The 144179-nt window shown below is 42.0% G+C and overlaps 3 protein-coding genes across 4 annotated transcripts in view; 1 reads left to right on the top strand and 2 right to left on the bottom strand.

Annotated features, from left to right (window-relative positions):
• The window catches only part of fbxw8 (F-box and WD repeat domain containing 8), a 157310-nt gene extending 129641 nt beyond the window's left edge, over nt 1-27669 (bottom strand). Inside the window, exons 1-3 of the mRNA XM_080208411.1 lie at nt 26583-27669; nt 21481-21585; nt 14890-15054 (exon numbers count right to left, since the gene is read on the bottom strand). Of these exons, the coding sequence (XP_080064537.1) occupies nt 14890-15054; nt 21481-21585; nt 26583-26966 (654 nt within the window). The 5' untranslated portion in view covers nt 26967-27669. The remainder of the gene's footprint in view (nt 1-14889; nt 15055-21480; nt 21586-26582) is intronic.
• A 20185-nt stretch (nt 27670-47854) lies between these two features.
• Nucleotides 47855-98417, bottom strand: rnft2 (ring finger protein, transmembrane 2). Of its 2 annotated transcripts, XM_080208408.1 has the most exons (10): nt 98345-98417; nt 97924-98005; nt 95499-95977; nt 89483-89559; nt 85985-86085; nt 77378-77531; nt 57089-57238; nt 55306-55371; nt 51414-51515; nt 47855-48695 (listed from the first exon to the last, which is right to left on the bottom strand). In XM_080208408.1, the coding sequence occupies exons 1-10, from the start codon at nt 98367-98369 to the stop codon at nt 48561-48563; spliced, it is 1371 nt and encodes a 456-aa protein (XP_080064534.1). In that variant the 5' UTR covers nt 98370-98417; the 3' UTR covers nt 47855-48560. The 2 variants fall into 2 exon arrangements, with proteins under 2 accessions (XP_080064534.1, XP_080064535.1); XM_080208409.1 differs by lacking the exon at nt 51414-51515.
• A 492-nt stretch (nt 98418-98909) lies between these two features.
• Nucleotides 98910-122153, top strand: spring1 (SREBF pathway regulator in golgi 1). The gene is made up of 5 exons (XM_080208410.1): nt 98910-99119; nt 117828-117984; nt 118518-118669; nt 119921-120034; nt 121041-122153. Exons 1-5 carry the CDS (start codon nt 99009-99011, stop codon nt 121122-121124), a joined length of 618 nt encoding a protein of 205 aa, XP_080064536.1. The 5' UTR covers nt 98910-99008; the 3' UTR covers nt 121125-122153.
• The last annotated feature ends 22026 nt before the right edge of the window (nt 122154-144179 follow it).

Genomic DNA, 144179 nt, shown 5'->3' with positions numbered 1-144179 from the left:
ACCATACCCTTGGTTCCTTCAACCAAGTCATTTACATAAATTGTAAAAAGTTGAAGTCCCAGCACTGATCCCTGTGGTTCACCACTTGTTATTTCTTAGCAACATGGGAATTATCCTTTTATGCCAACTCTATTTCCTCTTATCTAGCCAATCTTCTATCCATGCCATTATATTACTCATTACATCACAAACTTTTATTTTCCAGAATAGCCTGCCTTCTGGAAAACTAAATGCAGTATTTCTACTGTTTTCCCTTTATCCACAGCACATGTTGTAGCCTCAAACAACTCAATAACTTGGTAAAACATGATTTCCTTCTCACAAACCACGTACATTCTGCCTGATCCCCTTTAATTTTTCTAAGTGCTCTTCTATAATGTTTTGAATAATAGCTAATACTTTCCCCAATCAGATATTAAGCTATCTCGCAAGTATTTCCTGCTTTCTGTCTCCTTCCCATTTTGAATAAAAGAGTTACATTCACTATTTTATACTTCATAAATTTACACATGGACAAAGTTTGTAGCTAAGCTTCTGGAATTGTTCTTTTATCGGTCAACTATTAAGGTGCCTGCTAAGGGTTCTGATGACCTTTGCTTACAAAAACAGTCAGCATAAAGGCTCTTGGCAGGTACCTGAATAGCTGATCTTGATTCACAGTGACTGGACATGGGACAAACTCTCAGTGTACAGCAACAATCTTACAGTGGCAGATTTGAAGAGCTGGGCACCATCAACATATATGTAGGTACTGAACTGAACTTGCAGATGACATTTCTGAAGAGACAGCAGATAGATGATGAACAACATTGTGTTCCAGTACAGAAACGTGGAATAATCATTGTCAGCATAAGAACAGAAACTATTTCAGAAAATGGAATAGGTGGGAGTTGGAGTGAAATCATGAGAGATCAGTGCTGCTGAGGTAGACAATGGAAGAGAGACAATGGTAAAGAATGGAGTGGTCAACTGTGCTAAAGCAATAAAAATCAAAGAAAATGAGATCAGTCATTTGCTAAGCATGCAGTTGAATACGGTGGTACAGTCAAAAAACAGACTCCTTAGGTTGCATTTAGAGGAAAGAAAGGTGATGGGTAAGCTTTTTAAGAAAGTCAGGAGTTGATGATAGTTCTGAAAAGGCTGGGAACAATAACTGAGGATAAAAGTTAAGAATATTATTGAACACGAGAATAGGAGGTGAAGCAGTTGAGACAGCTTGCAGCCTCCTTAGCATTTCAAATATTTAACTTGCAAGTTTCTGATGCCAGGTTATATCATCAGGGCAAAAGGTCAATCACAAAGGAGGAATTCCCTGCAGTTAGTAGAAGCCTGGCGAAAACACCTGCATACAAATAAGGGCATGTCATTCAGGCCACTTTGAGACACCAAAACGCTGGCTGAAGAACGGGGTTGGCTAAGGACTGGGAGCAGATTGCTCGTCTTTCTGCTGCGCCAGGAGTTGTTATGTGATTGAATTGGAAAATATGGGACCGAGGGGTGAAAATAAATGTTAAAAATAAAAGTAGAATCTTTAACAGTTTTATTGATTCAAATTTCCCAGTCTGCTCCTTCTGATAAAGAAATTCAGAAGCTAATGTTGAAAAAAAATCAATTTGGTTTCAAGAAGCTCCAATCACATTTTTCCAACTGCAGTAACAACTATACACCTCAATATACACAACTATGGAACAATGGGTTAATCACATTGTTTTATGCAAAGATATCATCGTGGTTTTATCCACTACCACTGAGACTCACAGCTATGAGAAATACAAAAGGGATATCGCACACACACAAAACCAAACCACTCACCAATCATAGCGTAGATTACACACTAATTGAAACAAATGACACACACAAATGTTCCTACAACATATGTAAAGTTTTTCTCACACAAACAAAATTTTTTGACACTGCAGTGACTTTCAAAGAAACAAAGAATAGCCTTTCCCTATAATTTTACTTGTCCACTTCATTTTGCCTCAACAGAAGAGTTTCCATTCAAAACCTTTCTGGAGTTTTGAGTGTCACAACTTATGTATGTTGATAGCAGAAGGAAAAAATGAAAACTAGCTTTAGGATAGATCCTGAAGTGTAGTTAGCATGCGGTGGTCCACTTTGGTAGGAAGAATGGTAGGAAGGACTATTACTTACGGGGCGAAAAACTGCAGCAGGCGACGGTGCAGAGGGACCTCGGGGTCCTTGTGCATGAGTCGCAAAAACCCAGCTTGCAGGTGCAGCAGGTGGTCAGGAAGGCGAATGGGATGCTGGCCTTCATAGCGAAGGGGATTGAATATAAAAGTAGGGAGGTCTTGCTGCAGCTGTATAGGGCATTGGTGAGGCCGCAGCTGGAGTACTGTGTGCAGTTTTGGGCGCCGCACCTGCACAAAGATATTTTGGCCTTGGAGGGAGTGCAGAGGAGGTTTACTAGGCTGATACCGGAGTTGAGGGGGTTGAGCTATGAGGAGAGGCTGAATAAACTAGGCTTGTACTCGTTAGAGTTTAGAAGAATGAGGGGAGATCTCATTGAGACGTATAAGATGATGAATGGGATGGATAGGATAGAGGTGGAGAGACTCTTCCCGCTCAAAAAAGACAGTAGGACTAGGGGGCACAGCCTCAAGATAAAAGGGGGGCGGTTTAGAACGGAGTTGAGGAGGAACTTCTTCACTCAAAGGGTGGTGAATCTCTGGAATTCTCTGCCCGTTGAAGTGGTGGAGGCTGCCTTGCTAAATATTTTTAAGACGCGGGTTGATGGGTTTTTGATAAGAGAGGGGATTAAGGGTTATGGGGAGAGGGCGGGAAAGTGGAACTGAGCAGCGACAGATCAGCCATGATCTTATTGAATGGCGGGGCAGGCTCGAAGAGCTAGATGGCCTACTCCTGCTCCTATTTCTTATGTTCTTATGAACCATCACCATTTTTGTTATCCTGATATGTATATATTGGTAGAAGTGTTCCACTGCCTTCCACTAACATGACTTCTCTCAAATAGTCTAAGTTTGCAACAAATGAAGTGAAATTAATGAGTCCAAGAAACATGAACTGATTTGAAGGAGTTACTGCACCCACTCATACAAAAAGCTGAATTAACTTCACTAAATCCAATCACAAATCCAAGATGTTCCAGGAATTGGAACATTTCAAATGTAAACACTTATTCAGCTCCCTTCCATTATCATTATTAGTGAGTATTCCAGGGCAGGCTAAAACAGGCAATCAGCACATTCTAAGCAAAAGTACATAACAAGAAAAAAATAAACAGAAACAGGAAAGAAAATACTTAAATTAATTATAATGGCACAAACCACAAAAACCACTTTTCAGTGATTTTAGTTTTAGAAGACAGAGAGGTATAAAGGAGTGATACATGAAAAATTAAACCACTGGATTGTTTTCTCAGGCCACCATTACAAAAATGGTGGAAGCACGTGCATAAAAGTACAAATTTACAATCTTATTTCAAAAAAGAATTATGCTATAAACTTAACTTGGCTGACAACCATCATGCCAAAGATAACATTAATGCAAAGTTATCAATAGGAGCAATGTGACTGATAACTTGCACATTAACCATTTTAAAGGAATCAATCTGCCTTCAAGGATTAATTATCCAAAAGTCAACAATCAACAATCTATTTTGCTTTTTTGTGCGACCATTATTTAATCTATATTATATAAAAACCTTGACACAAGGAGACTGCATTTGGAGTAGTGTGTGCTGTTTTGGTCCATGCATTTAACAAATATTATAGATGTGCTGGAGGTGGAAGACCGAATGGCCCTAAAATGAGGGAGTTCATTATGACGACAGATTAAATAAATTGGGCTTATATTCGCTGGGGTTTAAAAGAATGACAGACGATCTCAGCGAAACCTACAAAATTCTGAAGAGGCTTGATGCTAAGAAATTGTTTCATTTGGTTGGATAATTTAAAACTTGGGAGCAGAATCTCAGGGTAAGGGCCGACTTGAGGAAAAATTACTTCACTCAAAGGGTTGTATATCTCGAGAATTGTCCAACCCAGAGAATTGTAGATGTTCCAATGGGGCATCAAGGCTGGAATAGTCAGATTTTTGATCACAGAGAATTAAGCAACATGGCAGCAGATGGGAAAATGGAATAGACTCGATGAACCATCTATCTCTTGTGTTCTTATATTACTTAAGCATACAAAGCAAAATGTAAATTGGGAACACTCCAATAATACATTATTTTGGTTGAGAAATCCAAAGTGAAAAAAGTGCAAAATACCAGTAAGGCCAAAAAGAAAAGATAAGTGGAATTAAAAATATATGTTATGATGCAGTTCCATTTGCCTTAATGTGTGGTTTATTATTTGCCATTTAAATTTGTAATTTTTAGTTTGATGTTTAGTTATTGGTATCACAAGTAGGCTTACATTAACACCGCAATGAAAAGCTCTCATTAGAGTACGTTACGAGATATTATTTAACTATGCAAGCCAAATTTTCATACAAGGGTGGTAAATTGTTTAAAAACAATTGAGATCATTCTTCAAGGAATACTTAAAAGATGTGTTGAAGGAATTAAACAAACCTAATAAACTGATTGTGATAATCTATTAATTGTCCCAAATTAGCGCTTATAAACAAAACCTATAACTTTTGATCATGTTTCAGAGTAATATTTATGCCACAAAAGTATGGGGCAATAACCATCCCCAACTAGGGAGATATTGAATGTCACTACCATTACTGAACCCAACACTATCCAACATCCTGGAGTTTATCACTGACCAGAAACTGAACTGGACCAGCCATGTAAATACCGTGGCTATAATAACAAGTCAGAAACTGAAAATTCTGAGGTGAGTAACTCATCTCCTAACTCTCCAAGGCCTGTTCACCATCTACGTGGCACAAATCAGGAGTGATTGGATGAGTGCAGTTCCAACAACACTCAAGATGCTTGCCACTATGCAGGACAAAGCACAGTTTCCTTTATCAGTGCCCAATGCACTACCTTAAACATTCCCATCACCAGAGACACATAGTGGCAGGAGTGCATACTAGCATTGCAGCAACTTACCAAGGTTCCTTCAACAGCACCTTCCAAAGCCATGACCTCTACCACCAAGGGTAAGATGCATGCGAATGCCACCACTTGCAATTTCCTCTCCCAAGCACACAACATCCTGACTTGAAACTATATCACTGTTCCATCACTGTCATTGCATCAAAATCCTGGAACTCCCTTCCTAAGTGGGACTACCCATACCAGATGGATTGCAGTGGCTCAAGAGGGCAGCTCACTATCACCTTTCAGGGTAATTAGGGATGGTCAACAAATGCTGACCTTGCCAATGACACTCACATCCCATTGAAAGAAAGAAGAAAATGTCCTGCATTAGGGTGTAACATGCAGTGAATCAGCTATTTTACTGGTTTTTGATTCTTTCAACACTGGCAATGTATCTCATTTATTGCCTAAATAGTGTAGCATGTCTAGAGATACTGGGACCAGTAATTTACTAATTGCTTAGGTCTGCAACAGTGACAGCTCTGGTGTAGGGAGGAGACAGGTAAGGAACAGCGCTCCAAAAGCTAGTGGCTTTTGCTACCAAATAAACATGTTGGACTTTAATCTGGTGTTGTGAGACTTCTTTCTTACTGTGTTTACCCCAGTCCAACACCAGCATCTCCACATAGGAGAAAATAGGAATGTGGGACGAGATGATGGAACAATCTTGGAAGGTTCGTTCAGAGCTTGATTCACCTGACGAAGGGGCAAACCCCGAAAGCCTGCGAGTTTACTATCAAATAAATCGATTGGACTTAAACCTGGTGTTGTCAGGCTTCTTACTGTGTTTACCCCAGTCCAATGCCGGCATCTCCATATCATGACATTTCTCTGATGCCAGGATATGATGTGTGAGCTTGTTTCAATGCTTAGCAATCAAAAATATAAGGTTTCACTCAGGGTCCAAACAAGATTCACAAGGATCTGAATGATGGACTTCCACAAGGCTCTGTTTTTACTCTAAACTTCTTCAATGTCTATGCGAATGACCTGCCTCCTGCTACCTCAAGAAAGTTTATCTAAGCAGATGATCTTACCTTTTCTATCAACTGTACTTCGTCCCTGGACTTAGAAGCATTATTTCTACTCCACCCAAACCCAACAAAGACCACAATCACTGTTTTTCACCTCAGCAACTAACTGGCTCACAGCAAACCTCAGGTCACCTCAATACATCAGTCCAGATAATAAGTCATACACTGAAATCAACACCTGTACAGTGGCTCCCAGTCTTGTCTAATATCCCACAAATATTTGACTTGATTTATTATCACATATATTAGTACACACTGAAAAGTATTGTTACTTGCATGCTACACAGACAAAGCATACCATTCATAGAGAAGGAAACAAGAGAGTGCAGAATGTAGCGTTACAGTCATAGCAAGGGTGTAGAGAAACATCAACTTAATGCAAGGTAGGTCCATTCATAAGTCTGATGGCAACAGGGAAGAGTCAGTTGGTACGTGGCCTCAGCCTTAAGTATCTTTTTCCCAACAGAAGAATGTGGAAGAGAGAATGTCCTGGGTGTGCAGGGTCTTTAATTATGCTGGCTGCTTTGAAAAATATGCAACAGAAGGCAAAAATGTTGAAAGAATTCGATCACACTGGAGTCAACCCAGAGCTGCCAATCCACAAAGACACTCAGAATCTAAAAAATATGCCTCAAATCATGTGAACCCTCCTGGAGATCAGCAAATGATTTGTGAGATCCAGGTTTTGTCAAAAAAGACAAATAGCTCAATCTCTAGGCTGACATCAATGCTGTCGAAGATCTGGTGAGTAATCCAACAGTTAAGCACCCAAGGTTTGGACTCTTTTGAAAACAGTGGTCCACACTCAACAAGATCTTCACTTCATACCTGTCCCACAAATGGAATTTCAAGGACAACCCACCATGCAAATATGGTCCTACAGATCAGGCTGCTCACCTTATTGTGAATCAATATGGCCAACAAATATTTGACACAAAGTTCAAAGCAATCCACCAAACACAGTGCTGTAGCTTGATTGTCCAATTAAGACTAAGACCTTTGAAACTGCAAGATGCCATTGCCAAGAGAATCATCATTTGGCTACTTTATTAAAAAAAACTGTTATGAATCACAAAAAAAAGGCTGAACTTGAGAGATTGTGTACAGAGGCACAACTTTTAAAGTTGTGTTATAGTCACTATGGTTGGGAGACTGGTTAGCAGCTAGAATGCTAACAAAAGCTGAAGACAGCAAAAGTATTCAGTAATGTGAACATCACATTCTGTGGAAATTCGCTAATGTAAAGAATTTATCATCAGTGAAATGCTCTTTTCAAAACATAAAAGGCTACATTTAGTATTCTTAATGGAACCTTAGTAGTTAGGAAACTTTGTGACTATTTTGATTTGTTACCACAAGGTGGTAGCTTGCATGCTTAAATCATAAAAAACATACGCCTAATTTATGATTAAATGCTATTTCAAAGGCAGACAGTTCACCTCTAAGTAGATAGATGACCTAACTAATAGCAGATGCAAAGTTCACCCAGGTGCTGGAAATAATTAGTATTTGTCCCGAGGGTGTTAATTGATTATGTCCACCTACGGCCTTTGCAATCAATCCGCCAAGAGAGAGGTCATCGCTTTCTGTATGAGTTGCTTTGTTACACAGATGTAAAATGAGCAAAATGTGGCGGGGAGTTTTTAAATTTGCTTTGGAAAGATAATCTATTGACTCTTTTACTTAATTGTTCAAGATATAATGGATGTTCAATATCAAAGTTTCTTCAGTTATTCTTTCCCTTGCCAGACAATTAAGTGAAGACTGGTGAAGATCTTTGTGAATGTATGAGTATACACTGTATCATGGACATCAGCCCAAGGTAAAAACAATCCTGCAGAAAAATGACCAGCATGGAAACATTTTATGATTTTCAAAGGCTGCTAGCTAAATAAAATTCCATGATCTAGCAAAATCTGGGTTTGCTCTTACTTTTGTTTCCTAGTACACCTACTGTGTAGTTTTTTTTGCTCCAGATTTATGATCTGCCAGAGTATTACTTGTGCATTAATTGGAAAATAAAGAGCTTAGAGTAGTATTTCAATATGTACTTCAGGGCAATGGGATTTGTTAATATGGTCATTGTTCAATTCATAGGGAGGGTGCACAGGTTTACCTGTGCAAATACCATTAGACCCAAGAGAGGAAATGTGGGTACAGACCAAAGACTAACAGCACTGTCTTAACTGAAGTGGTGGGATGCTGTGACATGTATTCTAAAATGCTATACCATAGAAGTTTAACATTCAGAATTGATTGATACTCACAAGACAATACTTAGAAAACAGTGTGCAAGATAAATAGCTTGTCAGAAAATAGCCGATGATTTGACTTAGAGAGAAAAAGTTGAATTTATACAGTGCTTGGTGGCCAATGATTATAGTAAATTATAGCAACTTTTGTTACCTATGCATAGAAAAACAAAAAGTGACAGCGAATTCGCACACACTAATGTCCTGCAAAATAAAATGTGTTAATGAGAGCACAGACCAGAATATAATAAAAGCCTAACAGACAAATTTCTGCATTTTAAAAATACCTTTGAAAACTGCCCTGTCTAGTGACAGTTACAATGAAGATTCAATTGATTCCCTTCTAGCATCTTTTATCCCAAATTAGAAATGCTATTGATTATATTTACAGTTGCTGTGCCAACAAAAGGAGGAGTCAAGTGGCTTAGATTTCTCTCCATCCCTCCACTCACCCATTCAAAAAAAATTCAAGTTTTCATAGCAGGAAGTTGATTTAAGACTACACAGTTGGTATGCTCAAGGAGCTGATCTTTAGGGGCTTTTGACAACCAAAGCTTTATGTTGGGACAAAGGGCAAACAGATTCCTGGAACTGGAGATTATTATCAATAACCTCTGAAAAAGCTGAATTATGAATGGGATGACAGATTTGATATTAAAAATAAAATGAAGCCGAATCCTCTTGCTCACTTCAACTGTGCAAAAGGAGTTTTGTTTTGAGCGTACAAAGAATATTACTTTTCTGACTTCTTCCAAAAGTACACTAATCATGGCTTACAAATAAGTATTTTGGAATAAGTTTTAATCAGATATTCCTTTTGTAATTTAACATTTAAGAGAGATTTATATGTACAAGATGGAAATTGACAATTTTGTATGTATTTTCAAGAGTGCATATGGGAATTAATTGCCCTTGGTTAAATTTCTGGTCAATTGGAGTAATCCTAAAATTAATAATTAAGTAATTCAAACCAATGAGATAAAACTGCACCTGAAAAGCTTCATTCAGCAGCCAGTGTTATTTATTATGACTTTTTCTAACTTGCATTATAACTACCACTGTATGCAAATATGCACAGTATTGAAACTGCCTAGGAGGGAGCCATTCTCCATAAATATGATGTATGTGTTATTTTGTGCAGGAGTTAATTCACTCAGTGTTAAAAGCTGTTTTTGTTTTGTTGCATGAATGAACAGCCATTATGAAACCTCCTCACATGTATTGGTGTCAGTGAGGTCATCCTTCAAACATTATTTCCAATTGGCTGGGCAAATCATTAATTTATAGGACCAAAGAGAGTGTAGGGGGCTCAAAGAAAAACCCACAAGTGGTACAGATTGCTTAGACAGGCAAATTGTCAATTATTTCAAGTATTGCAAAATTCCTAATACAAGTCTATCACCATGCAGAAATGTCAAACAGATGCAGGATATTTCACCTGGCAACAGGTGTATTATCCTGTAGTCCAGAAGCCAGTGTTGAGGGTAGTGAGGTACTGAGGAAGGTATCAAGGTCACAGGAGTGTACAGGCAGACAGGATGGTGGGATGAAGTGTATCTACTTCAATACAAGGAACATCGGGAATAAGGTAGGTGAACTTGGAGCGTGGATTGGTACTTGGGACTACAATGTTGTGGCCATTATGGAGACATGGTTAGAACTGGGATTGGAAGGATTGTTCGCAGTTCCGGGATACAGGTGTTACAGTAAGAGTGGGGAAGGTTGTAAAAGAGGTGGAGGAGTAGCATTGTTAATCAAGGATACGTTAACGGCTGCTGAAAGGCATTTTGAGGGGGATCTGCCTACTGAGGTAATATGGGCTGAAGTTAGAAATAGGAAAGGAGCGGTCACGTTGTTAGGAGTTTTCTATAGGCTCCCAAATAGTAATAGAGATGTGGAGGAGGAAATGGCAAAGCAGATTATGGATAGGTGTGGAGGCACAGAGTAGTTATCATGGACGACTTTAACTTTCCAAACATTGATTGGAACCTTTATAGGTCGAATAATTCGGATGGGGTACTTTTTGTACAGCGTGTGCAGGAGTGTTTCCTAACACAATATGTGGATAAGCTGACAAGAGGTGGGGCCACATTGAACTTAGTACTGGATAATGTACCGGGCCAAGTGTTAGATTTGTTTGTGGGAGACCACTTTGGAGATAGTGACCACAATTCGGTGTCTTTCATTATTGCAATGGAGAGGGATAAGGTCACATGGCAGGGCAAGGTTTATAATTGGAGCAGGGGTAATTATGATGCGATTAGGCAAGAATTAGAGAGCATAAGATGGGAACAGAAACTGTCAGGTAAAGCCACAAGCGAAAAGTGGAGCTTATTCAAGGAATTAATACTGCTGCCCTTGATACATATGTCCCTGACAGGCAGGGAGGAATTGGCTGAGTGAGGGAACCATGGTTCACAAAGGAGGTTGAGTGTCTTGTCAAGAGAAAAAAGGAAGCATATGTAAGGATGAGAAAACAAGGTTCAGTTGGGTCACTTGAGGGTTACAAGGTAGCAAGAAATGAGTTAAATAAAAGGGCTTAGGAGAGCTAGGAGGGGGCATGAGAAGTACTTAGTGGGTCGGATCAAAGAAAATCCCAAGGCTTTTTACTCTTATGTGAGAAATAAAAGAATGACCAGGGTGAGGTTCGGGCCGGACAAGGATATTAGTGGGAACATTTGCATGGAGTCAGAAGAGATAGGTGAGGTGTTGAATGAATACTTTTCTTCAGTGTTCACTAAGGAGAGGGGCTATGTTTTTGCGGATCGGAGTGTGATACAGGCTGATAGGATGGAGGAGGTAGATGTTCTGAGGGAAGATGTATTAGCAATTTTGAAAAACCAGAGGGTCAATAAATCCCCTGGGCCAGATGGGATACATTCTAGGATACTTTGGGAGGTAAGGGACGAGATTGCAGAGCCTTTAGCTTTGATCTTTGGGTCCTCACTATCTGCGGGGATTGTGCCAGAAGACTGGAGAGTGGCAAATGTTGTTTCTCTCTTCAAGAAAGGAAATAGGAGTGACCCTGGCAATTATAGGCCAGTTAGTCTTCATTCGGTGGTTGGTAAGTTAATGGAAAAGGTCCTGAGGGATAGGATTTATGACTATTTGGAAAGATGCAGTTTAATCCGGGATAGTCAGCATGGATTTGTGAGAGGTAAGACTTGCCTCACAAATTTGATTGAATTCTTTGAGGAGGTAACTAAGTCTGTAGATGAAGTTAGAGCAGTTGATGTCGTATGCATGCATTTTAGTAAGGCGTTTGATAAGGTTCCCCATGGTAGGCTCATGAAGAAAGTAAGGAAGTGTGGGATAGAAGAAAGTTTGGCCGATTGGATAAATAACTGGCTATCTCATAGAAGATAGAAGGTGGTGGTGGAGGGAAAATTTTCAGACTGGAGGCCAGTTACCAGTGGTGTACACAGGGATCAGTGCTGGGTCCTCTGCTATTTGTGATTTTTATCAATGACTTGGAAGAGGGGGCTGAAGGGTGGGTTAGTAAATTTGCTGATGACAGCAAGATTGGTGGAGTAGTGGATGAGGTGGCGGGCTCTTGTAAGCTGCAACAAAACATTGATAGGGTGCAGAGCTGGGCCAAAAAGTGGGAGATGGAGTTTAACCCTCATTTTGGTAGGACAAACTTGAATGCAGATTAGAGGGTCAACGACAGGATTCTGAGTAATGTGGAGGAACAGAAAGATCTTGGGGTTCATATCCACAGATCTCTGAAGGTTGCCACTCAAGTGGATAGAGCTGTGAAGAAGGCTTATAGTGTGTTAGCGTTTATTAACAGGGGGTTTGAGTTTAAGGGCTGTGGGATTATGCTGCAACTGTACAGGACCTTGACGAGACCACATTTGGAATACTGTGTGCAGTTCTGGTCACCTCACTGTAAGAAAAATGTGGAAGCATTGGAGCGAGTGCAGAGTAGATTTACCTGGTTTGGAGGCTAGGACTTATGAGGAAAGGTTGAGGGAGCTGGGACTTTTCTCTTTAGAGCAGAGGAGGATGAGAGGTGACTTAATAGAAGTTTATAAGGTGATGAAGGGGATAGATAGAGTGGACGTTCAGGACTATTTCCTCGGGTGGATGTAGCTGCTACTAGGGGGCATAACTGTAAGATTCATGGTGAGAGATGAAGGAGGGATGTCCAAAGTAGGTTCTTTACCCAGAGAGTGGGTGGGGTGTGGAACGCACTGCCTGCTGTGATAGTGGAGGCGGACACTTTAGGAACTTTCAAGTGGTTACTGGATAGGACATGGAGCACACCAGAATGATAGGGAGTGGGATAGCTTGATCTTGGGTTGGGACATAGCTCAGCACAACAGCAAGGGCCAAAGGGTCTGTACTGTTCTATGTTCTATGTAACAGTGAGGGGTGGGGTGCAAAGGAAGGAAAATTTGAGGAACAGTGACATGACAAGTGACAAGTTGCATGATAAATATTTTGGCCATCCCAAAGAAGTGACATTCAAAGGTATGTATAAGCAACTTATTATGTAAAGTTGCAAAACAAACAAAATTTGCTCTCACAATTTACATTCAATTGTATATATACACATCAAAAAATCTACATGAATGGGAGTTGACAAGTCAGCTTTATCATCATTAACCAACAAAACATGTTGTGTACAAAGTTCAAAAAGGAGAAACTATTCATCTCTTAATGACTCACCAACAGACAAATGCACTGTCTGGTTTTGAATCAAGCCCCGGAGACCTGGCACTGCCAGGTTCATTTGTGAGTATGCGCCAAGTTCATTTATATTGGATTGGACGCTACAAATGTCAGGAGCTAAGATGAGGAAAATTCAGGTAGAATTTCAATTATTGATAGCTGGAAAACCAACTGTATGAACCAGAGGTGAAATGACCATTTGGGCAAAGTGCTGAAGGAACCTTGTCACTCAAGGAATTCTATCCTAGTAAGAGTTAGTACCTTCCAAAAAGGAAGGAAAAATAATTTTAAAAAGAAAGATGTATCATCCTTTCAAAAACTTATTTTGATGTTGCTAATAGCAGACTTTTTCAACACTTTACTTTTAACATTGCTAATGACATCTGAGTAAAATAGCTGTGGAAGGCAGTTATGAATCCAGTAGTCTAAGGGAGATAAATGATTGTACACAGTAGAAGATACAAGATTGCTAAAATACTCTGATGAATTACCTACTTAATCTAATTTGACTCCCCCATACTGAGACACAAAACTTCTCCAAGGGAGACCTAGATGATGTCATCAATGTTTAATATTAGGACAATGCAAATCTCCATTAAACAAAAACAGAAACAAGACTTATAATACCCAGAAAACAGTGTATCCAACATTTTTAAATCTCCCCTGTTTTTAAAAAGAGAGGGACTGAAGAGTAACAGAAGATTTCAGTACAATGTCCTGAAAAATTGCGTGTAAAAAAAAGAGTAATGTGCACTTCACTAGTAATTAAAACAGATCTTGTGATGGTTTAGCGCACTCACTAGTGTGTGGATGAGACATACAGACTACAAAAATTCCAAGTTTAATTCCCGGTGTCAGCTGACTTAGCTGATCTCAGTAAAAGCTTCAGAGAAGACACTACACTCAGTACCAGCACAGCTTATTAGGGATCAGGGACTTTAACAGGGCTCATATTCTTTTACAATGCAGTAACAATTGCTGAAAGCTCATCCCTAAACAACCCAGGCGGGCAGAAAATAGCTGAGCTGTGATGGTTCTGCGACTGTGAAGCTTTTCAAGTCACCATCAAGACTACTCATGCACGAATAAAGGTCATTTGAACCAGAATAGCTGAGAATTTGGTTCTGTGGAATCACAACCAAGCTCAATGTCAACACTCGGGGAGGAGAGTGGGAAAACTAGTACGAGAAGAAATGTGGAACAAATTAAATAATTGTGATTTGAGTCCAGTTTTTAAACAGATACACAAAATAAATATTGGGAAAATTAATATTATACTCAAAATGGTGTGTCTTCCATCCTTTGCACATCAATCTCCCTTGCACAGCAGTGCCATTAGATTGCTGGATACTTCATCCATGTAGTAAATATGTGTATGAGCAATGAATGTCAGGAGGCTACAATACCCATTATTTACACAAATGCATTTTCACTATAGGTGCCCAGATAATAATCGAGAATCAGAACCCTGGCAAATCTATCACCTCTGCTATAATTTGCTAATGCAGCGCAGGCCAAGGATTTCTAGTTTTACTTAAAGATGGATGGTGCTGCTCACAGGAAGATGTGCTGTTTTTGAAGTACATTATACACACAATGCATTATTCTGTACCAAAAATGCAGAGCTGTAAAATCTGATGCATTCTATTAGGGTCACGTAATCAAATGGCTCTTTTTAAATTAGAAGTTTATTTCTAGAAACTTCCTCAAATGCTGCAAATGATAGGGCTCCTTTTTTTTAATTATATAAAAAATAATCCAAAAATGTGAATGTGTACCATCTGAGGCATGATAGGCATGTTTCAATACCGTTTCATAGACAGATAAATTTAGCTTTTAGTATGAAATAATTAATAGTGCTCTAAGCAATTACCAAATTTACCTTCCAGTTGGCTTGCAATGTTTGTTCCTTCTTCATGGAATCTCGCAAAACAGCCTTCCAGCATGTGAAGTCACCAATGTCTGCCTTAACATGATAGCCTGCCTTCAAACAGTGCTTGTACCAAAGCACCTCATCCTCTGCAATAACCTTCCAGGCTTTACTCACCTGAGAAACAAAAGGATCTTCTATCATTAATGAAATCAAATATTCCCTGTGCAACAAATGTCATAGAGGATGTGTCTATAAATTGCAGCTTATCGTAACAGTACATTTATCAACCAAATGTGCAAGGACACAGACTTTTATTACTTTCCATATCAGGGAATACAAACAAAACCAAAAGGTCAAGCTTCTGTGAAATTAAGTAATATGTATTTTGTGGGGGGAATGGTAATTGAGAAGAAAGTTGTGTTATTTTAAGAAAAGATGGGCCCCAAAACCCCATAAAGTCTTTGCTTTGTCTATTTCTTTATTTAAAGAACAGCACAACATATTTGAGCTTTATGTTAGCCTTCAACTTGTTGGCATACTTTTTTTTAAAACTAATGAAGCTTAAGTTATCAAGGTGTACTGTATATAAGTTTACAGATGAAAATAGTACTAATTTGTATCAATTATTGGAATGTTGCTAACAAAATCTTAAGTTGGCATCTCCTTAAGTGTCAAAAAACAGTGATTCAGCTTTTAAAAAGAAACACGTGAAGTTATATTGAGGATACCTTTTGCACAGTTGGGCTTCAGTGAGTTGAGCATTATCAGTAAACAGAAACCAGGTGGGGCCTGGATGGGATTGTTATTCGTCCAGGCTCTGATTTGGCTTAGTTTAGTATTGTCACAGGTATTAATATACAGTGAAAAGTATTGTTTCTTGCACGCTAAACAGACAAAGCACAACATGAAAAAGAATATGCGGAATGCAGTGTTACAGTCATAACTAAGGTGTAGAGAAAGATCAACTTAGAGCATGGTTAGACAGTTTATAAGAGTTAAGAGTTTTAGAAACATAGAATGAGAGTAAAATATAGACCTAGAGGGTATGCTGGGCTCAGCTTGCAAGAAGTCGCCATGCTCTGGCACCATCTTGAATCAAATGGCCGAATGGCTTCCATCTGCATGTAGGGATTCTATGATGATTCTAATGGTGACACGGATACATATAGATGGGCTGAATGCTGCAATGACTGTCTGCAAAAACTGTAATTACACGTTAGGACAAAGTATGAAAGAAGAGTTAATTGAAGCTTGTCATCAAGGTACGGTGATAATCAGGGGGGTTTTAGTCTACATATAGATTGGAAAAATCAGATGGGCAAAGACAGCATAGATGAGTTCACAGAAAGCTTTCTGGAGAGCTTCATAGAACAGCACGTTCTGGAGCCAACCAGAAGGCAAACTATACTAAACCTAGTACTGTGCAAAAAGATAGGATTAATTAATAGCCTCATAGTGAAGGCATCCCAAGGCATTATAATATGACTGAATTTTATATTCAGTTTGAGGGAGAGAATAGTACGTCCAGGACTAATATGTTAAATTTAAACAACGGTAATTAGGAGGGCATGAAAGCAGAGCTGGCTAAAGTGAACTGGCCAATGTACTTAAGGGATGGATCAACAGTTGTTCAGTGGCAAACATTTAAAGAGATATTTGAGAAAGCACAGAATAAATATGTTCCAACGAGAAAGAAAATTTCCAATTGGGGGTGGGGGGAGGGGGCTGTCATCCATGGTTAACTAAAAAAAGTTAATCGTAGTATAAAACTTAAAGACTTAAAGAAAAATCATACATTTGTGCAAAGGTGAGTGGCAAGATAGAAAAGCATATAAAGAACACCAAACAAAAAGGACAAAAGGTTTGATGAGGGCAGGAAAAAACTGGAGTACGAGAAGAAGACAGCCAATAATAAAGTGAGAAAAAAAATTTTTAAAAAATGAACACATATAGAAAGTGAGTCTGGGAAATTGATAATGGAAAGCAGGGCTATGGCAGATGAATTAAACAGGTATTTCGCACTGATTTTCACTACAGAGGACTCAAGTAACATCCCAGAAATAGATGCAAATCAGGAAATGAAAAAGGGGGAGGAACTCAGGAAAATTACAATTGCCAGGGAAATGGTTTAAGCAAATTGCTGTGTCTGCTGGTTGACAAATCCCCAGGTCCGGATGAAGTTCATCCTAAGGTCTTGAAGAAATAGCTGATGAGATAGTTGATGCATTAGTTTTAATTTTCCAAAATTCCCAAGATTTGGGGAAGGTTCCATGAGATTGTATAGCAAATATAACTGCTTTATTCAAAAAGGGAGACAGAAAGCAGAAACTACAGGCCAATTGGCCTAACATCTATCATGGGAAAAAAGTTAGAAGACATTATTAAAAGTTGTTATTGCAGGACACTTGGAAAAATTCAAGGCAATCAAGCAGAGCGAACATGTGAAAAGGAAGTCATGTTTAACCAATTTATTTGAGTCATTTGAAGGGGGTCACATGTGCTATGGATAAAATCAACTGGTGGATGTACTGTACTTAGGTTTGCAGAAGGTGTTTGATATAGTGCCAATAATCAAAGATTATTGTGGAAAATAAATGCTCATGGTGCCGGGGGAACACTTTGGCATGTATTGAAGATTGGCTAGCTACCAGTGGTTAGCACCGTTGCCTCATAGCACCAGGGACCCGAGTTCAATTCTAGCCTTGGGTGTCTGTATGAAGTTTGCATGCTCTCCCTATGTCTATATGGGTTTCCTCCAGGTGTTCTAGTTTCCTCTCAGAGTCCAAAGATGTGTAGGTTCGGTGAATTAGCCATGGTAAATGCACAGGGTTGTGGGTATGGGGTGGAGGGTAGGGCCTGGGTGGGATACTCTTTCAGAAGGTTGGTGCAGACCTGATGGGTCAGGTGGCCTTTCTCTGCATTGTAGGGGTTCTATGGTTCAACAGGAAACAGACAGTTGGCATAAATTGGTCTTATTCTGGTTGGCAAGGTGTGATGAGTGGTGTGCCACAAGGATCAGGTTGAGGCCTCAACTTTTTACAATTTATATAAATGACTTAAATGAAGGGACTGGAGGTAAGCAGGTTAAGGTGGGTAGAAAAGTAAATGGTGAAGAGGGTGTAAAGAGGTTACAAAGAGACATAGATTGGGCAAAAATCTGGCAAATGGAGTGTAATGTGAACAAATGTGAAATTGGTCCAACGGCAGGAAGAATGAAAAGAAAGCTCATTATCTAAATGGTAAGAGATTGTGGAGCTCTAAGGTGCGGAGGGATCCAAAATTTCATGTTAAGTTCAAATTAAATGGAACCGGACAAGTATAGATGTTTTTGCTGATCTCAGTTCTCAAATCATTTCAGCATTAACTGCTCGCAAGCTTTCTTCTGATCCTCTAATATTCAAATTCAAGCTACTTAACAAGAAACTCAACCCACTCAAACATCTTAGAACATAGAACATAAAACACTACAGCACAAACAGGCCCTTCGGCCCACAAGTTACGCCGATCACATCAACACCTACCAATCCATAGACCTATCTATAACTCCCAATCCCATTAAATCCCATATACTCATCCAGAAGTCTTTTAAAAGACCCCAGCGAGTTCGCCTCCACCACCACTGACGGCAGCCGATTCCATTCACTCACCACCCTCTGAGTGAAAAACTTACCCCTAACATCACTTCTGTACTTGCCTCCCCGCACCTTAAATCTGTGTCCTCTCGTAGCGACCATTTCAACCTGGGGAAATAGCCTCTGAGAATCCACCCTATCTATTCCTCTCAACATTTTATAAACTTCTATCAGGTCGCCTCTCAACCTTCGTCTCTCCAGGGAAAAGAGTCCCAGCTCACTCAACCTAACTTCATAAGGCATGCCTCCCAGTCCAGGCAACATCCTTGTAAATCTACTCTGTACCCTTTCAATAGCTTCTACGTCCTTCCTATAGTGAGGCGACCAGAACTGCGCACAGTACTCCAAGTGAGGCCTGACAAGGGTCTTATAAAGTTGCAGCATTACCTCCCGATTCCTAAACTCAATCCCTCGATTAATGAAGGCCAGTACACCATACGCCTTCTTGACCACATCCTCCACCTGCGAGGCCGATTTAAGAGTCCTGTGGACCCGGACCCCAAGATCCTTCTGCTCTTCAACACTACTAAGACTCCTGCCCTTGATAGTGTACTCGTTCATCCCATTGGTTCTGCCAAAATGGACGACTACACATTTATCTGCGTTGAAGTCCATCTGCCACTTCTCCGCCCAGTCCTGCATCCTATTTATGTCCTGCTGCAACTTCTGACATCCTTCCAGACCATCCACAACACCACCGACCTTCGTGTCATCAGTGAACTTACTAACCCATCCCTCCACTTCCTCATCTAGGTCATTTATGAAAATGACAAACAGCAAGGGTCCTAGAACAGATCCCTGGGGCACTCCACTGGTGACTGACCTCCATGCAGAAAAAGACCCATCCACAACCACTCTCTGCCTTCTGCAGGCAAGCCAGTTCTGGATCCACAAGGCCAAAGCCCCTTGGATCCCATGCCCTCTCACCTTCTCAAGAAGTCTTGCATGGGGGACCTTATCAAATGCCTTGCTGAAGTCCATGTACACCACATCCACTGCACTTCCTTCGTCAATGTGTTCAATCACATTTTCAAAGAACTCAACTAGGCTCGTAAGGCACGACCTGCCCTTGACAAAACCATGCTGACTATTTCTGATCATGTCAAACCTCTCCAAATGCTCGTAAATCTTGTCCCTCAGAAGCTTCTCCATCAGCTTACCAACCACTGAGGTCAGACTCACCGGTCGGTAATTTCCCGGGCTATCTCTGTTCCCTTTCTTGAAAATAGGAACCATATCCGCAATCCTCCAATCTTCCGGAACCTCTCCCGTCTCCGTTGACGACGCAAAGATCATCGCCAGGGGCTCTGCAATCACTTCCCTCACCTCCACAGTATCCTGGGGTACATCCCATCTGGTCCCGGCGACTTATCTATCTTGATAGCATTCAAAAGTTCTAACACATCCTCCTCCTTAATATCCACATACTCAATCTTTTCCATCTGCTGCAACTCCGTAGCAAAATCTCCCAGATCAGTTTCCACTGTGAATACTGAGGCAAAGTACTGATTAAGCACCTCTGCCATTTCTTCTGGTTCCACACAGACCTTTCCCCCTTCACCTTTTATAGGTCCTATCCCTTCTCTTCTCATCCTTTTACTTTTCACATATTTATAGAAGGCCTTGGGATTCTCCTTAATCTTACCCGCCAAGGTCTTCTCATGACCCCTTCTGGCTGTCCTAATTTCCCTTTTAAGCTCCTTTCTACAATCCTTATACTCCTCAAGATCCTTAACAACTCCTAACTCCCTGAACCTTTTGTACACCTTCCTTTTCCTCCTGAGTAGGTTCACCACAGCCTTCGTGCACCATGGTTTCCGCGACCTACCAAAACCCCCTTGTCTCATCGGAACGTTGTCATGCAAAGCTCCAGACAAACATTCCTTGAATATCCGCCACCTTCCTTCGGTACTTTTCCCTAAGAATGCCTCCTTCCAGTTTATTTGTCCAAGTAACTTCCTGACTTCTTCGTATTTCCCCTTACTCCAGAGAAACACCTTCCTAGCCTGCCTGATCCTATCTCGTTCCAATGCAATTGTGAAGGAGATAGAATTATGATCACCATTCCCAAGATGCTCTCCTACCGAGAGATCCATCACCTGTCCTGGTTTGTTCGCCAGTACCAGGTCAAGTACAGCCTCTCCTCTCGTAGGCTTATCCACGTACTGTGTCAGGAAACCTTCCTGAACACACCTAACAAACTCCTCCCCATCCAAACCCCTTACCCTTGGGATATTCCAATCGATGTTTGGGAAATTGAAGTCTCCCATCACGACAACTCTGTTATTACTACATCTCTCTAGAATCTGTTTCCCTATCTGCACCTCAACTTCCCTGTCACTATTGGGTGGCCTATAGAATACACCCAGCAAAGTTTTCGACCCTTTGCTGTTCCTAACTTCCACCCACAGAGACTCTGTAGATAGTCCCTCCACGGCATCCTCCTTCTCTGTAGCCATGACACTGTCCCTGATCAACAGTGCCACTCCACCACCTCTTTTGCCTCCCTCCCTGTCCTTCCTGAAGCATCTGAATCCTGGCACCTGAAGTACCTAGTCCTGTCCCTGAGACATCCAAGTCTCCATAATGGCCACCACATCACATTCCCAAGCAGCAATCCACGCCCTAAGCTCATCTACCTTATTCACTACACTCCTGGCGTTAAAATAGATACACTTCAGCCCCTCAGTCTGGGCATTTCCCTTCTCCACCCCCTGTCTAACCTCCCTTTCATACTGCCTGCAGTCCTTCCCTACCTGGGAGCTAACCTCCTCCGTCCCAGTCTCCCCATCACAATTCCCTCCCCCCATCCTTTCTAGTTTAAAGTCCCCCCAGTAATCTTCTGTAATTTTTAAATTAAATTTAAATTAAAAGTTGAAGAACACAGAAGAGCGTACATTGGCAAATTAAGTCTGCCTGAAAAACTTGCTTATTGTATTTATAGATTTGATTAAACTGTTATATTTACCTGAGCACACCTTCCAAGTTCAGTTTTGCCAAGATATGCAAATATTTTCAGTGCAAGCTCATATGGCAGGTCAATATCAAAAAATGGGATTTCATTTATTTCATTCTGCAACAGACAGCAAGTGCAAATGTTATTATACACTTCAAAGCAACAGCTTACAATAGATATTTAAAATAAACACAATTACCTGCCTGTGTCTCAACAAATTATGTTAGAAATAATCGGAATACTTTTCTATGTTTCTCTTTGTACCTAAAATGTGCAAATCTATTCTATTGAATGCATGATTGAAATCCTAATGTTGGACCTTGTTACTGTGATCCTGTTCACAAATGAATCATGCCAAAAGGCCCACAGAACTGATCATTCAAGATGTAAAACACTTACATCCATAGCAGATAGTTTCTGCCTATCTTTTGACCAACACCTTTATCAACAGAATCAATTTTCTAAATTATAAAATTGTAAGTGCTGCAGAAACCCTGTGTCTGTGTGGGTTTCTCCTGGGTGTTCTGGTTTCCTCCCAGAGTCCAAAAGACGTGCTGGTTGGGGGGGTTGGCCATGCTAAATTCTCCCTCAGTGTACCCAAACAGAAGTGGAGCGACTAGGGGATTTTCACAGTAACTTCACTGCAGTGTCAACGTAAGCCTACTTACATGAAAAAATAAACTTAAAAACAAAGACTCGGGGATTTACTTACACAAATATTGGAAGATACGGAATACATCAATAAAGCTGTTATAAAAGCAAGCAAGCATGCATGCACGCACGCACGGACACACTTCTTTACAGAACGACACAACATTCCCCAAAAATATTTTTTAAAATAACATCCATCTTCATAGGGGAAAGTTCAGGGAAGTAGAACAACCTGGATAGCTCTTTCAAAGCAGAATGGGCCAAAGGGACTCCTTCCGTGGTGCAAGCTTATCTGATTTTATTGAGTTTCCTTTTTGCACTCTAGTGTTAAATATGCAATAAAAAATATTCATTCAAATAGCTTCTTCATAATGTATAAATCAACTACTTTAAGTAATTTGTTTTACGCTACAATTTGCTGCAGTTCATCATTTTGTCTGGATATTGGATACTACATTATTCATTGGACTGGAGGTGGAAAATAGCCTAAGGCCCAAAGAGAGTGCTTCAGATCTTTGGCAGTGAAAGCAATTCTTGTTTTGTACATGATTGCTGACCTCAATATTTAATTTCCCTATGTGATAATTTTGGACATGACTCCATTCAGCATAGCTTGGGAAAACAATATTCCTTAAATTAATAGAGATTGATTATGGTTTTTAAGCAATATTTCATTGCTTCTGTCTGATTCAATGAAATAAGCCCAAGACACCAGAACTCGTAAGCAAAGGAACTGGGTGTTTTACTTATCATAGGTGAAATCTGTTGCAAGAGGCTATAGCTGAGAAACCAATACAGCTGATGCATTTTTCCAAGGTGTCCCAAACCATCCAATAATTTCCCTTTGACTCTTTGAAACGCAATCACTACTGTGCATAGAGCAAAATCCAACAAACAACTAATGCGATGAATGACATGTTGATCTCTTTCAGTGCTATCAGATGAAGGAGGAATAAGCATGCTTGAGTTGAAGATAAGATGCAACAAATCAAAAGCCTGGATGGAAAGAACTGTCGCCACCATATCGGTTTGAGCTATAAATGTTTTCATTGGAATTACCAGATGAAACAAAGACCACGTTCTATCTACTTCATTATATACCATCCAGGTAGTTGCATGGTACACCAATAATGGAGTTGTTGACTAATCATAGCAAGCAACTTTTACCAATTAGTCTACAATAAATCCAGATTTAAAGCAAAGTCAACAGCAGTAGTGGAAAACTCTGCAAACCATGATCCAAAGAGACCTGCTTCCCAGAAGAATGCTACACTTACCACATCATGTCTAAAATTGTTCATACTGTATACCAAAATGATATTTTCTGAAATAATTCTAATCTGAATTTGAATGAATTAATACTAACTGCTTCTGCTGTCTACCATTATAGATTATACCATAAAAAATAGCAATTTTTTGCCAGTACTTTTGAGGGAGAAAGTCAATCCCACAGATCTTAGGACATAACAGGGCGTAAGAATAAATTGGGAGCGATTTTGATAGAGAGAATGCTAAAGATTGAATTACTACTCTGCCAACCAGCCATCCATTATGCTGGAATTGCACATTGAACGTTACTGGGTGAACCTAGTTGTTTCAAATACACGGGATTAAAAATTCACTTCACGTGTCGATAATTTCAAGACTGAAACCACTTCAGCACAAGACACTAACCGTTTAAAAATACTTTGAACCAACTGCATACTCAGTCTACACAAACATTACCACAAGTAAAGCAGATGTATACTCCAATATATTTTTTGGGTTGAAAAATAGAATATTTCCTTCCTTTTTCTTCTAATTTCCTCACTTCATTACCTGAAGGTATTAATTATCTGCTAGGTTCCAGTTCCAGCGGTGTCAGATTTGCTATTACATATTTCAGTGCGAGCAGAGAACCTAGCAAGGAACATCCCAGACAAGCCCAATCCTGTCCTCACCCATCATCCATATACATCCTCTGCTGGATAGCAGCAGAAGTGGAAATACTGATGGGTTTCATCTCCTGAGACCAGGGTGGAATACAACTGTGGTACCTTACTGTCTACCAACTCAACATAGATGAGTTATCTGATCCAAAACCTTTCAAGTTTATACAACTCAGTTTCTTGCTGCCTGATCCAGCTAAGCTACTGGGGAAAGCAAATTACTGAATGACCTTTAGCAGTCTGTAACAGAATCGTCTTTATTTTGATTTCATAGAACAGTACAGCATAGGAATAGGACCTTTGGCCCACGATGTTGTGCCAAACATGATGCTAAATTAAACTGATCCCTTCTGTCTGCCCTTGTTCCATATCCCTCTATTCCTTGCACATTTGTCTGCTTATCTAAACATCCCTATCATATCTGCCTCAACCATCACCCTGAGCAGCACCTTCCAGACACCTACCACTCTGCAAAAAGCTTAGCCATAAGTACCTGCCCCCTAGTATTAGACATTTCAACTCTGGGAAGAAGATTTTGACTGTCAACCTATCTACGCTTCTAATAATTTTATAGATTTCTATCAGATCTCCCCTCAGCTTCCACTGCTCCACAGAAAACAACTTGTTTGTCCAGCCTCTCTTTATAGCTCATACCGTCTAATCCAGACAGTATCCTAGTAAAGCTCTTCTGCACCCTCTCCAAAGCCTCCACATCCTTACTATAATGTGGTGACTAGAATTGAACGCAATACTCTAAATGAAGCCTAACCAAAGTTTTAGAAAGTTGCAACATGACATTCTGACTTTTGTACTCAATGCCCTGACCAATAAAGGCAAGCACGTAATGCAACTTTTTTACCACACTATCTACTTGTGTGGTCACTTTCAAAGAGCTATGGACTTGAACCTCAAGATCCCGCTGTATATTAATGCTATTCAGGGTCCTACCATTAACATTTGAGCTCCCAAAGTGCAGCACTTCATACTTGCCCGGATTAAACTCCATCTGCTACTTCCCCGCCTACATCTGCAACTGATCTGTATCCTGCTGTATTCTTTCACAACCTTCTACACTATCCACAACTCCACCTATCTTTGTGTCATTTACAAACTTACTAATTCACCCATTTTGTAATTTTTACCATTCCTAACTCCTGCCTTACAGGGGCACACATAAAGGCATGACTATATGTATAAAAATCCTATATCCAAAATCAAATCATGCAACTATGTTACTGACATCTTAGTAGAAGTCAATGGTGCTACTAAGGTTACATCAGGAAACTATCCCAAAGCTGGGTACATCTTCTAATTTGACCTTTTATTCTTGTTCTATGTTTCTAAAACTTCATTCTAACTCTGTTAAGCTCTCTAAAATGCTTTAATACAATCTCTTATAGATTTGGTGCATTAAATTGATCTTTCTCTAGCTCTGACTGTAACACTACATTCTGCATTCTCCTTTCCTTCTCTATGTACAACATGCTTTTTTTTGTTTAGCATGCAAGAAACAGTATTTTTCACTGTACACTAATACATATGACAATAATAAATCAATTCAAAGTAAACGAGACGGGATGAAGGGAGATAAAGTAAATTGAGAATGGAAGATAGTTACAGGAATAAAAGCTTAATTTGTATATTATTTTTGTGTTAGCAACATCCTGAGAAACGAACATCATCAAAATCCTTCTACCTAATGAACACTAATGTGACTTTCTTTTTAGATAGACAATGAATTTTGTGTTTTTGATACTAAAGATATTAGGGGAAGCTACTATTAGCACGAATAAAGTTTAATTCTCCTAAACGCTATCCTAAATACTAAATGTTATCTTCATATGCCAAAACAAACGAACACAATTCTGAAACAGCTTAAACCGAGTGCCCGCTTTCAACTCCAATACCTTGGGTGATCTCACAAATAACAATCTTCAATTAGCTTTATGGCTTGCCAGTGCCACAGAGCTTTCGCGCATGTAATGAAGAGGCAGTAATTGTGCCCTTGGGATCTCTTGGTGGTTTAATACCTAATGCCTTGCACTCCCACACACAGCTCAGTTTCTAAACAAAGTTAATTTTCCACTAGTAAATAACATTGATAGGGGACAAAAACAAATTCCACTAATTCGAAAATTGCAGCGTCTGCAAATCGTCGGTTTTCGACTGTCAGCTGCGGCCGTGACCTTGAACTAAACGGGTGATCAAACAGTTTGACTTGTGGCAAATAACCAGACTGCAGAGTGATCAACCTTTGCCAGCCTCCCCAGGGAATTCCTCGTCTTCAAGTTTTACTGCCTTCTTCGCCAGTGGCATGCAGCACACGCATAATATTGTGCGCGTTAATAAACTAAAGCCTAACAAAACGTTAAGAGGCCATTAACGGCAGGCACAAAGCACGGACAAACTCTGGTCTGAAAAGATCGCTCGGAGGTCGCGGTGGCTGGGGTTAATTTTTATTTCATCGCCCGGGAACTCTCTGGGTGGAAGCCTGGCTGCAGAAGTGGTGAGAGGTTTAAAAGGTGCACCGGTTACCAGGTCGTGGATGAGCTGATCGAGCAGGTTCTCTCCCGTGTTGCCGAGGGTCTGGCCGGCTGTGTCCCCGGTCTTGTCCGCCGCCCCCGGCCCTGTCCTCCTCAGCCCGCCGCCCAGGTGCTCCCTCAGCGGGCTGCTCCGGCCCTCCAGCAGACTCTCGGCCAGGTAGAAATAATCCGCCTCCGCCGGAGCCTCCGGCGGCCGGCCGCTCGGCCCCTCCACCCTGGGCTTGTCCTCGCGCGGGTCCCCGTCCCCATGGCAACCGGGCCCAGGCCTCCGCTTGCAACGCCTCTTGCTGCTCTCTTCGCCGCAGGACGCGCGGTTGCGCTTCGCAATCTCGTCCTTCCAGTGCTGTCGGAATTTCTCCAGATCCTTATCGCCCATAATCCATAACCGTAATCTTTATCCGAATGAACAGCGGCAAAAAATATGCATAATCCCCGGTTAAAGAGTGCCCGCTGTCCGGAGTCGTTTTCTGGTTGCACCGTTTCCTCTGTTCAAATCGCTCCGTGTGGAAATGTCTGTTCTCAGCATTTAGTTCCGCGCTACAAACGTTCCCCTCAGATACAATTTGCAGATTACAGATGCAGGCAGACTTGCATTTTCTCTTTTGGTTCAGAATCTAGCATCCGCAGTAATTTTCTTTTATCCATTGATTTGATTTATTATTGTCACATGTATTAGTGTGCAATGAAAAGTATTGTTTCTTGCGTGCTGTACAGACAAAGCATACCGTACATAGAGAAGGAAAGGAGTGCAGAAAGTAGTGCTACAGTCTAGCTATGGTGTAGGGAAAAATCATCTTAATATGAGGTAGGTCCATTCAAGTCTGATGGCAGCAGGGAAAAGCTGTTGTTGAGTTGTTTGGTGTGTGACCTCAGACTTTTGTATCCTTTTCCCAATGTAAGAAGGAGGAAGATAGTATGTCTAGGATGCATGGGGTCCTTGATTACGCTGGCTGCTTTTCCAATGCAGTGGGAAGTGTAGACAGTCAATGGATGACTCAGACTCAAACTCAAACAATGGATTACTTTGAACTCCACTTTACCAACACAGACTGAAGGTATTCGTGAAGGTTTGCTCACCTAACGCTGTCGTTGTAATTTTGAAATGTCATTGTATACATTTTATAAATCACTCTTCAGTGCTTTCTTCTCAAACCTGTACTTGAATTGACTATTTGCTTTTTTAGCAACTATTGTGAAAGTTCAATTACATTTATAACTGCTTCACAAGACTTTCTTTTACTGATTTCTTTTCTTGCTCCAAAGTTGAGTCATTAAGCTTTTTTGCCGTTTGCATTTAAGACTGGGATTAAAAGTGTGAAGTGCCAACTTTTTTAACATCTGCTTGTCATGTTGGATATTTAATTGTCCAGTGAGAGGATTAAGTCATTTGTTTGAAAACAAGAGGGCTTGGAGTCATATGATTTGTTAGGGAAATGGATTTTGACAACTCTTACAATCACAGAATCATATGGTGCAGAAGAGACTCATTAAAGGCTAATTTAAAAGTGCCCATTAAACTTTATTTGTAATTATACTATGAGGTTATGTTGGAAGCAAATGTAACTTTGATTTGTACGAAGAAGAGGTTCATGATCATGCTCATTAAAAGTTTTCGAACAATTCTTCTCTCTCTTCCCACCCCCTCCCCCCAAAAAATGTCTCTAATGCAGGCCAGCATTTCAGGACTTGCTACACTACAAGTTGGCACATGATGCAGAAGTTCTTTGCAGTCAGTTAATGAATTGAGAGACTTTATTGGTCAAAGATAACTTAATACATGTTTCACAATAAAGCTCCCTACATCAAAAACAGTTATGAACTAAGTGGCAGTTGTACTGACCATAAAAATGTCTCGAGGTATGTGAAGGGAAAAAGATTAGTGGAGATAAATGTAGGGACCTTACAGTCAAACAGGGGGAATTTATAATGGGGAACAAATGGCTGACCAACTAAATAAATACTTTGGTTCAGTCCTCAAAAGGAGGACACAAATAATGTACCAGAAATGTGGAGGAACACAAGGTTCAGTGAGAGGTTGGAACTGAAAGAGACCAGCATTAGTAGGGAAATGGTATTGGGGAAATTGATGTGATTGAGGGCTGATAAATCCCCAGGGTCTGAATCTACATCCCAGAGTATTTATGGAAGTGACTCTAGGAATAGTGGATGCATTCATGGCCCTCTTCCAAGACACTGTAGGCAGTGGAACAGTTCCTACAGATTGGAGGGTAGCTAATGTAACCCCACTAAAGGGAGATAGAGAAAAAACAGGGAATTATAGACCAGTAAGCCTGATGTTGGTTGTGAGGAAAATTCTAGGGTGCATTATAAAAAAAATTGAATAGCAGAGCACTTGGAAAACAGTGGCAGGATCGGACAAAATCAGCACAGATTTATGAAAAGGAAATCATGCTTAACACATTTATTGGAATTCTTTGAGGATGTAACTAATAGAGTTGATAAGGGGATGCGAGTAGTTTATTTGGATTTTCAGAAGGTTCCATCTGAGAGATAAGCATGTAAAATTAAAGTGCATGGGATTGTGGGTAATGCATTGAGATGGTTAAAGTAGTTGGCAGACAGAAAACAGAGGAATAAATGGATCTTTTCCAAATGGCAGGCAGTGACTAGTGGAGTACTGTAGCAATCATTGCTAGGATTCCACCTATTCACTGTGTATATTAATGATTTAATGGGAACTAAATGTAATATCTCCAAATTTGCAGATGACTCAAAGCTGGGTAGGATGGTGAGCTGTGAGGAGGATGCAGAGATGCTTCAGTGTGATTTGGACAAGTTAAATGAGTGAGCAAAAACATTGCAGATGCCATATAATGTGGATGTGAGGTTATCCACTTTGGTAGCAAAAACAAGAAAACAGACTATTATCTGAATGGCTATAAAATAAGAGAGGGGAATAAGCAAAGAAGGCTGGGTGTCCTTGTATGCCACTTGCTGCAGGAAAGCATGCAGGGGCAAAAAGTGGTAAGGAAGGCAAATGGTATGTTGGCCTTCATAGCGAGAGGATTTGAGTACAGGAGCAAGGATGTCTTGCTGCAGTCATATATTGATGAGATGACACCTAGAATATTGTGTGCAATTTTGATCTCCTTATCTGAGGAAGGATGTCCTTACTATGAAAGGAGTGCGGTGAATGTTAACCAGACTGATTCCTGAGGTGGCAGAATTGGTGTATGAGGAGAGAGTGAGTTGGTTCGGATTATATTTGCTTGAGTTCAGAAGAATGAAGGGGGAATCTCATAGAAACTTATAAAATTCTAACAGCATTAGACAGAGTAGATGCAGAATGGATTTCCCAATGACGGGGTGTCCCAGAACCAGAAGTCACAGCCTGAGGATACGGGGTAGATTATTTACGAAGGAGATGATGAGAAATTTCTTCACCCAGAGAGTGGCGAGCCTGTGGAATTCACTATCACAGAAAGCAATTGAGGCCAAAATATTGTATGTTTTCAAGTAGGAGTTAGATATAGCTCCTGGGGCTAAAGGGATCAAAGAAAATGGGGCGATTACAAGAACAGGATGTTGAATTTGATGATCAGCCATGATCATAATGAATGGTGGTTCAGGCTCAAAGGGCTGAATGACCCACTCCTGCTCCTATTTTCTATGTTTCAATATCCAACGTGGATCATTTTGTCATTTGGACGTTTCAGTTTCTGATAAACTGGCATATATTTCCCAAAAATGACAGTTAATTATTAGCATCATGGAATGAAACACAATTTATTAACTCAAAGCATTGATTTTATTTTCTCACCACAGATGCTGTAAGACTTGCTGAGTTTTGCAGCATTTTCTGGTTTTGTTTCAGATTCCAGCATCGTAGTAATTTCCTTTTATTTTGTTACACAAAGGCCAGTCTTTCCAGAAATATTTGAAAGAAGTGCAGCAATGGCATCACTTGTCTCATCATTATCATATTAAAAATCAAGTAAACAATACTCCTCCCATACTTAAAATGTGCCATGCAACAGCAGGGAAACCTCTGCCATTCCTTATTTCCTGTTTCTGCTCCAATTGAGAGAGATACCTTTGATTGAAGATCAATAGTTAAAACTTTCTCCAACTTTGGAGCTAACACATTCTCAATGATACGACTTTCTTTTATGTATTCACAAGACTTTCTTCTTTCAAATTGCCGTCTTGAATAGAAATTTTGGAAGGCATTTCTCCTCAATCTTAAATAATAAATCACACCATGGAAAACATCTATTTCTGCTGCAGTCACAAGATTTTCCTTCGTTGCAAAAGTAATGTTATGAGGTGTTTGTTTTTGATTTTTCACCACATCTTTTACATATGTTCTGTACACACGACAATGGAACATCTCCTTTCATATTTAATACAAAATTGTTGGTGACATAAGATACATCCAGCCATTAATCCATTGATTTTTGAGAAGCCAATTGTTATACTCTGGATTATCCTTACTGCAGTTATTGTAAGCACATTAGTATTTCCCTTAACAGAAACTTCAAAGGTACTAAATTGTGGATGGTCTCTGCCAAAATTCTCCATTGCCATCTAGATTAGTGCAGAAAGCTGCTATTGTTACAAACCAGAGTTGTACTTGGTTTCCATGATAAAGTGAAATATTACAGACTCTATGATAGTGTCATCATTAGCTATATTAGCAATAGCACACTAAGTAGTATCGTAGAGACCATTAACAGACTTTTCTCTCGGTTTCCTAAACTTGTACACAATTGCTGCAGTGCCCAGGTGGTCAATCTTAAGTTTTCCCATTGTCAACACAAAAAATAGTGCAACCAGATAAAACCAGCCTAATTGCTCTGTATTGCCACTTCAGGGAGATACTTATCTCAATTTACCTTCAAGTAATTGCTGACACTGGGTCAGGTCCTTACAAAGAACTTTTCTCAAAGTGGAATCTTCTGTCTCCGCAACCATCCTGACTCTGTCTCTATCTTCCCACATGCTGGAACTGCTCCATGCACTCACACTGAGTACACTCCAGTACATCCACTAGGCACATCCAGGTACAAGCACCTAGTGCATGTCTTTGGCATACCCCAGCATACATACCTGGCACACTGTGGCACATGGGTTTGTCACAACCCAATATATGTACGGGGCACATCAATTCAACTCAAAATATATGCTTCAGGAATTGCAGAGATGTGACAGGCAAACACGTATGCCAGAGGAAATCCAACACTCTCTCCATGGGAGTCTTCCTCTGTTTGTTTAAGTTTATTTATTAGTCACAAGTAGGCTTACATTAACACTGCAATGAAATTACTGTGAAAATTCCCCAGTTGCCACACTCCAGCTCCTGTTTGGGTACACTGAGGGAGAATTTAGCATGGCCTATGGACCTAACTGGTACATCGTTCAGACTGTGGGAGGAAACCAGAGGATCTGGAGGAAACCCACACAGACACAGGGAGAATGTGTAAATTCCACACAGACAGTGACCCAATGCAGAAATCAAATCTGGGTCTCTGGCACTGTGAGGCAGCAGTGTTGCCCATTGTTCTGCCATTTGGAGAGTATTAAACAGACCAGCACCATCAAATAGATTTTTAACTCACTTCACAGACTCCCAGGCTGCCTGAAACTTTTGTATCCTGATTGGTTTGTTAAGAGGGCAAGGGAACCATGTTTAGTATATCTTGGGAGTCTCCAAACAAACTTTTTATACATAATGATGCATGCATTCACCAGCTTGCTACATTATTAAGCTCCTCTTCTATGTAGTTTTGGCTGTAGGTCTGTTGGTGGTGTACTTGCCTTTGAACCAGAAGTTATGGGTTCAAGTCTCTCTAGACGTATTTGAGCATAGAATCCAGAATGTTATTCCTAGTGTAGTAGTCAAAAATTGCTGAACTGTTAGAGGTGCCAGATGTAAAATCAAAGTCTTCTCATCCACAATCCTGTCCTCTCAGCAGGACATAAAACATCTCATGGTGCTTTTTTGAGTATGTATGTGGTACCAGTTGGTTTCTGACTTATATTTATTCTCAGCACCATAACAAGTTATCTGGTGATTATTTCATTACTGTTTATATGATCTTGTGTGTAAATTGGCTGCTGCGTTCCATACATTACAACACTGACTACACTTCAGAACTATTGAATTGGCTGTAAAGTGCTTTGGAACATCATGGGCAGGATTTTATGGCGTTGCTCCAGCAAGACCGAATATTCCCCTCCGAGGTCAATGTACATTTCCGTTGTCCGCCTGTCGCTCGCTCCGATTCTTTGATAGGCGAGGCGGTAGAATTCCAGCACATAAATTGCCCCAAAGCTTCTATCTTTTTTCTAGAGTTATCATGTCCTGAGGGACATGCCTCCAGTGAAAAAGATTAAAGGTATTTTAAACATGATAGTGTATAATACTTGTAAAAAAAATCAGTTTGCAGAGGTTCTTTGTCTTCTATGCTAATCACATTAGTTATTGTACCTCACCTTAATGGAAAAATCAAAGTAGCAGTTTTGGAGCAATTATGATTTATCTTGATTCTCCTTTTATTGGCAAATTATGATTAGTTTTTTCATAAGTACCTAGTAGTTTCTCTCATGAAGGATCATCCTGACTCAAAACATTGGTTCTTTTCTCTTTCCACAGATGCTGTCAGACCTGCTGAGATTTTCCAGCATTTTCTGTTTTAGTTCCTCTCACTTATTTTCTTTTAAACATCTTCCATTCTGTCGGATTTGTATGTTTCTTGCTGCTGCTAGCATGATTGTTGCTCTTTTAGAAGTAATTAGTTTACACCAATTAGGTGCATACATACAAACCTGATTCCCATATTGTGATAGAGCAAATGTGCACTGGGCATAAGAGTATAGCAGATCTCTTGTGACAATTGTTTGTGTAAAGCAGATGATACACTTCTTTATAATGACCAGATTGTTCTATCAAATAATACAAACCATTTTATTCTGCTGCTAAGGTCAATAAGACTTTAGTGTGGGAGTGATAGAAGGTAAAGTCAATCAGGATTTAATTGTGCTTCTAAATGTAAATTGGAATTCAGGATGAAGTAAGAATAGAACCTGCTGGAAATACTCACCGATCAAGCATCAGTGGAGAGTGGAAAAACAGAATTAACATTTCAGGTTATCAGAAGTTCATCAACCTGAGACCATTTCTAGTTTTATGCTGGTTTTACTTCAGATTTTCAGCATTCATGGTATTTTTAATTTTTGACCCCAGATGTGTAAGATTTTGATAATTCTAGAACTATTATAATTTTAGAATTTGTAATATCTATGGATTTTATTCTGTAACCACAGTTTAAAATTATGTGGTTCAGTTTAACTTGTTGTTGAGCAATTAAAAGTCAAGGTAATTGGGGGAACAGGAAAAACAGATGTTTGCGGAGAAACAAACTTGTTTTGTTGTTTTATAATGGTGCTTGTTTGACTTGAGCTGAAGCTATCTTAATGATCAAAATATGATTAGGTGTTTGTTTCTATGTCACTTTGAAGGAATAGCTAAAGCAGCCTGACTTGAGATGACACCACTTAAACAAATGATGCATGTACCAGAGAGGAAACCTTTATTCTCTGATACTATGATAAGAAGTGGTATTAATTGTTGATTTTTTAATAGCTTTAGTGTGGGGCTTGGGTTAAGAAATGTTGACAAAAGGATGTGACACATAGTCACATCTATTTATGGCTTCTCTGGAAGGAAATGTGCATTTCTTTGCAATGAAATGTAAATAATGACCTGTAAGGCAGGAGTCGTTGCAACGGTGAAGTGGCATGAGATGATTTGCATTCTATAACCAATAGGAGGAGTGAATTTGGACCATCTCCAGGAAAGGAAGGAGGAATAGGAGACTGGGGGATATAAGTTGAGAAATTATAATTATCCTTCGCACAGTGATATCATGACTTCTGGGATATGACTCTTCTGGACACAGTTCAACATCACTTCAAAGACAGAGACAAAGAAGAGAGACATTGCCGTGCTGACAACACCAAGTCCCTGGGGTCTAGAGAGCTGAAATACTTATGTTGTCTTCACTGCTTCTTGTTAACTATAAGTGAAGTCTTACCTAATAAATTCTTGATTCACAAGTACTAGTTAGTTGTAGGTCAGGCACAGTTGAGGACCCTAGTATTAAAAATTAAATATTCAGATCGTTTCAAATTTTTTTAAATTAGCCAGATTTTATACTTTGAAACTCTAAAGCCCACGGACTAGATGAGCAGATTTCTCTGGCTGCGCTCGCTCCTAGTTTGGAAAATTTTATCCAAGGTCAACGGACCTTGCATGGTCTGTGTTCTATCTGCTACAATTCCTGTGATGGGTGGGACAGGAAAATTTCACCCAATGTCTCAATTTCTCTTTTCCATGTGATTATCCAGCCTATGTCATGTGAATAATTCTGATTCTCGCATTGATGTAATCTAAATCATTTGCTTTCTATTTCTTGTTGATAAATCAGTAAGTAGTCTCTCAGCACCAGGTTAAAGTCCAACAGGTTTATTTGATAACATGAGCTTTCGGAGTACTGCTCCTTCACTCTGAAAGCTCGTGCTACCAAATAAACCTGTAGGACTTTAACCTAATGTTGTGAAACTACTTACTGTGCCTACCCAGTCCAATGCCATCAACTCCACATCATTTTTGATAAGTATTCTGGAAGAGGTCCTGCACAATTAATTTAAGAGATTCAGGAACATGTTCAGAAGGAAGATTTCTTGGGAGTAATTTCAGGATTATTTCTCTGATCATGTACTTGAATGGGGAGAACAAGGAAATTAGGGAAATAAATACATCACTAAATGTGTTGTGCTAGGAAGAGAGATTCCACTTTGTCTGGGCATTGGTCATATGAAAAGGAAGATTGTTAATGTACTGCTAAAATGATTAAATATGTCAAATATGAAATAATAGTGAAACTAAAGTAGAACGCAGAAATGTGGATACAGAGACATGATATGAGGAATTAATGCTACTTTACTGTTTTTAAATATAACATAAACATGAGCACTGTTGACACTTACATTAAAATGACAGAGAGATCCTGTAGCCAGAGTTTATTAGTATAAAAGCATGCACCCCATGGCTTAATTTCAGGGCTCTAATTTTATATTGTTATAACATAATCTTTTAGTCTATATTTTCTTTGCATTTACTTATAAACCATCAGGCAAACAAGCAAAAGTAATTTTATGAATATATAATGTCATACATTTTAGAAATATAACTTTTATTTTGGAGATTGAAATTTGTGCATGTAGGATAAATCGAGACTCATGTTTTGAGAAAGTGGTGAGCAAACCTGACGTGATTACAATTCAAAAAACGGTTATGTTTATTTAATAAGGTCAGATTTGGAAGTGGGAAAATACTAAACAATGGGTAACCCCCCCTCCCATCTCCCCACCCCCAGCTTTACTGAGTTCCTTGGTGGAGACAGAATGTCTACAGTTGTCTCCATGAGACATTTAGCGGTTTCCCAGAATATAGGGAAGATTTGAGAATTGGAGATGAACAGTTTAAAAGTCACGGTGGCACAGTAGTTAGTACTGCTGCCTCACAGCACTAGGGACCTGGGTTCAATTCTGGCCTCCGGTGACTCTGGAGTTTGCATGTTCTCTCCATGTCAGCTTGGTTCCTTCTATGTTCTCTGGTTTCCTCCCATAGACCAGTCCAATGTGCAAAGTGAGTGGATTGGCTATGCTAAATTGCGTCTTAATGTCAGAAGGATTAGCAGGCTAAATATGGGGGTTATGGGGATAGTGCCTGAGTGGGACTGTTATCAGTGTAGACTTCATGGGCTGAATGGTCTTCATCTGCATTGTAGGGATTCTACCTGGGACATCCCAGGATGCCACATTGTCAGGGAAATAGATTGAAGGAAGTTTTTTTTGTTTTGTGTTTTTGTTACGTGGTTTCTCAATGGCAGACAATTGAAGCCTTGGACTGGCTTTGAGATAAGTGGAGAGAGAATCTGCCAGGTGTTGTAGATCAGTAGCAGTAGGCTGTCAGAAACCAAGGGTGTTTTCTGATTTAGGCAGTAAGCAACAAAACAGTAAAGCCCATGATTGAACTGGAGTATCAACAATTGTGAGCTGTTGAAAGAGATTTGAAGGGTTGCCTAGCTGGATACTAGTGGAGGATTACAAGTAAACCCATATTTTGGAGAGTAACAGGAACACTCTGGAGAATCAAAGTGTATCCCCGAGAGCTGTCTCACCTTGGTTTGGTCGAGGAAAAATGAAGGAGCTCTTAAGATCCTATGTAGGGGAACTCTTGGGAGAAAACAAGTGTAGAATGGGGAATGTGCTGTTGAGATCTTTTGGGCCTACCGTGTAAAATGTTTATGAAATACAATATTAACTTAGTAGTCGTTGCTTTGTCTAACTCTTGTTCAATAAAAAAAGTTTAAAGCATGAAATCTTGTGGCATAATTTTTTTAGCTAATAGCTGAAAATTTACATTTTTTAAAAAAGTTACTGGTCACTACCAAGACCATATTATTTGATAAAATGTATGGCTGATCATAACAAATATTTTGTTTTCTTTTCCACCCTTTTTGTCTGCTGGAGTACAGTGGGTTGCATCCGAGTTAGCACCTTCCACAGTGGATATTCAGCACATATGAACTTGGATGGTCAGTTTCTAAAGACTAATCTGGTCACATAACTTATCAAAGTTCATTTCCACCTTATCCTTCCTCAACCTTCATTCATAAGCACTCTGCCAAGTATCATTGGATAGCAATCAGGAGTGAGCTGCCTGTCCTATTTGTTGTGCCATCCTGGACCCAGCTGTCTCCAGCTGATGGTAGCTGCCCCACCAGCATTCTTGTTGAGATCAATTCTGGAAGTAGTTAGAGAAGCTTAAAACACCTGCCATCAATTCTGCTGTAGGAGAATCTTTTTTGCATTTCGTTTGGAAGCTTGAGTTTGGGATGTTGATTGCAAGCTCTTTCCAAATGTAGGAAGAGAGATTTTGCAGAAGCACATTATCCAACAAGTATTGTGACACATGTCATTCACTCACTCGTTTTGAATGACTGCCAGATTCGATTTTATTAAAATAAACCCATTGTATCTATCCCCGTAACCCCACGTATTTACATTAGCTGGTTCCCCCATGGCCAATCCATCTAATATGCACATCTTTGGACTGTGGGAGGAAACCGGAGCAGCCGGAGGAAACCCACACAGACATGGGGAGAATGTGCAAACTCCACACTGACAGCCATGCGAGGCTTCAAAGTATTCCAGAATATATTTCAGAATGGTACCGTTCCAAGTGAGACTGTTTAGATTGGCGAGGCACAGAAAGGAAATTCCGCTTTGGACATCCAAAAATTATATACTCACATAATCACAGTGTGTAAATGAACCTCTATTATTGCCCAGTGTTAAACCCTGTCCTTAATCATTAATAGTTGTTGCGTACGGATATCTTATAAAGAGCTTTTCTATCTCTCCAGCATCCTGCCTATACTACAACCAAATTCCACTTCACATTTTCGGCCCCATTTGTAATAACGAAATCCACCCACTATATTCCTGGCGCGAAGCTCCACCTACAACTTTAACTCTCCGATCTCTCACATATTTGCGCAGATATATCTAATTCACGATGGAAGTCGTGAAGGTGAAATCATGAGGATGACGTTAATAACATTTATTTCCGAGTCGGCTACTTGTCAGTGATAACATGTATGCAATGTCCTTCACTTAAGGTCTGATGTTCATTCTATAAAAGCTCTTGCGAAATTCCACTAACACAACCATTTAGAAGACGATACTGGTGTTTATCGGAGTAAGGACTGTCGAGTGTTTAATGACAGCAATCCCGAACCCATGGAAAATTAGTAAAACTTTGCTTTCGATTGCAAATTGTAAGGGCAGATTAATTGCTAGGTAGGAGATGATCTTCTGAACATAAGAACATAAGAACATAAGAAATAGGAGCAGGAGTAGGTCATCTAGCCCTTCGAGCCTGCCCCGCCATTCAATAAGATCAAATGTAGCTGGTAGAGAGACCACCTGCATTGTCTTCGTTCATTGCCACTTTGCCTGAAGACCATTCAATCCCTAATGATTCAGATTAGTTTGCGGATTTAGAAAGGTCATTTTAACTGGAGGAATAACATTTGATTCGACTTAATTCCATATTCTTGTCCACGTGTGCGTATAATCCAACACAGGTCCTTGGTCTCGTTTCATTGTCTACAACCTAAGTGTATTTGCTTTTACTCCTACACAGATTTTAAGTGGTACCCTATCCGTCTAGCGTTCTAGGACTCGAGTATGAAATCTATCTCCGCTAGCACCAGAAGAAGTCCCACAGGAAAGTACCTGCTCTATCCCACTTGCAGGAACGCCATCATTCCTGAACACACCCCTTGTGTTTTAAACCAAAAGAGAAAATGCTGGAAAATCTCAGCAGGTCTGGTAGTATCTGTGAGGAGAGAAAAGAGCTGACGTTGAGTCTACGTGACCCTTTGTCAAAGCTGCTGAAAATTTTCCAGCATTTTCTCTTTTGGTTTTAGATTCCAGCATTCGCAGTAATTTACTTTCACCCACGTGTTTTAGCTGCACATACATCTATATGTCACAGCTTTTGACACCGTTATTATCTGTCTAACTCTCTGCTCTTAAGTGCAGCTGTCAAAAGCTGCACAATCATATAATCGCTACAGTACAGAAGGAGGCCATTCGGCCCATAGACTTTACCGACCACAATCCCACCAAGGCCCTTTTCCCATAACCCCACATATTTACGCTGCTAATCCCCCTGACATTAGGGTCAATCTAGTATAGCCAATCTACCTACCTGCATCTTTAGACTGTGGGAGAAAACCAAAACACTCGGGGGAAACCCACACAGACACGGGGAGAACATGCAAACTCCACACAGACAATGACGGAGGCTGGAAATGAACCTGGGGTTCCCTGGCGCTGTGAGGCATTAGGGTTCGCCTCTGTGCCACCGTGCCTCGATTTTAAAAACCACACATTCAAACTTCAGGTAAAACTGAAACGTTATTTTAAAGATACATTTGCTAATAATGGCACCATTTTCACACATTCTCATTGGCAATAACAAAACAGATTTTTGGGATAAATATGGACCATTGTTAATCTAATCCACACAGGAGGACTGGCTTGTTGGTGAATTATAACAGGTTCATTCTTTTAAAGAACAAAAGTTCCACCTACACGTAACTAATGAATTAATGTGACACTCTCTCACATTCTGATGGAATTCTCATACAGCAAAACTCACTTGGATTTGTATCAACTCTTGCCATTGTTGCAAGTTGGCTGCAAGGTGCTGAGGGCACCAAATCTGTGACACTGTATCACAAAATAGAGTTATAGAGTCTTACAGGCAGATAAAGGTCCTTCGGCCCATCAAGCAGCTATCTATTCTAATCCCAATTCCCAATATGGTATGGTGGCACAGTGGTTAGCACTGCTGCCTCACAGCTCCAGGGACCAACGTTTCATTCCTTGTTTGGGCCACTGTCTGTGTGACGTTTACATTTCTCCCCGTGTCTGCATAGGTTTTCTCTAGGTCTTCTGGTTTCCTGCCGCAGTCCAAAGATGTGTGAGTTAGGTGGATTTGCCATGCTAAATTGCCTCTTATTGTCCTAGGATGCGAAAGTTAGAGGGATTAATTGCGGTAAATATGTGGGTTATGTGAATAGGGCCTGAGTGGGTGTTATTGGTGCAGACTCAATGGGACGAATGGCCTCCTTCAGCACTATAGGGATTCTATGATTCTTCTATGATTCTACTTGGTCCATAGCCTTGAATTCTATGACAAGTTTCAGTCAACCATATACTCCATTTGCCTTCAGCACTTAATATTTAACAACAGATTAGTGATGTTCCACCTTAGGAAATGAGATGAGTCATTTTACTTTTCATTTCCACTATTTCCATTTAAGGGATTTTAAACTTTCTTTTCTGTTAATGCCAATACTGTCAGTTGGGGGAGGTGATGGCCTATGCAATTATCGCCAGATCATTAATCCAGAAACTCAGCTAATGTTCTGAGGACTTGGATTCAAATTCCACCAGGGCAGATGGTGGAATTTTTTTAAAAAAATCTGGAAGTAAGAATCTACTGATGACTATGAAACCACTGAAGGTGATCAGAAAATCCCCAGGTTTATTAATGTCCTTTGGGGGTGGAAATCTGTCTTCCTTACCCGGTCTGGCCTACATGTGACTCCAGAACTACAGCAATATGGTTGACTTTCAATTGCCCTCCAAGGACAACTAGGGATGGGCAATAAATGCTGGCCAGTGACGCCTATGTCCCACAAATGAGTAAAAAAAAACACATGTAATAGTTTCATGGTTCTATGGAAGTCTTTGATGTTTAATTTGCAAATGGATCGTAACCAATTTACAAACTTTCCATATGCCCAACTCCATTGGAGAAAAAGATGAAGTCAGCTTTCTGCATTTCGGATGAAATGTTGAACTGAAGCCCCTTCCCATCCTCCTGGGTAGAGATAAAACATCTCATGCCACTTTTTTTTTGAGGGGGTCAGGAGACTTATCCTTCCTGCCATGGCCAACATTTATCTGTCAATTGACAGAATTGAACAGGATATCTAGTCACTGGTTGAGGGCATTTGCTGTATACACCTTGAATCATAGAAACCCTACAGTGCAGAAGGAGGCCATTTGGCCCAAGGAGTCTGCACCAACCATAAACCTGCCCAGGCCCTGCCCCCATATCCCTACATATTTACCTACTAATCCCTCTATCCTGTACATCTCAGGACTGTAAGGGGCAATTTTTAGCACAGCCAATCAACCTAATCCACACATCTTTGGACTGTGGGAGGAAACCGAAGCACCCAGAGGAAACCCACGCAGACACGAGAAGAATGTGCAAACTCCACACAGACAATGACCCAAGCCAAGAATTGAACCCAGGTCCCTGGAGCTGTGAAGTAGCAGTGCTAACCACTGTGCTACCTTGCCGCCCACCTTGACTGCTACCTTTCCTGTATTGCAAGTCACTGCATTTCAGAAGCATTTCATTGGCTGTGAAGCTTTGGGGCAGCTAAAAGCCCTGCTATAAAATGCAACTTTTTCTTTCATAGAAAGATAGGGAGCAAGAGTTGTTCCTCCTTGGGGTCTATTCCGCCAGTCACTGATATGATGACAGAGCTACGCCCTAATGCCATATATCCACCCACCTTTCCCCAGGAACCCCCCCATAATTGTTGCTAACAAAAACCTCAAAACTTCCGAGTACTAGCTGTTAACTCGGTTTAATGGATTAAAATGATATACTGAAATCAAGAAGTCAAATGCATGGAGGTGTACATTGAAAGAAAGCTAGTTCTCAAATAAGACTGATAGGCAATAGCGAAGAGTGTCGCCCTCAGTTAGTTTCTGAAGTGAATAAAGATCTGACTATTCAAAACCTGAAGACGGAGAAGGCGATTTCTAAAAAGTCTTGCACGCAAGTTGAATAAACCATGGGTTGTCTTGTTGCTAACGCCACATCTTCTATACCACTGATGTGAGTACTTCAATACGTTTGCTTTTAAATTAAAACTTACTTCATTATCAAACACCATGGGATTCTTCGGCCGCGCTCGTCCCAAAACCGGAAAATTTCACCCTAGGTCAATGGAACTTCGCGTGGTCTGCCCCTCACACCTCCCCCCCGCCCCGCCCCGCCCCGCCCCAACCCCGCTGCTATGATTCCGTGGTGGGCGGGACGGGAGAATTGTATGGCACATGCATCAATAGAATGGAGGATTTATAACCCACCTGTGATATCTTCATTAGTATTGCAGGCGGTTGTTAGAAATTGAGTAAATATCCTTCTGTTTTCCATTGAATGATCTGTTCTATGCGACCAGAATGAGGATGATTTCCCTTTGAAATGAATGAAAAAGCATTTGTATTTATATAGTGTCCTTCATGCCCCATGAAATCCAAATCACTTCACAGAGAGAATAGCAATCACTATTGTGTGCTGAAATGACATTACATTTTATTTAGTTTTAGTGGGAATTATTCATAGAACCTCTACAGTGCAGAAGAAGGCCACTCAGCCCATCGAGTCTGCACTGACTGCAATCCCACCCGAACCTTATTCCCACATATTTACCCTACTAATCCCCTAACACTAGGGTCAATCTAGCATGGCCAATCAACCTAACCCGCACATCTTTGGATAGTGTGAAGCGGCTTATGATGTAAAATGTTTTCCCTCCCTCCAAATGCGGATAGTTACCCACTTAAAAATGAAACTTATCTCGGTGATTTTTGGGTTAATGGATTTTTACTGACGAGTCTTGCAGGCCGGTTACGGAGGTCTTGTAGACATTCTGCTCTACATATAGATGCATGCGTTGCTACAATTGCTACTGGCTGTATTGAGGAACTTAGTTCTTTGCGGGCCATGACTGTTGTAGGACCACCATGGAGCATTTCAATATGGCAGCAGTAATCACAGCGATTAATCATTACCATGTTCCAAACTTAAATCGTATAAAATGTAAGTGGAGTGCTAGTTTCCAGAGAGAGTGTAAAAACAATCCGGATTCGCCGTTCAGGCCCGTCTTTGGCGCATGTAACTTTCCAAAGGCCAATCTTTTGATGTCCCAGCCACCCAAAATACTTAAGATGTTTATAGATAGCTACTCTCTTGAAGAACATTGCGGTTTCTCAATTGCTGTCAGCTTCACTGGCATGAAATCAGATAGATTTGAGATCAATCCAGATTTGAGATCAATCCCCACTTTTAGGGCACATAATCTATGCCGACAGCAGTACAGTACTGAGGGAGTTCAACGCAGTCGGAGGTACCCCCAAGCCCATCCCTCCCTTCCAGTCTCACCCGTTACCTGGAGGTAGATGATTCCACGCCACCACCAAAGAGGAGTGCACTTTTTGATGAAGAAGAACCGTCCTTCAATCTGCGAGATCTTCTGTTCCATCACAGGTGTGTGTGCGGCTTGCTGTGAACTATTTCCCCTTCTACATCTCAACAGCGAATGCACCTCAAACATAATTCGTTGCTTGTAAAGCTTTTGGGATATTCTCAGCGTGTGGAGACACAGTACAATTATCGATTTCGTCTGCCATACACTTTGCAATTCCATGTTTTTATCCCGCAATTCAAACGCACTGTTGAAATGAGCAGTCTTAACAAGGCCTTCAGGAACAGATGGGATTACATAACAGCAGTTATATAATCGCTCAATTTATACACTCAATGTTATAATTTGATTATCAACTTGGAGGATGTCATATGTCTGTGCCTAAGGCACGGATGCCAGACTCGCAATGCTTAAGGCCCAGACTTTTCAAGCTCCAGAAACTCAGATCTATTTATTTTAAAAGGTTGGTACGCACTGCTTGGATTTGGCTGGATGAGCGGATTCCAAAGAGCTGTTTTCAGTGATGTTGCTTTCGTTGTGGTAAACTCCTAATGAAGGATATTAAGGTCGGCAATTTGAGAGTTATCCAAATCGTTAGGGAAATGGATTTAAGTACGGCCTGAGTTTCCATGGTAGGCGCATCCAGGCAAGTGCCCCATCGAACCAAACTCCTCTCAGCGCCATCAGCTATTCCCCTTACATCACAACCAGCTCAAGACTGAAGATCTCTCTCCCGTTCTAATGTACTAACAGCACTAGGAGCTCACACCTAAGCTTTTACACTCGCCACATAAACTATTCTTGGTTCCTGTCAGTGACAGTTTGGGAAAAGTTTAGTACATTAAGGACTGGATCTAGACTTACAATTATTGTTCATGGAATGCGGGTATCACTAGCAAGGCCAGTATTAGTTACCCTTCCCTAATTGCCCTTACTTAAATTGAGAAGAGTTAAGAGTTAACCACATTGCTGTGGATCTAGAATCACATGTTCTTCTTTAAAGGGCATTGGTGAACCAGATGTTTTTGTATGACAATTGATGATGGTTGCACGGTCATGATTATTACTCATTATTACATATCAGCGATATATTCCAGATTTATTAATTGAATTTAAATTCCATTTGCTGCCCTGGTGGGATTTGAACCCTTACCTGCAAAGTGACATTACCACTATGCCAAAATCCCCCACCAGCTATCCAAACTGATTTGACCTAGGATTTTGGAACCAGAGAGAGATCCTTAAGCTAGAATGGGTTGAATGCAGAAGGGAAGATTTGGGGGAATGGAAGACAACTGTTGGGTTTGGAAGTAGGGAACAGATACCATGTCAAACCAAGGTATGGAGATGCCAGCGTTGGACTGGGGTGGGCATAGTAAGAAGTCTCACAACACCAGGTTAAAATCCAACAGGTTTATTTGGTATCACGAGCTTTCGAAGCGCTGCTCCTTCATTAGGTGAGTGTCATCGCACACCTGATGAAGGAACAGCGCTCCGAAAGCTGGTGATACCAAATAAACCTGTTGGATTTAACCTGGTGTTGTGAGACTTCTTACTATGTCAAACCAACGTAAGTTTGTGTGCGCGTAAATGCTGAGCAAAAGTTGCAGAAGTTAAACAGATTGAAATGGGAATGAGTGGAAGAAAATGCTGAAACATGTAACAGGTTGATATACCTTCCACCACAATTCCCCACCGAAATGGCTTTAATACCCACCTCCAATCTAGATTCTAAAGTGAGAGATGGCAGTGTGCTAATCCAATGCAGCGATTAAGCCCTTTCAAGCATCTAAATCTAAACGTCCCCTTCAACACCATGTGGCTCCACGCCTTCAAATCAGCTAGAAGGTGCATCCATCATACAATCATGCCGACGTTGGACTGGGGTGGGCACAGTAAGAAGTCTCACAACACCAGGTTAAAATCCAACAGGTTTATTTGGTATCACCAGCTATGATAACCCAGTGGTAAAATCGAGCTGAAATACAGGCAAAAACTTTGGTAAATGTCTATTGGTACTGTGTAAGGAGAACACTCCAGTAGTTTAATTTCATGCTTGGTTGATTTTTGACAACAAGGTTTTACAGAGAACGTAACAAATTTGCAGGTATCAATCCTAATGCGTCTCTAGGGGGCAAAATTAGCCATCTGCCCCTGCATCTTACAGAAGAAATATGCCTTTGCATCTTGTAGCTTAAATGTCATTCCTCTCCAAGGGAAGAGGGGACATTTATTTGAAAATAAAATGTGTAAACATGCAAATGAAGCACCGCTTTAACTAACCGTACACAACGCTCCGGAGAGGTAATATGTCTTAGAAAGTGGATTTTATTTTCGAAACCACCCACAAAACTTTGGCGGATTACAAAAAAAAAGGAATTTAGGCAGCCAATTTAAAAAATAATCTAGACTTGAAAAGACGCGACTCCGGGAAGGAAAACAATTGCTTTTCTAAGGGGATGGTGCTAAAAGTGCATCCAAATAATTGCACCAGCAACTAAACGGTTAAGGACTACCTTCCAGCACTAGCTGAACACGGTGGGGGGGGGGGGGGGGGATGATGTAAATCCCTCGGAACGCCATGTGACACTTGGAGGCAGCTTTAATTAATAATACAGCTCCTAACGACAGAGACACTGACTTTTGAGGTTTTCGGTGTGCCTGCAGTTGGTGTGAGCAATGTGTCAGCAAGCGGACGAGGTGGGGAGGACGGTGTGTGTGCTCGCCTCCGGCCGGCCCGGGGAACGCTGCTCCGAGGAGCTGGAGGTCGCCAGGAGGTTAAGGATAATAGGGGACCATTTGCAGGAGAGGGCACAGAGGAAAGCCGCCGACAGGAACAGAATCCACACAAACGTCAGCAACAGGCACCTTTACACTATTTGCACATTGGTCCATGTCACAGCCCTCCTCATACTCCTCCGAAAAAAACACCTGTAGGAAGTTTGACACCTGCGATTTGGACTTCAACAGGTAAGGGGAACCGGCTTCTCCATCGCTCCAACACTGATTAAACAGAGTACTTAATTTCCTTGGATAAGAGAGGCAGTAGTAGCTGTAACTCGAGGTGCTGATCCTGTCCTTCTCATACTAATGCTGATGATTATATTTCCTTATTGGAGAAATGCGTTTTACATCAAAAACGTGCTGGCGCTATAAGTTTTTAAGTGTGAATATCTGCGACGGGGAACTTCCAGCCAGTTTCGTTATTTTAGCCGCCACTTGATCATTTTGGCCACCGGCAGATGTAGACAAGACTCCCCAAAAGTTAGAAAAGAAACATTACTTTTTTCCCTCAGAGTGAGTTTAACTAACTAACTTCTGGATAACCTGGTCATGCATACGGCCATAAAGTCCCCGACTCCACTGAGAGCTGATCTCAGCTGGCCAGTCACAAGGAGCATACAATTAGCCTGACCATTTCGGAACTGATGGGGAGAATCAGCCAGCGTTCCTTTTGATCCACAGCCAGTCACCCCAGCTGCAACCTGTGTGTCTGTGTGTGCGCTTTCTGAGGACACAGACGTACTCAGTTGTACTCTCTTCCACCAGTGGAACAACCCGCCAACTCTCACTCTCTGGGACAACTGGAGCGATGGAGTGTGCCAGTACCTGTGGTGTACCATTTCATGAGCCACTTTTTCGGGGTGGAGAAAGAGAATCTTGATTGCATTTAAAGTATGCCCTTCTGAGTTATGGACTGTTTACCAATAGCATTTTTATTGCATGCACCATTCTTGTGCTTAATTATCAAGCAATCTTGTAACACTTATGCCAGCATTTATAGGGTACAATGACACTTGTCCAGGGACAAGGCAAAGGCACGGTGGCACAGTGGTTAGCACAGATGCCTCACAGCGCTAGCGACCCGCGTTCAATTCTGACCTCGGGTGACTGTGTGGAGTTTGCACGTTCTCTCCGTGTCTGCGTGGGTTTCCTCTGGGTACTCCAGTTTCCTCCCACAACCCAAAGATGTGCAGATTACGTGCATTAGTCATGGTAAACTGCCCCTTAGTGTCCCAAGATGCCTAGGCTAGGGAGATTAGCGGGGTAAATATGTGGGTCTGGGTAAGATGTTGAGCCGGTGCAGGCTCAATGGGCCGAATGGCCTCCTTTTGCACTGTAGGGATTCTATGTAAAGTTACCAAGTCACAAATACGTCTTGAAAAATAGTGTTCGTGTGCCCCTTTCCTCGGGAGAAGTTTGCATGAGGTTACTAAGAGAAGAATGTCATCCGTGGTTACAAATAATTGGCTTTCATTAAGAGAGTAAGATTTCTTTTATTTTAGACTGAATGTGTCTACTTTCCAGGTGGGCAGCTGGAGTATCTGTCTTTCCGCCGAGCGCAGTACGGGTCAGAGCTTCGCTCGGGACTGAAACTCTGAAACCCCCAAACTTGGGCTGAACAAAACCCACCGGAATGTGAAGGAGTTGGACTGGAAAATTGCACTGGTTACATTTTGCAAGACAGCGGAACAAACTTTCTTCCAAAATGCATGCTTTAAAATTTGGAATGTAACATTTGTTACCGCAATTTTATACCAGTTGATGTTGCTGCATGTAATTACAAAAGTATGATTTTTCATACTTCATGTAAATATTTATGGTTGATGTTGGTTACTTTTTTGTAAATCTGCCGTTTCATAGAATTGTTGAAAATCAACTTGTAAATTCTAAATAAATGTTTCATAACCGGAATGTCTCCTGCAGCGTCATTTGAGTCACGCCAGATTTGCAACGAACGCAAACACCATGATGACCATCTCACAGAAATGAAGTGTCAAAATAATTGTATAGTCGCCTGCAAAACGTGGTTTACCCTTGACACAAAACACGCCAGAATGCATCCCTTTTGCTTTACCGGGTCTTTTATAAAGATAAGTGTGCAATACATTCACCCGACAGCCAATTACACGCGTTGCTTTTGAAATATTTACATTGTCTCACGTGGAGATTGTACACTTTCTTCAACAACACGGAGCACCAGCTCCAGCTGTTTGTTGCACAGCTCCATTCGTGCACATTTAGTGCCCCGGAGGAGTGAAGGACCGAGGGCCACGGTCCGAGTTCACGCATCAGTACACCTGGAAGTGCGCTGAGGTGCTGCCATCCTTCCAGTAGCGCAGGGTTTCCACCACAGCGGTTCGGCACATTGGACAGCTCCTCTCTCGGTCGAACCACAGGCGAGCGCACTCGTCGCAGAAGACGTGCTGGAGGAGGAGGAGGAGGAGGAGGAGGGAGCAGAAGACAAGGGCAAAGAACATGGAACACACGCACTTAAAAAAAAATCAGTGAGATCCGCGCATGTGGAGATGCTCGAAACGCACCAGTAAGTGAACGGGAAGTCACCTCGACAGCATATCCAACGCTGTTGATCTCTCTACACTCGCAGCAGATAGCGTGCAGGAGCAATTCAGTTCTCTCATTAGGAGGGGGAGGGGGAATTTACAAATAATTTGCTGTAATTTCACATTCTGAAGCGTTTAGCCTTTGGTTGGAACTCCCAATGCACCTTGACACAATTCAGTTAAAATCTAAGACTTGACTGCACATTTAATCAGCTTCAGTACAGATAGAAACTGTTGTAAAGCTGCACTTGAACAGTTGGCCTCTGCGTGTGATGCAGAAGTGTTCATAAAGGCATGAATAATGCAGTATCGTATTCTCTTACTCCACAACTGGGCTTCTGCCGGAGCCATCCTTCAAACACATACAAGAAAGTATATTAACATGATCGGCTACGCTAAATTGACCCTAGTGTCAGAGGGACTAGCAGCGTGGGGTTACTGGAGTAGGGCCTGGATGGGATTGTGGTCAGTACAAACTCGATGGGCTGAATGGCCTCCTTCTGTACTGCAGGGATTCTATGATTCTAACATTCCAACTGTATTGTCAAATAACTATGATTTTATTTGCTGTTGCTAAATGCAGTTGGAATGTTAAGGAGCTGCCCGCCCCCTTCACAACATTTTGTTTCATAACAACATGCATTTGTGTGGCGCCTTCTACAGGTAATAATTAGATCCCAACGCGCTCTGCAGGAGAGTTAGCGGTCAACTTTGTCATGGAGTCTCAGACGGAGCTATTTGGTCAAATAATCAAATGGTGGGCGGCACAGTGGTTAGCACTGCTGCCTCACAGCACTAGGGTCGCAGGTTCGATTCTAGCCTCGGGTCACTGTTTGAAGTTTGCACTTTCTCCCCGTGTTTTTTTTTCCTGCGCGGGTTTCCTCCCACAGTCCAAAATGTGCAGATCAGGTTGATTGGCTATGCTAAATTGACAGAGGGATTAGTAGGGTAAATTCTTGAGGTTATGGGAATAGGGCCTAGGTGGGATTGTGGTCAGTCCAGACTCTATGGGCCGAATGGCCTCTTTCTGTACTGTAAGGATTCTATAACCAAAGACGTGGTCATTCAAGCACAGGAGTTATTACAGCACAGGAAGCCAATCGGCCCGTTGTGTCTGCACGTCTGGATTTTGCTAAAGGAGGAAAGTGTGAAGGGTGTTCCAGAGCTTCTCACTTTGTCAGCTGAAGATGCGGTTGTCAATGACGGAGGAATTGAAATTGCGGATGCTCAGCACATTAGAATTGGTACAGTGCAAAGATTGGGGAGAGGAGAGAACGTGGGATCTGTTTTGCGACTGGAGGAGATTACAAAGATCTGGGAGCAATGCCATAGAAGGATCTGAGAACAAAGATGAGGATTTTAAAATCGACTTGTTGCTTAACCAGAAACCACGCTCTCTCCATCCCATTCCTATTAAACTGCTGACCACACAATGTTCCTGTGTTCGCTGATACTATTCAAGATTCCTCCTCGTGTAGTCTCCCTTTCTTCAAGTTGTGCTGTCATCGCCCTTGTAACAAATTACGAAAAAAAACCTTGATCCCTCTGTCCTGGCGAGTTTCTGTTCCTTATCCAAACTCACTTTGCTCGTCACATTCCTCGAATGCGTTGACCTCTCCCAGGTCTGGATATAGCTTTTCCAAAGTTGCATTGTAATCTCTCCAGTCAGGGTTTTTATCAGTCACAAATGGCTCCCTATTTGACAGCGACCCACCTCACCCTTCTAGGTCTGTCAGCTGCTTTTGACATGGTTGACCGCGAAATTTCTGCTCCAACCCCTTTCTCCACCAGCCACCGACTGGGTGAGAGTCCACTCATCTGATTCAATTCTCATCTACCCGGGGAATCGCCTGCGATTATTCCTCTTCCCACACAGTTACCCTACACATTATTCTTATTCTTTGCCTCCTATTTCTAATTGACAATACATAAAGATGCAAAAACTCATTCTCACTATGACCAATAAGAGCAAAGTTGCTGAAATTTAAAACAAATATACACAAAGAAAAAACGCTGGAAAGACTCGGGGTAGAAGGCATCTGGGGGATTTCGGATCTACATCATCCGTGGAACAGAAGCGCAAACTCTCTCTTTCTCTACCGATGCTGCCTGGTCCGCTGCGTGTTCCCAATGTGTCTTTATTGCAGGGAGACATGTGCTCACAGCAGCAATGATCATATAATCCTGTCCTCTACATATCATTTCCACAATTAGAACTGGTTAAGTGTATTGTTTTGTCAAGTCTCAAGCTTCCCAATGCAGTGCCCAGTGATAAATGTAACTCTTCAATACTCTTAACGGTGCTGTTGTCTGGTAATAAACCAACCAACAAGCCGCCATCACCATTACCACCACCAATACCCCCTCCCCAAACAACTGAAACAATCGGATTGATCACTTATATTGCATCTGTTGATCAGGTAATTAAAACCACGAAATCTTGCTCAGGGAAATCCTCCCTTAAGTGCTGACAACGCCAGACTCGATAGGTCATCAAGGACAGGGCGGATTTGTATACTCTTTTCTGTAACAGTAACACACAATCCCAGGTTTGTTCTTCCTTCCCCTTTTTCCCCCTACCTGGCAAATCAACATCACAGGTTCTCGAAACTCTGCCTGGCAGATCGGACAGATATCTCCGGCTTCGCTGCACTGCTGGCTGGTAGCTCGCACGCCACAGCTCTGCCAAAGAGAGAAGGCAATTGCATTGAGAGGCACAGCTTTGATATTGCTGTTTTCCAACAAAAACAAAATGCAGATGATGCCAATACCAAGGCTCCAGTTTATGGAGCGCTCGGACTCTGGGTCTCCCATTGTTAATACAATCGCCAGTCAGTGTTGTGACAATGTTTGGGAAAACAGCAGAGTTAGGGCAACTGATGCTGGATCCCGAAAGAACCCAAATGAGAGATCGCATCTGGAAATCAATAGGAAAGTTTCACTTAGTGAAGTAGAAGTGCGCCTGACATAATTCTAATTGTGCTGATATAACACCCTTTCATAGTTCTGAAGTCAGAGCCTGTGTAACCCAATTATAATAGACTCCGCATTCATCCCCGTAACATACACTCTGCTTTCCAACTGATTACATCAGTAGCTGTAAAATTAACACAGCTTTTAGTCTCAGACATCAATTATGTTGTAAAGTTCCACTATTTCTTTTTTTTGCAGGGTAAGTTATTTTGACTTGGTACAGATTCTACTTCTGCCCCCACTTAAAATTTATTTTTTTTCCTCTTCATTACATCTACTAACTGCACTACACTCTGTCCTGATAGAGACAGAAAGTTGACCCGCTCCCAGGCTTTTTGCCAATTCCATCCATCATTTTCCCACCCGGTTGCTCTGAGAGAGTCGTGATTGTTTTACATGAGTGACTTGCTCGGCCATTTCAAAGGGCAACACCACTCAACTACACAGTGAATGACTAGGGGATCTTATGTGTGGGCAGAACAGGTTTCCTCTCCGTTCACGGCCCCAGCTGGGTTTCCCCAACCCCCCACAACCACAACCTGTCAGCTTTTCTAGTTGCTGTTATGCTGCCAATCCCACGAATGGTCAGATTTAGTGAATTCAGTTTCATGTTGTGCTTTGCGGTCTGGGGACCACAGCACTCAGGCAAGATTAAAAAAAGGTAATGTTGCCATAGTCCCAGATGACCATTGGCTGACTCAGGCATGGGACAAGGTGAATAACCTCAGCTGGTATTGGAATTGAACCTACAACATCACAAACCAGCTGTCCAGCCAACTGAGCTAACTGACCCTCATACAGTGGTTAGCACTGCTGTCTCTCAGCACCAGCAACCCGGATTTGATTGGGTGGCCTTGGGTGGCTGTATGGCGTTTGCATCGGTTTCCTCCCACAACCTAAAGATGTGCAGGTTAAGTGGATTAGCCATGCTATATTGTCCCTTAGTGTCTAAAGATGTGCAGGTTGGGTGGTTTGGCCATGCTAAATTGCTCCTCAGCGTCCAAAGGATGTGTAGGTTAGGAGGATTAGGACAATTTAGCATGGCCAATCCCTGGGGCTGTGGGAGGAAACCGGAGGAACCAGAGGAAACCCATGTAAACGCCATACAGCCACCCAAGGGTTTGGGTAAGATGTTCTCTCAGAGTTGATGCAGACTCAATGGAACAAATGCCCTTCATCCGCATTGTAAGGATTCTGTGGACCTCTGAGTTACTATTGCAATCTTCAACACATGACACGAACATACCTGTACTCATTTGCCCATGATCAAGAGCAACATAGCTTGTCTCATTTTGGGAGAAAGTGATTCAAGTTGACTCAAATCAAATTCTCAGGTTTCGGGGAAGGTGTCACTTAAACCTTTTCCAATTATGTTCAAAACATTGCCCTCAGGCAGATACATCTTAAATAGTCTGAGTCTATGGACTAGAATTTCTACATGCTCAAGGAAGCAATTCTGAGTTTGTAAGAAGTACCAAGGAGGTCAAAGGAACTCATAGACACTTTGAAAGGCAGGTATTATTTATAGAGTTACGGCTCCAACCCTCTTAGAGGTCTCACAGCTTGGGAGTCAGGTTGGGACCCAACTCTGGAGTGGTACGGTCATGTTTATATAGCGAGAAGTTAAATGGCCTGTCTTCCTCTTGCTTTCTCTCCTTAACCATCATTTCCTGTAGGCTATATGTCACACTGGATATAATTGCAATATTATTAATAAGACCTCCGCGACCTTGTTCATTGAGATACACTGTTCTGCACATTTGAATGCAGACAGCACGTTAGTGGATTAAATAACTATAGGTAGCACCATAAACACTGAATGCTGTCCACACATATACCATTTCCAATTGAAGCCACAAGGATAGTACTAGAGATGGAATTCCCAGCCAGCTTCCAGCTCTCTCCTTGCACAGAAATATATGGAATCATAGAACAGTTACATTAATTAAGGAGGCCATTCAGCCCATCGAGTTCTCAAGAGCAATTTAGCTGGTTGCACTCCATTGCCATTTCTCTACAACTCTGCAATTCTTCTTCCTTAAGATGCTTGTCCAATTTCTTTTTGAAAGTCACCATCAAACTCACCACGCTCTCGGGTAATGCATTCCAGATCATAACCACTTACTGCATTAAAAAAAAGGTTTTCCTGATGTCACTTCTGGTTCTTTTGCCAATCACCTTAAGTCTATTTTCTCTGAATTTTGATTTTTTGACCAATAGCAATAGTTTTTCTCTATCTACTCAATTAGATTTGCTCTTGATTTTGAACACTTATATCAAATCGCCTCTGAACCGCTTCTCCAAACAGAACAATCCTAGCTTCATTTAACTTATCCCTCATCCCTGGAACCACTCTATAAAGCCTTCACATCCTTCCTAAAGTGAAATGCCCAGAACCGGATACAATATTGCAATTGACTCTGAATCCGTAATTTATAAAGGTTCATTGTAACTAATCGCATCCATGCTTTTGTACTCAATGCCTTAATTTATAAAGCCAAGGATTCCTTTCTAATTAACTTCTCACCTTGCCCTGCCATCTTCAATGATTTACGTACACATATCTCTCGGTCTCCCTGTTCCTGCACCCCTATAGATCTGTGCCCTTACTTTAAATTGCTTCTCCTCGTTTCTCCTACCAAAATTTGCACTTCTCAGAATTAAATTTTATCTACCACATGTCCACCGACTCTACCATCTGCTCTTGAAATTTATCACTATCCTCGACAAAATACTTCCAAGTTTTGTGCCATTTGCAAAGTTTAAAACTGTGTCCTCTGCACCCATGTTGCAGTCATTTTATATATATATATATATATATATATATATAAGCAGTGTTTCTCACACTGATCGTTGGGGAACCACACTATATAAGCTGAAGAAGTTCACTACTTCATAGCAAGACCAGTTTCTGTGAATATTCCTTAGCTGAGATTTAGTCACACTTAAATGTGACAGAGGTACATGGTTGTAAATATGTTCTAATAGTTAGTACATTAATCATACATTAATAAGAAAATCAAAACTTCGAGTTTTCCTGACAGAATGTGAACGCTTGTGTGAAGTCAGTGCACAATGTTAAGCATGTTTCTATGGCTATGTTCTCAACTGTGCAACTTTTGAGTTTATGCAAACTGATTAATGCTCAACTTCAGATCTCAGGTATTTCTGTAACATTAAATGTTAAATAATTTTAATGAAAAATCTGTCCAAATACCAAATCTAGTTCAGAATTCATAAGAAAGGATGAAAAAGATATTTTTGTTTCACTTAGTTTTTAAAAATTTATTTCTTTAAGCTCCATCGTGTCTTTGATAAGAGATTGGGACTGATCACTTGCTACCATTTCTCTGCTAGCGCTCTCAATTTGACCTCCAGGGGCGTAGATACAGCAACAGGGGAACTGCCCTTGGATGCTCCCTTCCTCCCTTTAAGGAAATGCTTTTCCTTTAGTATAGGTGATGATGAAGAATGTTTCTGTAGATCAAACAACATTTACCTGTGATTTACACAAGATCTTCAAGGCCTTTCGTAAACCACCTATTCGACCACAGACATCCAAGAACTGCAGCATTGGTCAAAAGAAAGAAAATCAGATAAATTATCAAAGATAAGCAGCATAGAATAAAGCAATAAGTTACCACAGAGGTTTGGGACATTTCATCTGTATGTTATTTGTTACAAAATTGTACACTTGATTATAAAATGTGATAAGAACGAAGAACAATACAACACAGGAACAGGCCCTTCGGCCCTCCAAGCCTGTGCCGCTCATGAGCCCAACTAGACCATTCGTTTGTATCCCTCTATTCCCAGTCTGTTCATGTGGCTATCTAGATAAGTCTTAAACGGTCCCTGTATGTCCGCTTCAACCACCTTGCTTGGCAGTGCATTCCAGGCCCCAAACCACCCTCTATGTAAAATACATTCCCCTGACATCTGTGTTGAACCTTGCCCCCCCTCACCTTGAACTTGTGACCTCTTGTGTTCGTCAGCTCCGACCTGGGAAAAAGCTTCCCACTCTTCACCCTATCTATGCCCTTCATAATTTTATACACCTCTATTAGGTCACCCCTCATCCTCCGTCTTTCCAGGGAGAACAACCACAGTTTACCCGATCTCTCCTCATAGCTAAGACTCTCCATACATCCTGGTAAACCTTTTCTGTACTTTCTCCAAAGCCTCCATGTTCTGCTGGTAGTGCGGCAAACAGAATTGGACGCAGTATTCCAAATGTGACCTAACCAATGTTCTATATAGCTGCAACATCATATGCCAACTTTTATACTCTATGTCCAGTAAAGGCAAGCATGCCATATGCCTTCTTTAACACTCTCTCCACCTGTGCTGCCACCTTTAAGGAATTGTGGACTTGCACACCCAGGTCCCTCTGTGTGTCTATACTCCTGATGGTGCTGCCATTTATTGTATAGCTCCCCCCTACATTAGATCTACCAAAATGCATCACTTCGCATTTATCTGGATTAAATTCCATCTGCCATTTCTCCGTCCAATTTTCCAGCCTATCTATATTCTGTTGTATTCTCTGACAACGTTCATCACTATCCGCAACTCCAGCAATCTTTGTGTCATCTGCAAAATTACTCATCACGCCAGCTACATCTTCTTCCAAATCATTTATATATATCACAAACAGCAGAGGTCCCAGTACAGAGCCCTGTAGAACACTACTAGTCACAGACCTCCAACTGGAAAAAGACCCCTCCACTGCTACCCTCCATCTTCTATGGCCAAGCCAGTTCTCCACCCACCTAGCTAGCTCACTTTTTATCCCGTGAGATTTAACCTTTTGCACCAGCCTGCCATAAGGGACTTTGTCAAATGCTTTACTAAAATCCACATAGACGACATCCACGGCCCTTCCCTCGTCAATCGTTCTTGTCACCTCCTCAAAAAACGCAACCAAATTTGTGAGGCATGACCTCCCGTGTACAAAACCATGCTATCTATCTTACTACAAAGTTCAAACCACAGGAGTGTTGTCCAAAAATGCGGCGAGGTAATAAAAATTTCAAGTTGCACCTATTGGACATAATCTGTATTTACTTAGTCCTAAGAAGTTATTCCGGCAGGAAAGTTTCCAGGTGTTTAAATGCTGCAGAATTCTCAATAGTCTGTATGCAATATAATTTTTATTCTTATACCACACTTGTTTATGGAATGAATGCAAATTGAAAATACACTATTCCTAAATCATGGAAACAAAAAGGAAGGAAATATTTCTGCAATAAGGAATCTTCTGTTCGTTTCTGATTATTCACCTTGCAGAGACTGTACAGAACAATCAGAGTGCCTTCCAACAAGTAGCTATTGGTGGAGTCTCCTCCCATGATGCATTTGTACCACAGCTGGATAGGAATCAAGGATCTCAATAATTGGCTCATTTCTTCTATTAGAAGGTAAAGTGTTCCCTGAAAAAAAAAATTTTAGAAGTTTTAATTCAATTGTGAATAATACAAATTTTATAATTATTTTCAAACCAACTATGTACCTCTACACCAGTAAGCAACGACACTTTGTTCAAAGATAAGGTGCTCTGAAAATTCCATTCAATTTAAAATAGAAAACAGGGATGAAATGGAGTATAATATCTTGGTAATTTAAAAATGTATTCATCACGCCACCTGACTTGATTTTTAACAGGTTTCTTTATTAAATGCTTGATTCAGGCCCCTTCATTTCAGCTTGAATGAGAGACCAATATTGAATTGAAGTCTGTCTGCTGCTCCACTCACTATGGGACTTCTGGAAAAAAGCTCAAGCTATGTGTGGGTAGAGATCAATTAGTTCACCCCACTAACGTGCAAAGTACCAACCTGGGAATTTAGCAGGATTTCTACCCTGCTATTTCTTGCATCCAATTTTCTCCCTTTCGCTTCTTAGGGGTCTTATGTTATACTGAGAACAGTATCACAGCAACAATTGGGTTTAACATTTCATGAGTTCAGAACATTGAACCACATTTGATGCTCACACTTCATCTATACATGCACACTTTCCAGTCAGCTACGAGAGAACAATCAGGACAAAGAACTTTTAGCAATTTCTCCTTCCAACAAAAGAACTCCAAAGGCACTGTTGCATCCCTCCAGTGACTTTGGTTGAGGTGAGTGAGCTAACAGAGTTAGAACAACAGATAAAACTGGAGTCAGTATAGTTCAGCATCACACCATAACACATGGCATTTTGAAATTCATAGTGCCATCAGGAGAGGATGCATTCATTTCTTCGTTAAACATACTGTGCTTAGATTATTTATTTTTAATAGTCAGAGTGCTGTTGATGGGTTGAACTACAGCTAACAATGCTCACTGATGAACAATACTATAATACCAACATTTAACTGATTTCTACACAATAATAGATAAATCTATTTTACTCTAGGTTTTTAACTCTGTAATTAAAAGTGAGTAAGGTAGTACGAATGACAACCCTTAAAGAAAAGCAGACAAACGTAATGCCTTTTAAGTAACAATTTCACAATTGCATTTCCAAAGGGTTCTTTGGTGATTGTATGGGGCTATGTAAACTATGAACATTGATTTCATTTGAGTGACTCTCCTGATTTTGTGCAAGTTGAAAGTGATCAGAGGAGCAAAATGGACAGTTTCCATCAATTTTAGCACAAAGCACTCTCAGGTCAGGCACAGATGGCTTGATGTAGGATAAAAGTTCGTTTTTGTACTGCCCCAACAATAAACCTTCATCCAACATCAGAAGTATGCCCCCTACTGCATCAATATGACAATTTGTATTTCAAAGATCACTCATCCTTCTCTTCTGTGCATTTCCTATTTAGTGCCAGTTCATGGAGAATTGTTCAATGTTTATTGTTCAAAGCTCTGAAATATTAACTACTGGGAATTGGATTGAGTGCCCAAACCCACTTCAATTAGAACTCTTACAGCCAGGAGAGCAGCATGTTTTTCAGTCTGGTTGGCTAGTCTGAGTTCAAACTTGTCTCCCGTTTATGAAAAAAAAAGTCTTCGACAACTTTTGTTCAAGTAGATGGACAGTTGCTTCATTCAGGTAAGTTTAAAAAATTGGACATAAAACAAATAACTTCTTAAAAAAACTGTAGTTTCATGGCACTGCATCTGAAATTTCAGCTTGGATGACATTTCACATCACCTCAGGAGAGGTGATGGCCAATGGCCATTAATAGTTATATTAATCCAGAAACTCAATTAATGTTCTCAGGACCTGGGTTCGAATCCTACCTTGGCAGATACTGGAACTTCAGTTCAATAACAAAAAAAAAATCGGGAATTAACAATCTAATGATAATCATGAAACCACTGTGAGAAAAACCCACCTGGTGCACTAATGCCCTTTAGGGTAGGAAATCTGCCATCCTTACCTAGTCTAGCCTACATGCGACTCCAGAGCTACAGCAATGTGGTTAACTCTCAATTGCAATCAGGTAACTAGGGATGGACAATATATGCTGGCCAGCAAGCAACACCCATTTCCCACAAATGAATAAGAATAAAGACAAAATCTGAAGTGAAGCTTTAAGTTGATTTGGTTGTTTATTTCAGTCAGCATCACTAATAAAAAAAATAGGATTACAGCACCTAAAATTAAAAGTGAGGGCCTTTTTTGCAATAAAACAATACGGTCCAAATGATCTAACCCATCATCTCCATTCTATTTCATCGCCCATAATGATTTTACGAGCATTTATTCTGTATCTCAAATGAAAACCCCATGTAGGAAATAGAAACATAACTAATTGACGTGGAGGCTAACACCAGCAAAAGAAAAATTCCATTTGGTGTAGATCTGGAAGAAAATGGTGGAACTACATAGCAGGTGTACCTAGTCTATTTCAGAAGAAAGGTTAATGTTGTTCTGGCAAGAGGAAATTAACTTGTCTTTTCACAGCACCCAGTTAATTGTCACAAGCGACAGGTTGCACCAGTACAATTTTGACATGTCCCTCTTAATACTTGGTTACCTCACTGCCTTTGGCACTTTTGAAGGTTCAATTTTCCTCCAGTGTCTATTTTTCATGTTCCATTTTGAATAAATGCCAAACTTGCACTATATGGTGTCTCCCAAATTCTCAGGATGACCCAAAGTGCTCCACAGCCAATGAAATACTTTTGAACTGTATCCCTATGATAATATATCGGCAAATGCAGCAGCCAATTCGCACACTGTTAAGATCCAACAAACAGCAGGGTGTTAAATGACAAGATCATCCTTTAGTGAGCAATGTTGGTTGAGGATTAAGTATTGGCTAGCGTACTAGGAGAACATCCCCGTTCTTCTTTGAATAGTGCCACTTAAGAGGAATGTCTTGATTCATCCAAAATTGGCACTTTCAATAGAAGTTTTCCCTCAGTACAGCACTGAAGACCCAGCCTAGAGGGTGCTTGTACCTACAACTATCTATTCAGAGAGTGCTCCATTAAGCCATATCCACAACAGCCTCTCCTAGTTATATTCTCACCTATCTTAGCACAAGCTATTCTATTTCCCCAAATAGTTTCCTAAGTATGTCAAGCCCCTGTTCCTCTTTGTACTGTCCCAACAATATCCTTTCATCCAACATGTGAAGTATGCCCATGACTGCATCAATATGTATTTCGAAGATCAATCATCCTTCTCTTCTGTGCAAGTTTTATTGGGTGTATTGTATTGTTTATTCCAGTGTTCCATTCTTGGTCCCACCATATTTATCAGCTACAGGAGTGCCATTGTCCTCAGGAAACAGATCAGTGTGCCAACAGCATACAATGTCCCGGCCAACCATTATATAGCAATATATTGTTGACTGTCCATTTAATGTCAAGTCCCAAGTGAACTGAAATTTCCTTTAGGTCAAAATTTTCCACTGTGCCCCTATCTCTCCCACTCGTGAATGAAATCCTCATGCAAACTGTTTTAATACGAGAATTGATTTCTTAGATGTGTACCTCCCCAGCCTCTCCTCTATCATCTGCAATGTAGACTATTTCACTGCTCTTTGAAATTTTCCCTGAATACCATTTAGCACTGATACCATTTTACCTTCATTCAAATCTTTCTTCAAATACTGATTTATTTTTACTGCATTCCTTTCTCCCCCACCTTTAATTCTGCCCCCTCCCTGTCTCCAAGTCAAAAACTCCTTTATAAAGCACTCAGATGTAGTTCAGACTATGTAGCACTGTTAGAATGCAAGCTGTTCATGTCTTTTCTCTGACAGATAAGCTCTTTAGAGACCAGCAGGTTTTTTTTCTGTTTTGTTTATATCCCAATTAATGTCATGATTCTTAGCAACTGATTTCCCCCATCTCCCCCCCCAAACTCTAAAAATGGGAATCAAGTTTTCCTAATCTGACTGCTTCAATGCCGCAAGTGAAATATTTACAGGTATAAACACAAATTGTACCAAGGGCAGCTGCATCACAACAGTTGGCATGGAAACCTTGCGAAGATGGCATGATGTCACTGCAACAGGAATAAAAAGTCACCTGCTTGCCTTCCAAAGACCATGAGTCAAGTTTGACACAGCCACATTCACGTGTCATCCTTTTCCCCCATGTCTGCTGCTGCAGGATAGGCTCTATGCTGGAACACCCAATAAAACTGCCCAGATATCTCATGGGTCTTGGGGATGAGATCATATAACAAGCTGTCACTCTAATCTTTTGTGCTTTGAACAATTATAATCATTCATAGCTTTGGCATTTTTGTGATCTCATGTCTCTGGGGCATTGAGTGATGTCAGTTCTGCAGCACGCAGCCAGTGCAGTTTGTATTGCTGGTTCATGCAGCCGACAGCCTGGGACAAATATACAACAGCAATCGTTCTAGTCCTAACATTGCCGCTGTCCAATCGGCCCTTTAATCTGACATCAATTCTGCGCAGTGAGAATTTTACTTCAGAGAATGGAATATTAGAACCACCTCTTCATTTTGGGAGCACCCTCACACAAAGCAGGATCGAAGCAAAAATTATCCACTAAAAGCCCACAGCCTGTTACATAAGACAAGGTTTTGTTGACATGACTCAAATGACTCATTCTATTTCCAGATGAGATGCTTAATTCAAACTTGACAAATGCTAGGAAAAACAACCTCAGTAGCTTTGTTTAAAAATAATATTGTTGCTACAATTAGGCTGTATATCCTTGAGCTTTGGAGAAGGGGGTGGCGGGGTGGGGGGGAAAACTGGCCTGGATCCCCCAGTCCTGATTACTATCCAGTGACCCTTGCTGGATAGTGTGTGTGGATGACAGGTGCAGGCAGGATCTGCTTTGGCTGTGATGGTCCTGACAATCGAGCTTGCTGGCAATCAGCATCCAGCCTCAAACATGAAGAATGGCCACTTGGGCAAAGGACGGAAAGCCTGCCAGCACCCCTGGAACCGCACTCCAATATAATTAACCATCCTCAGAGTGGAGGGCTAAATCACAGAGGAAGCCGGACAAAGAAATTTTTAAAAACACAATAATTTTGTTGAATAATACAGTAGTTATTACATCAAATTTACAGGAGAGAAATAGGCTATTTGGCCCTACTGGTCTATCCAGGTTTTTATGCTCTGCATGAGCCCCTCTTATCACATTTAACCTAACAAGCATATCCTTCTATTGTTTTCACCTCCCCATGTACTTATCTCATTTCTCCTTAAATGAATGATAACCTCTTAAAATTTCAAAAGTTTTTTTTGTTTAAAGTGCGGAGTGATGATATCATCAAGGCAAATCGAGTTGGAGCTGTCTTTAAGCCCAATGGTGTAAAGGAGTTGAAATTAATCTGGACTATTACACTTAAAACCAGAGTTCTCCTGATTAATGGCTTGCTCTCTGCTGACTCTAGCTTCTCCAAGCAAAATCCTTCAATGATGTAATCAACACTTACAGTTTAAACAAATATACAGGAAAATTAAGCCAATGCTAAAGTTTAAATAACGTCCATTAACAAACTGACTCAAAAAAAAAGTTCAGACAGTGATACTCACTCCCCAGACATACAAGTAACTTTTGCATAGTTGCTCTAATGAATTTCCTGGAACAGAATTTCTGCATATATATTTCTTCATTTCTAATGGAAGCAATTCTGCTGTATGGTATCAATGCTGGATTCTCCTGGTTAATACCATGCGGTGCATTCATTAATAACTAAACAATGCATATTCCTTAATAATTATGCATGCTTTGGGAATTTCTCATAAACAACTCCTGTGAAGTTATATTTGCATTTTGATGAAAGGTCACCCACCTAAAACAGAAATTCTGTTTTTCTCCCCACAGATGTTGCCAGACCTGTGGAGCATTTCCAACACCACAGTAGCTCACTTTTGATTTCCAATTCTTGTCATGGACTCAAAGATATCTATAGATACTTGATTAGGGCAGAATCAAAATAATGGGCTCAACTGGAAGTGCTGCTGGTCTGGGTGGTTTATCTGTGTTGACTGCTGCAATAAGCAGCAGGTGGCACATTGGTTAGCACTGCTGCCTCACAGCATCAGGGACCCGGGTTCGATTACTGGCCTGGGTCACTGTCTGTGTGGAGTTTGCATGTTCTCCCTGTGTCTGCATGGGTTTCCTCCGGGTACTCCGGTTTTCTCCCAGTCCGAAGGACATGCTGGTTAGGTGCATTGACTTGAACAGGAGTGTGGCGAATAGGGGAATTTCACAGTAACTTCATTGCAGTTAATTAAGCCTTGCTTGTGACTAATAAATAAACTTTAACTTGCTGCAAGAGTTATCCAGTGAATTTACAGAAGAGGGCTGGGGGGTGTCTAAACACTAGACTTAAGCTGTAGGTGTTCATTCAATAGCACAATTGTCTTCAGAACCAACCGTATAAGGTTACAAGGCTTTCAATGTGAATAAATATCTCTTCTGTGAAATGATATTCAGTGTTAAATTCCTTAAATTCCATACACTGGGGTATATTTTGACTTTGAGAGTTTGTGTAAACTGAGCAGTAATAAACCAGAAGCCTGTTTTACATCTCCCCAGATTTTTATTTCCTATGTAATAATTCAGATCAGCAAATTTCAAAAAAACTCAAAGTCTATAAATACATGTAAAGCTGTTGGGATTAAGATTTAAATTAATGGCCAATTACTGGTTACCATGTACACTTTAGATAGAAATTGCGACTTTCTAAATTTTGCCAAACACATTTACAACACCAGAGGCATGAAAATGAAGCCTGTGACAATATAAATAAATGGAAATGGAAAGTTATGAATTTATTCTTAAAGAAAATAAAAATAACAAAAGGAGGCTTGGAATGAGTAAGGGTTCTCCTGGAAAAACATTCTCCTTTGGGCACAATGGGAGTTCCCTAGTAGCTGACTGATTTTTCTTTTCTCTGATTATCTTTTAAAGTTTATTTATTAGTCACAAGTAAGTCTTACATTAACACTGCAATGAAGTTACTGTGAAATTCCCCTAGCCGCCAGAGTCCGCTGCCTGTTTGGATCAATGCACCTAACCAGCATGCCTTTCAGATTAAATTTTATATGGAGCATTGGTGAATTTCCATTATCACAACTTTGAAAATCATTCCTGTTGGTAACATTCAATGATTTAACTGCAAATTAGACTTAAAAATGTCTGGAGAATTATTTCAGGTAAGAAAATATTTTAAAAATCTTACGGTGCAAATTAACTCTACATTTATCTGATATACACCCATTTACGCATTGAAACAGGAGATGGAGGGGAGATTTGATTGTAATATATTCAATCGACAACCTTGATAGAGTGAATTTGAAGTCTCTATTTCAGTCAGCAAAGAAACCAATAACATGCGGGAGCAGGGGTGGGGATGGAGAGTGCAGTATGTAGATTATAGATTTTAAGTACTTAGTACAAGGATCCAAGAGGGGTTGATGCATAAGGTTTTCACCTAAATGGTGTTTGAAACTGCCCGAATGGATGGTAGAGGCAAAAACCTCATGGCATTTAAATGCTTCATGGACATGAACATAAGGTCAGAACCTCGGGAGGCACCAGAAATGCAGACTTGTAAGTTAACGTTTTTGTCTTTTTATTCCGCAGGTGGAGGTCCACCTCGTCGTCAAACGAGGGGCATGCACACGGTGGGTCGTGCGTGGGCTGCTCTTGGAGGTTCTGGGAGTGGCCCAGTACTTTGTGTCGGTGTGTGTGCTTGATCGTGGACCGGTAGACGGGCGCCGCAACAGCTCGGTGACTAGCACTGCTGGCTGTGCAGATACATGGATTTGGGCCTGTGTCTGTGGGAGTTTGCGCATTCTCCCTGTGGTTGCGTGGGTTTCCTCCGGGTGCTCCGGTTTCCTCCCACACCCCAAAGATGTGCTCTTAGGCTGATTGGTTTACTAAATTGACACTATTCCCCCCTGAATCTGGCTAAGTTAGGGGTTCCATTCGTAGACACGCAGGGTAGAATAGGTGTAGGGTGATGCGGCGGCGCAGGCTTGTTGGGCCGAAGGGCCTGTTTCCCGTGCTGGGTTGTTCTTTGTCTTTGTTCTTTGTATGAACTTGTGCCATAATCTACAAGGCTAGATAGCTTTCTTGACTGGCACAGAGTACTGGGCCAAACAAGTACCTTCTGTGCGGTAAATCTGTGTGATTTCACTCTCCTTGCCCTGATGCCCACCTCATTTATTCCTGTAGATAATACTGGGTCAGCTGCTTTCATTTTCTGAGATCTGGTTTGACATTCCGGGGTGAAACTGAATGAGTTCTGCATTGTTGGAGGTATGGTCTTTTCGATGAGATGTTAAACCAAGGCACCAGCTGCACTCTCAAATGGAAGCAAAAGAGCCCAAGGCATTATTTGAAACAAAGAGTAGGGGAGTTCTCATGGTGTCCTGACCAACATTTATTCTTCAACTGACATCACTAAAACTAATCATGATTGCATTCTTGCCTGTGGAACATTGATGTAGACCAGTGGCATAGTGGATAACATGTCTGACTACGGTTCAGAAGATCCCAGGTTTGCCTCTTGGCTGGCTCAATCTGGGCCTTCTAACAAGAGTTTAAGAAGAGTTCAATTCTTGTTATATTTTATGGGGCAGAATGGTTGTAAGCACTGCTGCCTCACGGTGCCAGGGACCTGGGTTTGATTCCCCGGCTTGAGTGACTGTGTGGAGTTCACATGTTCTCCCCGTGTCAGCATGGGTTTCCTGGGGTGCTCTGGTTTCCTCCCACAGTCCGAAAGATGTGCTGGTTAGGTGCATTGGCCATGCCAAAGTCTTCCTTGGTGTACCCGAACAGGCACTAAAGTGTGGCAACTAGGGTATTTTCACAGTAACCTCATCACAGTGTTAATGTAAGCCTACTTGTGACACTAATAAATAAACTTTAAAACTTTTAAATTTTATGTGCACAAATTGGCTGCTGCACTTCTTACATTACAAGATTGACTACATATCAAAATGTACTAAACTGAATGTAAAGTGATTTGGGAAGACTGAAGGTTGTGAAAAGTTACATGTAAGTCTTTCCTTTGATTCTCTGTACAGCACTGATGAAAACTCAGAAGAATGTTAGCAGTGACACCAGTTTAGCCATTGCTTAAGTTTTTCAGTTTATCATTCAAGATATAAATTACTCCACAGTGTAAGTTCAAAACTTAGAACCGCAACCAAAAGGTCTGTCAAGAAAGTTTGCCAATTAAATATTTATATTTAATCCTACTGAATAAACACAATGGGCTTATTAATGTATTTTGTGATGAAACAGATTCTCCCTGGATTTAATAGCAAAAGAAAAAGTAATAGGTTATAATGTTTTTGAAAAAAAAACACTGGCACACAATATAAAGGCAAAATACTGTGGATGCTGAAATCTAAAACAAAAAACAGTTTCTGTTTTGTTGGCACAGAATGGTTTGTCTTCTAGTTGGGAAGATCATTTATAGACAATTGCCCAGAATAGTACCAAAACAATTCTTCATTCACCCTTGGTTTTCAGCAAGAATTCTTTGCTTTTCTCTCCAACACATGTTACTAACATCATTCACATAAGAAGTGGCTTAGACGGTTATCTCAAAATGCGCAGCAATTAAATTGTTTTGTTCAGAATTAGTTTTAAACTCTCAATACTGAGGGTATGGAAGTAGTTTTGCAATAAAGATTCTCAAGAATGAGGCCACTGAGGTACCTTTATCTGGAATAGGCTTGTAAGTGGAAAGAAAGCACCTTGTAATATTTTATGGACTGTATCCACGGTAATAAAACATTTCACTGCTCTACTGAAAAACAAGATTAAACATGGTATGTCCAGAAAGAAAGCTCAGAACTGTAGAAGAATGACAACAATGGAGTTCATGGCAGCAAGAATAGGGAAAGAAAACTTTTTCACTGTCACTGCTAAGGTACCAAGTTCTGGAATCCCTTCCCTAAATTCTTTGTTTCCATATCCATTAAGACACTCTTTCAAGTCTCTCTCTTTGACTCACTTCCTGTTCTAATTTCACAACTGTTTTGGTGTAAAAATTTATTTGATGCCACTTGTATGAAGCACCTTGGAGTATTTCAGTATGTTTTAGTGCAGAAAAGATTTACTAGGATGCTACCAGGACTTGATAATTTGAGTTTCAAGGAGAAGCCAAATAGACTGGGACTTTTTTCCCTGGAGCGTGGGAGACTTAGGGGTGATCTTATAACGCTCTATAAAATAATGAGGGACATTGATCAGCTAGATAGTCAATATATTTTCTCAAAGGTAGGGGAGTCTAAAACTAGACGGCGTAGGTTTAAAGGTGAGAGGAGAAAGATACAAAAGGATCCAAAGGGGCAATTTTTTAAAAACAGAGGGGTGGTGAGTGTCTGGAACAAGCTGCCAGAGGCAGTAGTAGAGGCAGGTACTATTTTGTCTTTTAAAAATCATTAAGACAGTTACAGGGGTAGGATGGGCATAGAAGGACATGAGCCAAACGCGGGCAATTGGGACTAGCTTAGTGGTTAAAAAAAAAGGACTGCATGGACAAGTTGGGCCGAAGGGCCTGTTTCCACGCTGTAAACCTCTATGACTCTATGTTAAAGAAGCTACACAAAAGGCAATTTGTTGTTATTCTGGCTGAAAGACAAGGTACATGATTTCAAACCATCAGAGGGCCATGCAGAAGTTCTTTGTGCAAATGTACAGAGTTAAATGTAATATAGGTGATTATTTCCTTTATTTTGGCCAAAAATGAAATAATGAGCAAAACTGACAGAAAACAACATAGACTTTCCATACTACCACTAGTTTGGGATTTTTTTCCATTTGTGGGACATGGACGTTGCTGGCTGGCCAGTATTTATTACCCACCCTTAGTTGCCCTTGAGAAGATGGTGGTGAGCTGCCTTCTTGAATCGCTGCAGTCCATATGCCAAGGACAATAATGGACAATTTTGATTTTGTTATAGGAACAATCAAGGGGAACTTCTGTGTAATTTCATGGGAGGAAGAGAATGAGGAAAAAAAAATTGAATTCAGGTCTTACACTTAAAATGATCAGTTAGTTTGACGGCAAAAGGGCAAGATTTCCAAGTTTTACCACAGCACTGACAAAAGTGAATGTATGTGGGAGATTGACATGCAGCTAATCCACCCAGGGAAAGTTAAAGTTTATTTATTAATGTCACAAGTAGACTTACATTAACACTGCAATGAAGTTACTGTGAAAATCCCTGTGTCATCATATTCCAGTGCCTGTTCGGGTACACTGAGGGAGAATTTAGCATGGCCAGTGCACCTAACCAGCATATCTTTGGCATGTGGGAAGAAACCGGAGCACCCAAAGGAAACCCACACAGACACAGGGAGAATGTGCAAACTCCACACAGACAGTGACCCAAGATGGAATTGAACCCGGGTCCAGGTGCTGTGAGGCAGCAGTGATAACCACTGTGCCATCAACAATTATATTCCCCATAACAGCATCCAATGGTTTCTTAACTTATTTCACAATATTTATGATTCTGTTCTTAATGTTGATACTCTTGTGTGAATTCCCCAATATGTAGTACTGTACAATTCTCAGTAACACCTCTAACCCTTTGTTGTAGCATATTTCTAATTCTCTGCATCAACAATAACTAGCATTTATATAGCAATTTTAATGTAGTAAAATGTCCCAAGGGTCTGTTTAAGAGAGTTGTTGAACAAAGTCTGACATTAAACCACACAGGCAGTTAGTGAGGCAGTTGACCAAAGGCATGGTCCAAGTTTTAAAGACTGTCTTGAAGGATAAAAGAGAGGTTCAGAGGGACTTATGACTTCAGCAGCTGAAGGCATGGCCATCAGTGGTCATAAATCCAGGATGCACAGAATTAGAGGAATGCAATGATCTTGAGAAACTGTTGGACTAAAGGAAGTTACAGGAGATAAGGAAGAGCAAGCCAAAAGGTGATTTAAAAATAAAGATGGGAATTTAACAAACTGAGCTATTGCTCAACCAGGACCAATGTTGATTAGCAAGTTCAGTGCTGATGGGCAAATGGGACTTGGTATGAGTTAGGGCATAGGTAGCAGGATTTTGGATAAGCTTAAGTTTATGATGGATTGAAGATATTCCTTTTTTACTCCCTCAATAGACTTGCTGGCCTTGTGCCAACATCATTCCCAGTTCTCAAGCATTCATCAGCAGAAAAAAAGTTAAGCTGATACTTCTGATCAGCAGGGAATCAAAAATATCCAGGCAGAAAGATGGGCAAAACCAAAATCAGGATGAAGTAGAAAACAGTATTCATCAGGAGGTGATATCATCGAAGACCCACAATTTGGATAGTCCTAATTCGTCTGAAATCTACAACATAAAATGCTTGAAAATCTCAGCAGGTCTGACTGCATCTGTGGAGAGAGAACAGAGCCAACGTTGCGAGTCCGGATTATCCTTTAGCAGGGCTCGAAGGGTGGCATAGTGGTTAGCACTGCTGTCTCACTGTGCCAGGGGCAAAGCTCGATTCCCAGCTTGGGTCTGTCTGTGCAGAGTCTACACGTTCTCCCTGTGTCTGTGTGGGTTTCCTCCGGGTGCTCTAGTTTCCTCCCATAGTCTGAAAGACACGCTAGTTAGGTGCATTGGTCATGTTAAATTCTCCCTCTGTGTACCCAAACAGGTGCTGCAGTATGGCAACTAGGTGATTTTCACAGTAACTTCACTGCAGTGTTAATGTAAGCCTGCTTGTGACACTAATAAATAAACATTAAACTTCAAAAAAACATTCTGTTCTTTCTCCACAGATGCTGTCAGACGTGCTGAGATTTTCCAGCATTTTCTGTTTTTGTTTCAGATTCCAGCATCTGCAGTAATTCTAGTTTGCCCACTTCATTGATTTCAAATGTCTCACTTGTTGAGTCCAGCCCATCAGCATACCTTCCATAATCCACTCCCTTTCCACATGGTTTGATAATTCTCTGCTTGTCTACCTTCTTCATTCCTGTGCCCTTCTCTCCAAGAATTTGCATCAAATTAATCAACAGGTATGACTATATCTTTTAATAGGCAGGATTGACAGAGAAGCGATATTAAAAAATGAGCAATTGCTTTACATGCTCTGAACATGGCCCCAAATAAAGAGACAGTCTCAGTTCCGCTGTATGTTCTGCCTTTTCAGCATTCAGTTTTTATAGAAAGTTGAAGTAATTAGTGGACAAATAGGCATTTCATTTAGTAACCTGTATAAAATAATACCATCTGGCATAACATGAATTTGCAAAATCATGTCACAAAATCGTTGAAGGTAACAAAACAGAAGCAACGGGAACTGAGAGGCAAGAAAGCTATGTCCCAACAGCAGCTTATAGGCATGAAAGGTTTTTCGGTCCAAATAATGACCTCATACTTCACAGGCTGTAGTGCAGAAACCACACACTCTGTCCTTCTAATGTGATTTCAGTAAACGCTAGGAAAACAGGAGTAGGGGGCGGGGATGGAGGGTGTCAAGTGACCTAAATTTAAGGGTGACATCTGAGAGAAATTTATTGCAATTTAAACAGCCATTCAGACAATTCGACAAGGGCACGAACTGTGAAAGGAGCACAATTTATCTTCAGCAATTGTTAAGTTGTTCATCTATCTGATGCTTTCTCCTTGTACTTTAATCTGTTTAATACGGGAAAGGTTAACAAAACCATGGAATCCATCCAGAACTCATTCCTTTTCACATGTAAAATAGCGGATTTATTTAAGTAATGAAAAGCTGCTGCATTCATTTACAGTGGTCACATACCCTGTTCACAGGTTGATGCAAATCCAGCCGAGATCCGTCTTGCATGTGCTGAGATATATTCAAATCTGAGCACCACACAGTTAGCCATCAACCTGTTTGTAACACCGCACAAACAACAGCTTTTTAGAGACTTGTTTGAATGATTGTTGTGCGTGTAGCAGCTGTCATGTTGCTTTCCCTAATATACAGCTTCAACATTAAATGTATACAATAATAATAAACATATTAAAATAATCAACAATTGTGTGAATGGGTAGGGAAAAAAAAAATCATAAAACCTACAGGCAAGTTAATCACAATTATATCCAATAGCAAAACAACATTTCCATCATACAAGCCTTCCTTGTTCAAGTGCTTTAATGTTGCGTATTGCTTAATTCTAGAGCTGTAAATTTTATTGCATCTTCCAAAACTGATTTTTGATGTTTCTCACATGTTAAAGTTCAGTGCTCCTTGATGGTCTTTTGGAGTCTCTGTGGATGTGTGAGACATCACAGATCCTCCATGTCACTTTGTGCAGACACAATAATAACGCACTCAGCATTTTCCTGCTCTCTTTCCTCACTCTCAAAATACCACTCTGGCCGCTGTTTCCAGTAGCAGCAATTATTCCCCCTGTTCTTGGATCTACGCTCTTCATTTCACTCTTGGACTTCATTTCCAGATCTCTTACTCCCAGCCAATAGGACCGGTCACACTCACAGGCCTGAATGTGGCCTCAATGCAGGATCTGGAGCTAATCTGCTCTCCATGCGCTTCTTGCTGTTTCCCAAATCTAATTCTACACCACTTCCACTGCCTTTTTATATTCACACAACAACTACTGTAGAGTCCAGGATCAAGAGAAAAAGTCATTGGTCAAACAGTCAAAAGGACCAGGTAAGATAAAGCAACAACAGGCAAATAAGAATTTTTTTTTTTAAGAACAGTAAGCCGCCAATCTCCCAATCCACGGCGCCATAAAATTAGCACAGTGGAATGGGAAAATCGTACGTCGTCCGATTTATGGGGTTCCCGCGAATGTTCGCGCCATACTTGCATCTCCCAGTCTTGGATTTTCGGTGTGGTCTACTCCGTGCTGCGGAAATGATTTAACTAATCATTTCCCTGCAACCTAAATGAGATTAGTGGGCCCAGGACTGAATTCTCAAGGCCCACTTGCCTCTCCCACCCTGCCAGGGTGTTTCACTCCAGCGGGATTACACTAGTTCCCCACTTTTGGGGAACTAGTGGCCTGACCTTGCTGGAATGAAGGGGAGCAACTGGGGCCCCCCAGGGGGTCAGGCGGTGGGGGAGTGGTGCCCCTAGGCATGAGCACCCTGGCAGTAACAGCCTGGGCTCACAGGCACTGCCCAAGCTGCTGCCATCAGACTTTTGAATGGACACACTTTGCATTAAGTTGATCTTTCTCTACACCCTAGCTATGACTGCAATGCTACATTCTGCACTCTCTCCTTCCCTTTTCTATGAACAGTATGCTTTGTCTGTATAGAAACAATACTTCTCACTGCATACTAATACGTGACAATAATAAATCACATCAAATCAGTAAAGACCTTCCAATAAGGTTTCCATTGTCTTTGATAACCATTATGAGAAAGGATGGGAAGAACATGACAAGTTCTGAATTGATCTAGAGTGGGGAGAAACAGAGGTACGACTATTATGTGTGTTGAGTTGAAAAAGGCTATTGCAAATATAGTTGTGCGCAGATGATGAGCAAAACACAACAAAAGGATTCGACTCTGAAGAGAATATTTCAACTGTCAGGCTGATTTGAAAGGAAGGGAAATAGATAGAATGCATTTATGCAGGTATGGTTTCAATTCATATTTACACTGAAGTCACAGAGTACATCCAGAGTCAAGGTGTGCAATTACTTCAAATTAGCACTACAAAATATATTCATTCATGCACAACAAATCCCTTCTTATTTATGCTATCACTGTAGTGTAAATCTACTTTGAGAGAAAGAAAGGCTACACAAGTCTACCAAGAGCTTGAAATGCAATTTAACTTATTCAAACTCTCTAGGTGCTATCCTTATTGTAGCTGAGTACAGCACAAGAGAATTTGGCACTGATATTTCTCTTCATAATTGCCTCCTTTCATTTTCTGTAGTACCTGGTAAAGACTCATTTCATCAGGGCATCCGCTCCTTTATGTTGTCTAACGATTTTGTGGTATTTCTCTGAGAGGCAGACCTGCGTCTTCATCTATTGTAAATGTAGAGAAGGATAGCCATGGAAATCAGTCTACATCCCTGCCCTTCTCACCTCAGCTTCCCCTAGGAAGGATGAAAATGTGTTTTTGGGAAAACCCATCTTGAGAAATATCTAAAGAACCTGTTGTTGGGTCTGCTGCCTGGGCCCATGTCTGTGTGGGTTTTGTCCAGATGCTCCAGTTTCCTCTCACATTCCAAAGACGTGCGTGTTAGGTTGATTGGCCATGGTAAATTGCCGCTTAATGTCAAGTATTAACAAAGTAAATACATGGAGTTATGGGGATTGGGCCTGGGTGGGACTGCTGTCTGTGCAAACTCGATAGGCCGAATGGTCTCCTTCTGCACTGTAGGGATTCTATGATTCTATGACCTGACAGATCAGGGAACTTGTGGGTGTTGAGCAGCAAGACACATGAAGCAGAAGAAGTCTACCTTCATTTGCAACCTCTCTATGACCTCTTTAGGGCTGAAAACCTGCTTTCCAACAGCAGTTAGAAGGCCATAAGAACATAAGAAATAGGAGCAGGAGTAGGCCATCTGGCCCTTCGAGCCTGCCCCGCCATTCAATAAGATCATGGCTGATCTGTCGTGGCTCAGCTCCACTTTCCGGCCCTCTCCCCACAACCCCCAATCCCCTCTCTTATCAAAAACCCATCAACCCGCTTCTTGAAAATATTTAGCGAGGTAGCCTCCACCACTTCAATGGGTAGAGAATTCCAGAGATTCACCACCCTTTGAGTGAAGAAGTTCCTCCTCAACTCCGTTCTAAAACGCCCCCCCTTTATCTTGAGGCTGTGCCCCCTAGTCCTACTGTCTTTTTTGAGCGGGAAGAGTCTCTCCACCTCTATCCTATCCATCCCATTCATCATCTTATACGTCTCAATGAGATCTCCCCTCATTCTTCTAAACTCCAACGAGTACAAGCCTAGTTTATTCAGCCTCTCCTCATAGCTCAACCCCCTCAACTCCGGTATCAGCCTAGTAAACCTCCTCTGCACTCCTTCCAAGGCCAAAATATCTTTGCGCAGGTGCGGCGCCCAAAACTGCACACAGTACTCCAGCTGCGGCCTCACCAATGCCCTATACAGCTGCAGCAAGACCTCCCTACTTTTATATTCAATCCCCTTCGCTATGAAGGCCAGCATCCCATTTGCCTTCCTGACCACCTGCTGCACCTGCAAGCTGGGTTTTTGTGACTCATGCACAAGGACCCCGAGGTCCCTCTGCACCGTCGCCTGCTGCAGTTTTTCACCACGTAAGTAATAGTCCTTCCTACCATTCTTCCTACCTAAGTGGACCACCTCACACTTGCCAACATTAAATTCCATTTGCCATTTCCTGGCCCATTCGCCCAGCCTATCTAGATCCTTCTGCAGACTCTCCACACCCTCCGCACAATTTGCCGTTCCCCCAATCTTGGTGTCATCCGCAAATTTCAACACCCTACACTCGGTTCCCTCCTCCAGATCATCTATATAAATCGTAAAACGCTGAGGCCCCAGCACCGACCCCTGGGGCACTCCACTAGTCACCATCCGCCAATCCGAATAGCACCCGTTGACCCCCACTCTCTGCCTCCTATTTGACAACCAATCCTCTATCCACGCTAACACCCTACCCCCAACTCCAAGTCCCCTGACCTTCTGCAATAACCTCTTATGAGGTACTTTGTCAAACGCCTTCTGAAAATCCAGAAAGACCACATCCACCGGCTCTCCTCTATCGACCGCCCTAGACACATCCTCATAGAACTCCAGTAAATTTGTCAGACACGACTTCCCTTTAATGAAACCGTGCTGTGTCTGCTCTATCAAGCAATTCCCTTCAAGATGCCTTGCAATTTCCTCCTTAATGACGGATTCTAACATTTTACCTACCACAGACGTTAAACTAACCGGCCTATAATTCCCTGCCTTTTGCCTGGCACCCTTCTTAAACAACGGCGTAACATTAGCTGTTTTCCAATCCTCCGGCACTTCCCCGGAATCCAGCGACGTCTGGAAAATAACCACCAATGCATCCACTATAACCTCCGCCATTTCTTTCAGAACCCTTGGATGCATTCCATCTGGTCCTGGGGACTTGTCCACAATCAGCCCCTCCAGTCTGTCGAGCACCGCCTCTCTAGTAACAGTAATGTCATTAAGACCCTCCAGTCCTACCACCTTTCCATCGCTAACACCCGGCAAATTATTCACGTCCTCCTCCGTGAAGACAGAAACAAAAAAGTTATTCAATACCTTAGCCATATCCCCATCCCCTACCACTAGGTCCCCTTTCTCATCCTCTAAGGGACCAACGTTCACCCTAGCCAGCCTCTTCCTTTTTATATATTTATAAAAACTCTTGCTATCCTTTTTTATATTAAGCGCTAGCCCAGCTTCATAGTTTCTCCTACCCTCCTTTATCAGCTTCTTTGTCAATCTTTGTTGACATTTAAACCACTCCCAATCCTCTTCTCGCCCACTACTCTTAGCTACTCTAAATTCCTCCGCTTTTAATTTAACACTTTCCTTCACCTCCTTCGTTATCCACGGCTTATTACCTCTCCTCCTACAGTCCTTTTTGACCATCGGAATAAATTTCTGCTGAGCACCAAGAAAGATCTCCTTAAAGATCCTCCACTGCTCCTCAGCAGACCCTCCCTCCAATGCACTCCCCCAGTCCACATTCGCCAATTCTTCTCTCATCCTACCGTACTCCCCTCTATTCAAACAAAGGATGCGTGTCCGGGAACCCACTTTCTCCTCCTCCATCTGCACCAGAAACTCCACCATACAATGATCACTCTCTCCAAGAGGATCCTTCACCGCAAGGTCCCTAATTCTACCTGCCTCATTACATAGCACCAGATCCAAGATAGCTCGCTCCCTCGTCGGCTCCAACACACACTGTTCAAGGAAATTATCCCGGCACCATTCCAAGAACTCCTCCTTGAGCCCACCGTGTCCAACATGGGTCGACCAATCAATATGCAGATTGAAATCCCCCATAACTACGGCCGTCCCATTCCTGCACGCCGCACTTATTTGCGCGTTAACAGCCCGCCCCACCTCCAGATCATTATTCGGGGGCCTATAGACGACACCCACCAGCGTCTTCCTCCCTTTGCTGTTCCTAATCTCCACCCACAACGATTCCACGTTCTGCTCCTTGGCTCCAATATCATCCCTTGCTACCACCTTGATGCTATCCTTAATCAGCCAATTATCCTTAATAAGGCCAATGGTCAGTCCTGTCTCTTAGGCTTGCCATTGCAAGGCCTGAGGAGAGGCTGGACCTGCACCAGTCGATTTTCAGAGGTCTGGTAAGGCACATTTTAGACTTACAGCATGTCTATTACCTGGGCAAACAAAGACAGCCACCTAAAGAGCACTCCCAAAGCCACAAAACTTCCATTCACCACACAGCAATTTTTATTTTTTTTCAGTAATAACGTGATCAATCTCAGATACAACAGCTAATCAGAGGAAAACTCAAATATGCATCATCTGGAATAAAATGAGCATTGTTTGTGGCATCCTTTACTTTAAAAAAATCCTCACTTTAAATGCACAATGCATTTTAAAAACTATAGTTTGTGTTTCACAAGTTACAGTTTGTCTTTCAATAGCTATCCTGCACTTACGTAAAAAGGCAAACCACAAATAATGATGATTCATCTCTTCGTAGCAGCAGACAAGTGCATTTCAAACTACTTTCCTTTGAGTGATTGTACAATTCACGTGCACCAAACAAGATCTTACAGGGATTTTGACTCGAGTTTATATTGAACCCTTTTGCCCATAAAGAGCATCTTAAGTTAGATGGTCACTATTGACTACACTAGCAGCAGTCTTTCCCTGTTGCAAGGAAGGAAAGATGGGAAAGAAAACTTGCACTTTTATAGTGCCTTTCATTACCACTGGATGTCTCAAAGTCTTTTACAGACAATAAGTAACTTCTGAAGTGTAATCACTGGTGGAATGGTGGAAAGCAGTAGCTTCACCCACAGGAAATCCTCCTCTGCTTAGTTAACATTACACATACTTCTTTAAATCCACTGTTTGAAAAATGATAGCATTCATAATGGTGTATTAAGCGTGTTCAATCCATTTAAAATTAAAGTGTCACTGTAAAACAATAATCAGTATAGAAACAAATTCAAGTAAAGCTAGGCCAACATACCCTTGACTTGAAAGCCAAGATGATTCTGGGCAGAACGAGAATCAGACACTTGAAACCAATTGTAATGTATTTCAGCACAAAGTCTGTGATTCCTGCAATCCAAAGCAAATCAAAGAAATCCTTGCTTTCCACACTGGTCTTCAGGAATATCAAACTGAGGAGAAAGGAAAAGAACAAGAATATAAGTAAAATACCTGATTTATGTCCTGCAACAGCATTAAAATTATTCATCTAAGTAACTTAGCAGCATTAAGATAAAGCAGCAAATGAACATACACCATGTATTAGATTTGCCTAATGGGCTGATGGTACTGGGAATATCATGGCCAGATCTTGCAATCGAAATGACGGCAAAACTGTCAGCTTTGGCAGCATTATAACTGTGAAACTGACAGCAAAGTTTGGAGTTGGCACATAAACAGTTAAATGTGGAAATCCAGAAGTTGCCATTGCATTGATTCTCTGTCCCTCTACAGGATGTGTGTTGCAAATGGTGATTCATTAGAAATCTCTGAAGAGAAGAGAACTACTAATTTTATGCTTTAATAATACTGTTAAAACCCCCTGAAATATTGACACCTTGTTAATGAGGTTCTGGTTCTGAAGAACCTCTCTGACCTGGGAAAAAATAATATTACATTTCTGCAACACCATTTTTTTTCCATTAGAACAACAACACTTTAGTTTAAAATAATAAAATGCTTTTTAATGTTAGTTTCAGATATTTCAACTTATAACGTGTGTTTCTGAAAAACTTATGAAAAGAGAAGGAAAATCAGTGTCTCTTCATTCCTGGTTTGCTGTCTGTGAGAAGCCTTTACTGTGATTGCCTGCTTTGTCTGCTTGATGACATTACAGTTGCTAGAGATCCCTTTAATTTGGCAGAGACTGAATAGAGGATTATTATTTTGTGTGGAATCAGAGAAACTAGTTGCTTAACAAAGCACAGTTTGCCCACCATAAACAATGCTGAATTTCTACATTTAAAATTGACCATTAAGGCAGGAATGTCCGAGCTACAGTTTTTATGGGCTAACAAATGTGTACTGTTGTGATATTATACTCGGCTGGGATTCTCCTGAGACAAAACTAAGTGCCCAATGGATGGGAAAACAGGAGTATTTCCTGTCCGTTTTTAGAGTATACTTATTGAATCTCCGACACTCTACAATGCAGAATGCCTTAGAGAGATTCACGCTGGAAAGTGGGGAGCGGGATGACATGCTGGAGAGTGCTGAGTGGGTCATTGCACATGCGCTAATCTGTCAGTGGTGAGTTCGGAACATGTGTATTGCGCCCCTTCCTATCACCAGCCTCCTTAATTGCTGGCCTCCCCAATGTTCCCAAACCGCCAACCTGATCGCTGGCCTCCCCCTCCCGATCACCGGCCTTCCTAACTCCCCGGCCTACTGGACCTCTCCCCACTTGGGCCAACTCCAATTTCTTTCACCCAGCACCAATCTACACAACCCCTCCCCCCTCCGATGGCCAGCCTTGACCTCCTGATGGCCAGCTCCGATTGTCCCCTCGCTCTCAGGTGTTCCTTCTCCCCCCACCGATCGTCCCACAAAAGGCCCTGCCCCTGTCCCACCACTTTGGCAGTGCCTAGTACCCAATTTGCCTACAGGACACTAGGCGGCACCAAAAGGGGTGTGGGGGCGGCAATGGAGACAGTAGCAGTCTTGGAGAATACCATCCTAGGCCGGGAAATATCAATTTCCATATGATAATCAGCTCTGTGCTGATTTCTGGTGCAGATCTGATTGCACTGAAAAACAAAAGGAGTATTGCGACCGACATCCAGTCTACAGTTTCCTGCGTTCCATCTCCCTCCTTTTTCAAATAAAGGTGTTACGTTTACTATTTTCCAATCTGGTGGGACCCTTCTAGAATCTAAGGAACTTTGAAGTATTGTAACCGATGCCTCTACTATCCCTGCAGCCACTACTTTTAAGACCCTAGGATGCAGGTTCTGGGACCTTGTCGGCCTTTAGGCTTAATTACATTCCCAGCATCTTTTCCTGGTGATGATTATTGTTTTAAGCTTCTTCCTTCCTTTCACTTCTTGATTTCCAAGTATTTTAGTGAAGTTTTTCAAGTCTTTCGTAGTGAAGACATTCAAAAAGTGTCTGTACAATGCCTCTACCATTTCCCGGTTTTCCATTATCAATTCCTCAGGCTCACTCCCTAAAGACTCAACGCTAACCATCACTGCTCTTTTCCTATGTAACAACTTCCAGAAATTCTTACTATCCTTTTTACATTATTAGCTAGCATTCTCTCATACTCTGCTTTCTCTCTCTAAATTACTACTTTTTTGTCATCTTTACTGGTTCTTAGAATCTGATCAATCTCTAATTTTTACAGATTTCTTTAGATTTGATAATACTCAGCATCCTCTTTTGGCTCCCATTCTTGCCTGTCCTCACCCCCTGCCAAAAAAAACACCCTTGACTTATGTTCGCCAACTATTCAAAAACACTGTGGATGCAGGAAACATGAAATAAAAACAGGAAATGCTGGAAATACTCAGCAGGTCAGGTCACATCTGTATAGAGAGAAACAGAATTATTTTTTCAGGCAGATGACCTTTCATCAAAAAAGTTAGAGATTAATAGATATTGAGCAAAGGATAAGTGGGACAAGATCAATGGAAGATCTGCAACTCTTGCCTGTTTCAAACTTTCATTCATTCTGTCACATGTTGTTGCCTTTTCTCTCAGAATGGTATACATGAATGCCTTTATTTTGCTTTGATTTGGTTTATTATTGTCGCATATATTAGTATATAGTGAAAAATATTGTTTCTTGTGCACTATACAGACAAAGCATACCATTCACAGAGAAGGAAATGAGAGCGTGCAGAATGTAGTGTTACAGTCATTGCTAGGGTGGAGAGAAAGATCAACTTAATGCGAGGTAGGTCCATCCAAAAGTCTAATGGCAGTAGAGAAGAAGTTCTTGAGTCAGCTGGGACATGACCTCAGACTTTTGTATCTTTTTCCCGACAGAAGGTGGCGGAAGAGATTATGTTCGGGATGTGTGGGGTCCTTAATTATGCTGGCTGCTTTGTCGAGGCAGTGGGAAGTGTAGACAGAGTCAATACATGGGAGGCTGGTTTGCAATGATGGGTTAGGCTACATTCACAACCTTTTGAAGTTTCTTGCAGTCTGGGGAAGGGCCGGAACCATACCAAGCTGTGATATGACCAGAAAGAATGCTTTCTATGGTGCATCTGTAAAAGTTGATGAGAGTTGTAAGCGGCATGCCAAATTTCCTTAGTATTCTGAGAAAGAAGAGGTGTTGGTGGGCTTTCTTAAGTATAGTTATGGCAGGGGGGGTTTTGGGTGATCTGGACCCAAGATGTTGCTGCTTGGCAGAACAAGTGTCAGCTTTCACACGTGTATGTTGATTTTCTTGCTCCATCTTTCTACCAGCTCAAATCCATGGCCACTCCTCAGCTGCTAGGTACAAAATCCTGGATGAATCACAGTTTCTTCAAACTTTGTCCTGAGAAGACCCAAGCCATTATTTTTGCCCCTACCCTCCTGCAAACTGTGCTCCCTTGCCATTGCTTTATTTCCTCTCTGGCCACTTTTTGATTGAAGAAGAACGTGCATCCTTTTGATCCTGGTTGAAGCTTTGGTGACCTTAACCTAACCTCTCACTAGCTCACAGCCATTAAATTCAATTCTACTTGAACATTTCTGATTCTTCCCTGAACACTCTGGCACTGAAACCTTATCTATACTTTACCTCTAGACTCGATCATTCCATAGATCAAAGACCCTGATCAAGAAGGATCTCCTTCTAACATACACATAGTTCAGTTTGCGGAAAATGCAACCCCACGTAAGTTTTCCTGTGATAAGTTGCATTTCCAATTACACCACTCTTCACATACATACATTAGCCCTCCTCTCTTCAACACAAATAAATTTGGAATCCTTGTTCTATCTTCAAGATGTTCCAGAACTTGTTGCACTGTAACTCTGCAACCTCGCCAGCTTTAATTCATCCCCCGCCACCAACATTCACTCCTCTGTTTGGTGTTCTGTGCGCTATTTACACGGCATTAAATGGCAAATTGGCATAGCCTAAACCCTCTGACTACACTTCTTCCCGCTTTAAATCTTTCTCAAAATCCATATCTTCTACCAAGTTTCTGATCAATGGTTCTGATTGCACCCTCTGTTTCCATGTGTGAAATGCTGGGTGACTTTCTTTTGGGAACTGGCTACAAATCGCAAGTTGTCGTTACAGATAGCAGCAGAAGTTTAGCACTGAAGACAACCCTCCCCAAACCTTACAAACTGAACACAGCAGCTAATAAAAAGGGACAAACTGGGCTGTGTTACTTGGGCTACAATGGTCAAATTGCCAGCTTGGCAGGGATTCAGGTTGGGCAATGTTGCTTTAAAAGAAAATCTAGTTATTTGGCATTGGAGTAGAACTACAAGACAAATACAGTACTCAAAGTCTGTTCAGAGTTAGTCGGACTGGAGAAATGTTATCTTTCATGAGCTATTTAAGACACCCAAAATAATAAAGGTTAATTAGATTTATGTTTAGCTATTAGACAAAGCAACAGAAAAATGAAATGATTTCAGCTTAGAATCAAATAATGAAAACAAAATCAAATACTCACATTGCATGAGAGATCACATAACACAACAGATGTCTCAATTAATGTTCAAAAATCTGAACGTACAAATGAAACCTATGAAGAAACCAATGTGAAACAAATTGGTACGTTGCAGACCATGCACAGCAACATAAAGATCTAAAATACTTGCGTGAAAACACAACTTAAAAATAGGAAGTAGCAAAAGATTGGATTTTAATCAATACCTACCAACGGTTACAAGGGGTGTCTACATTTACATTAATGGGCAGGGCTCATCTATTCCTTTTTATATCCCAAATAGTTCTGAAGAATTTTTAATGCGTTTGAGCTATTCTCACTATGGTAAGGAACATACACAATCGGGAATCAATCATCCTTCTTCTTTGTGTACAGATCCTGTACCAGGCAGCCCCCTGCTCAGGTATACCAAGGGAAAATCATGTAAACATCAAAAAGCACTCTTAGCATTTAGGAGTATCTTCCCATTTTCTTTGGCTTTGACAAGGGGTCATCTGGACTCGAAATGTCAGTTCTTTTCCCTCCTTACAGATGCTGCCAGACCTGCTGAGATTTTCCAGCATTTTCTCTTTTGGTTTCAAATATACACCGAGGCCGGGATTCTCCCAAAAAAAATTCTAAGTGTTGAATTTGCGTAAAAACTAGAGTAACTCCTGCTCTTTTTTTTAAGCGGGATCTTCAAAATGAATCTCCCAGATTGCCTCAGGGAGATTTACACTTAAAATCCAGGGGCAGGACATATTCCACTGGAGAGACCAGCAATAAAGTGTTGAGTGAGCCAATGCGTATGCGCCGATCTAGCAATGTGGAGATTGGCACATGTGCAGTAGCCTCGCATTGCCGGCCTCCCGATCGCTGGCCAGTGCTACCCCTCCCCCCAATATTGCTGACCAGGCTGGCAATGCCCAGGAGGCACCCCTTCCCTTACCCATGACTTCTGACCTCCCTTCACAATGATTATAATATTTAAATCAGCTCCGTAATGACTTCCGGCAGAGAGCTGATGACTCTGGAAATCCGGGCCCCGGAGACATGAGGAGGCTAAGGCGCACAGCTGACAGCCCACTAAACGACCTCTGCTGATGTCTCCCAGCTCACTGCGCTGCAGCACAGTGGGCTGGGAGAATCGCCCCCTATAATTTTAGAGAAGTAAAACCTAGAAGAGATAACAGTAAAACTGGAGAACACATAAATTGAAAAAAAAAAGCCAAAACTGTTCAATGTTATTGCATGTAACCACAGAATGACACAGCATTAAAAACAGCCACTTGGCCCACTGTCTGTGCTGGCTCTTTGAAAGAACTATCCAATGTGACTTATTTCCCTGTTCTTTCCTGATAACCTTGCAAATTTTTCCACGTTAAATATTTGTCCAATTTGCTTTCTGAAGTGATTATTAAGTGCACTTCACTGCTCTTTCTGCACTGCACTCCGTCACTCAACATTACAACAAGCTGGGCAAAGGGTAGCACTGTGGTTAGTACTGCTGCATCGCAGCACCAGGGACCAGGGTTCAATTCTGGTCTTAAGTGATTATGTGGCTTTTGCAAGTTCTCCCCATGTGTGCATGGGTTTCCTCCGGGTGTTCTGGTTGATAACGTGGGTTAGGTTGATTGGCCATGCTAAAATTGCCCTTAGTATCCCTTTCTTAATCTTAAAAACTTAAACTTTGCATGCCCGTGTTTTGAGTTATCTACAAATTTTGAAATTGTGTCCTAGATTCCCAAATTTAGGTCATCAATATACATAAAAAGGTGCACTGTTCCCAACACCGATCCCTGGTGAATTCTATTGACCACTCCTCTCCAACCTAAAAAAAATTGTTCCATTACTTTGTTTTCTTCACTTAGCTAACTATGTTACCACATATCAACCTTCTCTGTTACTTCATCAAAGAACTCAATCAAATTGGCCAACAGGAATTACCGTTAATAATTCCATATTGGCTTTTATTTATTCATATATTTTACCCAGTGCCAGTTCACTTTGTCTTGGATTTATAACTAAAGGTTTCCACAGAGGTTTAACTGATCACTCCACAGTCATCATCCTCCCCCCGTTTTAAACGCTTGAAATCATTCTATCCTCTGGCACCATTTCCATACCTAAGCAGGATTAGAAAATTGTGGCGAGAGCCACAATTTCCTGCTTTACTTCCCTCAGGGATCTGGGCTGCATCTCATGAGGACCAGGAAACCTTTCTGCTTTGAGAACCACCAACCTTTTAAGTACTTACACTTTATCTAACTTTATCCTAATCTAATCCAAGCTGTTTCAATACAGCTACAAAACTGATTCTACCTGTCAATGTGGAAAAATGCCCAGTTATATCCTGTCCTCCAAAAGCAGGACAAATCCAAAATGGCCAACATCTACCTAATAAATCTACTCTCATTCATCAGCAAAATGATGGAAAGAGTTGTTTATCATGCTATCAAATGGCAGTTACTTAACAATTACCTGCTCACTGATGTTCAGTTTGGGTTCTGCCAAGGATTCTCAGCTCCTAACCTCATTACGGCCTTAGTCCAAACATGGACAAAAAAGCTAAACTCAAGAGTTCTGGGAAATACTGAAGCAGTCCATGCCCAATGCAGCAAGACCTTGGCGCTAAGCATGGCATCACAGGGCCCTAGCAAAACTGGATTCAAAGTGAATCAGACAGAAAACTCTCCACTACTTGGAGCCATACCTAGCACAAACAAAGATGACTGTGGTTATTGGAGGTCAATCATCTCAGTCCTAAGGCATCAATGCAGGAGTTCATCAGGCTAGTGCACTAGTCCCAATCATCTTCAGCTGCTTTATAAATGACCTTCCTTCCATCATAAGGTCAGAAGTGGAGTTGTTGGCTGATTATTGCATAACGTGAAGCACCATTAGCTACTCTTCAGATACTGAAGCAGGCCATGACCAAATGCAACGAGACCTGAACAACATTCAGGCTTGGCTGATAAATGGCAAATAACATCCGCACCATATAAGTGACAGGCAATTAGAACGCCAACAAGAGAAAATCCAACCATCTCTCCCTGACATTCAATGGCATTAATATCACTGAATGTCCTACTATTAACATCTTGGGGGTTACCATTAACCAGAAACAGAAGCAGACTGGCCACATAAAAATCGTGGCTACAGCAGCAGGTCAGAGGCTGGGGATTCTGCAGTGAGTAACTGGCCTCCTGACTCCCTCAAGACTGTTCACCAGCAAAAAAGGCACAAGTCAGGAGTGTGTTGGAATACTCTCCATTAACCTGAATGAGTGTAGCTCCAACAACACTCAAGATGCTTGAACCTTTAACATCCACTCCTTCCAATGCTCAGTGGCATTACTGTGTGGCATCTACCTACACCACATAGACTGAGGCAGTTCAAGAGGATGATTCACCATCACCTTCTCACGGGCAATTAAGGATGGGCAATAAATGCTGGCATAGCCAGTGAAGCCCACATCCTGTGAAAGAAAAATAAATAAATACATACATATATATATTCTCAGACTGAGGAATAGATAAACTGCGGTCAAGCATGGTTGAATCAATACTCATGCTTCTGCTTGTGTTGAGAATTAGGAAGCTAATATAACTTTAATATTGTTTAACTTAATTCCATTTTTTTAACCAATAACTTTGCTTTTATCTGCTGGGGAAGTAGTTATAGCCTAAAAACTCAAGTCCTTAAAGGAGGTCACCATCGTGGTTGCCTCTTTACTGCTCTCAAACAGCCTTGCAAGTCACTCGGTTGTATGAAGCCACTATCAGTGGTTTATTAAGGGGATGAACCAGCATCACATTCTCAGCGGAACAAGGGATGGGCAATAAATGTTGGACTTGGCAGCAATGCTTCTATCCTGAGAACAAATTAAAAAAATTCAAATACAATCAACAATAAGCAAAGCAATACATTTTTTAAAATACCATTTTACAACTACACAACAATAACATACTCAGATATCTTACCTTTTATAGAGCTCCTGGGCACTGAAAGTATAATATAAATACAATGTGTTCCCAGTGAGGAACACCAATATCCACAGACACACAAGTACTGATCTTTGCTCCTGTCCAAAAAAACAAACAAGAACATTGAAAGCTTCGACAATTAAAGAATTGGTTGTTTTCCCCCTCACCAAGACTAATGATACCTTAAATTGATTTTGAAAAGTTGGTATTGCACATACATTGCACTTCACACGCATAAAGTTCCGGTCTTATATAAAATGTGATAAGCTCTAACCTATCAAGAGCAGCACTAGAGGAGATCAACAACAGAAGTTCGAATTATATAGAATACTTAACATAGTAAAGTGACCCAAATTGAGGCACAATCCAAAAATGGATGCTGAGCCAAAGAAGAAAATATTAAAATAGAAGCAAAATGCGACAGATGTTGGAATAAGAACAGAAAATATTAGAACTCGAAAGGTTTGGCAGCAGCTGGGGAGAGAGAAACAGAGTCAACGTTTCGAGTCTGTATGACTCTTCTTTAGGGGTAAAGACAGGGAGAAAATATTAACAGCGAGGAAGACAAATTCATGGTTACACAATGCAAAACTTTCTCTGAAAAATTATCTTAAAATAGTTCCTTGGAAAAATTGATGGGTCTCAACATTTTGGGCAGTGTACTCCGCCTGTCATCTGAGGGAATAACTGGTACAGGTGAAACAGTCTACCTCTTTCATTTGATCCAATACGAAGGAAGGGAGGAAGGTAGCAACTGCTATTTTCAGAGCAAAAAGTTTACATTGTATAACCGTAAATCCTCAGAGTTACTGCTTTCACCATGAACACCTTCAAACCAGAGTCAGAGGAATGATGAGTTTGGAGGAGGACTCTGGTCTCTTCACAATCCGATTCTCCATCACTTAGCTGTTAATTGCTTTTCCTTCATTCATCTAAGCACTATACTCTGAAATTTCCTTCTATAGCTCTCTGTTCCTCCCCCTCTCACCTTTAATACCATTCTTAAACCCCACATTTTTGAGCAAGTTTTTTGCTCACCCCAACTAATAGGTTTGTAAAAGTTGTTTGAAGGGTGAGAGATAGTGAGGGGCAGGGCTATGAAGAAAGTTCAATATGAGATGAGAATTTGAGAAACTGAAAGCTGATGCCAGTCAACAAAGACAGAAGTGATGGGTAAGCAGGACTTGGTGCAAGGGCAGGATCCAGCCAACGGAGTACTGGATAAACTGAAGTTTAGGGAGGGTGAAGGATAGGAGACTAGCTAGGGGTGCACTGAAATAGTCAGATCTGGAAATGGTAAAAGATAAATGAGTTTTAAATTTCATTTTATTTTATTAGTGTCACAAGTAGGTTTATATTAACACTGCAATGAAGTTAATGTGAAAATCCCCTAGTTGCCGCACTCCAGCACCTGTCGGGTATACCGAGGAAGAATTTTTTTTTTTAAAACATGGCCAATGCACCTAACCAGCATGTCTTTTGGAGTGTGGGAGGAAACCGGAGCACCCAGAGGAAACCCATGCAGACACAGGGAGAACGTGCTGACTCTGCCCAGACAGTGACCCAAGCTGGAAATCAAACCTGGGTCCCTGGGACCATGAGGCAGCAGCTCTAACCATTGTGCCACCCAACTAACAGGGTTTCAACCTGTAGGTGGGCTGAGGTAGAGTTGGATATTAGAGGTTGGAAAAGATGGTCTTTAGAGAAGATACAAGGTCAAAAGGTCAGTTTCAGTTCGAAAAGGACTGACATTGAAAACAACTAATTCAGCTAGAAAGAGGAATGGAACAGTGACGAGAATAGATATAGTGACAGAGGCTTCAGTCCTACTAATACTTATGAACACAAACTAGAAACTTAACCAAGCCTGGATAATGGAAAAGCAGTCTAAAAACAAAAAGACAGTTGAAGGCTTGAGAGAGCTGATAGACAGGCAGAAGTAGATGTTATTAGCATGTATGTAGAAGCTGATACCATTTCAGAAGATTAGATCATGAAGTGGCATAAAGAAGATGCCAAGGATGTATTCCTGGGGGGAGGGCAGTCCTGGAGGCAAAGTGTTTGGTGGGGGGGGTGGAATCTCGTTATTAGGTTACAAAAAATAATTGTGACATAATTTTTAAGAACACAAGTGGGCCTACATGTCGAGTAGCAGTCAGATATCAAGCAGACCCTTTAATATAATTAGGCAGCTCTTTAGATTAATTAGAAAGTGCACTACATGATGAGTGCAACATGTGGCAAGAACAGTGAATGACACTCTCCATTTTATACACAAGAAACTACTTAAGAAGAATTGCAAAGCAGTGAGCTCACCCAGGAGTCCAAAAGCAACAAAAAAAAGGAATGATTTATAACAAGTGATCTCAACTTCGGAGACGAGATTACTCCACTGTAAATTGCTCTGTAATCTTTATTTTTATACTATAATGCAAAGCAATTTTACCTTCCTATTTTTGCCAGGAAATATATTAAGGAAAGCTCAACTGCCAGGATCAAGTTCCATATATTTGGTCTGAGATAATATCAATCTTGAGGGATTTGTCATGATGTAGAATCACTGCAAGATTGTTAACTGATAAATCAACAGCAAGGTAACACAGTCAAAACAATATTTTTCCAGCCCTGCAAAATGTCAAAAGCAGGAACTATGGACAGAACAATAAACAATGTAATTAGTTTCAGGCTTTCTCTGCGCCAAGTTAGTTGATCTCTGACAGGATGGCAAGAGAGAGCTACAACTGAGAGGAGAAAACAGGCAAGGTTCCCACTCCCGACAGCTATCCAGCAGGTCCTGCAGGAAAGCACTTGTATTGATGTTGATGGAGGACAGATTGGGCTCAGTTGTAAAGCTCTCTGATAGCTGAACAGCTTGTCAGGACTTACTATTTCCTGGGCTTACATGAGGATGGCAATTTGGGTGAGCTACTGGAAGGAAGTCAGCACCCATGAAACCATACCCCAGGCAAAATAAAATGTCAAGGCTTAGCTGCAGTCAAAAAATAAAGAAGAAATGGCAATATGGTAACAAATACTGCAGGTTAGAGAAGCAGAACCTGATATGATCTTTCAAATTCAGTTATTTCTTAACATTAAAAAGTGGTGATTGCTTACTCATCTAGCCAAAACTGGATGCCAATACTTCTTACTATATTGAATTTAAACAAACCCAACAAACATAACAAACATACCCAAGGAACCCTAAAGTTTAGAGTGCCAATGACCACCCAGTAATTTTAACCAAACCTGGCGAAGGAAGAATATTGAAAGTCCTAGATAGATTATAGGCACATTCTGATAGAACTGGAAATAATGAATGGAGGGCAACCCATCCTATTCTGCTTCTCTTCAGCTGCAGAATAGCACATGACAAAAGACAAGTGGGAAACTAAAAAGAATGTGAAAATATTTTTTGGTTGGGAGATGGAATACTCTAACAAAGTGCAATGTCTGTTGAAGACAACATAAAATACACCAATAAAGTAAGATACTCACTCTTAAAGAAACTTGGTGTTTAACAGTTAAGTTTGCATATGCAAAGGTACTTGCCAATCCAATTAACACAGCAATACCTGTTTGGAAAAAGAAAACACGTGCTCTCTGTATTTAGTATCACATACGATAATCCTTTCCAAAAAAATAGTTTGAATTCATATTGTGCTTTTAACAAATCAGATATCTCAAAAGGCTTTGAAGTTCAGTCACTAATGTAGGAAATGTGGCAGCCAATAAGCGCACAGAAATGCCCATACTCAGCAATGTAATAATGACCAAATAATTTTGTGATATTGATCAAGGATAAATGTAAAGATGTTAGAAGATAAAAATCTATGTCTTAGCATAACATCCTTCACAAGATAGCTGAATTAACAACTAAGGACTGGATGCCTTTGGGCTTGATCAAGGATGAGATCTTCTGGCTGTTCACACTGGTGGGATCCTCTGGTTCCACTGATTGCACACCCCCCGCCACAAGCTTCCCAGTGGAAATCCCATTGGCAGCAGCGGGAACAGAAAATCCCACTGCCGACCAACGGCAGGTTGCGTCATGAAAATCATACCATAGGGAAGCCAGAGGATCTCGCCTCAGGTGTACGATTAAGCCTGAGATCAGGTTTAATGCCTGTTCTTGTCAGCTTGGTGTCTCTCTCTCTCTTGTGTGGCCATAAATTGGATTCAATTTGAATTTGAGTATGAATTGTTTTCTGGAGTAAGCAAGGAGATGGATTAAGGTCTTGCTCCGTCCACTCTGCACATTGGCTTTGTACCTCAGAAAAGAATAAAATATTTAAAAAAAAACACAAGTAATGGCTGGATCCACTGTTGTTTGCACAAATAGAATTAATTACATACCTATTGTATTCAAGGCACTCTGAGAAATACCGTGGTGCCTTATCTGGCATCATCTTTGGAATGGCAAAATGCATTTATGCCTTCAAATTAGAATGATCATGATCCTTCTCTGGTACTGGGTTATTATGGCTTACTTGTAGCTAACATCGCAGGGACCAAACTCAAACATTGCTGCACTGTGTGATTATACCACCATAACAAGATTCCTAGGTGACAGCTGCTTAATTGATTATTGTTATGACCTAAACAATTCAGACCAATAAGGAAAGTGCCCTGCTATAAACTCTTTAATAAAGGCTTCTAACATTTTTCCTATGACAGATTGAATCATAGAAACTCTACAGTGCAGAAAGAGGCCATTTGGCCCATCGAGTCTTCACTGACCACAATCCACCCAGGCCCTACTCCCTTATCCCTACATATTTACCTGCTGATCCCTTTAACCTACGTATCTCAGGACACTAATAGGCAATTTTAGCATGGCAATCAACCTAACCTGCACATCTTTAGACTGTGGGAGGACACCAGAGCACCCAAAGGAAACCCACGCATGAGCACATGCAAACTCCACACAGACAGTGACCCAAGCCAGGAATGTTAGGCTAACTGGTCTATAATTTGCTTTTGACCTCCCTTTTTGAATGAAGGAGTTACATTTGTTATCTTTCAATCTAATGTAACCTTCCTTGAATAAAGGGAATATTGGAAAATTAAAACCAATGCATCTTATTAGCCATGTCTTTCAATACATTAGGTGAAGTCCATCTGGACCAGGGGGTCAGCTACAGGCCGAACAATTTGCTTATCCTCCTTATTTGGCTGAGGACTGTCATTTTCCAGAGGTTCTCCCTCCCTTTTATTATACCTGGATGTTTCTTGTGTCCTCTATAGTCAACACAGTTGCAAAATGTCTGTTTAATTCATCCTCCATGGCCCTATTTTCTATTATCAAATCTCTAGACAAACTTTCTATAGGTCCAATACTCATTTTATAAATTCTTTTCTTATTTAAATGTCTATTTCTTCCTTATCTATCTTTAAATGTCTAACTTCTGAGGCTGTATTAGGCTCTGGTCAGACCCCTGAGCAGTTTTGGGCCCCATATCTAGGGAAGGATCTGCTGGCCTTGGGGGAGGTTCACAAGAATGATCCCTGGAATGAAGAGCTTGTCGTATGATGAACAGTTGAAGACTGATTCTATATTCGTTGTAGTTTAGAAGGATGAGGTGAGATCTTATTGAAACTTACAGAATAGTGTGAGGCCTGGATAGAATAAGAACATAAGAACATAAGAACATAAGAAATAGGAGCAGGAGTAGGCCATCTGGCCCTTCGAGCCTGCCCCGCCATTCAATAAGATCATGGCTGATCTGTCGTGGCTCAGTTCCACTTTCCCGCCCTCTCCCCATAACCCTTAATCCCCTCTCTTATCAAAAACCCATCAACCCGCTTCTTAAAAATATTTAGCGAGGCAGCCTCCACCACTTCAACGGGCAGAGAATTCCAGAGATTCACCACCCTTTGAGTGAAGAAGTTCCTCCTCAACTCCGTTCTGAACCGCCCCCCCTTTATCTTGAGGCTGTGCCCCCTAGTCCTACTGTCTTTTTTGAGCGGGAAGAGTCTTTCCACCTCTATCCTATCCATCCCATTCATCATCTTATACGTCTCAATGAGATCTCCCCTCATTCTTCTAAACTCTAACGAGTACAAGCCTAGTTTATTCAGCCTCTCCTCATAGCTCAACCCCCTCAACTCCGGTATCAGCCTAGTAAACCTCCTCTGCACTCCCTCCAAGGCCAAAATATCCTTGCGCAGGTGCGGTGCCCAAAACTGCACACAGTACTCCAGCTGCGGCCTCACCAATGCCCTATACAGCTGCAGCAAGACCTCCCTACTTTTATATTCAATCCCCCTCGCTATGAAGGCCAGCATCCCATTCGCCTTCCTGACCACCTGCTGCACCTGCAGGCTGGGTTTTTGCGACTCATGCACAAGGACCCCGAGGTCCCTCTGCACCGTCGCCTGCTGCAGTGAACGTGGAGAGGATGTTTCCACTCGTAGGGAAAACTAGAACCAGAGGGCACAACCTCAGGCTCAAGAAACAATTCTTTAAAGCAGAGATGAGGAAGAATTTCTTCAGCCAGAGAGTGGTGAATCTTTAAGACAGAGATAAATAGGTTCTTGATCAGGGGTTATGGAGTTCAAGGGAATCAGGGGTTATGGGGAAAAGGCAGGAGAATGGGGATAAGACAAATATCAGCCACAATTGAATGGCGGAGCAGACATAATGAGCTAAATGGCCTAATTCTGCTCCTATGTCTTATAGTCTATAGGAAATCTTACTGTCCACCTTTATATGGCTTGCATTTTCTTGTACTCTCATTTTTTCTTCCATATCTATCTTTTTGTCATTCTTTGATGCTCTTCATATTGAACACATAAAGTTCAGTGTAACAGTAACAGTGTCCTCAGCCCAATAGTAACAGTGTCCTAAATCCAACCATCTTCAGCTGCTTCATCAATGACCTTCCTCCATCATAAGGTCAGAAGTGGGGATGTTTGTTAATGATTGCACAATGTTCAGCGCTGTTCGCAACTCCTCAGATGCTGAAACAGTCCATGTTCAAATGAAACAAAATCTGGACAATATCCAGGCTTGGGTTGAGAAGTGGCAAGTAACATCTGCACCATACAGATGCCAGGCAGTGGTTAGAGACACTCTAACCACTGCCGCTTGATATTTAATGGCGTTACCATCAATATCCTTGGGATTACCATTGGCCAGAAACTTAACTGGACTCGTCGCATAAACACAGTGGCTACAAGAGCAGGTCAGAGGCTAGGAATACTGCAGCGAATAACTCCCCTTTTGACTCTCCAAAGTCGATCTATCATCTACAAGGCACAAGTCAGGAGTGTGATGGAATACTCCTTCTTGCCTCAATGCGTACAGCTCCAACAACACTCAAGAAGCTTAACACCATCCAGGACAAAGCAGCCTGCTTGATTGGCACCATATCCACAAACATCCACTCCCTCCACTATCAATGCTCAGTAGCAGCAGTGTGTACTATCTACAAGATACGCTGCAGCAATTCACCAAAGATCCTTTGATGGCATCGTCCAAACCCACGACCACTTCTATCTAAAAGGACAAGGGCAGTAGCTACACGGGATCACCACCACCTGCATGTTCCCCTCCAAGCCACACACCATCGTGACTTGGAAATATATCACTGCTCCTTTGCAGTTTGTGGTCGAAATCCTGGAATTCCCTCCCTAATGACATTGTGGGTCAACCCACAGCACATGGGCTACAGCAATTCAAAAGGGCAGCTCACCACCACCTTCTCAAGGGCAACTAGGGATGGGCAATAAATGCTGGCCATCCAGTGACATCCATGTCCCACAAATGAATAAAAAAATTTCTAATTCTCTGACCTCCCACTTGTCTTTGCAAATATATATTTTTTCTTAAAGCCACAGATGGTTGGCCCTCTCCTTGCAATTTTTCCTTTCTCTTTGAAATGCATCAGTTCTATATATTCTGAAATATCCCTTTAAATGTCTGCCATTGAACATTTATTGATCTATCACTTAAGTATATTAAGCAAGGTTTCACGCCCTCATGGTTACCTTTATTTAAATTTAAAATACTGGTCTTGAACACGCTTCTCTCCCTCAAACTGAATGTGAAACTCAATCATGTTTATGATCACTGCTACTCAGGGGTGCCTTCACAACGAGGTTATCAATTCTTCCTATTTCATTGGACAACACTGGGTCTAGTATAGCCTGGTTGGCTGCAGATTTGTTGGATTCTTAACTGTAACTTTTAAGCTCATAAACTTCTTGCTAAATTGAGGGAGAGAGGAAAGGTACATACAAATTAGTTGGTCATCTCTTTTTAAATCTGCAAGTTAGACACAGTCAGGAATAAGTCATTATGTGTTAAAGTTTCAGTGAAATAAATGAGGAATGTTACTGACCTCTTATCACAAAAGAACTGATTAAAATTTCACATTTAGGAAGTTCTGGAAAAAATGCTTTTCTTTGGGTTTTAGACAGGTATATTGGCAGCTCATAGAATCCCTACAATGCAAAACAGACCATTCGGTCCATTGTGTCTGCACCAACCCTCTGAAGGTGCACCCTACCTAGACCAAATCCCCCAGCCTATCCATGTAAACCCACATATTGATCTCAGAAAATCCATCCAACCTGCACACCCTGGACACAAAGGGGCAATTTAGCGTGGCCAATCAATCTAACCTGCACATCTTTGGACTGTGGGAGGAAATGGGAGCACTTGGAGAAAACCCGCACAGACATGGGGAGAATGTGCAAACTCCTCACAGACGGTCATCCAAGGCTGGAATCGAACCAAAGTCCCTGGTGCTGTGAGGCAGCAGTGCTAACCTGCTGAGGGAAAGCTTGAAATGCAATGGAACTAATCTCAATTTTAAAAAAATTAAGTACTGTTTCAAGAAATATACCAGTTTCACCGTTAATGTTTTGGGGTTTCTGTTAGGTTGCTAAAAATACTAGCACTAGAGGATGCCAAAAAAAACTGAACCTTGATGACATATGCCCGCACACTCCTATTATTTTCAAGAAATATATTAGTTTCATCGTTAACGTTTTGGGGTTTCTGTTAGGTTGCTAAAAATACTAGCACAAGAGGGCACGAGAAAAAAACTGAACCAAATTGACACATATCCGCACACTCCTATTATTTTCAAGGAGGGTTAGATATATATGCTTAAGCACGTCCTCAACCAAATAATTTGACAAATTGAGTTTCCAGAGTGACAAAATAAAAATACTGCACAAAAGGCAGGTTTTTTAAAAAATGAATTAGCTGTATTATGAGGATCTTACACAGGTCACCTTCTGCTCTTGAAGTTACAGTGTTTGTAGAGCAGCTGCCATAACAGGGCGCAGCTATGCACAACTGTGGGTAGAACAGATGTCTGAAAAGATTCTGTTGCTTGCTGTGAACACAGAAGGTCCAAAAAATTTGTTCTGAGATGCTAAGGGAAAAGGACAAGATTTGACATAGTGCCATAACTACTCCAGTAACTGAGAAAGAATATGCATCCCACTCAGATTATTATTAGTAAACACAATTTTAACAGATGGATCTAAGGGCCCATACCAAGCTTATGTTGAAAGCAAACTTTAGCCAGTAGTATTAAAATAAAAGGAAGGCCCTTCTGAAGCCAGGTGACTGCAGCCTTGAGCTCTGAAAGTGCCGGGGCAGGAGTGCCAGGGTCTTCGCTGACATCTTCTGTATTTCCGTGGCGATCACCAGAAACGTGTAGCAGAGAGGAACGATGGTGGCTGTGGTGATAATGATGATGCCGATGGCGATGATGGTACTGCATATTCTCTGTGCGAATGGTTCCCTCTTCTTGTGGGGTCATCTGAATAAACACATCTCCACTTCCAACTGATGTGCTAAGAGAAGATCCCAGCACTAGACCAGACTGGAATGAAGCAGCAGTTATTGGGCCCGATTGTAGACCTGTCAAACCAGAGAACATCTGCTGAGCTGACGAGCTTTCAGGCTTGAGCCCTTCGAAAACACCATTCTCGTCCACACTGGTTTCTGAACCCACAGTCTGACTCCTTGTCCTAAAAAGAGAAAAGAGTCAAGTTTGCAAATTACATTGCCGTTAAAACTGGCTTCTAACATTGTAAATATACCAGTATCACAAAGATGATATATACATTGACGTACACACTATTATAATATATTCTACCATCATTATAATATGTTTTGCAATACTCAGAAGTTATAAGATAATTAGGGAGGACAATGAATACATTTATAGAGAAGGCAACTATAAGATACACTTTGCTTGAACAGCAATAGTAAGGATAAAGTCAAAGAACAGATGCTGGAAATTTGAAACAAAAATGCGACATGCAGGAAATAATATTAGCTCTAGCACTTTTGTTACAACTCACTTCTGAATGACTTTCTCTGCATTTTTGCTTTTTTATTCAAATCTTATCCCCAGCCTTTCCCCATCATTTGTCACTTTTAATACAAAAGAGGGAATCTTTAACTCCACTCAACCCTGCAAGGGCCTTTGATAGAGGTGAGACTTTAAGTTTCAAAACGTGGCAACCCAATCCCTAATGCAGCCACTCTCAGTTTTAACGGTGCCAGGTTGCAGGGGATGCAACTAATCTGATCTCCAGAGGGGGGTGTGTAATGTAAATATTTTAATGGGGCTGTGTGACTCAAGAGTTTGGGAGTTTACAGGCCTGGTTTCCCAGAACTTGGGAAGCCCACAGCTGAAGGGAGTAGAGAGTATTGGATTGCATAAGATATACAGGCCATTTAGCGTAACCAGTCTATGCCAACATTTATACTCTGCTCAAGCCTTCTCCATCTTTGCTCAGATAATCTATCACCATTCTATTTATTCCCTTATCCATCATATCCTTGCTTAGCTTCCTGTTAAATGAATCTATAACATGAACTTCAACTATTCCCTATCATAATGCACCCCACATTCTCACTTAGTAAGTTGTTTTCTTCTGAATTTCCTGTTGCATTTATTGGCAATCATCTTATATTAATGGCTTGCTACCTGATGATGATGGCAGGCTGTTCCAGCAGGCAAGTGCTTTTTTCCAGCGCTGCTTGTGGGTCAAAGGATGAGTGATCTTCCATGGCCTCTCAAAGCAAACCTGCTTCCCCATTACAAGACCCACGACTAATCACTCACCCAACAACCAACGATCTCCTCCATTTACCAGGATCTCACTCTCCCTTCCTGCTCTGTATTCCCTGCTGTGGCCTGTCAGTGCCAGGCTTTCTGCTGAGCTGCCAGCCAATCTCTCAATCAGGATGGCTGGTGATCAGGAAATGAAAGAAAAAAATTAAAATGAGGTCCTGGCATTAAATTTGGCAGGACCTCTGTGTTACTGGATATCCATGTTGCTAAAGATATAAACTATGCTAAACCAAAATTCAAATTCATCTCAAGTTTAATAAATCTGCTTCTGCTGGGTCAGTCATATTAAGATTCTATTTCCAACTGAAGTATCTAAACATAGCAAAAATGATTAAAGAGTAACTACCCAGAATAAACAAATGTTAATAGTTTGAATTTACTAAATAATTCCAAGGATCAGATTAATAATGTTGATACTTGCCTCTTCTAAAGATCAGGTTTCGTAAATAAACGGAAACATGTGCCTTGCATAGAACCACTACAGTGCAGAAGGAGGCCATTCAGCCCATTGAGTCTGCACCAACCACAATCACACCCAGGCCCTATTTCTACAACCCCACATATTTACCCTCCTAATCCTCGACACAAGGGTCAATTTAACATAGCCAATCAACCTAACCCGCACATCTTTGGCACGTGGGAGAAAACTGGAACACCCAGAGGAAACCCATGCAGACATGGGGAGAATGTGCAAACTGCACACAGACAGTGACCGAGGCTGGAATTGAACCTGGGTCCTCCGTGCTGTGAGGCAGCAGTGCCAACCACTGTGCCAGCCTTTACCTTCTCTCCTATCCACCCTAAACAACAGGTTTCACAAATAACACTTGCCTTTCCGGTGGGACGTTGTCAGCATTGCTGCTGTGCCTTCTCTGCATCTTCTTCCAGTCCCTCTTAAATTGGAAAAAAAAATCTAAATGCAATGAAAAGTTGTTTTACTGACATAAACATGAAAAGGGCAAGATGAGAAAAAAAGCAGCATTTATCTTGAGCAGTTTTTTAAAAAAAATTTACATATCACAAATGGCACAATGTTGAATCAATTGTGTGCTATTTTGAGACACCCTCTTCATATCTAAATGATTCAAAGTAGCTCTCCTGCTGTGCTTGTGTGGGTCTCAGGCCCAGCTCATAGCATCATCTACAGACAATAATAAGCTGGCTGCAACTGCAATTTGAAAGCAGGGGCGGAAACACTCGGTTTAATTCTGGATGGGTTGAGTAGATGGAGCAATGAGTTTGAGCCTCTCACCCCCAATCATTCTCTCCAGCCACATTCACCATGACTGACAGCAACTCCTTTGTTTTGACTCCTGTGACCTTTGACATCCGGGACGCAACACGCACGACGCACGCCTCCCGTCTAATTGACAGTGGAAGTGAACAATCACCATGGAGAATCAAGACTGATTGACAGTTGTACCAACCAATCATCGTGGACCATCGAAGCAGATTGATGACGATTTGGACCAATCAATGAGAACAGGAGGGATTGACAACGGTGTTGACCAATCAATGTGGAGAGTGGAAGCTGATTGACGGCAATTCTGACCAATCGTCATGGAGAAGCGAGGCTGATTGACGCCGATGCCGACCAATCAACGTGGCGAGTAGAGGATGATTGACGGCGATTCCGAACAATCAACGTGGCAAGTTGAGGCAGAGCGGCGGTGACATTGACCAAACAGAAAGAGGCCCCGGTCAATTCGTTGGGTCTGGGCCAATCACACATGGCACAGGGGTGGGCCGCCTCTTCTCCCGCCCCCTCACACTTCGCTCTTGTTTTCGGCTCGGTGGACGGGGGCGGTAGTGGCGGTGGTGGTCGGGAATGGTCGGTTTGAGGCGCTGAGCCTCAATAGGGGCTTCCTGTTTACTGCGATGTGTTGGGGCCGGTAGCGCGGATCTGTGTGGAGCCGATGGTGCAGTGTTTATCTATGGTGTGGCGCAAGGTGCTGAGGAAGCGCTGGGTCCTCGGCGTGGTGTTCGGCCTCTCACTCATCTACTTCCTAAGCAGCACCTTGAGACAGGTCAGTGTCCAGCATCATAGGGAGAGAAGTCAGTGTCCAACACCGTGAGGGAGACAGAGGTCAGTGTCCATCACTGTGAGAGAGAGAGGTCAGTGTCCATCACCGTGAGGGAGAGAGAGGTCAGTGTCCATCACTGTAAGGGAGAGAGAGGTCAGTGTCCATCACCGTGAGGGGGAGAGAGAGGTCAGTGTCCATCACTGTGAGAGAGGTCAGTGTCCAGCATCATAGGGAGAGAGGTCAGTGTCCAACACCGTGAGGGAGAGAGAGGTCAGTGTCCATCACCGTGAGGGAGAGAGAGGTCAGTGTCCATCACCGTGAGGGGGAGAGAGAGGTCAGTGTCCATCACCGTGAGGGGGAGAGAGAGGTCAGTGTCCAACACTGTGAGAGAGAGAGGTCAGTGTCCAGCATCATAGGGAGAGAGGTCAGTGTCCAACACCGTGAGGGAGACAGAGGTCAGTGTCCATCACTGTGAGAGAGAGAGGTCAGTGTCCAGCATCATAGGGAGAGAGGTCAGTGTCCAACACCGTGAGGGAGAGAGAGGTCAGTGTCCAGCACCATGAGGGAGAGAGAGGTCAGTGTCCAGCATCATAGGGAGAGAGGTCAGTGTCCAACACCGTGAGGGAGAGAGAGGTCAGTGTCCATCACCGTGAGGGAGAGAGAGGTCAGTGTCCATCACCGTGAGGGGGAGAGAGAGGTCAGTGTCCATCACCGTGAGGGAGAGAGAGGTCAGTGTCCATCACCGTGAGGGAGAGAGAGGTCAGTGTCCAGCATCATAGGGAGAGAGAGGTCAGTGTCCAGCATCATAGGGAGAGAGAGGTCAGTGTCCATCACCGTGAGGGGGAGAGAGAGGTCAGTGTCCAGCATCATAGGGAGAGAGGTCAGTGTCCAGCATCATAGGGAGAGAGGTCAGTTTCCATCACCGTGAGAGAGAGAGAGGTTAGTGTCCATCACTGTGAGGGAGAGAGAGATCAGTGTCCATCACCGTGAGGGGGAGAGAGATCAGTGTCCATCACCGTGAGGGGGAGAGAGGTCAGTGTTCATCACCGTGAGGGGGAGAGAGATCAGTGTCCATCACCGTGAGGGGGAGAGAGATCAGTGTCCATCACCGTGAGGGGGAGAGAGATCAGTGTCCATCACTGTGAGGGAGAGAGAGGTCAGTGTCCATCACCGTGAGGGGGAGAGAGAGGTCAGTGTCCATCACCGTGAGGGAGAGAGAGGTCAGTGTCCATCACCGTGAGGGAGAGAGAGGTCAGTGTCCAGCATCATAGGGAGAGAGAGGTCAGTGTCCAGCATCATAGGGAGAGAGAGGTCAGTGTCCATCACCGTGAGGGGGAGAGAGAGGTCAGTGTCCAGCATCATAGGGAGAGAGGTCAGTGTCCAGCATCATAGGGAGAGAGGTCAGTTTCCATCACCGTGAGAGAGAGAGAGGTTAGTGTCCATCACTGTGAGGGAGAGAGAGATCAGTGTCCATCACCGTGAGGGGGAGAGAGATCAGTGTCCATCACCGTGAGGGGGAGAGAGGTCAGTGTTCATCACCGTGAGGGGGAGAGAGATCAGTGTCCATCACCGTGAGGGGGAGAGAGATCAGTGTCCATCACTGTGAGGGAGGGAGAGGTCAGTGTCCAGCAGCGTGAGGGAGAGAGAGGTCAGTGTCCATCACCGTGAGGGGGAGAGAGAGGTCAGTGTCCAGCACCGTGAGGGAGAGAGAGCGGTCAGTGTCCAGCATCATAGGGAGAGAGGTCAGTGTCCAGCATCATAGGGAGAGAGGTCAGTTTCCATCACCGTGAGAGAGAGAGAGGTCAGTGTCCATCACTGTGAGGGAGAGAGAGGTCAGTGTCCATCACCATGAGGGGGAGAGAGATCAGTGTCCATCACCGTGAGGGGGAGAGAGATCAGTGTCCATCACCGTGAGGGGGAGAGAGATCAGTGTCCATCACCGTGAGGGGGAGAGAGATCAGTGTCCATCACCGTGAGGGGGAGAGAGATCAGTGTCCATCACCGTGAGGGGGAGAGAGATCAGTGTCCATCACCGTGAGGGGGAGAGAGATCAGTGTCCATCACCGTGAGGGGGAGAGAGATCAGTGTCCATCACCGTGAGGGGGAGAGAGATCAGTGTCCATCACCGTGAGGGGGAGAGAGATCAGTGTCCATCACCGTGAGGGGGAGAGAGATCAGTGTCCATCACCGTGAGGGGGAGAGAGGCCAGTGTCCATCACCGTGAGGGGGAGAGAGGCCAGTGTCCATCACCGTGAGGGGGAGAGCGGTCAGTGTCCATCACCGTGAGGGGGAGAGAGAGGTCAGTGTCCAGCACCGTGAGGGAGAGAGAGGTCAGTGTCCAGCAGCGTGAGGGGAAGGGGTCAGTGTCCAGCAGCGTGAGGGGAAGGGGTCAGTGTCCAGCAGCATGAGGGGGAGGGGTCAGTGTCCAGCAACGTGAGGGGGAGAGAGGTCAGTGTCCAGCAACGTGAGGGGGAGAGAGGTCAGTGTCCAGCAACGTGAGGGGGAGAGAGGTCAGTGCCCAGCACCATGAGGGAGGGAGAGGGGTCAATGTCCAGCACACCCAGAGAAAGAGAGAGGTCAGTGTCTAGCGCACCCAGAGAGAGAGGGAGATGGTCAGCGTTAAGCGCACACAGAGAGGGAGAGGGTCAGTGTCCAGCACACTCAGAAAGAGAGAGAGGTCATTGTACGGCACACCCAGAGAGAGAGGGCAGTGCCTGGCAGAGCCTGCAAGAGAGAGGTTGGAGTCCATTAGAAAACATGTTGGAAGCAGTTTTAATAGTAATTTTCAAAAGGGAATTGGATAAATATTTGAAGGGGAAAATTTGCAAAGCTACAGAAAAGATCAGAAGAAGTAGGAGGAATTGGATAGATTTTGCACAGGCACTCTGATCTGAATGGCTGCCTTCTGTTCTATGATTCTACCATGTGTTCCTTGAGTGAGTGTTAATTCTGATGGTTGCTGCCCCTTAGACCGTACGTAAGCAAAAGTAAGGTCCTTATCCAAGGAATCTGAAGCCTTCTTGAAACTGGGTATTTTTAAAAAGAATTTACTCTATTCTTAAAGTTACAAAGCCAATGCTCAGAGTGGACCAGGTGGACCCAAATCCATTCCTTGCTTGCTCCAAATAACTAAATTCTCATTCCAACTGAGAGCAACAGACACGATCCAAGCTGACAGGAAACAGCATTGCACCTCCATCTTGGGCTTGATCTGACACCTAAAAGATCTTCATTTTAACGTCTAAAATCCTTTGCCCAGAAACCTGTTTGATTTGATTTATTTTTGTCATATGTATTAATATACAGTGAAAAGTAATGTTTCTTGCACTCTAGATGTACAAATCATACTATACATGGAGAAGAAGAGGGTGCAGAATGTAGTGTAGAGAAAGATCGACTTAATGTGAGGTAGGTCCATTCAAAAGGCTGATGGCAGCAGGGAAGAAGCTGTTCTTGAGTCGGTTGGCATGTGACCTCAGACTTTTGTATCTTTTTCTGCTGAAATAAGGTGGAAGAGAGAACGTTCGGGCACTTGGAGTCCTTTGTTCCGCTGGCTGCTTTGCCGAAGCAGCAAGAAGTAGACAGTATCAATGGACTGGAGGCTGGTTTGCGTAATCAGTTGGGCTACATTCACAAATTTTTGTAGTTTCTTGCAATCTTGGGCAGAGCAGGAGCCATACAACCAGAAAGAATGCTTTCTATGGTGCATCTGTAAATGTTGGTGAGAGTCATAGCTGACATGCCAAATTTCCTTAGTCTTCGGAGAAAGTAGAGCCATTGGTGGGCTTTCTTAACTATAGTGTCGGCAAGGGGGGCCAGGACAGATTGTTCGTGATCTGGACATCTAAAAACTTGAAGCTCTCGAACATGGGCATGTTCTCTACTATGCTTCCTGAAGTTGATGACAATCTCCTTCGTTTTGTTGACATTGAGGGAGAGATTATTGTCGTCACACCAATTCACCAGATTCTCTATCTCATTCCTGGTATTCTGTCTCATCGTTGTTTGAGATCTGACCCACTACGGTGGTGTCATCAACAAACTTGAAACTTGTGCCCTGAGAGATTTCAATGCCCCGTGCTCTGAGACAGTTTAGTATTCCTATACCCCAAAACAAGTCAATGCCATGCTTCCACCCCTCAGACTCTGAGATAGATCAGTGTCCTCCACAAGATGCTGTCTCTGTTTCTTTAGATAGGTCAGTAGCTTGGCTCCAAGACTCACCTGTGCATTTAAACCCCAAGGTGAATCAGTGCCCATGCCCCCCACCAGGATCGCCAGTCATACTTTGATAAAGGGAACATAGATAAGAGGCTGTAAGGTTGGCTTCTACTGATGGCTTCTACTGACTAGTTATTGGGATCAGTGTCTGCTCTTGGCTGGTTATTGCAACAGTAACTTGTATACATCGATGATTTCACTCAAAAATGAACACAGCTCTTCACATGTTGATTAATAGTTGTGGGAATAGAAGCAAAAAGTGTACACCTCTAAGGTTGCAGAAGACACAGAGGGCAGCTGAACATTTTGAATGGAGGCATAAGACATGAACTAAAACTCTCCTGTTGGAGGCAGAAGAGAGTTACTAACTGATGCTGCTGTGTTAAAGTCTGTGCATTTCAGAGAATGGATAGAAATACCAAAGTGAATACAACATCAAATGGGTCTCCCCATTAGCCCCCCCATTGGTTCAGTTGGTGGCAAAGTGGTTAGCACTGCTGCCTCATAGTGCCAGGAACCTGGGTTCGATTTCTGGCTTGGGTCACTGTCTGTGGAGTTTGCATGTTCTCCTTGTATCTGCGTGACATTCCTCTGGATGCTCCGGTTTCCTCCCACAATCCAAAGATGTGCGGGTTAAGTGCATTGGCCGTGCTAAATTGCCCCTTACTGTCCCGGGATGTGTAAGTTAGAGGGATTAGCAGGGTAAATATGCGTGGTTACAGGGATAGGACCTAGGTGGAATTGTTGTCGGGGCAGACTCGATGGACCGAATGGCTGCCTCCTGCACTGTAGGGTTTCTATGATTCTGTGGTTGTATCCTTGCATTGGAAAGTTGGGTTTCAAGTTCTACTGCAGAATGTGAGCCACTATCTAATCTGGCAGTTCAGAACAATACTACACTATTGGATGAGCTTTTTAAGTGATCCATTGGGGTGAGTGCTTATTAGAGATCTCAAAGTAACACATGATATAATCTGATCGATACAGAGCTACCAAAAAAGGACAGTGGGAGTCGGCCAAGTTTCAGAAGTTTGTTTTGAATTGTCAACACAGAAACTGTCTGAGCAGAGCTAAATCCATTTGTGGCATTGAAAGAAGGAAGTTGTATATGAATTTGTAAATTTATGCCAGAGAGCATGATACCTACACGAGCGAAAGTGTTTGAAAGTATATTATATGATACTAATAGTATTTGTGAACACCACAAGAGGCAACCAAGAAAACTTTGCAATGGTTTGGAAAAGCTGTAGAACAGAGAAAAGTACAGCTCAGGAACAGGCCCTTCAGCCCTCCAAGCCTGTGTCGATCGTGATGTCCTAACTAAACTAAAAACAAACCTTCTGCCCTTATTCAGTCCGTATCCCTCTATTCCCTCCCTATACATGTACTCATCCAGATGTTTGTTAAGTATTGCGAATGTGCCTACTTCCACCTTTTCCTCTGGCTGTGTGTTCCAGGTACCCACCGTTGTTGTTATTCGTCCATGAGGACCTCGACACCATTAGTCATTTTGAGGCTGGATGCGATGTGTCCGAAGATGACTCATCAGGCCAGTTTGGACACGGAATGTCCTGGCACATATTGGACAGACCAGTATAGGCACTGTAGTTGTTGCGCTGGTGGCTCTGGACTTGCGCAGGTCGTGCTTAAGTTGTGCTTCAGCAATGCACCTTGCTTTGTAAACTTGACAGCCCTTGTGGATGAGGCAGCACCAGGTAGGGCGGTTTTGTGCCAGCGTTTCCCAGGTGGTTGTGTCTATGTCAAGCAACTTCACGGAGGCTTTGAGTGTGTCTTTGTAACATTTCTTCTGCCCTCCATGCAAGCGTCTTCCAGCAGGGAGTTCCCCAAAAAGGAGCTGCGTGGGTATGCACTTGTCTGACATACGGATGACGTGACCTGCCCACTGGGTCTGCGCTCTCCTCAGCGGTGTGTGGATTGATGGTGGACTTGCTCTAGAGAGAACTTCAGTGTCTGGTACTTTGTTTTGCCGTCTTCTGCGAAGGCAAGTCATGTGGAAATGATTAAGCTATCTTGCATGCCTTCGATACACAATCCACATTCCACAGGCATACAGGATGATAGTGAGTACCACGGCGCTGTTGACCTTCAGTTTTGTTGCTGGGCTGATTCCTCGACGTTCCCATACAGTGGAGCACGGTCTACCAAAAGCAGAACTTGCCTTTGCTATTCTGCAGTTGACTATTGATACAGATGTTACTACTTGGGAGAGGGTGCTGCTGAGATAAGTGAACTGGTCCATTGCCTGTAGTTTCTGCCCTTTGATTGTGATTATGGGTTCTGTGTACAGTGCATGAGGAGCAGGCTGGTGCATGACTTTGGTCTTTTTAATGTTGATGGTGATTTCAAAGTTGTCACAAGCCATGGAAAATTTGGCCATACTGACTTGCACCTCTGGCCCTGAGCCAGTATAGAGGGTGCAGTCATCGGCAAAGAGGAAGTCTGTCAGAGCAGTCTCCTTCACTTTGGTAATAGCTTGAAGTCTCCTCCCATCCACTCTGTACTTGAGGCTGATTCCAGCAACACTGTCCTGGAAGGCATCATTCAGCATGGCAGTAAACATCATGCTGAACAGTGTGGGTGTGAGCACACAGCCCTGTTTGACACCATTGATGACTGGGAATACCTCAGAGGATTCTCCGCTATCCAGTACTCTGGTCATCATGGAACTGGCGTACCATCTGAATGAATCTGGGGGGGGCAGCTGAACTTTGATATGATTCTCCACAGGCCTTGTTGGCTGACAGTTTCGAAGGCTTTCAACAAAGGTTGTGTAGAGCTTGCGATTCTGCTCCTGACACTTCTCCTGAAGTTGGCACGCAGCAAAAATTCATGTCAATAGTCCCGTAAGCTTTCCGGAAGCCACACGGTGATTATGGAAGCAGGCCCAGCTCCAGATGGGTGACCAGACAATTTAGCAGGACTCTTGCAAGGGTCTTTCCTGTGATGGCGAGCAGTGAGATTCTTCTGTGGTTGTCGCATACTTGCCAATTGCCTTTCCTCTTGTAGAGTTGTATGATGGATGCATCTTTAAGTTCCTGAGGAATGGATCCTTGCTTCCAAAGGACTGGAACAACTCGGTGAGCTTCTCGATAAGTACAGGACCAGCAGCTTTGTAAATCTCTGCAGTTATGGCATCTGCCCCTGGGGCTTTGCCACTAGATAGCTGGCTGACAGCTTTCGTGACTTTGGCTACTACCGGTGGGTTATCCGTGGTGCTGTTGATATCAACCTGGGGAAGCCTGTCTATTGCCTCATCGTTAATAGATGACGGTCAGTTGAGGATGGCTTCAAAGTGTTCAGCCCATCTCTGCAGGATCTGAGCCCTCTCTGTAATGAGAGTTGTATCACCTGTACTTAGGAGGGGGGATCTCCCGAGAGATTGAGGTCAGTAGAGAGTGTTTCAGGTCGTTTCTGTCAATGTATCCCTGTATTTCATCTGCCTTGGCGCTCAGCCAGGCATCCTGCATTTTACGCAATTTATTCTGGACTGTCCTGCGAGCACTGGTAAAAGTGTTTTTCTTGGCAGCTGATGATGGGTGCTTTTCAACAAGTAGAGCCTGTAACTCCTCATCATTCTCATAGAACCAGTCATGCTGCTTGTGGGTAGAGGGCGTGAGCATCTTCAGTGCAGATGAATGGACAGCATCCCTGAAGTGTTCCCAGTCATCCTCTGCACTGCCTGCGAAGTGTAGGTCAGCAAGCTTGATTTTTAAATCTTCAGCCAGTGCTGAAGCTATGCTGGAGTTCTTTAGCTTGGCCACATTGATTCTTTTCATATACTTGCTTCCTTGTGGTCGCTTCTTGGGTCTGACACGGAGCCTCATTTTGGAGACAATGAGCCTGTGATCTGTCCAGCGGTCAGCACCACACATGGCCTTGGTCACTCTGACATCCTGCCTGTCTTTTCTCCTGACAATGACATAGTTGATGAGATGCCAGTGCTTAGAGCGGGGGTACACCCAGGAGGTCTTGTTACGGGTAGGCAGACGGAAAGTTTGTGTTGGTGATGAGGAGGTCGTGTGTTGCACAGGTCTTCATTAAGAGTAGGGAGTTACTGTTACACTTGCTTACTCCATGCCTCCCAATGACTCCCTGCCAGATTGCCTAGAGTCACACCCTACTCTCGCATTGAAATCGCCAAGCAGCATCAGTTTGTCGGTACTGCTTACTACTAATAGTAGGGCGTCAAGTTCTTCGCAGAACCTGTCTTTCGTCTTGTCCGGGTTGTTCATTGTGGGGTCATAGGCGCTGATCAGTATAGCTGGACTTCTGTTTTGTAGAGGAAGCTGTAATGCCATAAGCCGGTCATTCACACCCTTGGATAGACTAGCAACTTTCCAAACAAGGTGACTCCTGACAGCGAATCTAACTCCAGCATCACAACGCTCATTACTACAGCGACCGCTGCAGAAATATGTGTACCCACCTCCAGTTTCAGTCAGCTGACCAACGTTGGCAAGACGGGTTTCACTCGTATCTTGCAAGCTCTCTGGCAACTAAGGCTGTTCTCTCTGGTCTGTCTGCTGTAGAGTTGTCCAAAAGTGTGTGCACGTTCCAAGTGCCAATGGTGAGCAATGTTACCTTGTGTTTTATTTTGTTTGTTGGACTGGCCAGGGCGTAGTGAAACAGACAATGTTTAGGGCACCTTTTTTAGCCCCTTCCTCATTCTACGGAGGTGAGCAGTGCATTCCTGAAGAGGACTGCTCAATCGCCCAGGTAGACACCGAGTTTCGCTGCTGCTTCGGTCAGCGAAAAACGACCATTAGATCTGAGCTGCCTATGTGCAGGTCCGTGACTACAGCTCCCAGTGTATCTGCACCTGCTGCTTCGTCGCTCGCCCATCGCCACAGGACTTCAAAGGTTGAACAGGAAGATGATAATGATGATGCCGATGATGGTGTTGAAACTAGCGCTTGATTTGGATTAAAGAGTTGTGCAGCGCCAGCCTCACTCTCTCTTTCCAATTCCCATCTGGGTCCAGTGGCAAGACAAAAGTTAAGATGGCTAGAGATGGGACTAGACGCAGTGGATGACCAGGACGTCTTCTGTATCTTGTCCCGCTCTTCGTGTTCCATGATACTTGCAGAGATCGCCTTCTTGACCGTTGGACCTTCCATTGGTCTTGTCCGCTCTGTCTGCCAGAGTCTGTCTTCACATGCTGGGATAGACATCTCCCTATCTCACCAAAGGTTGAGACCTGTCGGCTACCCTCACTTGGTTTAGCTGGCTTGTCGAACCACCACTCTGTCTTCGTGAAAAGCATTCCCTGAACATCTCCCTTAACCTTTCCCCCACTTGTAATTGACACGTCCACTCTTGGAAAAAGCCTCTCACTATCTGCCCTGACTATGTCTCTTACAATTTTGTAGATCTCTTATCAGCTCTCCTGTCAGCCTCCATCTTTCAGTGAAAACAATCCTAGTTTATTTGACATCTCCTTTATAGCCAACACCATCGAGACCAGGCAACATCCTGGTGAATCTTCTTTGCACTCTCTCCAAAACTTCCTCATCCTTGTGGTCGTGTGGCGACCAGAACTGCACGCAATACTCCAAATGCGGCCTAAGGTTTTTACAGCTGCAAAATGATTTCCCATGATTCTCGTACCCGATGCCTTGGCTGATGAAGGCAAGCATACCATATACCTTCTTAATTATCTTGGCCACCTGTGTTGCCACTTTTAGGGAATTGTAGACCTGCCCAGATCCCTCTGGATGTTATTGTTCCAAAGGGTTCTGCTGTTTACAGTATAATTTATACCCAGGCTTAAACCGCCAAAATGCATCACCTCGCGTTTGGCTGGATTAAACTCCCATCTGCCATTTCTATGCCCAAATCACCAACATATTTATTCCTATTGTATCCTCTAACAACCCCAGGCACTATCAGCAACTCCACCAATCTTCGTGTCATCCGCAAATTTACTGATAAGACCACCCACATTTTCCTCCAGATCACTTATTTATACTACAAACAATCAAGGTCCCAGTACTGATCCCTACAAAACACCACTAGCTACAGATCTCCATTCTGAAAAACACCCTTCCACTGCAACTCTGTCTTCTAAAACCAAGTCAGTTCTGTATCCATTTAGCTAGTCCACCCGAGTCCCATGTTATTTTAAATTTTGTACCAGTTTGCCAAATGGGACCTTGTCAAACGCCTTACTAATGTCCATATAAACCACATCCACAGCCCTTCCCTCATCAATTATCTTTGTCATCTCTTCAAAAAATTCAAATCAAATTGGTGAGACATGACCTTCCCCATTTAAAAAAATTATACTGCTTATCACTATCTAGTCCAGTTTCTTCCAAGTGTGCATATATCCTGCTCCTCAGTATCTTCTCCAAAAGCTTTCCAACTGCTGACATCAGGCTTACCAGCCTATAATTTCCTGGATTATCCCTGCTTTTTTTAAACAAGGGAACCACGTCCAGCTGAACTTTTTTCAAATGGGGAAAAAATAATCTGAGTCCATGAAACCAGATATTTAGAGTCATGAGATGCATGGATAATGTTAGGTGGAGAATATAGACTCCATGTTATAGCAGTAGATATGTAGAACAGACTGCTACTGATAGAAGCTGATGTGGTCAGTCAACTTCAGAAGGAACTGAATGAACAGATTTGAATGATGTAGGGTTAAATATGTATCATGATGATTAAATTTTCACCATGATGCCCTTGTTGCCGAAATAGACAAAGATTTATCTGTGGACAACTGCAGTTAGATTTGAATGATGTGGAATTTGATTATCTTTGGGCACTGAGTAGTGTTTCATGAGAACTTTACTCATGAAACAAACAGCTTGATTACAGGCCAAAGCAGAGTGATTTATATACATCCTCAGTGGAAGTGAGTGAGTTTGATGGGTTGAATGTCATTCTGTGTTATGTTTTTATCTAATCCGTTTGGGCTCAACTGGATTTGAGCTGCTTTGATACAAATAAAGAGCCCAGAGCCTGACACGATCAAGATTTGAACAAAAAGACCTGTTCATAATTTTTGGCAGAAGACCATAGTTTCTTTTGTTTTTTGACCAGTAAGAAGTATATAGGTGCATATCAATATGTCACAAAGAAACTAGAATTCAAAGTTCACAATTTGTTTCCAAAGTTAGTAATTGACTGCACATTTGACTTCACACTCTTTACCAGAATATTGATCACACTTTTTATATGTACATACAAACAAGGAGTAAGCCATTGAGCCCCTCGAGCCTCTCTGCCTTTTAATAAGATCATGGCTGATCTGATAGTAACATCAAATCACCATCCGACCTATCCTTGATAATCCGTCATCCTCTTGCAGCGTTCCTTGGGGTAGTGTTATAGGTCCAACCATCTTCAGCTGCTTCACCAATCAAGGTCAGAAGTAGGGATGTTTGCTATGATTGCACAATGCTCAGCACCATTCATGATTTCTCAGATATTGAAGCAGCCCTTGTCCAAAGTGGCAAGTAATATTCACGCCATAAGTGTCAGACAATGTCTCCGACAAGAGAGAATCTGGCCATCTTCCCCTTGATACTTAATGGCTGGAATGATCTGATGTTTCTTACTGATCTTCTGAAACATCTACTTTCAAATTGGCACTTCAGGGAAAGGGTAAGATTATTTCTGACCTTACTCAGACTGTGTTCAGCTTCCAGAAATCAATAAGATTTTTGCAAAGAGACTTTAACCAAGAAACTTTAACCACTTCCCTATCTCAAAAGGAAGGCAAACAAGTCTTTTGATATTGAAGTAAAAGATAACAAACTTGAAGAATACAGCGATAATTTGCAAGGACTGTTTGATCATTTTTGAGCTAGGTTTGATAACTTGCAGAAGTTGAGATCCTAATTTGCCATTCTTGTAAACCCACTTACGGTTGATGATGTCAAAGCTGGCCTTCCGATTCTTGAACCTCTGATTAACCATCTACTGTAGAAATGTAGCTGTTGGACTTCCAAGAGGATCAGAGTCTAGAGATGCTGCAAAAATCGCAATTGACTTCTGGAAACCAGTGACAGAAATAAAATATCCTCAACTCAGGAAAACTGTTTTTGGTACAACATGCTGCTGTGAATTACTGTACCGCATCATGAAGTTGGTAAAGTCAAAACATCGTGCAGCTTCTACAACACTTGATGGAGCTCCTTTGACAAAATATCAGCCAGATTTTCAAAGACTAGCCAGGATGGAGGCCTACAAAGACCTCTCCAAGCAATAATTAGCCTGAGTGAAGTTTGTCCCATATTGAAGCTCTCAAACATCTGAAGACTGTTGTTTGTGGCTCTTAGTTTCAGTAAGCTTGGCCACCCCTGCTCTGATTTGATTTATTATTCTCACATGTATTGGGATACATGTGAAAAGCATTGTTTCTTGCGTGCTATACAGACAAGACATATTGTTCATCGAGTACATAGGGGAGAAGGAAAGGAGAGGGTGTAGAATATAGTGTTGTAGCTACAGTTAGAGTGAAGAGGAATAACAGCTCAGTACTACTGATTTCTGGAAGCTGAACCATCTGAGTAAGGGCCATTCAAATATTTGATGGCAGCAGGAAGAAGCTTTTCTTCTTCCTGCGGTTGGTACGTGTTTTCAGACTTTTGTAGTTTTTCCCAACTGAAGAAGGTGGAAGAGAGAGGGTCCAGGGTGCCTGGGGTCCTTGATTGTGCTGGCTGCTTTTCCAAGGCAATGTGAAATACGGATGGAGTAGATGGGAGGCTGGTTTGCATGTTGGATGGGGCTATGTTCGCAACCCTTTGTAGTTTCTTGCAGTTTTAGTCATTGCAGGAGCCATACCTAGTACATTCATCTGCTATCTGTGGCTAACTAAGGAAGTTGAACAGAATATCAAATTGAAAGAAAAAGCGGACAGTTCTGTGAAAATTAATGGTAGGTCAGAAGATCGGACAGAATTTAAAATCCAGCAACAAATGACTAATCAAATAATAAGGGAAAAATTAGAGAACAGAGAATGTAAGAGCCAGCTAGCTAGAAATATAAAAACAAGAATTTCAACAAATATTTGAATAGAAAAGAATAAAGTGAATGTTGATCTTCTAGAGAGTGAGTCTGTGGAACTAACAAGGGGAAATGAGGAAATGATGGAACTGATGAACGGATATTTTGTGTCCACCTTCATTATAGAAAGGCCCACAACATCTCTAAAACACTTATAATCTGAGAGGCGAAAGGGAGGGAGGAACTTAAGCACATACGATCACCATGGAAAAGGATACTGTGAAAATTACTGTAACCGAAGACTGATAAGTTCCCAAGAACCTGATGACCTGCATCCTAGGATCTTGAAAGAAGTGGATTAATAGTTGCATTGTTTTAATATTCTAAAATTCCTTTGATATGTCCCAACAGATTGCAAATGTAACTCCTCTATTGAGAAAAGGAAGGAGACAGAAAGCAGGTTAGCCTAACATCTGTCATAGGGAAAATACAAGAATCTATTCTTAAGAAGGTTATAAGAGGACACTTGCAGTGCAATTAGGCAGAGTCAGTGAGGTTTTGTGAAAGGAAAATCATGTTTGGCTAATTTATTGGAGTTCTTCGAGGAAGTAACAAGCAATGGATAAAGGGGAACTTGAGGTGTATTGGATTTTCAAAAGACCTTTTTAATAAAGCAAGTGTTACTACACAAAATAAGAACTTATGGTGAAACCATGCGACGGCACTGTGCACTGTGGTTAGCACTGCTGCATCACATTTGCCAGGGACTTTGGTTCAATTCTAATCTTGAGTGACTGTTTTTGTGGAGTTCGCACACCGTGGCTGTGTGGGTTTCCTCCCACAGTCCAAAGATGTGTAGATTAGATGGATTAGCCATGGGAAATGTGTGATACACATGTGATACAATTGAGATACACTGTAAAAGAGAGTCAGTGCAGGCTCAATGGGCTGAATGACTTCCTTCTGCACTGTAGGGCTATGATTCAGACGTGGAGAGGATTGCTTAGCTAACAAGAGCAAAGAGTAGGGATGAGCGGGTTATTTTCGGGTTGGCAAGCTGTAACTAGCAGAGTATCACAGGGATCAATGCTTGGGTTTCAACTATTTATTTCCTTTTTCAATTACTTAGGTGAAGGGACCAAATGCATGGTTTACTAAATTTGCAGATGAAGCAAAGATAAGTAAGAGAGTAAATGGTGAGGATGGCATAGCCAATCTAAATCTCTCTGTAAATTTCTTAGGTCAATGGGCAAAAAAATTGGCAGATGGATTAAAATTTGGGAAAATGTGATCTTGTTCACTGGGACAGGAAGAGTAGAAAAGCAGCATATTATTTAAATGGAGAAAGATTGCAAAGTGCCTCTGACACTTGCTGCAGATGCGTTGGCCCTAGATCACACTAGTGTTCAGAATTGTCCACGTTCCACAGTTACATCACATCACTTGCCGTGCCACATTTATTATGTTTTTGTTAATTTATCGAGGGATCTGGGTGCCCTGCTCCATGAATCACACATCTCAGATGCAGGTTTAGCAAATAATTATGAAGGCAGATGGAATGTTGAAGATCAAAGGTTATGGGGCTATGCAGGAATGTGGAATTCAGGTTTCAGTCAGGTCAGACATGAGTATCTTGAATGGCGGAGCAGGTTCAAGGGGCTGCTACTCCTGCTCCTAATTTGTATGTTTGTATGATTTGGTTGTTGCCAAATCCAATGAATTATAGAAAATTACAGCCAATACAACCTTCAGAGCTCTTGGTCGCAGCTACAGGGAACATTATCTATCCCCCCCTGTCTATGCTATCACCTATCACTACCACATTCCTGTTCGCTCCCTGCCACTTGAATGGCATCCTTCACTGTGGTACCGTGGCCAGTTTGCTCATCCACCTTGCAGTCCCTTTCCTCATCCACACATGCAGCAAGCATCTTGTACTTGTTGCACAATGTCAGGGGCTGAGGCCGCTCCTCATTACCTGTTGGATCCCCTAATCAGTCTTACTCAGTGTCACATCATCTATCCCTGATTATCTCTAAAGATCTCTAGCTTAAGGGGTGTGACCGCATCCTGGTACAAAGTGTCCAGGTTACTTTATTCCTCCTCGATGCATCGCAGTGCCTGCACCTTCGCCTTCAGCTGAATGACTCTGAACTGAAGTTCCTTAAGTCACTGACTTCTGCTGCAAATGTGTCCAGAATTGTCCACATTCCACAGTTACATCACATCTGCCGTGCTACATTTATTATGTTTTCATTAATATAGTACTTAGTTAATAAACCCTATTACTCCTAATAAACTTAACTACTGTTACTTCAAAACCTACTATTAATAAAACATTACAGTTGTACCAGTTTTTAAAAATGAAGACGCAAAATACGCACCAACCAGTCACTTATCTGATTCCCTGTGATGGCAAACATGATTTTTCTTTGTGTGCGTACAATTTGAGACCGATTCTCAACAGCAGCATTGGGTCCACTGTGTGTCCACAAACTGAGCCCCACCAGCAATGTCCATAGACTTGAGGTTCAGCAGCAGCACCAGGTCCTTCCCTCTTTCATCTTTTATGCTGTGGTTCCACTCTCTCTTCATTCCCACACCCCCAACACATTGAAATGTTACATGCTTTTCTCTCTCTACATATACTGCCTGACCTAATGAATATTTTAATTAAGCATTTTCTGTTTTTATATCCAATTTCAAGCATCTGTGGACTTTTGCTTTTGTCGTGGAGGGAACATAAAAGCTTATTTTTTTTAACCAAGAGGGAGATTCGTACACTAATAGTGTGAGGTTCTCTGTAAAATCGATTAATTCACCTTGAATTGAATAAGACAGTTTAGTTACTGATGCATTTCATTACAAAAGCTGCTCCAGTTTTTTGATAAGGAAGTCAAGTTGTGGTCATGTTTTTCTGAGCTGTAACTGGAGTAAAATATATTCTAGGTAAACTGACTTGTCGAGTCAGAGAAAAGGGGATTTATAAATGTAGATAATGTGATTGTCACATCTGTTGTTGTACCAGTGAAATAGGACAGGCTGCAGGTGGGTGGGAGGCTACTGCAGCCAAATCCATTTCTCCTTAAGCCCATGTATTTTACTTGCCCATGAGAGTGCTTGGAAGCTGCAACTGGGATTAGAATACTGAGGGACTTTGCTTTCCCCAAACATGGTGCATAAGTGACTGATCATGGCACTTGTTTCAAGATCACAACCATTATTTCCAAATCCTAAGTGTTGCATCCATTAAAATATGTTTAGAAATAAATATCAATTTGTTGTATTTGGTTCTTGCAGCAAGAACTTGATAACTGAAGCAGAGATGAGACTCATCCTCTGATGCTGTCATTTAGACTTCACAGAATTTATTTATACCTTATTTGAATAAAACTCGATCAAAATTAGTTAGACCCCTCTCTTTTCAAAACGAATGGTGTATTTTGAATGTACACTTTAAATGCAGTAGCCAGTCTGCACAAATGGGAGTTATCATTGCTAAAACAAAGGTAATATATCAGTAAAGTTTCTGGCAAGAAAAGTGAGAGTATCTGTCTACTGGGTTTCTATTTTCATTATAATTACTTGTGAAAATTAATATATGGAATGCCCAAACATTTGGAAAACATGAATCATGGTAATAGCTAAAGCTGTTAATGAGTCCTTTAATCATCTGTAGTATTTAAGAAAGGTTTTTAATTAAAATTGTCATTTATTCATACTGCCATTTTTATAATCTGTTGTATACGTAACAGATGCAAAAAATTCTACATTCTGTCCAGACAATTTGTTGACTTGTTAGCACAGTGGTGGTGTCCCATAGAATCACTTAATTTTCTTGTTAGATTTCATGATTTTTCCACGTGTATGCAACATGTATGAATTTCATTGTGTAAAACAGAAGTGCTAAATTGGACATAATATTTATTACAATTTAGCTTTGTGATGTATTACAGTAATTATGAATTGTGAAATTAAATGTTGCTACCCCAATTCCACACACGATTAGTTGAAGTGTGATGGTGGACATGTGTGAAGATCTGATATTTACTTGATCTTCCAATGGTACAATTATAGATTCTGGTTAAGTTGAAAGATTACACTAGATAACACTGGGCCGAAGTATTGGTAGTGACTGCAATAAGCACATGGAATTCTGACATCAGATTATTAAAGTGTCGACCTTGGTTCAACACTTTGGCTATGGGTCAGGAGGTTTTAGGTTCAACATCCACTTCAATATTTGAATACATCATTTTACTTCACTTTCCGGGGCAGTACTGAAGGACAGAATTATATAAAATTCCGTTCAATTCTGGCCTTGGGTGACTGTCTGTGTTGGGTTTCCACGTTCTCCCTGTGTCTGCATGGGTTTCCTCCCACACTCAGAAGATGTGCGGGTTAGGTTGACTGGCCATACTAAATTGATCCTAGTGTCAGGGGGATTAGCAGGGTAAATATGTGGATTTACAGGAACAGGGCCTGGGCGAGATTGTGGTCAGTGCAGACTCGATGGGCTGAATAGTCTCCTTCTGCACTGTAGGATTCTATTCTATGATTCTATGCGGAAGAAGCTTTTTGGCCCATTGAATTTGCACCGCCTCTCTGACAGAGTAACTTACCCAGGGCCTTTCCCTCACCATATTCCCATAGCCCCACACATTTCCCATGGTTAGTCCATCTAACCTACACATCTTGGGACAATAAGGAGCGATGTAGCCTGGCCAGTCCACCTAACCTGCACGTCTTTGGACTGTGGGAAGAAACCCACGTAGACACAGGGAGAATGTAAAAACACAAGACAGTCACCGAAGGCTGAATTGAACTCGGGTCACTGGAGCTGTGAGGCAGCAGTGCTAAACACTGTATCACCATGCCTTCTGGTCAAAGCTGCTTTAGTTTAGATAAAAACTAAACTGATAGGATCTTCCAGTCCCACCAAAGTCGGCCCTCCCAGCGGTGGGGCAGGTGAGCCATGCAAAAGCCAGGGATCAGAATATCCCACTGGCAGCCGAAGACTAGCCGCATCCATCGTGGGGAAACCTGCCGTAGGGTTGGGGGGTGGCTGGAAAACCTTGCCGTGAGATCCTTTCTTCCCATCCAGGAGGCTGTGAAAGGTATTCAGGGCTGAGTAGAAGAGTTCTCCCAATGTTCTGGCTAACATTTATCCATCAAACATCATCACTAAAAATGTTGAATTGATCATTTCTCTCACGGTCACTTGTGGGACTATGCTGTGCACAAATTGACTGCTATATTTTTCTTCATCATATTAGTGACTACACTTAAATGATTTCATTAGCTAAGTGTTGTGCAACTCCCTGAGGTTGTGAAGACACTAACTTCAGATCCTTTCATTTAAGCTCTTGCATTCAAGTGCAATTTTTATTGTATCAAATGCTAAATAAGTACTTAGTTATTTTAGCAAAAGTTACTGATGATGAGTGCAATATTAATACTAGGATTTTGTTTTGTATTAACTAAACAATTTTTCCTATTCTTCACTGCATTCAGGAGGAAAGAACAGTACTGGACCGAAACTTGTTGCAGCTTCGAGGTTCTGAGCGACGAATTGTGTGGAAAGTGCGTTTCAACCTTGGGAACAGCAGCAGGCCGTATACACAGTGTCGAAACTCTATCCAGGGTAAACTACTAATTACAGATGAACTGGGTGAGGAAATGTGACATTACCTAATTTCCATCCATGATGCACTTTCACTTTCTAATCTTTTAAATTCACTACGCTGTTTATAGAATCATACAGTGCAGAACAGGCCCTTTGGCCCATCGAGTCTGCACCAACGTGCAAGAACTCCCAACTAGTCTTGAATGTTATGACATACCAAGTGCTTATCCAGATACTTTTTAAAGGATGTGAGGCAACCTACCACTCTCACAGGCAGTGCATTCCACACTGTCATCATCTTCCAAGGAAAAATGTTTTTCCTCATGCCTCCCCTAAACCTCCTGTCCCTCACCTTGAATCCATGCTCCATTGTGACTGACTCATCAACTAAGGAGAACAGTTGCTCCATATCCATCTCTCTATGCCCATATTTAATCTTGTATAACATTAGTCTTGTGTTTTTAAAATAAAAGTTGATAATCTCCTGAGTAAAATATATTCTTTGGAACAAGCTGTAAATTCTTAAAATTTGCTGTGAGATCTGATATTGTTTGTCTTTCTCCTCCCTTTTACTGCAGGCTATGTGTGTGAGAGGAAGGACTTGCTCGTGAATGGCTGCTGCAGTGTAAACACACCTAGCACAAAATTGTATGCATGTGATACCTGTTTGTCCAATGACTGCTGCACTGTGTATGAGTACTGTGTCTCCTGTTGCCTACAGCCGAATAAGGTGAGGAAATGCAAGCCTCTTTAATTATACAAACATCTGGCATTTTGATGGATTGAGAGTGCCAAGTTTAGGTGTGGATTACAAAAGTCCAATTGCTAATACAGTTTGATCTTTGTGTAGCAATTCAAAATGTGAGTAAACCTTCCAATATGTCAACATTCAGAATGAATAATACAACTACTTCAACTTCAAGAGTTAGATGAAGAAAGGTGTGGACTTTTGGACTGAAAGGCCTGTGACTGTGGTTTTTGCTATGTATGCAATAGTTTAAAAATGCTCTTAGGCTATCCAGCCTGATCAAAATGTTACCTGGTTTACAACAGTGATCAAACATGAGACATTAGAAATACTGCAACCAACTAAATAGTTAATACAGTAAGAGATGAATATTTTGCTCTACCTTTTGGCTAAGATCAAATGACAGGGTGAAACCATGATCAGGCAGTGGACGAGGCTATCACATTGCACTTGAGGTGTGCTGATGCCTGCAATCGTGGTTTCCCAAAGCGAGGGTAGAGTAAAGGATCAGGGTAGCCAGTGAAGTAAAACTGAGGCTTTTGGCTAAGGTGAAGTGTTAGATCAAGCCCAGGAGGGGATGCAATGCTTCATCCTGTCAGCTTGGATCTTGTTCTTATGAGCCCAAGATGGGATGCAATGTCTTGTCAGCTTGGATCTTGTTTGTCTCTCATGTGGGGACCTTGAGTGGACCTAATTTGAACTGGCTTTTTTGATTTGAAATAATGAAAGGTACCAAAAAAAAAGTTTTGCTCAAGCTTTTGGCTAAGATGAAGTGTTGGTTCGAGCTTGGATCTTGAATGTCTCTCTTGTGAAGACCTTGAATTGGATTCAGTTTGAATTTGGTTTTTGGCGCAAGCAAGGAGATGGATTTGGGCTTTTCTAGTCCACTCTGCAGGGGAAACAAAAATTGCTTATTTAAGAGATTAATATTGCTTTGTAGCAATAAGCCTGAAGAACACTCCTGTGAAGTAACACAACAATCAGAGATTTGTTATGAATTATAATACCATACAGATAATTTCTCAAGATAAAATTAACTTTGAAGCAGAAGGAGTGCCTTTTGTGTTCCAAAGTGTTTTATAATCAAATACTTTTGAAGTGTAGTCACTGTGTGATGTGTGAAACGTGGCAGCCCATTTGCACTGAGCAAGGTCCCACAAAAGGCAATGGGGTGAAGAATGAAATTGTCTTAACTTTGGATCATACTTAAAACCTGTGGTTTCTGGTTCTCAGCAACCTCTACTGGAACGTTTCCTGAACAGGGCTGCAGAAGCCTTCCAGAATCTGTTTACAGCAATTGAAGATCATTTTGAGCTCTGCCTGGCAAAGTGTAGAACGTCATCTCAGGTTCGTAATGAAATAATTTCAAATAAGTGCAAAATTAGTTAGAATAAAACACAATAAAAATCAATGACCTGCATCATTCAATTTCATCATATTTGCAATCGTTTGAACAATATCCTTTTTGCAACCACATCCGAGACTGGTAACAACTTACTTCATATTGGATGCATGGAGAGCAAGCTATACTTTGGTAGTTGCACAATTATGTCATGAACTAATTCTTACTGAGGCTGTGTTCAATTTTAAAAACTCAGCATTATCAAAATATGCCAGAACCCTCTTATACCAGGTGCTCTCTAATTTTTTTAAATGCCCATTTGTATAAGAACATAAGAACATAAGAAATAGGAGCAGGAGTAGGCCATCTGGTCCTTCGAGCCTGCCCCGCCATTCAATAAGATCATGGCTGATCTGTCGTGGCTCAGTTCCACTTTCCCGCCCTCTCCCCATAACCCTTAATCCCCTCTCTTATCAAAAACCCATCAACCCGCTTCTTAAAAATATTTAGCGAGGCAGCCTCCACCACTTCAACGGGCAGAGAATTCCAGATATTCACCACCCTTTGAGTGAAGAAGTTCCTCCTCAACTCCGCTCTAAACCGCCCCCCCCTTTATCTTGAGGCTGTGCCCCCTAGTCCTACTGTCTTTTTTAGATTATATTCTGTAGAAAGATGCATATCCTGGAAGTGAATTATGGACTACGTTGACCACTTGTTACTATTTAATACACCAAATAAATACATGTCCAAAGTCAACCATGTCAGTAGCTGAATATCAATATGCCTAATGTGAACGTATCAGCTCTGCATTCGCATTTTACTTTGAGCTGATTCTTACAACCTGCTCATAGCTTCACTGGTTGGAGGAATGTGGTACAACGCTGCTATAGTCTCCAAGGAATATTGTTTGAAAACATTATCACTCAAGTCGGCATCTTGACGGTACCTTGTTCCAGGCTTTCTTCCTTGAGTAAATTTTCCTAAATTAATATTGATTCCTTCCACCTGTAGAGTGTTCAACATGAAAATAACTACAGAGACCCTGCTGCAAAGTACTGCTATGGAGAAGATCTGCCAGAGCTACTTCCACTTTAACCTGTGTTAAAATAGCCATCATGACCAAACTTTGTACAAACTTCACTGTGGAAGGATTGCTGAGGGTTTGTTAAATTATGAGGAAGCTTTGTTTTTTACATCATTATTTAATATTTATTTTGTTTCAACTTTTGAACTGTCTCGATGGCATCAATCAAGGCGACCAAATGCAAAACAATACCCTTCCAAAATGTGTAATTAGTGCTGGGCTCAATTTTGCAGACAACTGCCAGCAACTAAAGAATCATCAGCTACACTAATTACAGTTTATTTGCATATTTGGAAATTAATTTAAGCAAGATATGTAAATATATGCATATGTTTATCAAAACGAAGATGTACACAACACTTGATTTATGAGCAGTTCAGACTTTCTGCTTGCTCAGATATCATTTTAAGTCTACTCATAAAGGAATATGATCATATGATAGATGGAACCACATTGAGGTTGGTAGTCCTGTTTTAAACACCAGTGAACCATATTTAAATTAGCAAAATTGAATTGTTTTAGTTAAATGTAGGATGCGAACATTTGAGATTGCATATATTAGATTATCTCCAATCTAAATGATAAATGTTGTGCTTTGGCCTTTGGAGACATGCCTTCAGCAAAGATGTGACTTCCTATTTGAGCTACACACAAACTAAAAATTAAAATAACACATTTGTGAGCTCTGGCCGAAGCACCAAAGAATATTGTATTTACTAATCATGAAAATAGTGCAAAAATTGAAAGGAACATTTCCTGCAATGTGGATGAACAAAAGATTTTTTTAAAAAAGAGTTTGTTTGAATTTCCTGATGACCTCTTGAATAAGGCAAGAAGTTGAAAAAAAAACCCTGTAATATTTAGATGGTGTGAAAGCAAACCTGTTTGTTACAGTAACCTCATTTTTTTAAAGAAAGCAACCTATCCTTTAATGACTAGTTGAAGTTGAAAGGCGTTTGTCATGCATTATTTTCTTTCATTTGAAAGAGTCTCTAGGCAGATAAGCCAGAAGTATTAATGAATAAAATATGTTAAAATATGAGACAGCATTGCTTGTGCTTTTGTAGTTCCATACGATTGTGTATTAAAGACAAGTTATAACGTAGAGAGCATCTTCTTGCCGAGGGCTAAGGAATAAATCATGTTCTTTCATTTTTTTGTTGTTTTTATATTCAAAATTTCTATTAACTTAATATAAGCTAAATTAATTTGTGTATGGGGATGAGTGTAAATGTAACTTGAGAGATGTATGTTTTTGACGTCATGCAATGGAATAACAACCTAATAAAGAACAAATGTAGTGAATAATATTTTCAACATTAACTCTCAATTTGACTCATTATTCCGTGGCAGTTCCTTTATTTCTTTACCTTCCCAACCAAGTTCTCAGGCTGAGTTAACAGGTCTGATTCTCCCGTTTTGAGACTTAAATGCTCCTAATGGCAACGCTGGTAGCAATGTTCACACGTCACCCTGCCTATTAAAATGTGCCAGCCCAGCCCCCATGTGAAACACGTGGATACTCTGACAGCAGTGGCAGCTGATTTGCTGGTGTCAGGGATCACCTGAGTGAGCAACAAACGGGAACAGCTTGAAAGCTTCCCCTGCACACGCCACACTAATATCAGCAGAGAAGGCAATATTCCTGGATGTGGTTGTTGACCAGATGTTGGAAGCCATTGAGGAGAGGAGGCCACCCTGTTTCTCAAGGTAGACAGGAGACTACCTGCTAACATAATGGCAGAAGCCTGGGGAAGTATGGCTGAAGCTGTCAGCAGAAACAGTTTGCTCAGAGGACAGCCTTTTGGTGCAGGAAGAAAATTAACAACCTCCTTAATGTTGCAAGAGAGAGTACCTGTTTGTGTCCCTGGCATCATTGGCAACCCTAGCCACAGCCGTGTTACAATAAGCATACCCAGTCTTCAACTAGCCAGCCTACCAGCATGTCCCTCAGAACCTCCATTTCGACTCCCGTCCCCCACTGAACTCCATCAGCCTCACCCCCTCCCTGCACCACTCAGGTTTGCCTCAGATCCCACATATGGCACTGATGATTAAGCCCCCAAACCCCTGTGGCCAGCCTCTCAAAATCTCTTTTTCTTCTCCCAAAGGATAAAATGGCACATAACAAGAGGGGGAAGACAGGGCGTATGCATGCTGAGGGCCCTCACATCATTTGAAGAAAGGGCCCTGGAAATTGCAGGAAAGGACCAGGAGCACTCAGCCAACTGTGAGGTTTGGATGCCAGAGCAAGTTTTACTCCAAACCACGTTCATCCTGATCTGAAATGAGTTTAACATTTTCCACACCATTGAGGGTTCCAAAAGCTAACGCACCTCCTTTCTGTTCACCACCCGATGAGGCTACGCCACCTGGGGTTGCATTTACTCATCCAACCTTCAGAGAACCTCAGACTACAGCTCTGGGGATGACACTGAATTCTCAGCACTACTGTCACCTGCACCATTCAAAGACACTTCCATGTTTGCGGTCAGGCTTCTGGTGAGTACCACGCAGCTGCTGTTGCACATCGAGTGGGGGTAGGAACTTCCAGGCGAGCTGAGAATTGCAGAACGGCTGGGTCCCAGGAACCATTTACCCCAGAGTTTGTGTGGAGTTTGCACATTCTCCTTGTGTCTGTGTGGGTTTCCTCCGGGTGCTCCAGTTTCCTCCCACAGTCCAAAGATGTGCTAAAATTGTCCCTTAGTGTTCTGAGATGTGTAGGTTAGAGGGATTAGCGGGTAAATACGTAGGATATGGGGGTAGTGAATGGCTGGGATTGGGGTCGGTGCAGACTCGATGGGCCAAATGGCCCCAACACCGACGCATCTATTGGTATTCAGGAAGAACACAGTGGCATCATCAGCGACACCTGAAAGTCGACAGGATTCCTTCAGATCCAGTTCCTCTACAAGTTGCCTGGCAAGGGCTTCACATTAAAAAGTCTGACAACACCAGGTTTTAGTCCAACCTATTTATTTGATAATATACTCGCAAGCTTTCGAGGGGTTACCCTCTTCGTCAGGTGAATGGAGAGTTCTGGCCTCAGACAGAGCATATAAAGCACAGACAGTTTAGAGATTACTGATTAAAATGCGAATCCTTACACCTAACCTGCTGCTTCACATGGCATGGAATGCAGCGGGCTGCCTCCACCTCTAATGTGCAGTCTGGGGAATACCTAGAAGGAGCAGGGGATCTCAAAGTTACAGGAGCACTGAGTTGACATGGATGAAATATAGTTTATTATTGTTAGAAGTAGGTTTACATTAACACTGCAATGAAGTCACTGTGAAAATCCCCTAGTTGTCACACTCTGGTGCCTGCTCGGGAGAATTTAGCATAGCCAAAGCACCTAACCAGCATGTCTTTTGGACTGTGAGAAAATCAGAGCACCCGGAGGAAACTTACGCAGACACGGGGAGGATGTGCAGACAGTGACCCAAGCCAGTAATCGAACCCGGGTTCCTGGCGCTATGAGGCAGCAGTGCTAACCAAAGTGTTACGAGAGAAGTGAGCATCATTAAAACATTGTTCCCCTTAACTCTTTCACTTGTAGATTCAGCCTCAGCTGGGGTAGTGGGATTGATGTGGATGGCTCTCCTGTCCCCAGCACAACACTCATGGTCTCACAGACCATATAAACTTATCCTTCAATAGGAGGCCACGTGAGTCGGAGTGAGATAGGCCAGTTCATATTATGTCACTCGCTCTGCAGGAATTCCTCATCCTCGGCCAAACCCAGTCATCCACCAGACTAACTGTGAGCCAGATGAAAATGTCCCCATCACACATATAGGGATGGAAAGGGAGGTCAGTGGAAAATTTTGAGATAGACAAGAGTCTGATCTCTGGTTACCATGAGGATCACCGCAGCTTTCCTAACAATGAGTCATCATCAAACTCCTGCCTTGCGATCAGACCTGGTGACACTGCAAACCCTGCTGTGATGTTATGTTGATCCTTAGGAAGCGGGACAGGATGCATAAAATGGGACGGGGAGAGTGTAGAGGGCAAGGTATGGTGGAGAAGGGTGGGTGTTCCAGAGGAAGAGTCTAAGGGGTGGTGGGGATTGAGTTGCTATTTCTGGTTCCCTTTAGGCAGCAAATCCGGAGGCAATGGAAGCTCCCTGAGCCCTGTGTCTTATAGCACCCTGGCCGGCACCTGTCCAGCTTTCTCTAGGCCCTCCTCAGTGTCCTCCTTCTCCACATCCCACTCCTCAGGGGCTGTGTCTTCCTCCTCCTCCAACATGTCGCCCCGCTGCTGTGCAAGTTTGTGGAGCACACAGCAAGCGACCACAATCTTTGCAACAAACTCTGGGCTATATTGCAAGCCTCACCAGACTGCTCCAGACATCTGAACTACACCTTTAGAAGGCCAATTCACCACTCAACATTCCTGGTGCAGAGTGGGCCTCATTATAACAATCCTCTGCCTCGGTCTGTGGCTGTATACAGGGTGTTATTAGCCACTACCTCAGTTGGTAACTCTTGTCCTCAATTGCCAACCCCTCAGCTGAGGGTTACCCTCGAATGGTAGGGTTAGAGTACCTGTAGATTTGACAGGATGTAGGTGTTGAGCATGTTGCCTGGGTAACGTGCACAGATATGCATGATATTCAACTTGTGGTCATGCACTGGCTGTTCAGAGAGTGGAAGCCCTTCCTGTTGGTGTAGGGCATTCTCTGTTGAGACAGTGCTTGTAGGGTGACATGTACGCTATCAATTGCCCTGTGGACCTGGGGCATCCCGGTGATGGCTTTGAATCCTGCAGCCCAGGCATCCTGATGGGCCTGGTTCAGGTAGAAGCTGATGTAATCTGATGCTCGGGTATAAGAGGCATCCATGACATGGTGGATGAAACTGTGCATGAATGACTGTGAGATCCCATCCAGGTCTCCGCTCAAGCCCTGGAAAGATCCACTGACAAAGAGATTGATGGCGATAGTGACCTTTACAGCCTCCTCATTCTTGGTGCCAGGTGATCGAGAACCTGGCACATGCTGTACTATCTCCCTTTGCAGGCGCGCTCTTCTGTGACACATGCGGCCCAGCAGCTCCTCCAAATGCCAGAGCTTCCTGTTGAGCCGGGGTCTACAGTCTCGCTGCCTTCTTGCCCCTTACTCACCCTGATGGGCAGCTGGCACCTGAGCCTCTGCAGCAGCCCCTGATCTTTAGGTTCCGGCTCCTGCAGTATAGGTTTGTACCTGGGTTGTCCCTGGGCAACCTCCTGCTTGCCTCAGTGCTAACAACCAGAACCATCACTGTCCGGAATGACTCCTGTCCAAAATCCATTCTCAGTCTGTAAGGACAAGGAAAAGAGAGCAAGAAAGAGATACTTCGCAAAGTTATCCATCTTTGCATTCTAACATTCCTCCCCCCCCCATCATTTTTTGTTGCAGCGGCTGGAGGGGGCCAACCCTTAACATTGTTCCCCCCACTCTTTTTGATTCATGGCCACATATCCCCATCATCCCTCCCTTCACAGCGCCTATGGAATACTTTAGGATGTGCTGAAAGTGGTGAAGACCGAAGGTTTCCTTCAGTAGAAGGAGGTGAACCTCGACAGAAGCTGTGTTGTACTGAGTGACACTGGTACTGGTTCGAACCCGAGTTTCCATTGCGCTCTTTGGTGAGACCCAGCAAGTTTCTGGGGGTGATAATGCCATCCAGTGGGATAAGGTTGAGACATGAGGGAGCACCTGGCATCATCTTTTAAGGAGCTTCCCGTGTGTGTCTCAGTGCTGCAGCTGTTTCTGTGACATGGGTTACCTGGAAGCACTTTCAGCTGCTATGGGGGCACATGACCCTTGAGTACACTCACTTTGATGATTCCCCTCCACCATCTGGTGTTGGACTGTGAATGAAGGGAGTTCCTTGGTGTGTGCCAATGTCCAACGCTCATGTAGGGTTTGAAGCGTGAGAGGTCCTGGCTCAGTGACACTTGCTGTGTGTGAGGGGAATTAACACTAGGGCTGGCCTGAGTCGGGGGTCTGTATATGGTGACAGGACAATGCCAGATTGTGAGAGGTTAACAGGTACAGTATGAAGGGATCCATATGTCCTTGGTGTGTGGTTCCCATGGAACCAGGAAGTCAGAGCTGAGAATGGAAAGAGAGAGGAACCAACATTTGATTTGGATAGCGTGGTAGCATACTGATTAGCACTGCTGCCTCACAGCGCCAGGGACCTGGGTTTGATTCTCAGCTTGGGTCACTGTCTATGTGGAGTTTGCATGTTCTGCCCATATCTGTGTGGGTTTCCTCCTAAAGTCTGAAAGACGTGTTAGTTAGGTCCGTTGGCCATGCTAAGTTCTCCCTCAGTGTACCCAAACAGGCGCAGGAGTGTGGCAACTAGGGGATTTTCGCAGTAACTTCATTGCAGTGGAATGTAAGCCTATTTGTGTCTGAAACAAACTTTACTTTTTACTTTACACTTTTGACATACAGGTGTCTGAAACTGAGATGGACCGGGTTAGCTGCAACATTTCAAAGAGGCAATGGAAGCGGTCAGGCAAGGTCACTCCAACCCGAGGGGGCCACCGCAATCTATGGGAACCATCCCCTCCTGAGGTCACCTCCTTTGCTCCAACTCAAACCCCAGTTGCCCCCATTGAGTCACACATGCCTCTAAGCAAGACAAAGTCATTTAAAAATGAACACTTGTCTCCTAGTTCCCCCTCAGAAACCTTGCTGCCAGGTTCCTGTTTTTCAAAAGTAACACCAAAACCCGCCTGACTTCTGGCAGCAAGGGTGGGTGACTATCACATGGCCACTCCAAGTGGGGTTAGTCCCGTTAATGACATTCAAATGAAAGTATTTGCATAATTATCAAATGGGCGGGAATCCGATCGGGGTGGTGGGTCAGCTCAAGTGGATCCTGAGAGCCCTCACGCCCTTCAGGAATCCTGATTTTCAGCCAACGCCCCATTCACTGAGGCATTGGAATTGCCACTGGCTGCCTGAAGAAGTTGGAAAATCACCCTCACCATCTATCAGTAACTCAGAATCTTTGAGGGTGCATCTCCGTTGTCGCTGTTAGTTTGACAACAGTACCTGCAGTTCAGATTTCAGTCAGATAAAACTATGTTTGCGTAGCTGAGCTCCTGCTTGGTTAGAATGCTAACCTTCCTGCCCAAGAGGGTGTTCTCTTCACATTGGGCAATCTTCCAGCAGCCCAATCTTCCCTGCTTTATAAATGTGTCAATTGAGAACTAGGTTAAAACACCCCCAGGTGGTCCAACACACCCACTTTGAACTAGGTTTGATACCTCACTAGCTTTACAGGCTTGCACTGTCAAATCAAAGCCACAAGAGACTACTGACTGACTGCAGGGAGTCTCCCTCTACTTCAGAATGGAGTGAACTGGGAATTACTGCACTGTAAATGCACCCCTCAAGACCATATCCTCTGTATGTCCATCTCACAACTCTCAGGCTGTACATAACTGTAAATCAGCTAATTCTAATCTGCATTCAAACATTCAAAGCAACAATTTAACAGTAACATTTATGAGATGAAATTGATATATTTTCAGGATTTTTAAAACTTTGATTGTATAGCAAATGTTTAACAATTCAGCCCTTTATCTGCTCCAAAAATGAATCATTTCATAATCCCAATTAAGCAAAGTGAGAATTCAGTACTAAGAACATTTGATCAGATCATTTGAACAAATTTACTAAATTAAGATAGTAGGAAGATACTAAGCCTAAATTTCAGTTCATAAAATTTTCCTGCAAGGAATTCTGATTTTAAAATTTATGTTTAAGTTTAAATTCATTTATTAGTGTCACAAGTCAACTTACATTAACACTGAAATGAAGTTGCTGTGAAAATCCCCTAGTTGCCACACTTCAGCGCCTGTTCTGGAACACTGAGGGCAAATTTAGCATGGCCAATGCTCCTAACCAGCACACCTTTCATCAGCTGTCAGCTAAGAAATGTTGAGCAGAAACTTCCTGTGGCATCAGGTTCTAAGCACATCTTGCCACATGGCCTGTCAGCATAATTTTATGTCAGGTGGCCTCCTCAGTGACTGCTTCCACATTGCCATCTAATTAAGGATGGTCGGCAGAACAGGAACGCAGGAAGCCCAGTGAGAAGACTGACAAGAGTGGCTGCCTGTCAGCCCTACGGGAAGGAGGCAGAGCTGGGGCAGAAGGTAAGTATGAGGGCTCCTCAAACTAGAGACACTTTGAAAAGGCTGCAAAAGGCTCCATTACAAAGGCAGCCCAAAACTGTTGTGGCTATCACAAGCATCGTTTTGGCCATTTCAATCTTGAGCCTATATTATTGTAACATGGAAGGCAGGCTCTGGACTCAGCAGGAGGGAATAGTCTGACACCGGGAAAATTCCATCATAGTGGGAAAATGGCCATTAAGTGAGGCTTTAAGTGCCTTGATTGACTGCCTGCCTCCACAGAGCTTGTTGCTGAATCCCATGGCAACCTGCTTCAGGCAACTTGTCTGGAGGCAGGACAGGCTCAGGGGACCATTCTGATGGAGTTTTCTGCTATATTACTGGCCGCAAACCTCCAAAAGTACAGAAAATAATTAGCCATTATTTCAGACAAAGAAGGGGCAAAATGGTCCATTAGCTTGCTATAACATTTTCTTCAGTATATCCACTACGACTCTCACCAATTTCTACATAGAAAGCACCATAGAAAGCATCCTTTCCATTTGTATCACAGCTTGGTATGGCTCCTGCCCTGATCAAGGCTCCAAGAACAAAGGGTTGTGAATGTAACCCAGTCCATCACACAAACCAGTCTCCCATCCATTCATTCCATCTACACTTCCCGCTGTCTCGGCAAAGCAGCCAGCACAATCAAGGTCCCCACGCACCCTGGACATACTCTCTTCCACCTTCTTCTGTCGGAAGAACGTTACAGAAGTCTGAAAACATGTACAAACTGACTCAAGAACAGCTTCTTCCCTGCTGCCATCAAACTTTTGAAAGCTCCTATCGCACATTACGGTGATCCTTCTCTTCACCCTATCCGTAATTGCAACACTATAACTGTAACACTATATTCTGCAGCCTCCTATCTAATCTATGAACAATGGCCAAAATTTTACCATCCCGCCTGCTGTATGAATTGGAGTGGGCAAGGGGGCGAACCATGGAAAGGTCCATTGATTTTACAATTTTAGGACGTGAGGTTGTAAAATCCCGCCCAGTATGATTTGTCTGTATTGCATGCAAGAAGCAATACTTTTCACGTATCCCGTCACTCGTCCTAAAATTGTAAAATCCCGCCCAGTATGTTTTGTCTGTATTGCATGCAAGAAACAATACTTTTCACGTATCCCAATACACATGACAACAGTAAGAATACAAAAAGTAGGAGCAGGAATAAGCCATCTGGCACCTTGAGCCTGCTCCGCCATTCAATAAGATCATGGCTGATCTTTTTGTGGACTCAGCTCCACTTTCCTGCCCGAACACCATAACCCTTAATTCCTTTACTGTTCAAACATTTCTCTATCCTTGCCTTAAAAACATTCAATGAAATAGCCTCAACTGCTTCACTGGGCAGGGAATTCCACAGATTCACAATACTTTGGGTGAAGAAGCTCCTCCTCAACTCAGTCCTAAATCCACTCCCCCTTATTTTGAGGCCATCCCCCCCTTGTTCTAGTTTCACCTGCCAGTGGAAATAATCTATTCCCTTTATAATCTTATGTTTCTATAAGATCCCCCCCTCATTCATGAATCAAAACTATTCAATCAATTGTGCTTGTTGCCTACTCGGCCCATATGGGATTTTAGTTTAATTGCTCTGCTGGTAGATTTCAACTTGTGAAGGGTTAACTCTCAGCTATACAGAAGCTTTTTAAAATGCTTAGGTTGGCTGCTGGATGGAATACCGAATGGGCCAGGCATTTCAGCCATCATAAACAGCTTACCCCTGAATAATGCATCAGCTTTGAGACAATGTGAAGTCAATGAGCACATCACAGAGTCATTTGCATCCTGACGCTGGCACTGGGCTTTCATTACACCTGGCAGGGGTCTAAGTTGGACAGACGATGTAGGTGCTGTGGCATTATTCTGTTCATTCATATTTAATATAAAATACACCGGTTGGGTTTTCCAGAATCAAACAAGTCCATTAGGATACTTTTCAGTCAGTCTGCAAAAGCCTAGAATTCACATAGCAACATGCGACATCGTATATCATGTGAGAATTTGACTGTGATTCTTCAGTCATGCCATAGTTTAACTTGATAATGGATATTAAATGTGTACTCTTGGTTTTAATGGATTTAAGGTCCCTTTAGGAGGAGACCTGTGGCATCAAATCCAAGAGCCTGTTTATTGCAGTCCTATGCAATTAATGACATCTGCATAGTCCCTAATTGTGAGTGACTGAGTGAAGCTTATAGGTCAGGCGTGGCTCAGAGGTAGAAATCCCTGACAATGAAGCTTTAGTCCCTTGAAGACTCTGAACCAACAACATGTTTAGGCACCCATCACAGTGCCTGCTTCTTTGCCTGTTCCTACAACATTGAACTTCACCCACACTATGTTCCTCTGAAGACTTTCACCTCCACCAAGAGCAATTAATGTTAAGAAAGAAAGGGCAACTTGTAATGATTAGTTGTGCATTTCTTACTTGAAAACTGAGCGGTTGAAAGTATGGTGGGGATCTGGTACACCTATTTGTCCACCTGAATCCACTTTTAAGCAGGCATTTGCATGGGTACCTAGAACTCCTGTTCAAATCAGGTGGGAGGCTGATCACATAAGTGAGAGCCTAATGCCAGTTATAGAAACCTGATTGGAAATTTGAAGATGGTTACAATGAACCTCAGTGTGGGTGTAAAACTGGCCATTGGAGAATGTACCCACGTAACATCACTTGAGCTTGTCCCTGCCTCAGCTCATCTGCTGCTGAAACCCTTTGTTACCTTTAGAGTTCACTATTCCAACTCAATCCTGACTGGCCCCCCATGTTTTACCCACTGTAAATTTGTGGTAAGCTAAAAGTCTCTTGCCCATGACCTTACTCATACCACATCCTGTTCACCTATCACCTTGATCTTCATTGACCCACACTGGCTTCAATTTTAAAATCCTCCTCCTTGTTTTAAAATGCCTCCAGGGTCAGCTGCCGCATGCAGACTCGAAGGGGCAAAGGGCCTTTTCTGCACTGTATGCCTTTATGATATGTCCATGCCAAAATTTTCCTCTCCACTGAAATCATCTAGAGTTTATCTGAGCTCCCAGTGCAACAACTTCCCAAGGGGAAACATGTGAAACATGTATGGCACAGCTCGGTTCTACTTTCTCTGGATTTTCCTGGAGCACCCGGATGAAACTCACACAGACAAGAAGAGAATGTGCAAACTCTGCACAGACAATCAGGAATCGAACCCGTATCCCTGGTGCTATGAGGCAGCAGTGCCAACCACTGTGCCACCCACATTTGCGGAAGGTTTCAATCTCATCACACCTTTTCCCAACCTTATACTTGATATCATAGGTTTTTTTTTATAAGTAATTCCTGCTGATTAAATTTTAACTATTCAATTCAGGGGAAACTTTACAGTCTAAGATCAATGTAGCTGACTTTTCCAGGCAGCTTTACTGTCTGCTTGTCAAGGTTTTTAAGTTTAAGGTACATGCTGATAAACTGTAACATACCGTACAGATGAATAAATGAGTAACCATTAATACAAAAAAAGGACAAGATCGTTTGTTGACTTTGTTGAAGATAGCAGCAGTAAACAGGAGCTCCAAAAAAACTTTTTTTTAAACAGCAGCAGCCCAGGCAATTTCGCCAGACAGGCAGCCTGAGCCAACAGCAAGGCCGTGAGCTTATCTGGGTGTGTGGAAGGGGATTTCAAACTAGCTAATAAGATTAATAGACAGAACACAGTCTTTCAGAGGACAAAGAATCAGTAAAGAGTTAAATATTTATTGGGAAAGCTAACACAGACAGCTTGTGCTTGCAGTAAATGAATCAAAACAAATAGTTATGATTTTTAAACATATATGCTGATATTTTAAACCTATTTCAAATACATTGTTTACTTTGGTCAAGCTAAGTTATCAAAAGGCATGGCGGTAGAAGTCAGTAGTTCAAAGCCAAAGGTCTGGGAACAGGTCAGTCAGCAAGTCTTATCGGGTGGCATACCTAAGAGGATATGCGTTAAGCAACATTATGAATAGATTGCCCAGACACTGAATAGTTATGAGCACGGACGCGGGAGCGCATATCTATTCAACTTGTTAGTGAGCTGTTGGGAATGTCCATTTTGACCTTGTGGTAGCGTCCGCCATTACAGATGACAGGGATGTAGTTAATGGCAAAACAAGAGAATATATCTGGAATCAGTAGGACGAATAAGATATCACCATGTTATTAAAATCATCTGGTTAGCTGAGGAGTTTGACAAAGATTTGTACTGATATATAACTGTTAAATGGAATTGATTTTAAGCTAATGAAAGGCAGAATTATTGATTATGAAAAAGCATAATTGATCTGTATCTGACTCTGTAATTCAGTTCTTTCAGAGAGGTTCTGTTGCTCTCCTCTTAAAGCTATTTAACTCTTCGAGAGACTCCAGTTGGCTATACGTTTGTATTGTATTTTGTTTTCATGTTTTATGTTAAATAAATTTGTTAGTCTTTTGCACAGTGATATTTACCTTGTGAATTTTGAATTTTCCTAGTTTAAGACACAATTGGCCACCTCTTGAAATTTCCCCATAACCGGAAGCCAGGTTGCGGGGGCTGAGAAAGGAGGGTAGGTGCTGGCCAGCAGGGAATTCTGCCATTCTGCAAATATTTTTAACAATACCTGTCACAAATGTTTCCGGTGCGCATCCTTTCTCTATATTGAAAAGAGTCAAAAATTATCTGCGAAGTGTGATATGCCAAGAACATTTGACAAGTTCAGCAAAGGTGACGATTGAAAAATGCATCCTTACCGATGATAATGTCATTGATGATTTTGTGAAGATAAAGTGCAGAAGAAAAATGATCTAAATTGCCATGGATTGCAACCAACCGATGAAGCAAGAACATCTTAGAAATATGTCCCTGTTCCATATTCTCGTTTCAATTCTGTTTTACTGGTCTGATATCATTGCTGTCACATGCAGACAGTTATAACCAGTGAGTAACTGCCATTCCCCATTGCTCTCAATACTGGCCTTCAGAAAATCTCTTGTGAACAAAGAAAGGAATCTTACCAGACTGTTGCCTGCAAAGCCTCTGATATTGGATTTGGACTGTACATTGGTTGAGCTACTTGCTGCTGCACTGAACTTTTTCTGGCTCATTCTCCCCTGCACCAGCCTGTGCTGTGCTACAGTGGTATCACTGGCTGATCTCTCCATCTTGTTGTTCAATGGTCAGTTCCATGTTAGCTCACCTCAAGACACATAGATCACAATACCTCTACTGACGGGTAGGCTTGGATTTCAAATGATCAATCACAGGCTTGTTTTCAAAAGTTAAAAAGCACTAAAGCAATTAAGCACTGATTTGTCATGTGTATGTTTTTTTGTATTCTTGCAACTTGCATTGTGGATTTGAATTTGAATGAATCAATTACAGGCTTATTTTCGTCAGTTACAATGAGGAGTGATTTGTGTATTTGCACTTTTTTGGATTCCTGTGGCATGTGATATGGATTTGAGTTCATCAATTACAGGCTTGTTTTCATAAGTTAAAGAGCACTGAACCATTGATCTGTGTACTTTTCTGTATTTTTGTGGCTTGCATTGTGTGAGCTCAAGATGGGCATGTTCAGGAGGGCAATTCTGTCATTTGGGGCAGGGCTTGATATTACTGGGAGGGGTGGAGCTTGACATCACTGGGGTTGGAGCACCATGACACTGAGGGGGGAGGGGGTGTGACTTCATGGGGATACCCCAACATGGAGGCAGAACATGGGGCCCCAATAGTCTATCTCTGATTGTGGAGGCTCTGTGGTTGCATTGCTGATTGTGCTCTTGTTCAGAGCCCAGAACAGAGTCTCCACTATAATTATTTTCTATATTATTTTTTCAAATGTGTACTTTGACCTAATTCCTTCCCAGCTTGCCTTCTCTCCCCTCCTTGCTGGGCACCTAACTGCATTCCTCCCTGCACAGTAACATTCAGTGGCCCCTGTTGGATACTACAATCACAAAGCGTCAAATGTGGAATTCTAAGTGTACACTGGATATTCTATTGCCCCCGTTTCTCCCTCCTGTAAGACCATCCACTTCTATGCTTTGTAATTTAATACCCATTGTCTGGTAAATATATCAGTGTGACCCATGAGCTGTAACAATGAAGCTCCATGTTGTGTGTACATTGTAATCTCACACGTATTCTCCTGTACGTCCCTTTCCGCTTGGTACTTCATAACCTGTTGTCAGTCATACGCTCTACCGCTTGTGCCTTCTCTCTCCATGTGATTGGATTCAAGAATAAATTATCCAAACATTCCTGCTCTTCTGTTATGTGCCTTTAACTCACATTCAGCTCAACGAATCTCAGCATGAGTAACAACAACAACTTACCCCCACTATTATATTGAAAAGACTTTGATCTGCACTCTAAACCCCTTTCCCCAGCTACTGTATGTCTGAGACTAAACCAAACTATTTTCAACCTTTGTGGCATATTTGAAGATGAGATGATCTTCCAACCACATACCCTTTAATAAGACCACCTGTTTTCTTGTTTGTAGAGTTTCAGACAGGGTTTGGGATTGTCTAGTTTATTAAAAGGGATGGCATGGTGGCAGAGTGGCTAGCACTGCTGTCCCGCAGCACCAGGGACCTGGGTTCGATTCCTGGCTCGGGTCACTGTCTGGGTGAAGTTTGCATGTTCTCCCCGTGTCTGCATGTGTTTCCTCCTGGTGCTGTGGTTTCCTCTTACAGTCCAAAGATGTGCAGGATGGGTTGATTGGCCATGCTAAATTGCCCTTTAGTGTCAGGGGGATGAGCTAGGGTAAATGCATGAGATTATGGGGATGGGACTTGGGTGGGATTGTGATCGGTGCTGACTTGATGGGCCAAATGGCCTCCTTCTGCACTCTAGGATTCTATAATAGTCAAGTCTATAGTTTTCATTAACCAGTACTATTTATTTACAGCAAGTATCTGGACAACGGGATTTCGACATGAGGTAAGAGCTTCTGCTCTCTTCAAGATCTCTGTTACTTCTCAATCATGTGATCTGACATAATTTTAAAATCAGAATCACATGTACTTCCAATTTTAAACCTTTACTCTACATTTCTCCCACCAGTCTTTATCACCACCGTATTCGTGTCAACCTGTATCTTCCTCTAAAGTCTCATACTTTACAGGATTAGTCTCCTGAGGTGCCTTGACCAATCTCCCTGACTTCATTCTGATCTCCATTTGAGATTGAGGGTTTTCAGTACTCTTCCTTTTGCTGCTGTGAATGATCTCCTTCTGGCTGGCTGTAGAGCTTACAGTCAGTCTTCCCTCTTCAGGATCTGAGTAGCAAGCCCAAGTTTCTATTGACTTTCACTTCAATGCTATTAAGGTGCCATGGTTTCTTCTTATGACACCTTGGCCTGTGTCAAGCCTGTACAATCTTCATTGTTCAATTTTTTTAAGGATTGTGCCTTTATTGATCTCAGGCCTTGCGTCTGTCCCCAGCTTCAGCACTGGTAACTCATGCTTATCCCTGCAATTAAAGTTCCAAGTCCATTTGTTTCTCTGTTCTTCCTCATGCTGCTTTACCCTCTTGTGGTCATTTGTGGTAATGTTTCATTTGAACATTGTGGAAGCAGTGTTCTCAAATTCCTACTCATTCATAATTCTGATGGTCAGAAACTATTCTGTAGTGGAGAGAATCAGTAACTCAGAGAATCAAGATTAAGGTCTCTATTTTTCTATATTAACTCCTAAATGGTTTGTACCCTTCTCTCTGCCTCTCTATGCTTGAGCACAGCCAGGTGAACTGGTGACATGGACAATGCCTTTTACGGTGGTGGAATTTGGGAATTGGTCCTTGCAAATTGCGGCCCATTGTCAGACATGACAATGGGAAGCATGGATAGGATGAATGCACTCAGTCTTTTTTGCAGGATTGGGGAATTGAGAACAAGAGGGCATAGGTTTAATTTAAGAATGGAAAGAATTAATGGGAACCTGAGGAGCAACTTTTTTTACATGGAGGCTGGTTAAGCATGTGGAATGAGCTGCCGGAGGAAATGGTTGAGGCAGGGACATTGGCAACATTTAAAAGGCATTTGGACAGATACATGGATAGAAAAAGTTTAGAGGGATATGGGCCAAATGCAGGCAAATGGGGTTAGCTTAGATGGGCTTTTTGGTCAGCGTGGACCATCTTGGGCCGAAGGGCTTCTCTCTGTGCTGTAGATTCTATGATTCTATGATTTTATAATGTCCTGAATGCTAAACATTGAATAAATTCCCTTGAGTGTTTGCATGACTAGTTACGCCAGGATACAATGCAATCAGTTTATTTCAATCCAGCTTGAATAATAATCAACAGTGATAAGTAATGTTTTCCCCTTAGAATTGAATAGGTGCTCCCATGGCCTTGATGGAAAAGAAGGTGGCAATTATTTTGTTCCTGACTATTTATAGCACAAGTATTGGTTAGAAATCATTTCTACAGAGTGAGCTGTACCTGACCATCAGACTGATTGGTGCACTTTTGCACAATACTTAGTAATTCCTAACGATCTTTGGTGAAATCTTTGAAGACTATCAATCTAAAGGGCTCTCAGTATGATTAATCTCGTGTCGTAGACTAGCAAGTCATCAATGACAGTGAGATGTTTACTCTGTTCACAATAATGCTGAGTATCAGATTATTGGAGATTTATTCTAGCTTCCCAACACACAATATTCGCAGATTTGAAGACATTCTTCATCCTGTTTCGGGGCTTACTTTATTTCTGCAAAATTCTTGCAATAGCTAGTATGTGCTAGTTGATTGAGGACATATATGCTTCAAACTCCTGAATAAAGTCTAAATCCTCTTGTTTATTTCCTCTTGTTGATGTTTACAACAGTGTGTCCAAACTGTTGTTTGATATTTTCCTTGCACATACTCTGTGATAGACTCATATCTCATCGATCTTAATCTGGACCATTCAATTCTGGGCAATACCCTCACAATTTCTTTCATTTCCAGAAAGGTAATGAGTTATTTATGGCTTATTTCTGTTCTGAAATGCAATACCATGACATAGTCTGAAACTTTTTCATACACAATTTCTTTTATTTCATGGTCTATCATTGTTTCTTTTCTGTCTGTGACACAGTAGACTGGTATTTGCTTGTTGTCTTTTTGCACTTGAAACAGTACTGCCCCTAGACATGTGGACAATGCATCTACCACTACTATAACCTGTAAGTCTGAATTATAATATGCCAAAATTTCAGAAGAAATTAAAAGTTGTTTAAACCTTTTAACATTATTTTGCTGGACTACATTCCAGCACCACTGTTGACTCTGTCTCAAGCACTGTCTCAAGGGCTCGCTGACCTTTGCCAAATTTGGAATGAATTTGCCTGTTTGCTTCACCAAACGTTGGAACTTTTGAAGCTCAGTTATGCTCCTCGGTTGCAGAAATTCTATTTTTTTGTGGATCAACTGTGATTTCAGTGGCTTGTATTATGTAACCTAGAAATGTACTCATAGGTTTGGAAAACTCACATTTTGCATGCAATGTTAGGCTTGCATCCATTGGGCTCTCAGGACTGCTCTGTCTCTTTGGTCATATACCTCCATCATGGATACACATATAAATATATTGTCTATATGACATACTACTTCTTCCATATCTACTAATGTATTGGACATTGTTCTCTGAAAAATCTCTGGAGTGGATACAATTGCCTGCATGCCATTGTAATGTAAAGGGCTATATGGGACTGAGAATAGCACTGCCCATGGTATGGTGCATAGAGTCACATGGTAATAGACTCGGAGTACAGGCTAGAGGGAACCTGCATAGGAGAAAAATCAAGCATGGCAGTAACTGGGATATATACATAACGATTATCATAAATGGTTCATGCTTAAACACACAAATCTCAAGATCTCATCATTAAGACACCAAATCAACTCAAAGCTCAACATGACGGTTAGCAATAGTATGGCTTGGAAATATATCGCCGTTCCTTTGTAGTCGCTGGGTCAAAATCTTGGAATTCCCTCCCTAACGGCATTGTGGGTCAACCCACAGCACATGAACTGCAGTGATTCAAGAAGGCAGCTCACCTTCTTAAGGGGAACGAGGGATGTGCAATAAATGCTGGCCAGCCAGCGACACCCATGTCCCACGAATGAACAAAAAAAAAGAAAGGTGGCACTTGAACAAAGAACCCAGAATGAAATTCCAAGATATGAAATGCTAAAAGCAGCCAAAGCCTAACCAGTGAGATGCATGCGTAATAAAAAAAAATGAAGAGACAGTTAATGAAGCTTCCCAATTAACCTAGTAGAAGAATCCACCAGAGTGAGTGGAGCCCATCGCAAGATTCTGAATGACACAGAGTGAAGGAACGTGGTAAGCTCACAAGATGCATTAGTAAAATTGTAAAAGCGAAACTGTACTTAAATTGTAGAATAGATGGCAATCCCAGGAGCTCAGGAGATTGCAGAAGCTGGAAGACAGTTGCAAGTAAAAAAAGCCTTCAGCTAAAAATGTCTAAAAGGTTTAAACTTAAAGAAGTGGTTGATCACCAGGAAGCCTGCCAAAATCGCAAAAGCACGCACAAGTCAAAGATAAAGAAAGTGACAGGCTGCAGACAACCTGAGTGAGTAAAAAGACATCTGCCTTAAAGGGGGAACAACATTTAAAGCTGCAACTGCAACTTCTACAAAACAAAATGGCCATGGACAGAAAATGGGAAGCATCAGACCCATTCTGGATATGGAAATGGCTAAACCAGATCCAAGAGTGGGAACCTTGGGGAAGATAGTTTTTATATTGCAGGAAAATTAAGTGTTAAATAAAGAATCAGAACAAAAACGAGTTGGCAAGTTTTTAGTTCACGCTTCATTGTGAGTGAAATACTCCACAGCCAACATATAGATCAATACTTGACAACATTTGGTGAGATATTCAAAGTCTTTGACAGATATTTTAAACTCCATGTTGTGGAGGTTGAAGACCCAGAAGAATGCCCAGCAGGCGCCCCATAAAATGCCATGGGTGACAAGAAACCCCAGGGTGAGGGCTACATTAGCCCCCAGAGTGAGGAAGACAGAAGACCCTAGAGCAAGGGATATTCAAGTTAAACACAAGATGGTTACTGACATGTCAGTGCAATGAAGTGCACAAACCAAAGAGTTTAGTGTAGAACAGAGAAGCAACCGAATAGTTTGAAAATGGAACCTTTAGAAGATGCTGACACAGTATCCAAACTACAACAGCAGATGGCAGTGCAGAGTGAACAAATGGCTGTAAAGGAAGGAAAGCTATCTAAGGAAACGCAACGGAAATAAAGGCTGCAATTCTCCCATTGCGATCCTCAACTTTTCTGGAGGGTCACAGTAGGAGATGCGCGTCGCCGGCCTTGGGAATGCAGAACCGGCAAACAGTCACCGGTCAGATCATGCACTGAGTAAAAAAAAGGGGTCCTGGGCTGGCCAGTGATTGGGCTGGCCAGCAAGTGGGGAGACTGACAGACTGGGACTATGCACATGCGCAGAGTTCCAGATCTCTGGAATAGGCCCTGCCCTCCTGGGTTTTTAATGAGATTCACGATTGTGGCCTCTGCAGTGCACAAGGTGCGGAGATTCAAGTGAGAAACTGAACTGAGAAAACAGTCATGATTTAGAACAGTTTTCACACCAATTCAGCACTTTTAGGAGAATTGCCCCCAAAATGTGCAAAAAGTAAATGAAATTGCTGTGCAGGAAAATGTTCACATCAGAGCTGAACTAGAAGATTTCAAGCACAAGATTGAAGCTGACTATAAACCTTTGAAAATGCATGACAAAATAAAATCTTTAATGAACCAAGCTGTTTGAGATCTGAACAAACAAATTTCAGAGATGACACAATGGGGGAAATATTGACCCTCAAATCCACAAAGCAAATCAAAGCAGGATTTGGGACAACTTAACCAAACTTAAAGCTAGACAATGCAGCAGGTAGAAAAGAGATGCAAAGAAGTTGCAACCCTGAAAGACTCCTTAAAGAATTGGTATGTAGCCATGGAAAACTTTGAATAGGCTATCAGTAACAATAAATCATTGCACTGAAGCCCAGAATGAGTTGGCAAGAGATCAAAAGATGTTCTGCCGAGCAAAAATTAATGTGGGTCTGGAGAATGGCACTATCTGTGGTATGATGGCACGTTGGCACAGCGGTGGCACAGTGATTAGCACTGCTGCCTTACAGCGCCAGGGATCCAGGTTCAATTCCCAGCTGCCCATGTGGAGTTGGCATATTCTCCCAGTGTCTGTGTGGGTTTCCTCCAGGTGCTCTGGTTTCCTCCCACAGTTCATAGATGTGTGGGTTAGGTTGATTGGCCATGCTAAATTGCCCCTAAGCGTCAAGGGGAACTAGCTAGGATAAATGCATGGGGTTATGGGGATAGGACCTGGGTGGGATTGTGTTCGGTGCTGACTTGATGGGCCAAATGGCCTCCTGCACTGTAGGATTCTATAATAGGCAAGTCTATAGTTTTCATTAACTAGTACTATTTATTCATAGCAAGTATCAACACAACGGGATTTCCAAATGAGGTAAGAGCTTTTGCTCTCTCCAAGATCTCTCTTACTCCTCAATCTGCGGATAGTGCCTTGGTGGGATTGTGATCAGTTCAGACTCACCGGGTTGAATTGCCTCCTTGTGCACTGTAGGATTCTATAATTCTATGGTTCTATGATTCCCCAACATATAAAGTCACATGGCAATAGCCTCGGAGTACGGTCGAGAAGGAGCCTGCGCAGGACCAGGATCTTGCGTGGCAGTATCTAATATATGTACATAATTAAGGATTACCAATAAATGGTTCATGTTTAAATATACACATCACATGATCTCATCAAAGGGACACAAAACAATTCCATAACACAACAGCAATTCCAAAGGGAAATCTATTGAAACAATCATGACTGAAAGTTGCAATAAATATGGTCAGCAGTCCAGATTCTTTGTCCAGAGGCAACTACCAAAACCTAGTTTTCACATTCAATTTGGGTAACTAAAATGCTATTTGTCAGCTTTGCTGGGGTTTCATCCATTGAGGCCATTGAGTGGATCTCAGGTTCCTCTACCTTGTTGAGTTAAATTCACACAGGTTCTTGTTTGGTTTGGGATCGTGATCATACCTGAATTTCATTTTGTTGGCATGTTGATCAGTGAAATAATCTGTCACTGCTGTAACATACGTATTTCAACCGCACTTTTGTCCAAGACTGACTTTCCTCAGGGTAAAGGGGCAAATTGGTTTACTATCAGCTTGTATGGTGATGCAGCCTTTAATTTTCACAGCCCAATAAATTATTTTGGGAACTTGATTTGGAATATTCTTAACAGCCAGTTTGTCCACCTTACAGAGTAATTTCAGCTTTAGGAGTGCCTTTATGCTTAGTAGAGAGGATTCTTCATTTTGAATGATATTGAGAGGTTTGAGGATTTCTTGATTTTATATTTCCACTTTGCTATGAGAAGGGCACAATCTGGGTGACAACTTACACATCCCATTCGATTTTCTTCCCCATTGGAGTAAAAGACAGTTCTATAATTCACTGTTTCACCTAATCAATCCTTCTGTTTTTGATTTGATTTGATTTGATTTAATATTGTCACATGTATTGGGATACAGTGAAAAGTATTGGTTCTTGCATGCCATATAGACAAAGCATGGTGTTCATAGAGAAGAAAAAGGGAGGATGCAGAATGTAGCTAGTGCGTAGAGAAAGATCAACCTCATATAAAGTAGGTCCATTCAAAAGTCTGATGGCAGCAGGAAGGAAGCTCAAGCTAACATGAATTATTCTGAACAATATAGGGCATTCCTACAAGTGAGCGCAGCTATTTTAACATCTTGAATGCACAGTCTGAAATGGCACAAATTGTTGCTAAGTGAAATATAACAAGCTTATTTAATAAAACCCAAAGGAAATATTTCCTATCTGCAATATTAATAACCCTGCATTTTCTAAATTCCCCGATAATTATTTCCTGACCCTATTACTTTAATTTTAGTCAAGCACCATAATTAATATTTAACAGATACAGCACAAGCACTAAGTACAACTGCAGTGCTAATATGAGATCAAGACTTTCATCAATTTCACTGGAGTGCTAAGCATGACGCTTGAGCTCATTGTACAGTGTAATGCTAATAAAACACAAAATAAAGTTAAGGGAGAAACAGCTGATTCAGCTCTCCAGGAGATCGATGACAGAAGCAATAACCATGGCAAAAATCTTAGATCTGATAAAGATACTTGTGAAGAGAAGAATTTACTGTTCATTGGCTACTTTGCTGGAAGGGAGATTGCAGGTTGATAAGTTTTTCCGCCTCCAAAGTCTAAGCCATTCATCATGGGATATAGCAACCCTCACTTACCTAAGTTGACTATTAGATATGAGAAGATAAAATATAGTGCCAGAAATTTCTCACTGCCACATAAAAAATAGCCAGACTCACTTTTTCTCAAAGCCCCTAAATTGGAATCTGGAATAAACTACTGTTGAAGATTAGCACTGTACGTGAAATTGACTAAACTGTCTGGAACTAGAACATTAAATGCTGTCCTGCATCAGATCTTCCATTGTACTGGATGTGCTCAAGTCCAGGTTCGATGCCCAATTTTAATGCAAAGAGGCAACTGTTGTTTGACAGGGTACAATGTGCGGTCAGGTGGACACTTTAGAGTCAGTTGCATGGTACTCATGACATTTTTATTCTTTGCAATTCTTCCAACTCTGATCCAGATAATGCTGCCAAACAATATCTTAACAAGTCGCTCTTGCAGGGCAAGTAGTGGGAAATCTATCAATGCACCGTACTGGCAATTGTGCAGATTTCTTTTGGTTGAGCTTCAAATCTACACATGGACATCCCTTTCCCTTGT

Source organism: Carcharhinus amblyrhynchos, chromosome 20, assembly GCF_965287045.1.
Source record: "Carcharhinus amblyrhynchos chromosome 20, sCarAmb.v2.hapA, whole genome shotgun sequence".
Classification (NCBI taxonomy): Eukaryota; Metazoa; Chordata; class Chondrichthyes; order Carcharhiniformes; family Carcharhinidae; genus Carcharhinus; species Carcharhinus amblyrhynchos.
The sequence above is the reverse complement of the archived record's forward strand: the minus strand, read 5'-3'. Positions and strand labels throughout refer to the sequence as shown.

Excerpts from the sequence above, each read along its gene's own strand:
- rnft2 (XM_080208408.1), bottom strand. The coding sequence starts at position 98,369 with ATGTGGCTGGAGAGAATGATTGGGG. Across the intron at positions 95,978-97,923 it reads GACAACGTCCCACCGGAAAG|GACAAGGAGTCAGACTGTGG; the intron begins GCAAGTGTTATT and ends TTCTCTTTTTAG. Across the intron at positions 89,560-95,498 it reads TTGCTTTCAACATAAGCTTG|GTATTGCTGTGTTAATTGGA; the intron begins GTATGGGCCCTT and ends TTTTCCAAACAG.
- spring1 (XM_080208410.1), top strand. The coding sequence starts at position 99,009 with ATGGTGCAGTGTTTATCTATGGTGTGGCGCAAGGTGCTGAGGAAGCGC. Across the intron at positions 99,120-117,827 it reads TAAGCAGCACCTTGAGACAG|GAGGAAAGAACAGTACTGGA; the intron begins GTCAGTGTCCAG and ends CACTGCATTCAG. Across the intron at positions 120,035-121,040 it reads AGTGTAGAACGTCATCTCAG|AGTGTTCAACATGAAAATAA; the intron begins GTTCGTAATGAA and ends TTCCACCTGTAG.